Raw genomic sequence first — 118,375 nt, 5'->3', positions numbered from 1 at the left:
TGTAAGCATGCCAGCGTGCCCACAGTGTTTCGACGCATACGAGTAGCTTAAATTTAATATGACGAAATTTTAAAGGCAGAAATATCCATGATTATTAATTATTTTTACATTTTTCTTTCAACTGCGAGAACTAATCACTAACTAGACGTGAATTTAAATTCTTTACTTGCCAATACTTGTTTAGTTACCCAGACCGAAACAAAATGTATGAAAATGGACCTTGAGGTATCGCCTTAACTCAAATTTCGTAAATCTTTGAATAACCACCAAATTACCTCTATTTATATTATGTTTATTATAATATTATACTTTATGCGTGTTGCACGCGGCTTCGTCTGCGTCAAGAGCTCTTCGTGCTACAAAAGAAAATTACTCGAGCTACGCGCAAGGTACACATATTATATTCATCCATAATATCTACAAGACACCTGCGCCATCTATTCAAAAATAAAACTAAAAAGATTTTTTTTCTATGGGAGTAGGTAAATCACCAGGAAAAAAGTAAGCTAAAGTATTAATCCAGAAAATGGTTTACGCGTGTACCATCTGTTTACTTGTTTCGAAGTTTTAGGTACTTACTTTATTTCCGTTTATATTATGTCTCCCTATAAATACAGTAATATAATGTTTTATGACTAATAACATAAAACTCCACGCCAAATAACTATATAAATAATAAAATTGACGTAGAGCATCTTTTCAAATGTTCGTAACGTCCTCTCGTGATATGACTATCGTAGTAAGACGCGTCTTTGTGAATGACACTATCTATACCTACTATCATCATACTTGTATTTTCAATGAGGTAAGCAGAAGTCATACTATAGCACCCAGAACTTACCGATTTTATCTCCCTCTCATAAGTAGTATGATTGAAAAGGGACCATAGCTATACCGGTCACCGGACAATAGTTATAAAAATTTATATTACTAATTTAATTATAATATACTTACCTACTATTACTACTTCATACATCATTATTTTTATGCCATTAATTAGGAACGACCAAAACCTCAACAATTTTATATTTACCGTAGCTAGTGCACTTTCATAGCTATGTAGATGTCAACAGGCAAATATGTATTATGTATGAGGCCATTTGGTTCAAGATCATTTTGGTACCTGCTATAAACTTACTTAGGTTGGTAGCTTCATTTTAATTTTACTCAAGGGAAACAAGATAATAGTTACATACATCATAATATGCGCCTGGTCTCCTCTGGTTGACTTACTGGCGACGCCCATAATATGTACCCTACCTACCAATCGCGAATCTCCTAGTGAAAATCCTATAGAAGCTTGTAACATTGAGTTAATTTCGTGGTCAGTTAATAAACATTCAGTAAGTCAGGCCACTTCGGCGTGCCTAAGAGCGTGGGCAAGGGAGGGCACAGAGAGTATGATGCATACTGGAAGGCAACTTCTTTTCATAGGATTCAACATGTGCAAGTATAGTATCTAGGTATATACAGAAATACTCTCGTTTTAATATACGTGTATTGAACTATTGGGACTACTTACCTATATGAAATTTCATAAAAACGTTCATATTAATAGCTGCCTACAATCATTACAGGCCAGCATAATTCTGAACACTGTCGACGAATGGATCGTCTCGCGTACTTCACCATTACATAATGAACTAAACAACAGAATACATACCAACAGTATAATTTAAACAATGCACAAGCAAAACGAGTGCAACAGCGCTGAGTGTTCTCACGAACCATGTCATTATTGACGTCACTCGTAATAATGACTTTAGAATATTTGGCGGCATTCCATGTTCGCGTTACGCCTTCTGCGTTTACCTTGTGTTCAGGACGAATATGATCGATTAGCTAGTATGTAAGCTCGCGCCTTAACACTAAATGCGTGGGCTGGTGCGTAGGTAACTTTGAAACCACAATTACCCGTATTTATATGTGTACCGATGTGAAAGACGTAATCCTTATAACATGTCGGTCACAATGGGATATTACAAATTCATATTGCCGGACATTTTCAGTTATTTTTTTAATAATTACACTCATTGAATTTAATTGGCACTCCTCAGAACCGAACCTAGATCTACCCCACGGACAGCGTATGCACGTTACTATGAAGGTGATCATTAATAAGTAGATACTTCGTACAGCACACCTGTTTTCCTTAAAACTTATTTTATGTATGTTATCAGGCAAACAGTTCCAAAACTGAAAACAACTAAGTATTTTTAATCATTACATCTGTTCATTTATTCTAGATCTCTCAAATGTATACGCACTAAAGTAAGCAAATTCCATGGGTACAGAATCATCTTATTCAGATGCACGAATAGTTCAATACAAGCCATCTACAATTTTGTGTATACTCTTGTTTGCTCTTACTCGAAAGACCAAAATTAAAAATGATGCCTACAACTTAGAAGTACCTATATTATCATTATTATGAGGTTCAATTTGAAAATGATCAATTACTGTGAAAATTTACGAATTTCAGGGTAGGTCAGGTTTTCCCAGGGATAGGTTTACCCAAAACAAAAATTTTGTTTATCGCATTTTCAATTAAGCTTTATAATCAGATTTATCGTAAGTTGAAAGCCTCATAAATCATAGGTCTCACCTTAATTATACTCGGCATCGGGCAATTGATACAGTATTTTACATTAGTTTCTTTTACAATTCTACGATTATTTTATTACAGTTATGTTTCTTTTTTTATTAAATAAATGTATAATTGTAAAATGTAGGCAAGTATTGTAACATTGACTTTATGGACGACCAACGCCTCAGTTCATGCCGTGAAGATGAAATGAAGGCTGCACTCTTCGAAATGCTGGGGGAAAATTAAATTATAAAAATCCGCTATAAAATCCAAAAACTAATTTTACTTTAAAGCAATTTTATAATACATTGCTCGCGGCTCCGCTCGCGCACAACAGTTTTTCCGGGACAAAAGTAGCCTATATGCTATTCTAGGCTATAATATACCTAACTCTATGCCGAATTTCATTCACATGCGTTCAGCCGTTCTGGCATGATTAACTTTTAAACATTCCAACTATCGCATTTATTATACCATATAGCTTTTGATCACGATTTCGCCGGCGTGCAAGCGTTGTCTGGGATAAAAATCCTATGTCCTTCCCAAGGTCTCCATCACATCCCCGTACTTAACAGATTTCATTGAAATCTGGAAGGCAGTTTTTGAGTTTATCGTGTTCCGACTAACAGAGTGACGCGACGGGCAACTTAGTAATATATTATTTTTTATTTTTAAGAGGAACAATTCAGTCATACATTCTTGTTGCTTAGAAAAGTTGCGTGCAAAAGGAATAAATTTTCCGTTTTTTTTTTTGTCAAACGGAAGCAACATTTTCTATTCATGCTCCGCTCTTATTGGTCATAGCCTTTTGCCTTCCTCGATAAATGGGCTATCCAACACTAAAATAATTTTTGAATTCAAACCAGTAGTTTCTGAGATTGGCGTGTTCAAACAAACAAATAAACTTCTCAGCTTTATATAATAGCATAGATATCAAGTTGTCGAGTGATTTTAACCAAAGTAAATGTATTATAATACATTTACATTGTCTATAATTGCTGTTGGTAAGAATGTCATGTCGCTAGAAAGAGCAGTATCCTGGATTCAAGAGCGATTTTTTATGCCAACAAGGAAGTAGGTGGATTATTTCATGTTAAGTGCTCATGATTGTCAGATTAATTATGATGATATTGTTTACACGAAGCACTATCTGGTAGAAAGGCCACATTAAGTAACTGTGCGGTAAGGAAAAACGGAGGTGATGAATTGCAAAATCCCCAATCCTTCCGTTGGAATTCATTAACACTTTCAACCGGATTCCGCTGTCACTATGGGTATTTAAGAGCAGTGACCATTTATCACCAGATAAAATGCCTGCCTGCAAGCCGAGCCTGCATTTTTGCCCCCTTTGATATTTTTCTAGCTCTTAATCTTTAGAGGTGGTCTATGTTTAGCTGTGAACTGCCAGAGACTGACGATATTTTTTATGTATTAATCACAATCAACTACCCATTAGCAATTACCACCCTCGTGCATCATAATTTCAAAATTCTGAAATTAAAAGTTGCAGGCTACCGCCTAATTCTTATAGTTTTTGATTCAAAATAAGAATTCTACTAATTGAAACGTTTAAACGACATACAAGACTTTTATCGTTATTCAAAAAGCTGCATGAATAAGTACAGTAGGCAGTACCAGGACATCAACTCATGACGCAGAGAGTACAGCATGGACATTAGACATACAAACAGCATCGTAAAAATACACATCGACAGCTCCCAAGAGCATCCAATCACACCATTTATCAATCCATCAGCAGTTTCATTATCCAGGGCAACCTTCATCACGGTTGGCCCGCAAGGTACTGCCTTCGGCTTCCTCATCGCCGGCTGGCCGTTGCACCGTGACGCGCTCGCACTGGCTGCCTTTAGAAACCGGAGCTGGCCCGTGATCGTCGGTTCAAAAATGACCGAGGCTAAATATAGTCGCGGGGGGGTGAGCGGGGCGGGTGCAGGCTCGAGGAGTGCGCGCGCGCCGCCGCCCGCCTCCGGTCAGAGCCGCCCCGGTCGCCGCGGACTCCACATTCCAACGTCGCTGTGCTGCCGGTCGAAGAGCCGAGTGACTGAGTGACCGTCTTCCACCCGTGCGACGTAAGTGCCGCGCCGTGACAGTGCAGTGTTCAGGGTCCATAGTGTGTACGTGTTGCGACAACCTCCGCAGGACGTGTGAGCCTTCGCTCTAAAAATACGCGCGCGATGTGCACCAAAAGGGGCGCGCCGTCACGTCTAACTCCCGCCCAGCGCCTTGTATAGCGCGGATTACGTTACCGCTCGGCGTCCGCGCATCCTTACCGTACCGACTACCGACCATGTGAATGTATGGAACATCAAATCACACGACTTGACACGCCCTGTATATTTTATGCATTTACACTACACACTATACCCGTAAATTACTAAAAGTTAGTTTTAAGTAATGTCTAACACGATTAGAGTTCGTCACAGTAAGAAATATGAGTTTTAGTTATCTTGTCACTGATAATAGCTTTTACGTATTATTTGAAGTTCGGATGTCCTTGAATTTTTTTTGTGTCCTTGAATATACTTAATGCATGATTTTAGAAGGCTTTTCCATCAAAATAAAAAAATGTAACTCCGTGAATGAGGCTTTCTTTTCAAGGCCACTTATGATTGATTTTTTTTCCATATTTAACGAAATTTGATAAATCTGTCAAGTTCTGCAATTTTTAATGTGAAGTACAAAAACTGTAAAAAATACGTGTTCCAAAACTAATTAATTGATGACAGACTTACTACAGTACATATAGATCGTAAATAACAAATTAAACAAACAAACATCGTATAAAAATAAAATCAATCAGTCAACACTGTGTCATTAATGCATGACGTTCTTGATAGTTTGATGACAATCGATTGAATTCAATTGATCAATAATGCGGAAGGACTAGCAGGCGATGATGAACAGCATTCAGGATCGTATCAATTTGCCATGTCTGAACCTAGGCGATGAGTTCTGTCACGTTTACTTTCTATTCAATCTATTTGACCGACTTTGCTTTAGTTCCAAAAATGTTTACTTCTAATTTAATTTACTTCAAATTTAATTATAGTTCCTAACTCCAGTGTTGAGTTGAAATGAATTTGGGTTTTTGCTGTGACTTTGAAATAGATTATTTTTCTTGTTGCTAGCCCTGTTACACCTTTGGGTGTTAGCCAAGCCGTGTTAACATCGTGTCCGGTTTCCTTTGCTGACGGAACACCACTTCCGATTGAATTTCATAGGTCAATTAGTTTGAGAAATATTGAACCTTTAGGAATTAACTTGAAGATACTTTGGAATAGAAGCTAATGTGAAAAAACTTTGGAAGATCTGCTAAACTGTTTGCAGAATCAAAGTAATTTTATAAACATAATTTTATTTTATTTTACTTTATTTGGAAAACAACAGAAAAAAAAGTTTAACGCGTTTACGGATTTATCAAAATGCTGATTTAAATGATTGATTGAATTAAATACAATATAAACCACAAATACAATCAATTAAATAAAGAACAGCTTTTATAACCGTAGTAATGGGCACTTAAAAAATGTTAGATAACATTCAGAATTAACTAACGGACGCGCGAAATCGGAATCCCAGGCAACACAGAGTGGCGCGGAATCCAATTTTACCCGAAGTTTGAACGGTTGCCAGCGCGCCGCCCGTAGGTGTGCTTAATGGCGAGTAAGATAAAACCGCTAAAAATAACACGTTTCATAAACAATAAGCAAGTTTCAAATGTACACGTTCCACCGCGCCCACGCACTTTTTTATATTTGGCTTAAGCGAGATAACATTGTTTTTCGATGTTCGATCTACCACGACTGAAGGATAGATTCATCTAGAAACAAATACACACAAAATCAATTTTGAAGTTTCGCACAGTAATAATATCCATAAGTACAGAAGTGTAAAAGGTAAACAAGCATAGTCATGCATTAAAAATGATGATTAATGTGTTGCGTTACCTAAAAACGAAGTAGACGCTATCGAATCTATTGCTTTACGATCGGTATTCGTTTGTTACCGACCTTGCTGTGATAGGGCAGCATAAACATATGAAACTGAAATAACGATCGACGGGACCACGTGGCATCGATCGGAATTTATAAGTAATAACATAACAGGAATACTTTTGGTTTCGATTCACTATTAACAGATATTCATGGCGGTTTCAGCTAAAAAAAAACAAATATCCCATATTAAAAAGAACAATATTTAAATAAAAAACTTATTATTTTTATTGGGAATCAAGAATTTACTTTTCAAAATATGTTACTAGTTATTGGACATTTATGCCTTCAAAAGATGAAGGAAATAATAAAAGCGGAATAAATCATAGATTCTAATTATTAAAGAGTAACTGATTAAGACACAAATATACATACAAAAATATAAACTATTTGCCTTATTGACTCGAAAACAGATTTATAGCTTAGTTTTTAAATCAGTTACAATTAAATTTTCTCGTTTAATTACGAGAAAATTAAAAACAAATGCAAATAAAATATCTAAAGGCACGACATCATTTCCTTAACCTTAATGACGTTGCTATCGATATTTTTAAATACAACTTAAATTATCCAAGAACTATAATAAAAAGCTACGGAACGTTGAGTTTAAAACGAGATCATGTGACCTAATGACTCGGTTTTGTATAAGATTCCACTAAACCCAAAAATAACAGCCGTTCCGTAAATGTAAACATATATTTTTTCTTTACAGACTAAATAAACTACCATCATGTCTGACGAGGAAGAATATTCGTAAGTATAAACAAAAACATCAAACGAACATGACGTCACAGTCAGGACACACGCGTAAGATTCAAAAACACAACACTTATGTAAACAAGATGCCGTTTCCCATACATAGTATATGTCTATCCAATGTCCACATATAGTATATGTTATAGATATATGTGTAAATTGTATATGTCCTGTGTTAATTCTGTTTTGATTTGTGATCGTAAGTTCGGAGGATATTTCATGTTTCTACTGCACAATGTGGTGTTGACTCGTTTGTTTCTCCACAGTGGCTCCGAAGAGGAGGAAATTGAAGAAGACGTCCCGGAGACGTAAGTATACGCCGCGATTGTAACATACGAGCCCCTGACTAGTGATTATAGATCTTGTTTGGTTTTATACACTTGAGCTTTTCTGGGCCTGGTTTCTTACTTTGCCTTGGCGGACTTTCATTTCCAAAACTTTCGAATGGGTTTTCACGCAAAAGGCATCTCGGGTGTTAAATCTAAAGCTCCATCGGTTGGACGCATGGCTGCAAGTTTTGATCCCGATTTCTCCGGTCTCCCATATCTTGGGCTTGTTGCACGCCCTCACCAAATCCTTTTCTCTCTTTTTGTTGCAGGAAGTAAGTGGCGTGCCATTTTGGTTGATCCGGCACTTACACTCACTTCGCTCGTTAGGCTAAGTTTAGACAGCTATCCTAACGCTTCTAGCGCTTAATACATCGCTTATGTGGCTTCCAGTGACTTGAACTACTCTAGGTGCTGCGCGCGATACTCGCTTCCTAACCTCGTACTCTTTCATGTAACAACTATATAGTGTAGACGCATTAGATCTCTCCGGAGATTAGAACTAGAGTAGACGTGGACTGCGTTTCGTGGAGGTAAAGTGGTATCGAGTTTTTGTACATTGTTAATTTGTTTTGGACAGTCGCGTGCGCACTAATTGTTCGAGCTTCCTGTTGGTCTATATGTTATTTGTGTTGATACAGCGTATCGCAGAATCTAATCGAATATATTTTTCTTTTCCGTCGCCGCCGTCGTGGTTGCTCTGCGAAGACCCGCTCCGAAACCTGAGTAAGTAAACATTGCATTCATTTCTAGTTAGTAGCTTCGCTTCTCGGCCAAAAACAATGTATTGTGTTACACGATTGGAATGATTGGCATTTGGATTAACTTCGGTGTCCATGCACTATTTGATTTGGTGCTTTGCGAACAATTCTCTATGAATAAACCAAAATTACGAAGTTCCTCGAGGACCGCTTGTAACGCAGTGTTTGCATCGTGAACGCGCTGAATAATGTCTCACCGCTTGCTCAATGAAGCAATGAATTTTGCGTTAAGTAGTATATTGTAAAGAGAAGTAGAGGCTGATTGATGTTTTCTGTTTCTAGGAGTAGACCATCGATCGCGTAAGTTGCACCGCTCTCTGTGGTGTCACTAACTATAGATAATAGCAATCATTAACTGGCGGAGGCGCGGGCGCGTGTTTTTTTACGATCGCTCCCAAATTCCAGATTTATCGCGGTCGGCACCGGCCAGATGAGCGGTATCGCTGGGCCGGTGCGCGGCGTTCGCTATTTTTGCGCGCCACGCGGCGGCGGTCTATTTAGAGCCGCCGCGCTGCGCCCGCGTTGCGCCCGCGCCATCTCTCCACTACATGTCGGTCAACGGGAAACCGGTCGAGTTCCCTCCGACGTTTCCCCGTTTATTGCATGAACCGATGACACAAAAGCATGACTACCTGTACATGAAATAATATAGTAATAATTATGTGTATGTATACCATCACCACGGCAATTACAAGTATCATTTAAGTGGTCCCCGCAAAAATAATCATCATTTACAATACAGATTACACTTAACGTGGAAGGTTTGTACGAGTAGGTCAGTAGGTACACGTACAGTAATTCGGAATCAAATTAAACAATATCAGAGAACAAGTACATAATACAGAGAATTAAAATGTTAACAGTTATCATGTAGTTCACGACACGACATATAAGAGCTAAACTTAACACTGTACAGTGCGAGCCCGTTGTCCCTGCTTGAATGCTTATGGAAGGGCGTAACGAAAACGAACTTATAATCTAACGAGTTAATATCTCCGTTGGAACTCAATATCACCGTAACATAAGTTACATATTGTACTGTTGCCGTTGTAACTTGTAAACGGTATTCTAACATTAACATCTGCGCGAGCGCAAGGACGATCATTGATTATTATTTATGTTTACAGGGGTGAGGGAGATCCAGAATTTATCAAGGTAATTAAAATTATTCAATTTCTTACACTCATATTCTCTAATCCATTTAAATAGCCGTAGGAAACAGATATTTACCAACTTATAAATAATGAAAAATTTCCAAAACATATCTACCACAGTTTTTAAATAGTAGAAAAAATAAATCAGATATAGGTAATATATCAGAGTTTGAATATTCACAAAAGCTAGTTAACACTTACTTACCTACTCGTTTCTAGGGCAATACTCCAAACAGCTGACACGACTGTAAACATTGTATTCTTATTGACAGCGTCAAGACCAGAAGCGGTCGGACTTGGACGAGCAGTTGAAGGAGTACATCAACGAATGGCGCAAACAACGGGCCAAGGAAGAGGAGGAGCTCAAACGCCTCAAAGAGAAGCAGGCTAAGCGCAAGGTAAGCAAGCTATTTGGTTCAATAGAAGCAATAGACAGCTATAGCTCGCGCTCAAGATTTTTTTTACCTAATAATGAATTGGTTGGGAGAATATCATAGGAAAAGACCTAGACGGAGCTCTTCCACACAATAATGTTCTAAATGATGCTTATAATTTACATAATAACTCACAAAACTAGACACGATCTTATTCTCACTTATTTTGTTCGATCAGGTGTCCCGCGCTGAAGAAGAGAAGCGCCTCGCCCAAAAGAAGAAGGAGGAGGAAGAAAGGAGGGTGCGCGAAATTGAAGAGAAGAAACAGCGCGACATCGAAGAGAAGAGGCAGCGGCTCGAGGAAGCCGAGAAGAAACGCCAGGCCATGCTCCAGGCGATGAAGGAATCAAGCAAGACCGGACCCAACTTCACCATCCAAAAGAAGAGCGACAACGTAAGTCTTATTACAATAGTGGATTTTTAAGGAAATTTTGTCACGAATTACGAATTTTTCGAATGATCAAAGAAGAATTTGAATCAAAGATAATAAACAAGTAGTGTCATAACATATAACACAAGAAGAACAAAACTCCATTATATTTCAATATTTTATCATTTAGTTATTCCCAAGAGAATTGCTAATTGAATCGTTAATCACGCAACTTTCATTATACATCTCCGAGTAAGCCAAAGTATTCTATAAAGAGCTACAACAATACTAATGAGAATTTATGTTCGTCTAGTTTGGCCTCAGCAACGCCCAGCTGGAACGCAACAAGACCAAGGAACAGTTGGAAGAAGAGAAGAAGATCTCACTGTCCATCCGCATCAAGCCGCTGAACATCGAGGGTCTCTCCGTAGATAAGCTGCGACAGAAGGCACAGGAGCTCTGGGAGTGCATCGTCAAGCTCGAGACAGAGAAATACGATCTCGAGGAGAGGCAAAAGAGACAGGACTACGACGTGAGTATATCATACTTTAAATATAGTAAAACAGCGTAATTTTCTAGTCTTATCCATTGTAATTGTATGAAGATACCGTTAATGTTTCCATCCCTTTCTTAGTTCCCATTAAAGATATATTCAAATGATTTTTCATTTTGAGATCAATTTTCTATTTACGTTTTGTAAATGATAACCTTGCAGCCAATGTGATTAATAAAAAAATGCATTTGTCTCCAGTTAAAAGAGCTCAAAGAAAGACAGAAGCAGCAACTGAGGCACAAAGCTCTCAAGAAGGGTCTCGACCCCGAGGCACTTACAGGCAAACACCCGGTAAGAAAACACTAGTCTATATAATACAAATATATCTGACACAAATTTGTAAATTATAATCATAAAAATATTAAATTCGTAAACAATTATCTTGACACCAATAGATATAAATTTTCCACAGATATTTCGAGACACTCCATTAAAATTTTTGAAACATTTTAATAAAGAAATCCATATAATTTTCACGTTCATTTCGAACAATTTTGAGTTTTAGTAATTGAATCCTATCACCAACTACTAAGATTTTATAAAGGAAATTACTAACAATCACGTATGTTTACAGCCCAAAATCCAGGTAGCTTCCAAGTACGAGAGGCGTGTGGACACAAGGTCCTACGACGACAAAAAGAAACTGTTCGAGGGTGTAAGTTTAATCATACTACAATATTAATTTACAAACTGCTATTATAGTTCAAAATTACGTAGTTAAGATCTGCAAGAATAACAGTAGTATCAGAATAGTCAAAGAAATTTATAAAATTCTATTTCCTCTCCTCGCCAATGATAAGACGTTAATACAAAATTTTAAATATTTTATTGCAAAGAGGAATGAAGACTTATTATATTTAATTTACTTGTAGAAACTAACCGAGAGCAAAAGCTAGTTCTAGTATCTAAAAAGTACACAAAACTGAAATACAATACAATAAGTGCAGCTTCACAACACACGGCACAGATTCCTCTAAACAAACACACAAACAATATTCAAAGAGTATTTTAAACGCAGGGTTTCGATGCACAAACTGCTGAAATATTGGATAAGTTGTGGAAAGAAAAAATGGAGGAATTTATGAACCGTACTAAAAGTAAGGAGCGGTCGCCCGCCGTTTGAACGGAGTTTGTCCCTTGAGAACGATGCATGTCGTCACGGCATGACCGCATCTGTACCCATCTCCATATCACACTGTCAAATGGTATTTGGGAAAGAATCAAAGATCCCCAAACATTATCCTATGTTTGTAAAGTTCTTACTTGGTATTTAATGTCACTGTCTATTTTATCGAGTAAATTTGCATTCGTATTGGATCTATCATCAATTACAATGAGGTCTAGACTCGTTACAATAGATTCACTATCATTATTGATGTTTGAATCATCACGAGTTCTGTTATACCTTAGCGTCCATTAATTATCATCAAGTATTTATGTTACATACATTTATGTACGCCATAATTTCCCAAATATATTTGATAGTGTACCAAACGCACATACCCTTTCGTGTGCACACCGTTGTAACGTAACCACAAATGACCTTGTGTTAACATTCCATCTAGGACCTAGAGAAACTGAACAAGGACTTCCTCGAGAAGGTGTGGCAGGAGAAGGCCGATCAATTCGGTGGCAGGCAAAAGAGTAAGTAACTAGAGACCATCTAAATTTAATTATCGTGTCAGTCCCGTCAACCTTCAACATGACTATATGTGCTATAGTATATACTGTTTCATTATCTAGGTCTTCTTTTATGGGTTTAAAAATTTGTTTATGAGATACGATTGGTACTAGATTATGGTAGATACAAAACCGATTTGCGTCTATAAATTAGTCACAGTTGGCGCTCAACAACTGTACATCCGAAACTATTTCAACCTTCCAAATCGCGAATTAGATTAAAAGGGTCATTATAAATGTAGGCGACGAAAGAAATATGAGCCGAGAGTGAATTAATATTATTTATTATATGATATCGTCTATTTAATGTTCGAGGCCCACCTTGGCGCTTCGTGGCTGGTATTTCGCCAAATAGTTAATTGCATATTTCAAGTGAATTTGGCTGTAATTCAAATGAACCGCACGTTGTTGTGGAGCTATTTGTTAAACCCAAACAATTCCCGCGTGAATTGGCATTAAAATAAAGAAAACGGATCTGCTATTTCCTGCGTGGTGCGTGCCAAGTATCTGAACGCGAACAATTTGGAATGATACGAGAAACAACAGGGTTTAAGGACTCTTAATTGCGTACAAATATTCTAGATAGCTATCTGAATTTTTAAGGCAAGATTGTCAATGATATAATGTAGAAGGCAGATTTGCATTCGGAAACATTATACTTATCATGTTAAGAACCGATGTTTTAATTAGATTAAATATTTTAGAATCCAAAAAGCAATTTATCGTGTTGAATTTTGACGGAAAATAAAAAATAATATTCAGAACATAAAATTCAATATAAATAAGATCACAAACATTTAGTAGCAGTTTACAATGAAGTACACATGCATCTTGTGTTCAAATTCATGTAGCACGTTGATTTCTTGCACTTGTTATGTAGAAAATCCTTATTCCTTATTTTTTTATGTTTATAATTCATATACAAGTAGTGTAGAAACATAATTACTCATATAAGATTAAATATTATCTGATTAAATTAGTCAAAGTAGTACGTTAAAAAAATACTGATGGATATCACATCAAAAAATAACTTCGGTAAGCCAGTACTTATGCAATTAATATTATTTTAGAGTATTCCTAATTAAATATCAGAGTGAAAGATTTCGTTAGTGCCAATAGCATTTGCTGGCCGACATAATCTTGGCGATGAATCAAATCGAGAATTTAAATTACCAATCACTGCATAGAACGACATTACTATTAGAAATAAAAAAAAAATGTTGAGGCCACCAGTCTGTTAACCCACTAAACATCTATTATCCAAACAGCGAGACTGCCCAAGTGGTTCGGCGAGAGGCCCGGCAAGAAGAAGGGTGAGACCGACTCGCCCGAGGGCGAGGAGGACGTCAAGGCCGAACCCGAAGAGGAGGAACCTCAGTACGAGCCTGAACCCGAAGAGGAAGAGGAGGAAGTCGTAGAAGAAGTTGAAGAGGAAGAAGAAGAGGAAGAGGAAGAGGAGGAGGAGGAGGAAGAAGAAGAGGAGGAGGAATAAGTGAGTATACCTTAATTGAACGCGTATAATGTGATAGAATGAGATAGCCCTAAAAAAGTTGTTTTACTGTTTACATAAACAAGAAAGTGTTTATAATTACAACGAATACACGTGAAAATAATGTCTAAAAAACTCCAGCCAGGAGGAGTCAATTTATTGAAGCGCACTAATATTAGAAAGAATCGTATTTCTAGAAAGTATTTTTTGTATCAACTAAACTGATTTTTTAAATTATTTCAATATTAAAAACTATTGATTTTTAGTAAGTATGAGTAATATACTAAATGTATTTCTTTTGTCAGATGTGACTCGCCCCGAGCAGTGGAGCCAGGCCCGCCGACACGAGCCACACGCGTCGGACCGCACTGTTTTGTAACCATTAACTTATTTCTATTAAAGTTATTTTTATTATTTATACTGTCAAAATCATTCGCACCGTCGCTGACAACCATGACGATACATTAAACTAATTTATTTCAACACACCGAGTTGTTTATTAAATCCCTGTGATGGTAAATTCTATAACTAATCGATATGCAGAATAATTAGTAAAGTATATAAATAAAACTATAGGGGACAGTGGCGAAGGGATTCCCCTTATGTGGATCTAATTATCATCACAACGATTGGCAGACTGCATTTATGCATTTTGGTACCTAAATGATGTGTGTCGGGTCCCTCGGAAAATTGCACCTTTCGCCACTGATAGGAGATGACAGTCCCTCTCGTGACCATGAAGGCAGTCTTCGCAACATCGGGAGACAATCGTAATATAAAAACCCGCAATAACTACGAAAAATTGTTTTATTTCAATCTAACATTCGTGTGGAAGAAAACATTAAGATTCATATAATTTTGCCCTGACAATACCTATGGCGTTGGTCATGACTATTTTTAGATCGACAAAGTATACGAACAGTAACATGGATAAGTAGGCGCGATGTCTTACGGATTATTCGGTATAAAGTGGGATTTCATTCTTAATTGGAGAATATTATATAATCATGATTCAACCATTGAACAGAAAAACAAACTCATCGGCAAAATTTGGCGAATAGAATACGATTTAAAATTAAAGACTGATCATTTGTAAAAGGTTCATTTTAATCTATAAACTGTTTACAAAATGTCATTATTCGTAGAAACCAACACTACCAACACAAAAATGGCTTAAAAAATGTTTGAAATCCAAATATAGTTATGGGTGAAAACTCTATTCACTAATGATCGAACTGTATCTCGTTTTACCGATGATCGAAAATACTATGAGGTAAAGTGTATTTTAAAATATCACCCAGAGAACACTTACCAGTCTTATAAATTGACTGTTGCCAGCAATAGATCAGAAATATAGTCTTCAAGACCAAATAAGTATAGTAAATATACTATAATTTTTTGGTTTATAGTGTTTTTTTTAATATTCATTTTTTTTACACTTGGCACCTTGAATGATGGAATAAGCCCTTAAAACTGCATTATTATGGTGCGTAATAACATGATTCAGGATATACTGATATTATCCAATAAATTATAACATATTTAATGTATTAGTATTTTATTTACACGAAATAATAATAAAGCAAAATAGGAAGTTTGAAATAAAATTTGTCTGAAAACTTAATTATAGATTCATAACGCATTTAAAATTATATTTGTGTATACTACTTAAATGTATGTTTGTATCGCTTACTCCTACACTTACATTAATTTATAAATCAACTTAAAATAGACACGGGTCAAACTTGACCCCAATGGGTCAAAAAAGTCCCAGGGTCAATATTGGTACATCTTAAATGAATGAAACCAACGTAATAATTGTAAGTAAATAATGGATATATTGTAATACAATAATATAAACCTACATTAACATTAGAGGGAAGGGACGCTCAGGCGGCGGGCGTGGGGTCGGCCGGCGGCTTCTGCTGCGGCGCCTTCTGCATCATGTTGATCTTGTCACCTAGGCTGAGAGCCATGCCCTGGAAGGAAAATCGATTTTAGCACTTATTGATATAGAATCTGACAAGTGAAGTCATTCTTTTTGAAACGGCATTCAAACTAAAAGTATAGAAGCGCTATACTTCATTTTCTACATATAATAGAAACGATATTTCAGGCATTTTCATTGCACCTCAATCTACCTTTAGAAAATAGATATGAGAACTGTGGGTATCAATGAATGTAGTCATGAATTAACTTAAGACTGAATAGATACTATTTTTAGAAAAAAATTGGACTATTCCGAGATGTTTGAATAAAAATCGTCGAATAGTGATATAGTGCAGCGTACCTGGCTCTTGGCGCGGATGCGCACGTGTCCGACGACGGGCGCGCCGGCGCGGTGCAGCGGCAGCTCGATACTGAGGTTGGCGAGCGCGTCCTCGCCGAAGATCGACCGCGCGTACAGGTTCGCCGCCATGAACCCGCACTGCCCTGACAGCGCCTGCGCACAAAACAATACCTTATCATTCAAATAAAACTCACTGGGCTCACTATAATTAATTTTATCTCGATATTTACGGAAGCTCCATACTATTAAACATGGTATACCGGAGTAACTGATTTAGTACTTCACGTTAGGGGATCATCCAAAGCATATTCAGTGAAACATGTTCAAGTTAAAGTGAGAGTGTACATTGAGTAAAACAAACTTTGAGGACCGTTAATGTTACGTCTTTCATTCACATGTAGGTTACTTACTATGCATACAAATGCATGGTAATGCACCTTGCCTCTGCTTATGAATGATCGTTGCATTTTATGCAATGAGCGACATGCTCCTCACGTCATTGAGTTGTACATTCAAAATAAAACAGTATATTACCTTCTCAGGCGTGAGACACTTCAAGTTTGTAGAGGCGAGGAGATGCTGCAGGTATTCATGCAGGTCTGTTATATTTGTGTTTACTGACACCTAGAACAATCATTTTTTTAAGTAGTGTTTGTTGTAATTTGAATACAATACGTCAAGCAAAACGTATCTTCATAAACTTAAAATAACAATGAAAATATAAACATGTTATCAATATTCCTCCCAATAGGAGCCTAACCCACGATATCTCAGTCACAGCCCAAGCCGATACCTTATTCTCCCATTCGAACTCGGCCCACATCTGCCTGAAGTCCGCATCACTACAGACAGCTGGCTGTATGTAGTCCACGATGTCGATGTGAATGTCGTTCAGCACCACCACGCCCCGATCCATAGAAGCGCCGGACACCTCGTATACTGCAACAAAGTGAACCGTCAACGTCAATATCAGCAGCGGCGTTAACGTCAATGACATCATTGATATAAAAATTAATGGCATTTTCAATATATTAAACGATATCATTAACGCCATATTTTTGTCGTTACAATCGTCATAATGATCAGCATCGTCACCGTCATTATCATCAACGAATCAGTCAACTCAATAAGCAAAAGGAAATCAACAAACAATTCATAATTTTGACAGAAAACATACCAATATTGCCGAATATGATGCCGTTCTCTGTGGAGGCGACCTTGACGTGCGCCTTGATGGTGGCGTAGTCCCTCGGCGCGAGCACCACGGCCGCGGGGCGCTCCACCAGCCGCAAGTCGCCCAGTGTCGCCAGCTCCACGGTGCAGTTCTGCAGCGTGTCGTCTGGTGGGGCAGAAACAAAGATTACCTCAAACTGTGGTTTTAAAGAAAATATAGTCAGTATGGATTGATTTCTATATCGGCATATTGTTTTTTTTTTTTTTTTTTTTTTTTTTTCTCGTTCCCCCTGGCAGAACCAGAGATTTTATATGTTTTATTGTTATATTTGTTATTTTGTTCATTTTCTTTTCTTTTTTTATATATTTATTTATATATGCTTACTTTACACTTCTCTATATATAGTTTTTTTTTTTTTTTTTTCTACGCATTTTTAGATCTTATTATTAGGTACATAATTTCTTACTTTTGTTACTTATTACTATATATATATAACCTTATATTATATTATAAGTAATTGTTTACTTATTGCTATTCTTGTTTATTACCTTACGTGCTATTTGTTTGCAATATTTTATAAATTTATGTCCTATTTCCTTGTCTCTTATAATTAAGTGTATATTTTCTTTTTTAATTTCTAAGCCTATTTCACACTCTATTTCGTGTCTTTCGCGTTGGTATATTGGGCATTCCGCGAGGATATGCAGGACTGTTTCTTCCTGTTCTGAGTCGCAAGGACACGCCGCGCTCTCCTTGCACCCGAAACGTTTCAGGTACTCAGAGAACCCGCCGTGTCCCGTAAACACTTGGGTGGTGACTGGATCAGGAATTATTTTCATTACAATCCGGTGTGCTGTCACAGCATCCGGGAAAAACATCTTCGTGACCGACGCGGTCTCTCCGGATGTATACCTCCGATTCCATTCGTCAATCGACTCTCGTCTGATCTGTCGTTTGGCGAATGAAATCGGGCACCGGTCGTAATTCGGCCTGGTCTTCATTTTCAGTGCAGCATCCTTCGCGAGCCGGTCGGCCCTCTCATTCCCCCTCCAACCCTACATGCGCTTTAACCCAAAATAACTGTATTATTTTTGTTGCGTTCGTTGTTAGTTATTAGTTTTTGTTTATTTCGAACGCAATAGGGATGGAGGGAGTCTCCTCTGGTGACTGTTTCGAGGGCCGCCCTCGAGTCGCAGAAGATGCTACACCGGGGTGCCTTGGCGCTTAGGGCCTCATCCACCGCATATTTGAGGGCCAGCAGCTCCGCCTGATACACGGTGCAGTACGGCGCCAGCTTTAGTTTCTTGATTCTGGTCTCGGCCTCTCCCTCCCAGATGGAGAGAGAGGCTCCGACCTTTCCCTCTATTTTGCTACCGTCAGTGTATATACTACAACTGCCGGCAGCATGCTGGGCCACATCTGCACCGTCCGTCAGTAATTGGAGCCTTACGGTCCTCCGTCTCGCCGGATGGTCCAAGCTGGCGAAGGCCACAGGAACCTCCACCTCTCTGTCTCCCGCTACCCTCGATGAGTACCCCTTCTTGGTTTCATATAAGAGTGCGGTTTCTCGCACTCTTATATCCAATGGTAGGAGTCCCGAGAGCAGCAGAGCCGAGTTTAACGATGTGGTCCTGTAGGCCCTCGTCAGCTTCTGTGCGAAACTTCGCTGCAGGCTGTCGAGCTGTTTCTTGACGTATACTTTATTGGACGCCGGCGCCCACACGCTGGACGCATACAACACGGTAGGCTCAACGACCGCAACATACAGCGTCCGGATGATTTGAGGCCCCAAGCCCCACTGCACCCTAGCAGCCGTGGCCAATTTTTTATAGAAGGCCATTGCCTTTCGGCAGGCCGCGGTGATATGGGCCTTGAATGTGAGCCCCTCGTCAATGGTAACGCCGAGTACTTTGATCTCTTTGGAGAGACCTACATCGACCTCTCCCATGCGCAGGATCGGCGAGTCGTACTTGAGCTTTTTGGTCACAACCATCGCTTTTGTTTTGTGAGGTGCGAATTTCAGCTTGTTACGAACTCCCCAATCCTGCACGTAGGCAAGTGCATCATTAGCCTGTCGCTGGACCGACTCCGTGGAGTCCCCATCGAACACCAGGACGACATCATCAGCAAACGCCTGACAGTAGTCGCCCCGGCGCTCGAGTCCCTTTAATAAGGGATCAAGGAGGAGGTTCCACAGAATCGGCCCCCCGATCGACCCTTGCACGCAGCCTTTGCTGGTCCTCCTCGCGATCTCCGTACCGGCATACCTGACCTTGACAAGTCGGTCGTCCAAGTAGCTCGCGATCACCCTTCGCAGGTTGACGGGGCACTGTTCTTCCGCCAGCCGGTTCTTTATAGCGGGCCACCAGGCGCTATCGAATGCTCCCTCTATGTCCAGGGATATCACTATCACAATTTTTTCATTATTAATTTTTGCCTAATATGTTTCACCAGGACATAGAGGGAGTCCTCCGTGCCCCTTTGTGGCATGAATCCGTATTGGCTGGCGCTGATGTTGGGAAGAATGTGCCACTTCAACCTGCCCACCACCATTTTTTCGAAGATCTTCCCCATCACTGGCAACAAGCCTATGGGTCTGTACGACTTGGCCGTATTGTAGTTGTCCTTCCCCGGCTTCTTAAGTATAATGACCGTTGCTTCTTTCCAGGTCCTGGGGAAGTACGCCAACTCTAGGCATTTGTTTGCCAGTGATAGGAAGGACATCGAATCCACAGTGATCGCTTGCGTGCAGACGTCCGACGTAAGGCCATCCGACCCCGGGGCCTTCTTAGGGTTGAAACTCCTCAGTGTTTGCTCGAGCTCGTGAATGGTGAACGGAGGGTCATGTTTCTCAGCATGAACCCAATCGTTCACCCGTCCGGCTCGTTCTCTAGCACGCTGGTGTTCTGCGTTATCTTCCGCTGCTGAGTCTTCCGGGTAAAAGGTTTCGGCAATTAATATTGTCGACTCCTTTTCATTTAAGACTTTATCGCCCTTGATAAGCGGTTGGTCTATCTGTCTCTTTGTTACCCTACCCAAAGCCCTATAAATTCCATCCCACATTCCCTCTTTTTCCTGCTTCCCGCAGAATTCCTTCCAACTCTTACTCTGTGCATTTTTAGCCTCCATTTCATATTTTTCCTTTGCTTCTAGGTATTCTTCGACGACCTTCTGTCTTCTAACTGGTGCTGCGCAACGGACTCTTCGCTTCCTGGTGGTAGTTTCTTTCTTCAGCCTGGTGAGTTCTTCGGTCCACCACGGTATGGTAAGTATATTTTTATTTTTTATTTTAGGTATTGTACTATCGCATGTTTTTACTATTATTTTTGTGTATTTTTCTACATACTTGTCTAATTCTGTTTTGTCTTCTATCTTTTCTATCTCATTCTTATTGATCTCATTTTCTTCTGCAAGTTGCTTAAATTTTTCTTTAAATTCCGTCCAATTAACTTTCCTGGTATTATATATTCTTGTTGTTGTGTTTATTTTTATGCTTTTTACTTTTCCTTTTTGCTTTTTACTTTCGGCATATTGTTTAATATTGGTTGTACGGACTTAATACTCTGATAGATATCAAAATTTATAATGATGCCTTGATGGATATTAATATTTCAAACAGTCAGAGTATTCATATTTCTCAATTCTTTGTAATCGTTCAGCAGTGAGCTGCGAAAGACTTTACATATTAAGTTAAATATTGTCATGTGAAACAAGCAAATGCTCCTCTATCCACACTAGCCTGCAAAGTAGTGACACATTGGTATCTCGATCAAAATCACAGCAGTTCGAGTCGTGTTTGATGTCGCTGTGTAGAGCACTGACCGGTCTGGTTGACGACGAGCACGTCGAGCACGATGTCGTACTGGTTGACGGCGACGATGGCCTCCGCGTACACCGGGTCCGAGAACCCCGTCAGCTGCGTCACCTTCGACAACTTGCCGCGCTCCTCGCCGCCGCCCGCCGTGCGGCCTGACACACACAGATATAATTAATTCTGGGGTTATTTACAATGTTATCCACACACAAGCAAACGAAACAAATGAGTAACTCAGAAAAAAATATAGATTTTTTTTTGGAAATTTAAAAAACACTTTCGTATTTGTGTGCATTAGAACTAGAAATATTAAAACAAAGAAGTAGTATTATGTTCTTTGAATAAATTAACTAACCAAATTAAGCTTATTAAATAAAAGTAGTGTATAATGTAGCATTGTAAATAGTTATATAAGGTAAGTACCGCGCACGGCGTTGTGCAGCGCGAGTTCGAACATGTCGTGCTGCGGCGCGGCGGCGCCTGCGCCGGCCAGCTGTCCGAACACGATGCCGCGCTCCACCTCCACGTGCTGATCCTTGCGACTGCTCGGCCGCTCCTGCGCAGGGCACGCACCACAATCACGATCAAACCCAGGAAAACATTGTAAAAAAAAGTTTTTCCTAAAACTGACCATTTTCACTTACGATGTTTTTCTTTCAAGACGACAATATTTTCATGTTTTATTTAAGTTTATGAATGATTGAAAGTATCTTTTTTTACTAGAAAATTTTGCAATTTCTTATATTTATCATCAGATATGGTGTGTTTACTTGTTGCAGCGGGTTGAGCAAGTGCGCGGCATCAGGCAGTGCTAGAAGTGCAGCCAATGCGCGGCCCGGCTCGTCCAACAGCGCACTGCGCAGTGCAGGAGGCAGTGCAGTGTGGGCCGCCGCCGCACGTACGCGCGCGGCCGCTTGTTCAGAGTCGTCTGCTGTTAGACCGGACGTGGCACTGCCGGTGCCTGCACGAGGAATTATTTTTAGAAACAGTAACATAATATGTTTCCATTCAATAGGGCACCGAACTCATTTTTGTCCTTTACTATTATCAAATATTTACGTTATATAAATTATATCACAGAAGGAATTATTAAAATCCGGTATAAAATCAACGAGTTATAAGTCTTTGAATATCGGTGGAAAGGGTAATTAACAAGAAACTGAAATGAGACGCAATACCCACATTTGACGTCATCAGAAATTACGACGCATGCGAAAGAAAGAGATGAAGCGATATCCCCACAACGCGCCCTCTTCTACACATTACAATATTTGAAATATGAACTACTGGCTTATTCTTTAACTAATTTTGATGCAGTTTTCGCAGGAGTGCTTCTGTTTCGTATTATTAAGTATTACATAAAGAATAATGTGTTAGATACACAAGTAGTGGTTGCGTACCGGGCGCGTGCAGCTTGTGGTGCGCGAGCAGCGCGGCGGCGCAGTGCAGCGCGTGGTTGGCGTCGCGCGCGCGCGGCAGCTTGAGCGCCAGCCGCGACAGCGCGCCCACCGCGCACGCCGCCGTGAAGCCCTCGCCGCCCGACAGCGCGCACCACAGCCCGCCCGCCGGCGCCGACGCCGCGCTGCACACCACGTCACATCACATACATTTGACAACTTTTCATTTACAAATTCTGTGATTCCGGCTCGAAGGACCGAAATTTATGCCATTATTTATAGATAAAATATCCACTACACTACCATAATTAGATCTAATAAAAAATATAGATAGAACTTTCGATGAACAAAACATACAACCACACGAAACACTCACGCTGGCAAGTTAAATGCAGACTGCGAAGCGTATGTACCATCACTGGTGACCAATTGGCGCGGAGCTGACGTGTCAGGCTTGGCCTGGGCTGACTCTTTCTCTTCCTGTTATCAAACATTGTAATACATTTAAATAAGGTGCTGTGAATTAAACATTTTTAATTGATAGTTTCAAAAGTCAATATGTTAATCATTGCGGCATTGTTATAACACTGCTGCTAAGCCCTCGTATACGTTGTTTCAAATAAGTTGAAAAGATTCAATTTAATAAGGACACCGTTCATCAGTTTATTTTTCCATAAAGCGTCAGATGATGACATACTGACGTAAGTAGTACAGTACCTTTTCAGCATCCTCGTGGTTAGTGGGCGCGGGTATGACGTCGGCCAGCATCTGCAGCGCAGCGAGCGCCCTCTCGGGCGTGTCGGCGAACTGCGCCAGCAGCCACAGCGCCGACCGCGCGATCTTACCCACGCGGATCGCAGGCACCGCCTCCAGGAGTTTCTACACAATCACCATAGCGTTGTCAATGTTGGTAGCGTCAACGTCAACACTATCATCAACTCAATCAATACTAACATCATTATCGTTAAACCGATAATTCTTTAATTATGTTCCAAATGCGTCTGCATTCTTCCTTCCTTGCAATTATTTCCTAGTATAATAGTGACTTGAGTTAGAACTAAATAAAGACTGCGTTGAGTTTATTACTATCCAAATTTTCTTTTCTTCATTGCTTATTAGCCTTTAGTAGTGTGCGATATAGGTTACTTCAACCGTACAGTAATAATATTATGCTAAAGAGTGGCCTAGTCAGACACATACCTCGTATATCTGCTGCCGCAGGTCGGTGAAGGAGTGCAGCGCAGCCCTGAGGAACAGCATGACGTCCTGGGCGGCCGGCTCCGAGCCGTCGCCCACCAGCTCTAGCAGCGCTGGCGCCACCACGCCCGCCACCTCCGGGAACTGACATACACACACAGTTGTTATTGCCTGTTCTATTTTCGAATAGTATTAAGCAGGATTTTTAGTTTCGGTAAAATTTTATTACGTAGACAGCGCTACGTGCAAATGCAATATTTTAAAAGAGCTGTTGAAATAGAGAACCCTGGAATTTTTTGCCCGTTTTTCTCTGATGAGAACTGCTTTCCGAACTGATAGAGTTAATATAGATGGAATGTAAATAATATACTTGAAGTTTGATTTAATATGTGCGTACCTTGAGCGCGGCGCGGTGCATGGCGCGCACGAGCAGCTGGCGGTACTTGGCGGCGTCGTCGTGCTCCGTGGCCGTCGCCCGCGCCGCCTCCTTGCGCAGCACCGACACCAGCTCCTCCGCGTGCCGGGAGCTCACCAGCTCCAACGCTGATACACACAATAAACAAGTTTAGGGCTTATACCTACACATCTGACAAAAAGTTTCAAGATACATGCGTGGCAATTAACGCCCGCATCTAAAACTCACCAAGTCAATTGTTTTTAACTAAAATTAAACATACATACCCAGCTGTAAAGTATGCTTCCTGACATCAAGGTCTGAAGAAGCTAGCACCCTGAGGACATCCATTGCGAGATCCGGCAACGCTCGCGCCGCTGCCTCCCGCGCCTCCTCCCTGAGGGCCGCCAGCCGACCAACCACGATCAGCTTCACGTTGTTGTCGCTCTCCTTCACTATCAGGTCGATGTAGCACGCGGCCGCAGCCTATATTTACCACATTAGTTAAGGAAAAATACTCATAATTTTTTGGTCCTTCAAGTCGGATGTGGTGCAAAACTTTAACTTTTGATACATCGTAGTCACAGAGTAAGCAGTAAGACAAAACGAGACCCTCTCAACTAGCGCCATAAGTATATTTTGTAACATAGCAGACATAATTTACTTGTCTATTAGAATAGAATAGGCTAGTACAATATCAGAAACTTAGAAAAACTTAAAATAAACTTATTGTAATGACACTGGAAAGCACATTTTACCTTGACAGCGGCGGGCGCGCTGGAGAGCGTGACGAGCGTGCCGGCGGCCTCGTAGCGCACCGCGGCGCTGCCCGCGTTCAGCAGCCCGTACACCGTGCGGATGAACTGCGACCGCGACGACGGGTTCGCGTGACACACCTGCCCCACACAACAACTCATGTGTATAAAAATTACAGTGGGCAAGAGTATGTTCGAATCCACCACACATCTTACAATGAAGAACATTATGAATTAGGCACACCATTACAATGTGTATGATTAAAATCAAATACGCTAACATTTAAATTGAAATAAATGAATACTCCCAATGCCTTAAATATAGTTATGTCTCGACAAAACCATGAAAATCTTATATCTTATAATAAACTTATACATGTTACGATTTATCAATCATGTACTCAAATATCTCTGCAAGATTCAAACCTACAACCTCGTATTCTACATAATTCTACAACAGACCTGTTTCAATTTCATGGCCTTACCTTATAAATGAGCTCCACAATGACGAGCTGCAGTATATCCCCGAAGGTGTGCACGTTATCCAGCCGGGACGACAGGTACGACAGCGCTCGCTCCTGGTCCACATGCAGCAGCATCAGGAACGCGTTGCGCTTACAGGACATGTCCTGCTCGCCCTCCAAGAAGTTAGCCACCAGCTCAGGTGCATCCGGGATCAGGAACTCAAAATTACTGAATCAAAACAAGTGTGGTCACTAAAAATATTATACTGACCCTAGTAAATCGCATTCTCTGAAAGTGATGTGTTACATAGTAAAATTGCAATTGTCTAAACAATGTTTTCTCTGTAAATATATTGTGATAAATAGTTTTACATTTAATGAAGTAGTACAAAGGCAAATGGAGAGTTTTTATAACATAATATTTTTACTAAAAAAGTGTTCTGCAATCTAATAGTCCTAAAACACCTTTAAAATTAAAAAAGTAAATATGAATCATGTTCCTATGCCCATAATACCGTAACCTTACCGATATATGGTAAATATGGCGAGCACAGCATTCCGCCTGACGTATGAGTGCCTGTGATCAAGACAAGCGCGGATAGCTGGCATCAGGGGCTCCAGCAGCTCCGGCTCCTTCAGCTTGCACAGGAAGCGCAGCGTAGACCCACGGATGTACTCATTTGGGTGTTGCAGGTCCTGGTAGAGTGAAGTCATTGTTATAGATATTGTTAAGCACACATATTTTCAAAGAATTTCATTAGGATCAAGAATTTCTATAATTGAACTACAGACATTCATATAGTCTTTGGTCACTATTTTTGGATGGACACTAAGTATCCTAAGGCCTATAACACAAATGTGTTTTGGGACAAGTCTATGACTACCTAATCGCAAGCAATTGAAGTGTGTGTTCTAAACCAAAACTTTCAATTATTAATTCATATTGTTGCATAGTTGTATTGCTCACTATCGCCCTGAGATCTTGGCCTACGAATTTTAGGATGGATAGTGATATATTGTTTTCTCTCTCAGTATCAGCCCAATCTGGAATTGTCCCGATTAAATAGCAATAGATGAGTCCCCTATTAAACACTAGCTATGTTAAAGACTTAACATAGGTAGTGAAATGACGATGTGCCTACTTCTAAGGGAAATAGATGTAATGTTATGTATGTATGTAAATATAAAAATATAGGTCAAATGCCATAGCCTACCTTCCTGTATGCATCACAGACAAGGATCATCTCCTGCATGAGCTTGCCATCAGGAGTTGTCTTTGGCACTATCTCCCAGAAGATCAATAGCAACTTCTTGATGGTGTGGTCCTGGAGTGGGAGCACAAATCTGATAATGATCATCAACAGTCCAGGGATCTTCTCACCAGACAGAATGATGCTGATTGTCTTCTTTAGTGCTTCTATCTTCTTTTTTATGTCACCCTTCTCTGCAATATAAATTATTTATAGAGCAATTGTTATTGAATTAGGTATGTAACCAAAACGTGAACTTTTTCATTTGTGCATTTATGTGTGGTTACATTTCCATTTGTTGCTTTTAAAGGAACCTCAGCTCTTCATCCTCAATATCTATATATACATTCCGACATTAGTAAAATCAGTGCTGTCTCAGTGGAGGGGTCATATAAAAAAGAAGAAGACTAGCAACATACCTGCCATGGCTGTACTCTATTTATTTCTTTAAAACTCTTTTTAATTCTACTGTTGTATTTGATTTGAAAAAGAAACTAATAATTTAGTCTTAGTTGTTCTGTTATTGTGGAGTAAGTAAAAAAACCATACCCAAATCAATCTTAAGTTGCATCTCATTGTGAGGCTCCGAGTCTGTTGGGAAGTTGATCAAAGTGTAGCATGGCTGTTCCACGCCCGCCATGCTGCAGATAAAAGGAATATGTATACAACCAGGATAATTTTTACATTAACCGAGATTAAAATTTCCTTTATAGATATTTGGATGTTTTAGAAGGAAATGTACAAATCATGATTTCATTTTCTTAACCAGATTGATACAAATCCAGGATTAAAATAATGGTTACTTTTAATGTTAAGAGGTACCTCTTTATTCACATAAAGAGGTCACATCTATCTGGTTAACAAATTGAAATCATGATTTATGCATTTCCTTCTTAAACATCCAAATCTTAATAAACTTTCATTTATAACATGAATAAGAACCAGTTGGCTGGCAATGCCTTTGGGTATTTATCTTGATTTTAAATATTCAGATAGTGTTTGCATACTTTATCAATATATTTGATTGATATCACAAACATGGATTTGATTTTAACATACTTCTTGCCACCAGATTTCCAGTGTTTCTGCTACTGTATGTAATGAACATGTCAAGATTATGTACCTTGAGTTTCCTATCTAAACTCTAGTTCTTGTGATCTACACTGTGGAACTAATTTAACCTAAAACATATGTCTACAAGTATGTTACATACACTGATTTACAATATTCACACTGAAATACAATAGAATGAAAATATTTACAGCTGGTTTATTGAAAGCTATATAAGACGAAGTTCACCACGCGACGTGGTTTAAAAATCTAATTAGAAAATAAATAGAAGTTACCAATAGGCATCTAATGCTTAACAAAATTACATTATAGGACTCAAAGTAAACATGAATGATTAAACTAGATAAAACTCTAAACATGCAACTTCTAAGAAATGTAAAATATATATTAATTATTTGAAGGACCGTACTCCATCTATTTTGCAGGATTATCAGATAAATATCGGGTGCAGGCGTCCGGTAGGATGACGACATGTAAGGGTTGAACTAACCTGACAGAGGTCCAAAATTACACTTCCTTGCCTAAAAAACGACGGTATTTGGGTTTCTATTAGACTAAATGATCACGATATACAATAATTTCACTGAAATTAGTTATATTTCACAATTCAAAACATATAATACGTGTCCACATCCAACAACTTAAACGTCAGCTTGACGTTTGTTTTTTTAATAATAGTTATGCTCACTTACAAATACTATTTACAATCGATTATAATTACATAATATCATTCGTTAATCGTTACCAATGTAATAGGTAACAAAATATTTTCTTTTATTTTTGAATAAGAACTGTTCCAAATTCTCTTATCCTTCATATTATATTTATTTTTATGCCCAAAAAATTTGTATTTGAAATGAAGAGATGAGAATAAACCAATTAAAGAATATCTTTTTACAGAATAATAAATCGAGAGAACATTAAAAAAGTGTATTCGCTATAGTTGACATTTAACTTTTAAATCGATCAATAATTTCGAAATGTCAAAGATCAAACAACTTTGAAGTGTCGCTTTGTTTGTGTCTATTTCGAAATTTTTATATAAAAATCCTATTATGAATTAAATATAAGTCCATTTCCACTTCTAAAACCAGCACAATGGATTTTCTAATAACGCTTTTTTATCTCATATTCTCAATTGGCATTATATATCCACCGACCGAATTCGTGTCGGCCGGATTTACGATCGCTCAGCTGTTCGAGAATTATTTGGGTTCTGAAAATGTAAATTTTATCGGTTATCACATGAAGAGGACGACGATCACGGCCCTGATACACTCATCTTTGCCCCTGGGGTATGTCTTCTGCTTGTGGTGCGGTGGGGAAAACGGGTCGTGGATGCTTGCGAGCGCCGCGGCCACTGCGCTGATTCCGCTGCTGATGTGCTACAAGCTGCTGTGCTGGTGGGAGCATGACAAGACGAAGCACCCGATCGTGAAGACGCTGCTGCCTTACGTGATGCCGGGTACCGACTGGCGGGTCACAGCCGCTAATCTTAACGTCGAGTTTAGGAGGTATGTATTTACTTTAAAAATTTATACTTTTATTATATTGTTGGGAGGTATGTACTAAATAAGATAACCGAGTTAAATTGTTTCTATTATAATGTAAATTAATTAGTATATTCCAAAATAAACAGCCAGGCCTGAGCATACCTTATGCATTTGAAAGGCATGTGATGTCATCTGCATTAGATTAGCATAAGACAAAACAAGCAACATTTCAAATACATAGGTTTATGTAGCAGGACAATTTAATATAGCTCCGATGATAATATTGTCTATTTGTAATGTATCACTTGATTCAATATTTTTTTATGTTTTGTATTTAATACTATATTATACCATCTTCACAGTCACATTGATTACAATAAATTCACCTTAAGTAAATAAATTTACATGTTTTATGAGTTTACATGTAGTTTTCAATGCCTATTTCTCCTCAGACTGGTTGTAATTTTTATATAATCTATGTATTTTTTATATTTAATTGATGAAAAAACAAACAAAATGAAATCTTAGGTGACCTCAGTGATTTTTAGACAAAAATAAATTTTGTACCTTAACAAAAGAAAACAGGTTGTTTATAATTGGAATGTACATCTATTTATGGCATTGTGATCATAAATATTATGATTTCTTATTTTTATGTGAATGTTAGACACAAAAATAAAACCTAGTGGGGACTGCGGCGGCCATGAAGTATGCAGTGTTTTTAACATGGAGAGAAAAATATTATATAAAAACCATGTCAAAGTCCAAATACCAGTTATTTAAATGTATTTTTTTGTGATTGCAATAGAATCACTTATCACCATCCACCACCTACCATTAGATAATTATTTTTGTATTAAAATTATTCCTAAATTGCGTACTAATTTGTGAGTGGTGTGTACTCCTATAACTGGTACACACATCAGAATGTGACTTTACTACTTTTATGTTATAAACAAGAAATGTGTGTACTGTTGGAGAACCATATTTAAATAAATAAAAATAAATAAATAAAATAACCCCCACATCACATGAATCCATATTTTTTTAATTTTCAATATAATTAAGTAAAATAAATTCTTGTCCACAGTGTGGACAAAGTGTCTATCCCATTAACAGCGACCAGCAAATTCGTAGCGACTGAGTCGTGGCTCATCAAAGTGTCCCAGTACTCCATGAATGTTGTGATGCAGAGAGACTGCGCTCTTGTTGCTACTGCTGTAAGTATTAAAACGTTATGAACATATTTCTGTGTACGGTCATTATCTATTAAATGTGTCCGTACTAAATCTCTACTCACATCAAACTACAGCTAGTTAAAAATTAAGTTTTATTTTGTCTGTAGTGCTATATTTTAGAGAGGTAAGTAAAAATAGTGGGCAATGAAGAAGCAAGGCATCATTCGCTTAATAATGATTTCAATAGAGATTATGACACAGGTGCATTGACGGTGCACGACCATACCATGAAGGTACGGTCGTGCACCATCAAGGAACCGTTTAAAGTCCTTCCCACAGCAAAACGACGCGCTGACTTTTTTTTTGTAGTTTTTAGAAGCTATTTACTCAGAAAATATATAGAAAATAAAAATAAATATTTTTAATTTTTAAAAATATGTATTTTAAAAAGCTATTATTCGTAAATTTTTGTATATTCGAGCTCGTACCAAATGTGCAGCTACATTGGGCAGAATTGAAGTTGGCAAACTTAAGGCCTATTGCTCGGGGAGGCGCCTTAAATAGTTAACCACTCTGTACCTCAGCTCAATTTTGTTATAGAATACTAAATGAAATTCCAACAGACTGACACCCACAACCTCACACCATCTGGTGAAGATGAAGTGCAGTACATCAACATAGAGGCGATCCCGTCGCGTGACGACGTGGCTCGTTTCACGTTCCGCGTGTCGACGATGGCGCTGCGCGACCTGCAGCCGCGGCTGGCGAGGCCGGTGCGCGTGCCCGAGCACATCGCGCTCATGCCCACGCTCGTCGAGAGGTTCGTCGGTGTGTTCAAGCAGTATGTCGATCAGAACCCCGTGTATTTTATTGATGATGTAAGTATTGATGTCTATAACCAGTTTTCAAAAAGAAGCTCTTACTGCCGAACATTTAAGTTTTCTGTACCTGATGTATTGAATGTTTTATCAGTTTAGAAATCTGATCTTTTTATTACTGTCTGTAAAAATAATACAATACTTGTTAATAGTATTTATCCTTACTTTAATAAACCCACAAATTGTCCCCTACTGGGGCAATAGATGCCACAAATATCTTATTTTAAATTTGGCTCAAACTAATACGTCTTTAATATATTTTGTTCAGGAACCAGAGTTATGCATCGGGTGTATGGTGGCGCCAGCTGACGTGAAGTTGAATAAACGTTGTCTACCTCCGCCGGCGCACGTCGAGATGCCACCGCCCGAGTGCCAGGAATGCAACTGCAGGTAACTTGAAATTTAGAAAATACCAATCATCCTTACAAATTATAATAGTTTTTAGATGTCGGCAAAAATTAAGTATTTAAAAATTGTCACACCGCTAAGAATATTTTTTTAATAAATTTCATTGAATTTATTTATTAATTGTCAGAACGACAAAGCGCATTTCGGAGTATATTATAAATTAAAATAGCTGTCAAACGGTATAGATTGAAGCTCCGTGTTGTAGTAATAGCATGTGCGTGTCGTGCGCAGGGTGCTGTGGTGCGCGGCGTGCATGGCGCGCTGGTGGGCGGCGCGCGCGGCGGGCCCGCCGGCGCAGTGGCTGGCGGGGCGCTGCACCTGCCCCGTGTGCCGCGCGCGCTTCTGTCTGCTCGACGTGCGCCCCGCCCGGCCGCCGCCCCGCTCTACCGGTAGCCGGTAACCAAAAACACATTCAATACGGAAGCATATATTATCACTATTCATCTAAACCTCAACACATTATAAAATCCACATCACATTCAATTTAGAATTATATTTTATTTTGAATTACAGTGGACAAAATCAGTACCAATAATACCTACCTAAACATTTCTTGAACTGGTTAAACATAAGAATTTAAAGTTTAAACAATATCCTCTGTAATAACTTACTTTATTGTAATGTAACTTTGCCAGTTTATGAAAGGTGCGCTTTCATACCCAATATTCTATGATCCGTTAATTTTACCTTACATAACTTATGAACTGTATAGTTTAATTTTAGCCAAACAAACAAGGAATACTATAATATAATTAATAAGTCAACCAAAAGTCCGCATATAATCATAGTGCTAAATTTGTTACGTCCGCCCTTTATTAATATATTTGTTGCCTTCTGTGGCACTAATGGTTTATAGTTACATTATAATGTACTTACCAATAAACGTCTTTAAATGTTTATCGATTCAGTGTTTTGGCTCTTCCGCTATGAAATTATATTACGTAAGAAAAAATACTAAACTGTAGCTAAGTAAAACACTAAATGTTTCTAACATTTATTGCTAAGCAGTAGATGTTTTAAAATCTTGGTGTTTTAGAAAACATTATACAATCTGATTTACTGTTTAAAATATCGAATAGGAAAAACTGGATAAAGATTTTGAATCTCTGTAAATTATGTTGTTTTTGAAATTGGTATTTTTAAAACTAATACAATGTATATTTTGACATAAATGTTGCATACTATTTGATTGTTTATCGCTTGTTAGTTGAATTAGTTGCAATGACAATTATTAATTTAATATTTTTCTGGCTTATTTCTCCCTAAATAGAGATAACGAACTAGAATCTAGATTTACATGGTATAGTAATAAACTGTGTTTGTTACCCTGAAACATCTTTTTTGGATGTTAAGTCTCATGTAGTCCAATATATTTTATAATATAATAATACATTTTATTATTTAATAATCATATTTTAATCTTCTTCAAACCAAAATGCATATCCTGTTTAAAAATAGATCATATGAAATTCTAATAAAATTGTGAAATGAAAAAATTCTGACACATAATTTTTTAAAGATTTGGTAAAAAAAATAGTTTGGTTTAATATTGGTATTTGGTAGTTATTTAAAATGAAAATTTTATAATTAAAATTATATGGGGTTTTCTTTTTTAACAGTAGATTCTATAATGAATCCGGCTCGAAGGATCGTCTACGTAGTTAAGAACAGGAACTCTTGCCTTAGGCTTTTATATTTTTTTATTAGACGAATTTATTGTGTAATACATAATTTGTGTTGGTTCGTTAAAAATGAATTAGTTTGTTAATCTACTTAGACCTGAATTTGTCAGGTTTCTAATATTATATAATTCAAATTTCAATCTTAAATTTTATATAATGTTTTAGTTAGTAATTAAAGTAAGTAATGAAATGCATAATTTTAAATTTTACTGTGTATGTGTAATACTATAATGTATTTGTAATTACACGGAAACGGGTGATATGATGTGACAATGAACATGGAATGGGATTTGTGTGGGATGTGATAATGCATTTACAAGCTGTTTTGTGTACGCAGCCTGATCGCAAGCGGACTGGTGACGTGTGCAGCGGTTGTACTGAAATGTATCTTTGCCCGAAGAGTTTAGAAAACAGTGTTTACAATGTTCATGTAACATAATGTTTATCTTCCTGCAGCAGTCTTCAAGAGTCCGCTTGCAGTCTGGGACTTTAGCTTCATGGGTGAATTTCACGCGAATATTAATTATTTTAAGGTCATTTATACCTTAAGATGCGAATTTTGCGCCATTGTACGATGCGTAAATGATTATATTTCAACGATACTACCGAAGCAACGAATACGAAAGTCGTTTTATATATTGTATATACTGCTTTCACTTAGTAATCTAACAGGAAATATAATATTTATGTATATCTTTGTTTGTTTTAAATATGAGCAAAGTTACGAGCAATGACAAAGTTTAGTTACATTTTCAGATTGTCGTGTGAAATGCGCACATGGAGTTGGTCCATTATGTAGTTATATATTTTTATATGACTTATTATTGTTCAAGAAACTGATTACGTAAAGAAATATTGATTTTAAAATTACGTCCTACCCTTTCGCCTATGTTTCTAAGTTAATAAGAGGTACAGCTAAAGAAGAATATATTATAATAATATCAGCCCTGTATTATACACTGTCCCACTGCTAGGCACGGGCCTCCTTTACTACTGAGAGGGATTAGGCCTTAGTCCACCACGCTGGCCTAGCGCGGATTGGTAGACTTCACTCACCCTTAAAATTCTTATAGAGAACTTCTCAGGTTTCGTCACGATATTTGCCTTCACCGCTAAAGAAAGCGATAATTCACAAAGAGTACACAAATAACTTTAGAAAAGTTAGAGATGCGTGCCTTTGGGTTTTGAACCTGCAGTCACTCAGCCGACTGTTCCACAACCAACTAAGCTATCGCCGCAAAGAGGCGTATACATCAAAATAATAGGAAAAGCATAGGCGGCTCTCGCCCTGTTACGATTCATGTTGGCTATTTTTGTGGCAGCTTAAATAAGACTAAGTGATTATGGGCGGTAAAAGAACTCGAATACGTAATCATTTTCTTTAACATGCGGATTATTTATATGTATATTTTTATACTTATTTTAGATTGTAAAGGTGTAATATATAGATGGTTGCGCACTCTTGTAGAAGCGAAAAGGTACCTACTCTACTACTACTCCATGTATAGAATTAAATGTAATAACCAAAAATCATAATAAATATATGAATAAATTGTGTATGTTTTATTAAAGGTATTTAACTGGACTTAACTATGCGCTAAACGGTAATAAACCCCTACTTTTGTCTCGGCTTTGCATTCTTCGTATAAAAGGGAATAAAATTAACGGGAGTGAAACCGCGATAAAATCTGAAAACTAGTTTTATTTCGATGTTTAACATTCGCGTATTTAAAAAAAATCATTTCACCTATAATTTTCAAGAGAGCAATATGTTCCTAAACATTTATATGTAGCAATTAGCGAGTAGCAAGTGATAGTTAATTACTGGTCGCTATGATAAACGATTTCATGCAATTATACAGATACTCATCGGAGAATGTTAACTCGTTAATGGGCGGGTTAATTGCGCGGGAAAAATAGTTTATAATTGTCTTCATTAAGCGCCTGATCAGCCTGTCTGAGCAAGAAATGATAATTACCTACCAATGAATGCTTGTCACTGTAAGCTAGTCAGTGAAGTTATTTTTTAGTTACTGGAGGCGGTTTTCAGTCTCAAATAATGGCAAAACGTTCCACCGTGAGCGAAGCTACAAAAAAGTTTCTGAAGACGACAACTCTTCATGGATTCAAGTATCTGAGCTCTGAATACTTTATAGATCGGTGAGTATTTAATACAGTGGAAATACTAATTCTAGATAAGTTACAGAAGAAAGAAATACTCAACAAAATATAGAATAAGTATTCCTATTTTAATATATTTTTAGAAAGGTTTAGGTTCAGCACAGTCCAGGATTAGCACCCGTTTAACACTTACCTATCACAATATCTGTGTATATAGCGTCATCTGGTTACTGTGCTGCTGCGCAAGCGCATGTTGCGCGGGCGTTCTATGCGGCGTGTTTTGGGCGCGGTTCCTCAAGGTGCCGGCGCTACTCGCGCTGTACGACGTACAGAAGAACGACCCGGCATCCTACCGCCTGCCCGTGATAGCTGTCTGCCCCGCCATCGAAGCTGTAACCGAGCTGTTTATTGGCAAGCTGTTAGTTTTCTTTCTCAAAATATAAACTGAACACTGCTTTTAATCCAACCGAATAAATTGCGTCCAATTGAAGGACGCATAGTTAACTGTGTAATGTAATAGTATGGCGGCTGAAATGTGCCAGTCGCGTCGTACGGCGCACGTGTGGTGCTGTAGTTTGTTTTTATTTGAGTGGATGAGCAAAGCTGATGAGATTGACACATCAACGGTAGAATCATGTTGAGCCAATTGAAGTTCGGTATAAAATAGGGCGAAAAAAAGAATCGCAATAGCCTAGTTGTGAGTTGACTGCTGAGACGTAGGTCTTCAGGTTTAAAACCCAAGAGAATGCAACTATGACTCATAAAAACGCATGTGTGTATTCTTCGTAAATAATTATCGTTTGCTTTTAGTGGTGATAGAATTTCGAGAGTCTATGAGGTCAGCTAATGCGCACTAGGCCGGTGTAATTGATTAAGGCCTAAAACTCTCTTAGTAGAGTAAGCCCATGCTTAACATTGGGACAGTATATAACAAAGTGCTGATGTTATATATAGAATAGGCCCATCATCTTATAAGATACCGGTGAATACCAAACTAAATTAAATATTTTTACAGTACCTCCAACGAAACTCTAAAGAAACAACTTCCAAAGTTGCTAGCACACGCTCTTAACGGCAAACCGTCTAAAAAAGACCATCTGTACGTACTGGACCAACTATTAGCTAACAACAACGTTACTTTAAACCGAATGATGTTCGATCACATGCCGCCCTGCAGAGAGGTCATGCAAAAGTGCCGCTGGCAGACCCTGAACGTACCCTGCGAGGATCTATTCCAAAAAGAGATCACTAACAGCAAGATTTGCTGCGTGATGAGGTCTAATGAGAAGTGAGTTTTATTCTCTACAGTTAAACATATTTAATATGCGGACAGACCTGGTTTAAGGAAAGAACTAAATAAAATATGTAGTTGTCCAATGCGCTGAATTTAGAGAACTATCCACAATCATACGCACTATACGCGACCTTTTATTATGTGTTTTTTAGACTGATCAACAGCAATAAGAAAGCTAAACAGTTAGCCAGTCAAGAAGTGGGTCAAAAGATGGAATTTGCGCTACAATGTTCCAACGGCTCTACACTGTATGGATGTGAAGTGAGTTAGAGTAAAGCACATGATTAACTTTTTTCATTTAGTACAACTGAATAACAAGACAAGAAACTGCTCCCTTATGCAAAAATGTCATAACCGCCCATACTTAAACAGAAGCAACCTCAGCCGAACTTTTAATTACGAAGCACCGAGTTACACTATAAATTTATTTCTTTTTTAGCCTTAACGATTATAGACATCTTGGCTATGGCCCGAGACTGACTCTCGACCATCCTAATTTTTCCATTACTTATCATAAACTATATTTTTAGTTCTTTACAAAGTACGGTAGCGAAGTATCAATAGATCCTGAATGGCTGACCCCTGGTAACAACTACATAGCTCAGCTTAGGTTTGTATCGGTTCCGGAGAGCACTGTCACCGAGAAACTCGTGGAGGAGTCCTGTAATTCCGTGGCGGGATATTCCTTAAGTGACTGCCTGGTAAGAACTACCATGATTATAAATTTTAGACCACATATTTTATACCTAGCTATAATAATTGAATCTATTATAATTTGGTAGGAACTGAATAACATGGATATAGGTGGGTTCGTATTTATTTAATTGATTTCGCCACAAAAAATATACATAGCCATACAAAGACAGATCTTATATTAGGAATCATCGATTTCTGCAGAACTTACAGGAATAAGTACCTACGGAAAAATAATCGGGACGTATCCCAAATTAGTTTATTTCTGTGGAACTAAATAACTAAGATAAAAACCCTATTTAGGCATTAGATGTTTTACAAAAAAAAATTACTAATATTTAATCCTTGGTTCCAGCACCGATGCGCGGAAAACTTCTGTGGTTGTGCGGACCCGTTGCGCGACTTTAGGGATAATTCCACCAACCTGCCACCGTGTCCTATCGCTCGATTATCCTGTCTCCAAACTAATGGGCTGCACAGTAAGCATTTTAATACAAGGCTTAGCGGGTGATGGACTGGTTGCGAACGAAAGGCCGCGAGTTCGATACCGTACCGAATATTCTAAATTAAGTCTAAGAAACCTGACACAACAGTTGTGAGATCAGAATTGGTAAAATCTTTAGGTCTGCATGATCGCATACATGTGCTAGTTAGTTATTTTCAGAAGTATCACTTTTTTTTGCATAATATACATAGGCATCAAACCAGCAGTTGTAGGTATCCATATCGCGTGATGGTAAGTGATTATCGCCTATGAACACCCATAATAAAGTCGTATAACTATGATGACTTTTGGAAGAATAGGAATTTGAAAGAGATAAGAAATCCATTGGGGCGTAAGGAGAGACTAAACAATGTTTGTAAAGAACAGATATAGCTGCGTAATCCTTTGCACTCGCTCTCCTTGGCTAGTGCAGTAGATAATCCCAGTTAACTCTCAGTAGAGAAGAGAGTAGAGTAAACTAAATATATATCTGATTTAAGACAACGGCTCGTGTAACTGCCTGCCGTCGTGTAAGAAGATAACTACCTACATGACGCTAGAATCCGGCCCCATGAAATTTATAGAACACGCCATTGATCCTATATAGTAAGTAGTAACAATCAAATAGAAATAAAATAACAATTATTGTTACATAACATCTCTCTTTCTCAGGGGTGAGGTCAAAGATGTAGTCACAACAGTTATTGTTACATCACTAGAAGCACGACACATCCCTACAGAGCGTCTGTCATACAGGAACGCTAGCAATGGCCGTCATCGCGATCTTTATTATTACATATTCATTTAGTTTATTGTTTTCTGATTTCCATCTTTTAGCAATATATAACATACATAATAAATACATACACAACAGTTATGTTAAGTCTCATGTAATAGAAAGCGACAAGTAGTAGAGGAGGCCCGTGCTCAGCAGTGGGCAAGTATATAATACAGGCCTGATATTATTATTATTATCTTTATTTTAAAGGTATTTTTTTTTACATTTTTACATATACATTTAAAAAAAAAAAAAAAAACATCCATATAAAAATATAAAAAATGTATGACCCACCGATGGCGAAGCGCAAGACCCAGGCCACCGGCGGTTAGGGATTCAAAGTGAGTGAAGAAATATTATTATTATTAATAGAAAGCGAACCTTTTGCAACCTGTAAGGCTGGTTTCAGGCTCGTTTGTTCTAACTCCATTATTTTTATTCTCCCAATTCTATAAATTTCCTTACTGGAGAGAGTGGAAGTTGTTGGGAGTCTACTAGTTTCCTGCGTACCTACTCTTAAAGAAAAAATAGTACACCCAAAATTATATATATTATTCATTCACTACAAATGGTTTTTTATTGCAGCAGGGGCCTAAATGTGACTTCCTCGGTGGTGATGTCATTCCGGGTGAACATTCATATGTCCAAAGAATTTATACTGAATCCAACTGAGACGTGGCTCACGTTACTTTGTAAGTAACTCTCTAGTATCTGTGGAATATTAATCCGTACTGCTACTGCTAGTAAAAGATAAAACCACTTATCATGCTTTTATCCCCGAAGGGGTAGGAAGAGGTACAATTACGGCATCCATTTTTAGTCATATGTGTTCCCGGCCCACGATGTGATAAGAGTTCGAGACTATCCCCTTTCGGGATCAAATTAAGATCTCCGTGCTTGGTCCTCACCAAAAACCAAATATCACTTTATTTAACTCGAGATTCGAACCGGGAACCTCAGAGCGGTACCGTACCGCGCACGCAATACACTGCCGAGACAATTGAATAAATAAATTTTAATTATAATTAATATTTAGATTCATCATTTCATATTTCAGCGTCGCTGGGTGGAGTCTTCAACATGTTCCTAGGAGTGGGTTTGTTCAGTGCATTGGAGTTGTTAACGCTTATATTCGTGAAGATACCAATGGCAATACGTAAATATCCTGAAAAGCCACCGCCACAAATTAAAACACGTTAATATATAATTTTCGTTTTAAATAAATACAGTCACTATTCTGCTAATGCACCCATTATTTAATGTAGGTAGGTACCTAGATAATTTAGTGTGTTAATAAACCACTATATGTATTTTAATTGTATTAAATACTGTCCAACACCAAAATGGTTTTATTCCTTTACATAATATTATAGGTAATATTTTATTATTAGGTGCGTAAACAGTAATCATTATTTATTTCTGTATACCTTAACTTTGTCTGAGCTAACGTAAACCTTTCTTGTGCGTGATTGTTGTAAAAAAATTATAAAACACTATACTTGGGATCAAAGTCTTGGGTTCGAATCCGAGAGCGAGTGTAAGACAGAAAGCCAGTCGTAAAAACAATATTTTTAAAAGGGCCATTGCGCCAACCCTATTAGCGTTCAACCAAGCTCGTGAAAGAAGGAAGAAGCATATTGGATTTTTACTGTTAATGACGCCGTTCTTACTAATTTCCTTAGAGCGCCAACATTTACCAACAAGGATGTTATATTATTATAGTTTAACACTTTACCACGTACCTACTTACTGATCCGCCTTATTTAAAATATATTTTTTTGTTTTAAATGTTACCGTTCAACAATATTTTTATTTTATGTTATTAATATTGTTCAGTCTGGTAACGATTCTGGGACATTATCAGAGCTAACATTGACATTGACAGTTGACATTTGACAGTGACAACTTAGTATTTACTTCACAGTCCACAGGTTTTAAGTTTTTACACGTGTTTATAAATTGTATATTTATAAATAAACATTGAATAATAAATATCGTATAGGAATAGTTTAAAATTGTAAAAATGTCATCGTGGAAGAAAGCGGCGAAGGCAAATCAAAAAACTCACCGGGAAAGGCATCAACCCGAGACCCGAAAACATCTTGGACTTCTAGAGAAGAAGAAAGACTACAAGAAGCGTGCAGATGATTACCATAAGAAAGGAAAGACATTAAAGTTACTGCGAAAACGCACATTAGATAAAAATCCTGATGAATTCTACTTTCATATGATAAATTCCAGGGTGAAAGATGGAGTAAGTTTTATTATTATAACATAAAAGTTCAAACGATCTATAATTGCTATGATCAAACCAATAATACTTTATTGTTAATAGCCTCTATTTAAATAACGAATCTGATTGTACATTTAAATAATTACTGTTAGATATTTTTATAAATATAACCTACAACTTAAGCATGAATTGATAAAGTTACTACATTAAAACATACTTCATGACATAAAAATACTAAATTAGATGTTTTCTTTATCATTCAGAGATATAATTTTTATTTATTCTCTATGCACTGTTTTTAATTAAAAAAAATATTCCAGGTGCATCATGAATTGGAGAAAGAAGATGAGCATTCATCAGAGCAGGTGAAGCTGATGCAGACACAAGACATCAAGTACATCAACATGAAACGCACTATAGAGAGCAGAACAATCAACAGATTACAAGTAATACTATTTACTGTAACATAATTTGAGCATGGTGCTTTAAATATGTCACAATGTTATTTTGTGGCATCTATTATAAAGTTGTAGAAAAACATAACCCTAATCCATTAACATACATCATGCAACATTGTTGTCCCACAACAGATCTGTAAGGACAACCTATTTACTATCTGTTGGTTTTAAAGAGCAAAATACTAAATGATTAGCTGGAAATTGTTTGATAATATTTATTTATACACCACAATGACAAAGGTACGTCCGCACGGCATAGGACCGAACCAGAGAGTGTTGCCAGTAAAAACAAAAATATTTGGTTATGATAAATGTAACACTATCTACTTACCTCTACAGGCTCAACTTCACATGACTGATGTGGCAGACTCTACTCCTAACACACACACCTTCTTTGTGGATGAGTGGGAGGAGAAGGAATTGGATGTAGCCAAGAGACTGGACACACACCCAGCACTACTTGGAAGAAAGTCCAACCGACCAAAACTGTCTGACCTGGACAAGATCACACTGCCAGATGTTGATGAAGAGGTTTGTATTTGTTATTACTAGACCATTGGTATGAGTATAATTTCTTGATAGAATAGATAAATAAAAATAGAGATTGTGATGTCGAACCTTTATCATATGTCTTTTGTCCAGAGATTTTATTGTTCTTTGGGATTTGGGATTAAAGTAATATCTATCTATGCTTTTAATAAAACATTGTACAAAAAGAAAGCACAATCTTGGTTGGTAACACTGAGATATGACAAAATAAAAGAACTCTTGACCATTTTAAAATAATATCCTTATATTTTCCTATTGTAATAAAGAATGTTCAATATTCTATTCATGCAGTCAAAACTAAGTTTAACATGACTCAATAGGATATTTTTTTTTACATGTACTAAAAATAATGTAATTAAATTGTAAATAGCCTTTGTTACTTAATTTGCCAAGAGGACAGTCTCATATCAATGTATATATGAATGATATTCTTGTATAATTTTTGCAGACTGTTGAAAAAATGAAAAAGAAGAAAGAAAAAATTTACAAAGAAATAGCAAAGAGGATACAGAGGGAGAAAGAGTTAACTGTGGTGCATCAGAAGATGGAACTGAAGCGCCACCTACAGGACGTAAAGGTGATGAAGCCTAAGAAAATAGCGCGCGGCTCCAAGGACGCGGCGCCCGTGTACCAATTCCAATACAATAGGAAAAAATAATAAATGTTGATTTAATAAGAAATGTTTTGTTCATTTATAAAACCCAGTAGTAAATATCATTAATTGTGTCTATCTATTGTTATTGCTCCAATGTAGACCACTACTTCATTTTTGGTAAGAGCAGACTTCTAGCCTGGGCTGCAGGCGCGATTTAAAGTTGCTTTCCTGACCAGACTCAAACAACCTGATAAACAAGGGGCAGTTACTAAGATATAACATTACTCTCTTATTTAAATATGCTTACCGGTAGTTGGTTACACTTTCATAGTTCAATGTAATTTTGACATACTGACAGTTTTAAATAATGCAGTAATATTTAAAAATGTCAGCACAACCTTTCATGGCTAAGACAGTTCGTCTCGCTTTGACAATTATAATTAGTACAATAAAATAAATGAAATTGATCATAAGGTTCATTACCGTGTCGCAAACGGCGCGACGCGACGTATACATGAGTTACCTCTGCGGTTTCCGCGTCAAAACATTACGCCACGGAAAAAAGGTGTTAAATAAAGTATTCGAAAAAATATCCTTTGGTGTGTGTAGAAAATTATATAGAAAAATGAAATACAGGGTAAGTTGTGGGATACTTATTTTTGTACACATTGTTACAATACTTACCTAAGTATATTTTATAAACCACTTTAACTATGCGCAAAATACCTTATGTTTGCTTACAAATTATTAGTTGTTCCAAGTTTTATTTATAAAATTCATTCATTTTTATCAAGCTTTATAATGTAAGTAAGCAGTTCATTATAATAATAATAATAATATCAGCCCTGTATTATATACTGTCCCACTGCTGAGCACGGGCCTCCTCTACTACTGAGAGGGATTAGGCCTTAGTCCACCACGCTGGCCTAGTGCGGATTGGTAGACTTCACACACCCTCGAAATTCCTATAGAGGACTTCTCAGGTATGCAGGTTTCCTCACGATGTTTCCCTTCACCGTTAAAGCAAGCGATAATTTACAAAGAATACACACATAATTTTTTAGAATAATCAGAGGTGTGTGCCCTTGGGATTTGAACCTGCGGACATTCGTCTCGGCAGACCGTTCCACAACCAACTAGGCTATCGCCGCAGCAGTTCATTAATAAGTAAGTTTGTAGACAGGTGCTTATGTAATTTAATAAAAGAGATAATATTGCTTAAATTAAGTAATCGATGTATGGTGTAGCAAAGATAGAGGAAAGTTTTTAATAGAGTTAACAGGGACAGAATCTCTCATAGGTAAATCAGGAGTTGGGCTCAGATATTCGAAAGTGAAGATCTAAGCTATAAGTACCTATTAATATGGCCAAAAAATATCAATTTATTTCTAAATTTGGCATAAAATAAAATAAAATAAAAAATAAAATAAAATTACAGTGACTTACCTACTTGACAAAGTATTTGTTTAAACAGCTGTCAAAATAATAAACATTTCCTTGAGAAGACTACGAAAAGACACCGACGGCACGGCCAAATGAATTACTTTGCATATTTATTTCACATCTGGTATCTGCAAGGTCTTGAAGCTGACACCCTACCAAATGCCTGAATTTAACAAAAAAGATCCCACCACTATACTTGATATTAAGCGGAATGCGCTTCACATATAATCTCGCTTGGCGAGGAATGATTAGGTACTCCTTGCTAGTCGTCACAATTATGCCAGCCTGTTTGAACAGGATATACACAGACTGATCCCCTGAAGGCGTCACACACGGCCCACTTTAGCGTATTTTAACACTTTGGACAGTGGTTGCTATTCCGTCAGATACAAAATATATCCTACCACCAGCAAGAGATATTTGACTGCCTTAGTGACGTAGTTGTAATGCCTTCGCGGTAGGACCAGTAGGACTATCGCGTTAGCGTCCTGGTTTCGGATCTTGGGTTAGGCAGAAAATAAATTTGACTGAGTTTTAAATATAAAAAATTACTCAGTCGCAGCTAGAAGTTAGGAAGTTGGCGGTGTAATACCTACCCTTGTGCCTTGGAATATACGTAAAGCCATTGGTCCTACGAATTATCTCTCTTTGGTCAAGTCGGATTGACGTCTCACCGGACTATGCGAGTGAAGAAACGGAGAGTGTACCTTTGTATTGCACATACTTGTGCAATATAATACCTTATGCGTATCTAGCTGATCTCTTGAAACTAGGTGCCGTAGTCAAAATTCAGCTAGGAGGGGTTGGTTCATTCAGTCGTGTTAGAGGCACATTCAGAGAGGCCACAGTCAGTAATGCTATGATTATGCACCGTACATTGGCGTACTGTTACGGGGTACTTTGGCAACAAGTTCCTAGTTAACCAGCTGTCTATCCCATGGATCTCAAATATACGACAGTAGGTACTACAAATAACATTTTAGGGATACTGCACCCCAACCCTCAATGTGCGCTCGAGACAAATGAAATCTGGTTGGTGCGGGACAGCAATAATTTGTTATAGTAGAACTGTAATTTCTGATCGGTGATTTTATTGCAGGTGAAAGACCCACGGAAGATTGGCAACCACAGCTTAGAATACAAACTGTGAGCTACTTAATTGATCTTTTATTAGAACCAAATATAGGTAGCTAGTGGCAGATGTTATGAGATACATCAATGATCAAAGACAAATAATCTAGATAATAAATTTGCTTGTTTTGCGGTCACAGATAAAAAAAACGATCGCTCTTGAACTCGATAAAGGAATTCTCCTATACCTACCTGTAACGAAAAAATTCTAGCTTCAGTACTATCCTCGTCACTCACTCAAATAATCATAATACTATCTTATTTTCATAATGTAGCAGCAATAATTCTAATTGGTTTCAGAGAGCGCACAGTTCAAATTCAGTTCGTCCTAATTGGTGTGCTAGGGTTGTTGCTGCTAGCTTTCGCTGTATATACGTCTGTATTGTTTATAACCGACTACTATCGTCCAAAGATATGTCTCAGCGAAGAATGTGTTGGCTCAGGTAAGTCTACTAAATATATTGACAATCTTCTTGACAAAGTATAAAGAGACAAGATATTGGACAATTTGAAATTCTATTTTGAGTTATATTTGCGATATCTATTGAGGCGATCAGTAAATAAATTAACGTCTTTACAGCTTCAAGAATCCTTCAATCAATGAATAGAGATGCAGACCCGTGTCAGGACTTTTATGAGTTCGCGTGCGGCGGCTGGATCAAGCAGAACCCTGTCCCGGAGTGGTCCGTATCCTGGTACCAGTTAGATAAGGCGAGGGCGCAACTCGCCAAAGTTCTGAGGGAACTTCTGGAAGAAGAAAATGATGATGGATTGCCTGAAGCTGTTTTAAAAGCGAAGACATTCTACCGAACCTGTGTAGACACTAGTAAGATTTCATAAAGAAGGGTTAAGTTGTGTTAGTGTATATTGTATTTATTATACATTTGAATTGAGAATTTTATTTGATTATTTCAATAATTGTATTCCTCAGATAAACTAGAAGAAGTGGGTATCAAACCGTTGCAGGAGGTTCTGCAGAAACTGGGTCTTTCTCCCAGTCCACCCGTAACGGCGAACGCGAATTTCACGTGGGAGGTGACGGCTGGGCGCGGCCGACGCATGCTGGGACTCAACGTGCTGCTCAACGTAAAAGTGGAGGAGGGTGTCCGGAACAACAGTAGATACCGCATCCTGGTACGTGTTTATTGCTTGCCTCAATGGTATTAGTAAAATATGTTAACTGGTGTAAATATCTTCCACTTTAAGTCCTTGTCATTAATTGTGCATCCTTCAACCAGATCGACCAAGTGTCTCCAGGGTTCAATAAGGCGTTCCTTCTGAAACCCACGTGGTTCGCACGAGAGCTGGCGCTTTACCACAAGCACGTTAAAGCAATGATTGCTTTAATAGACCAGAAGATTGATGCTCATAACTTTGCTGATGATGTTTTGGAGTTCAGCAAGAAGCTTGCTAGTGTAAGAAGAAGAATATAATTATAAGCGTGAAATGTCGTAGATAATTCGGTGGAAATCTATGGGTGATTTAAATAATAGTAAATCTTTAATTTACCATACCTAGATAATGACCTCAGAGCGACAGCGACGCAGTGGCGACCACTTAACCTATGACATGACTATTGAGGAACTTCAGGGGTCGAGGAATAGACCAGCGCAGTGGAAGGAGGTAGTATTAAATCGTAATAATATTAGTACTATTGTTGTTTGCAATTTTTCTTACCTAAACTCTCTCAAGGTTTACGAGATGCGTACTTAATATCGACTGCCCCTGTGGCTATAGGTGATCAACATGTTAATATCTACCATGGTAGATAGGACTAGATTCTAAAGCTCCTACTAACTTCTTTTCTGCAGCACGACTGGGAACAATATTTGAACCTGGTGTTCGCCAACACCAGTGTGACGCTTGACCCGCAGCATGACCGAGTTATTGTCAAGGACATGCCGTACTTGAAGAGGTTGTCTGTTTTGCTCAATGAAACAAAGCCTATTCGTATTGGTGAGATAGTTTGAATTAACAATACGCGCTAGTGCAAATTCTTCATCATTTATTTTTACGAATTCTAAAAGGTAGAATAACAATAGATACGTTTGATTCGTCTACATTTGCCAAATTAACACTTACAGACATACACTCTGAAGAGATTAGCAAATCAATCTGTTAAGATCTTTTTTGAGCAAAAATCATTATTCCAGAACGCTTTCTGTGGTGGAACATGTTCTCAGCAATAGCTCCGTTGACCCTCGATGCGTTCAGGCAACTTAATTTCGAATTATCTAAGGCAATGTATGAAACACCGCAACGTACACCGCGCTGGAAGATTTGTACCACTGAAACTAACTACAACTTAGGGGACGCGTTGAGTTACCTGTACGTGAAAAGATACTTCGATGACAACTCGAGATTGAAGGTCTGATTTTGTAACACGAGTTATAGTTTTAACAAAACATTTAGTATTTGAATAATCTTGGTCACTTGTGTTTTCTTTTTTAATTACTGATGGAGGTAAAACTTCACCCTTTTTAGATTTAATTAATTTGTATTATTAACGCTCGCCAGAACATCCTTTAAAATGGAACACAAAAATGCAGGCATTTTGCAATTTGTCAGCAAAAATAGTCAAAGCGATAGATTCTGCAATACTATCCACCAATAAAAAAAAATGTATATAAATTTTACAGGCTTTAGAGATGATAGGAGATGTGCGCGAGGCGTTCGCAGAGACGATACAAAAGGTAGACTGGATGGACGCCAGCACAAAGTTCCAGACTCTCAAAAAGCTAAAGGAAATCCGCAACCTAGTGGGCTTCCCAAAGTGGCTACTGACGGATGAACAGCTCAATAAGCATTACCAAGATGTGAGTGGGTTTAAAGCAACAATATTGCCAATCAGGGGTGGTATAGAACCAGGATCGGAATGCCCATTAACCTGAAGACAGATGACAACATCGTCGCCTTTCTTGTGATATTTGATGGAGCTATGAACACTTTCCAGGGTATAGCGGATGATAAATCAGTTGTAAAAAGAGGCTTATTGGATAGTTATTTGTACAATCCACAAATGTGGATACCGGATATCGATTTAAGAACTGAAAGGATTAATTATTTAACTTCTTTCTAACAACGACGACAGTCAAAACGCCATGCCTTTAACTTTTATTTCGTGTAAAAAGTAAATTTGAGATTACACAATTAAATTCCTGAAAAAAAAAGAAGTTATACCTTTGGATGATTTCTAACTTTCCTTTGCAGATAGAAGTGGTCGAGGGGAACTTGTTTGAGACGTATATGAATCTTATGTGGATTACTGTCAAGAAATCTCTGGAGTTATTGGGAGAAATACCGGATAGGAATGCGTAAGTTCTTTTAAATAGCATCATTGCATACCTAAATGGGCACGGCTGCTCTTTCTTTTACACGGGCAAGGTAATATGACTTTACTACACCTGATGGTAAGCAAAGTGGAGTCAAGATAGAAGGTAGATTAACGAGAGATGATTATCCCTTGCTAAACGACACAGTTATGCCAGCCTGTTTGAAACCGGAATTGATTGTTTGTCATTTGGAAGTGACGTCAACTGCTTGGAGTCGGGTAGAGTCGGCTGCCATATATATGTATGCTGTACAGTTAACTGACGGCAGATGGGGCAAAAAGTTCTCGAGTAGAGACCACTTATTAGCAAGCTCAGCGTTGGACGTTCACAGTATGGTAGACAGACGACTTGATAAAGTTCGCAGAAGCACGTTGGATGCAAGCCGCTTTCAACAGCTCCGTCTGGAAATCTTTAGGGGAGGCCTATGTTCAGCAGTGGAGTTTATGTGGCTGATAATGACGATGTACAATTAACATTGCGTCTGTCTGAGCTCTTTATTATTAGTATTACGAATTTTGAAGTCATTTTTATTTGATTTTAGATGGGTATCATCCGCAACAACTGTGAACGCCTATTACTGGAACACCCGCAATTCCATCTGTAAGTGTGATTTCAAGTCTAACTTATTCCAAGGACTCCTGTCATAGTTTAATTTATGTAAGGGTTTTTCATATAAACAACCAGGCGACCAACATTTTCAATTTTTTGTTAATATCTAAACAATTTGTAATTATTTTCTATGTTAGTTATTTACTGAGTAACATCATGGGGCCAAGATTTTGCTGGTGGTAGGATATATTTTATATCCACTCGGATAGCGACCACCGTACAAAAGGTGTTAAACCCCGCCATAGTGGCCCAAGTATATGTGTCGCATTCCGGGATCAGCCTGTATATATCCGGTTCCAAAAGTCCGCAATAATTGTGACTGTCGAGGGGTACTCATCTCTCGTCAGTCGACATTCTACTGGACCCCACTCCACTTACTATCGAGTGCAGTGGGCTCATTTTGCCGTGCACGTATAAAAAAATGAATATTCCGCCTAAGCTGCGAAACATTGCGTTTTGATACAACAATATCAGAATGAATGCTTTTATTTATATTAGATAATATTTATCCCCACTGTACAATTAAAATTGTAATAAGAGAATCACGTAAATTTTTTTTTCAGCCTTTCCCGCTGCTATACTTCAACCGCCTTTCTATGGCAATGGAATAGAGTATGTATAAATTCCAACAGGTTGGCTTAATTGCGAGTATACCAAGAAGCGAGAAATAATCATTTCTTGTCAGTCAATTCTCTGTATAAAAGCCACTGCTCTTATCCTATGTAACCTCTAATAAACTTGAATGTCACGTTGCTTTGGTAAAAACATACATATTTTACATTGTATATAAAAATATTGGGTCTAGAGTTACTTTTAATACTTTTGTGACTTTAGTGGTTGGGAGTTACTAGACGCTTAGTAACCTCACGATTCCTATTTTCTCGAAATATGCGATCATAAACGACAATGCGCTTTGATTACTTGTATTACAAATAAGCAGTTCATTCTTTGATTTGTACGATAAGTTAAGATACGCTAGACGGATGGCATGCGGTTGCAAAGTGGAGTAGATAGTTAACGTGTTTTGTGAAATCTGGTCTTGCAGCTCCATTTTTGAGATTTTCTTATCTTCACAATACTACAACACACAGGGAAATACTTTACTTATTCCATATTTACGTAAGCGTAGGTTCAAACTACAAAGTAATAGCGATGCCGATAAGGCGTTGCTCGCTGCGAATGTAGTAACAATTCCGGAACCATAATTTACTCAACATGAAAAGTTGTAATAATAAAAATATACAAACTGTCTATGTACAAACATTTGTGTAATTAAGGATATAATATATTGCCTATCTATTATTATCTTTTTGAAATATACAATTTTTTTTACAGAGCGGTCAACTACGGCGCAATAGGTGCGATGATGGGACACGAAATTACACATGGTTTTGACAACCAAGGTCAATATTTCTATTTTTTTTGCTAGAACATACTAGGTATGTATAGTAGGGCAGCCCCGGTTAAGAAGGGAAGTTGAGAATGGTCTTCCAAAACAACATGACGCTTCCAGTAAGCCTAAATATTCACAGTCCTTTTCTAAAAATTCGGCAATACATTCTAAATTCTCTAGCTTTGTGATATTATATACCGTAGTTAAATTGTTAGTTGTTGAGCAGGTCGGAAATATGATGAGGAGGGCAACCTAAAGCAGTGGTGGTCTGAGGCGACACTGAAACACTACCAAAAGAAGGTGCAGTGCTTTATCGACCAATACAGCAAGTACCACATGCCGGAGTTGCCAAACCATAAGGTAAGGGTGTTGTAACAGCGGAACCGGGGCAGTAGGCAACTTCCTGACTCTGAACTGCGACTGATTAAATTTTGAAGCATCTAGTCACAATTATTTTTGGATCGACCCGGTATTCTAACTCAGGGCGTTAGTACGGTAATCGTACTTGTACCGCGTACGTATTTCAATTACCCCACCGAGACAGTTGTTCACATTATGTTAACACAAACAAGCAACGAAGATAAAATTGGACAGTATGGGTAAAGGCATGATTTACCATATGAAAGCATTCATCACATATAAATTTCATAAAATAGTTACGTCAGGAGAAGGAATATTGAGATGAGCTACGAGCAAGATTTTAAATCGGTTAGGTTGCCGAACTAATTTATATACTTAATTAGATTTTAAAGTTCGCGTACTTAAGGTGATAATCAAACGAAAAGCGTTTGCTAAACTATAAATATGCGTACTTACCCAAACGTCTGTCACCTGCTTTAGGATATGCCATTTCTATGAATTATTGACGAATTTACGAAGACATCTCGGCTACGGCCCTGGTGTCGGCGTGTGTACCGCGCAGTGCAGAGAGTGAGGTGTGTGTGCGCGTGCGCAGGTGCACGGGTTCAACACGCAGGGCGAGAACATCGCGGACAACGGCGGCCTGCGCGCCGCCCTGCGCGCCTACCGCCGCTACGGAGCGCGCGCGCCCGCCCGCGCCCGCGACGTGCTGCCCGCGCTGCCCGACTACACACCCGAACAACTCTTCTTCCTGGGATTCGCACAGGTGCGGATATACGGTGTAGCAAAGTAATAATAATATCAGCCCTGTATTATATACTTGCCCACTGCTGAGCACGGGCCTCCTCTACTACTGAGAGGGATTAGGCCTTATTCCACCACGCTGGCCTAGTGCGGATTGGTAGACTTCACACACCTTCGAAATTCCTATAGAGAACTTCTCAGATGTGCAGGTTTCCTCACAATTTTTTCCTTCACCGTTAAAGCGAACGATAAATTCACAAAGAATACACACATGATTTTTTAGAAAAGTCAGAGGTGTTTGCCCTTGGGATTTGAACCTGCGGACATTCGTCTCGGCAGACCGTTCCACACCCAACTAGGCTATCGCCGCTTAAAGCAAGTAGCAAAGTACAGTGTTATAATGCATGAGCTTCTTTTTTTAATTTAGGGCAGTGTTCCAATAAAATGATCTCGAATTAACTAGTCTGACAAACTGATCTAATATGTCAATATTATCTTAACCATAATATTAAAATTCATTTGAAAATTACAAAACTTCACTTTGGTTTTATGTGAAGTTAAAACCAAATGATAAACTAATTTCATGAAGTTACCGCACAAAAATCAAAGACCCGACTTAGTTTTCATTCTTCTTATAAAAATCGAATAAACTCTAGTTTTCCCTATTATATTTTCTTCGTTTCCGAAATTGGTTTCCATACACCTGTAACTGTCATTCTCTATACTTTGTAGTAATAAAATATTTACGTTATTTTCTCTACAGATATGGTGCGGTAACTCAACAGTGCAAGCATTGGAGACTAAAATCACGAGAAGTGTGCACAGTCCGAACAAGATCCGCGTGATCGGCACTCTGAGCAACTCAGACGAGTTCGCGCATGCGTGGAAGTGTCTCAAGGGTTCTCCCATGAACCCCGAACACAAATGCGTGCTGTGGTGACGTGACCAACGTAGTTTAGGTGTTGCTGTCAGTTGCTTTCATTATGTCGCTTTATTGGCTCTAGAAAGTATTTTGTCAGCAATTGCAACTTTGTATTCTAATCTATCCTTTTTATTTTTAGTTCACACGCCTTTAGTATTCAAAACTAGATCTTTTTGGCATTTTACAAAATACTTAAATGCAAAGGTATTGTTTTTGTAAATGGTGAAAAAGGTGAATGTCATTAATTTGATCTAATTGTATACTTACCTTCGTTTTAAGTGTTTTAATAAAGAATCAATATAATAAATATGTGTAGGTTTTTTTTTTCTGTTGATTTAAAACGTTTTATTTCTTTGCTGCATCCTAATTAAAAACTTCGTATCGTCATTTTTTTTATACGTACAATAGTAGGTAATACGTACAGTAGTAATTATGAACTACTGAAAAGTTAAAAAAACACTAATACAGATCAATATTTTTTGCGCGAGGCCCTAAATTAGGCTACCGGTAATAAAATTTATTCCAATTCCTACTCGTACTCTTTTTTATTACTTAATAAACTCGCAAAACTCGCAATATGCTTTGTACCGCAAAGTAAAATACGCAATATGCTTTGTACCGCACTCATAAGCTTATATAGAGGGGGAGCCAGGTGGTCCATGCTCGTCCCAAAATGGCGTGGTGCCTACCCAAAGGATTTTGTCGCAGCCTACTTCCACTATATAATATTAAAACGAAATAAATTTTCTAATTTGTACGTCCAGTCATTTTATTTTTTAGTAAGAAACTACGATACCTCTACCTCCCCTCCCGCACCCTCCCTACAAAGTTGTTGTAAGTAATTGGTGTGTGTTCTGAGTTATATATAAAATTAAGTAAAAAGATGTGTTATTGACACGAGTGTTTATTTCAGAGTGAAAAATACGTGACTAGGCAAACAACAACATTCAAATATTTACAAAAAATAGAACACATTAAAAAGAATATTGGTCACAATAAAGGTTACATTCTACAAGAAAAGTCACTAGCTACTTCTGTGACCACACAGTCCCTTTATACTGAACAACTCACTTTTCATACTTGGGCCCTTTTACCATTCATACTTACCTCTACACAATTTTCTTCAATGCACCAATGGTTGACAATCTAGATGATCTTACTAAACTATAGTAAAACATTAATTCTGATTACATTATAAGTTTTGAAAATTATAATATCCGAGAAAATATTTTTTTTCCCAGAGGAATAAATAATACACATCTTCAGTTATATGTTTTTTATTTAAAAATAAATAGTCTTTTGTGGATTATTAATTGTCTATAAGAAAATTAAGAGATGCTGTTACAGAGTAAGTATAATGTCATAATATTATTATTAATTTTGTCTGAAGTATCAAGGTATTATTAAGTCTGATATATGTTTAATCCTATTTTTCTATTATTAATTTTGTAGAGTATTTTATAAAGTAGTATGTCATTACAATATAAAAATATTTCAGGTTTTACAGTAAACATATTCAAACAATATTTTTCTATTTCTTTTTTTAAATACACTTTGCTAATTAGACTATAATATGGGAAGGAAAAAATGAATATAAAATAAGAGAACTTTTTTTTAAATAATACCTTTGTCGGATTGATAAATTACACCAAATATAAAATTATTTGAGAACCTGGTAGGTATTTATTTATATTTTATTTTTTCTTTCCTTGAATATTACAGTTAAGCAGTTCTAATAAAATATAGGATTTATTTTGACACACAACTTTCTAAATATACAGGCAATCAACAAAATAGCTTTTTATTCAAAACTTCAAATCACCTAAACACTGCGTTTAACTGCGCGTCCAAAACAATTTATTTTGCTGAAAAAAATTGAAGTGTGTACTTCATTCTAGATAAACGTGTATAGGTAACTTCAAGTTCTAAATTTGTTAAGCTATTTAGTAGCTGCACTGCACACTAGCAAAAAGGACACAATAAAAAAATAAGTTTTTTTTTGTACATTGCAATGTTTTCACATTTAATAGGTCATAAACACACATCTCATAATTTCTTCATATAAAAAATTACTTGTACGTTAAAACTAAGGCGGTAACTTTAAAGGTAACCTATGATTGTCTTTGGTTCACTTATAACTAACATCACAATTGCTTGAGTCTTTGCACCAATTGACGTCGCACGTTCGATACCTGGCAAAACTTTTGTAACACTGTCAGAAGGTTTTGGGGTTGACTCTAATTTTAAAAGGGAGTGGAAGGGGTTTTCTACCACTCAAATGAACGGAAGGTAAAATGAACTTCTAATGGTGCATCTACACAATTATCCAATCTTCTAACAGTTCTAACTGATCTTACAACCTAACTTTTGTAGCTCTCAGTATGTTCCATCTAATCAATTATTCTAAAATCGGTTGGTGTTAGACTTTTAGTTATATTCCTAATTCTAGATTTAGAAGATTAGACAACAGAGGATAGCACTATAACATTCCTTACAACCGTGGTAGTCGAAACTCAAAACCAACTGACAACTGGAACTACGTTGGTCACATCACCACAGCACGCACTTGTGTTCAGGGTTCATGGGGGAGCCCTTGGGACACTTCCACGCATGCGCGAACTCGTCCGAGTTGCTCAGTGTGCCGATCACGCGGATCTTGTTCGGGCTGTGCACGCCTTCCACGATTTTCGATTTCAATGCGCCCACTGTTGAGTTTCCACACCATATCTGTAAAGAAAATTATGTTTATATTTTATTACTATAAAGTATAGAGAATTACAGTACCAGGTGTATGGAAAACAATTTCGGAAACGAAGAAAATATAGTATTGATAATTTGTGACTTGACACAAAGACACAAAAAAATCGCAATAATTTTTTTCTCTTTTTTCATCATACAGAATACAGCATCATAAACGAATATATATAAAAATAATGTTATTTAGATAAATAAAAAACAGTTAAACAAAATAAATATATAAAAACCGCAATGTATTACAAATAAGAATCAGCTGGTCAACGAGGTCAACGAACTCGCACGAGCGGGGCACGCTGCCCATAAATACATTAGAAATTATATTATACTTCTTCATCTTCGTTTTCGAAAGGTTAACTATAATTTTACATACTATCATTTTAAATACTATATATTTATGTACTATCAAGTTCAAGTAACATAAGTTTCATTAAGTGTATATCCGCACCTGTGCGAATCCCAGGAAGAAGAGTTGTTCGGGTGTGTAGTCGGGCAGCGCGGGCAGCACGTCGCGGGCGCGGGCGGGCGCGCGCGCTCCGTAGCGGCGGTAGGCGCGCAGGGCGGCGCGCAGGCCGCCGTTGTCCGCGATGTTCTCGCCCTGCGTGTTGAACCCGTGCACCTGCGCACGCGCACACACACCTCACTCTCTGCACTGCGCGGTACACACGCCGACACCAGGGCCGTAGCCGAGATGTCTTCGTAAATTCATTAACGGTAATAAAAACCAAAAATTCATGGGAATGACATAACCTAGTAATAGACTAAGAATTGAATAATATTATGTCATTCTCATTTTTTTTTCTATTAACTTTAACGATTGTAAAAAGGCGTCTTATCTACTACCCTAGCTCCGCTAACACAGTGCGCTCACCGTATAGTTCGGCAGCTGCGGCATGTGGTACTTGCTGTACTGGTCGATGATGCACTGCACCTTGCCGTGGTAGTGCTCTAACGTCGCTGCTGACCACCACTGCTTCAAGTTACCCTCCTCGTCATATCGACGACCTGTTCAAACAACAAGAGTATTAAATAGGGTCAGAACATTTTTTGACAAAATTCCATCTCAATATTATTGCTATACTCATTATAAAAAACACCTCATAAAACCCATTTAAATTAATAAATCCTACAAACACACCAATACTTTTGGTATCCTAGGAGTTCAAACCATGTTTCCATTCTTTCTAAATATGATCATATTAAAAATATTACTGATTAAATTCTTTACCTTGATCGTCAAATCCATGAGTAACTTCGTGTCCCATTATGGCACCAATTGAACCGTAGTTTATAGCTCTGTAGACAACATTTTATTTAATACATAATGTCAGTTCAATAAATTAATTAGTTTGCTTTATGGATTCTCGTATAAATAAAATTATATTCGCATCTAATATGACTGAATCTCCATTTGCCCTAGAATATAGTAAATTTCAGTGGATACTAATTCTAATACTTTTTGGTACTTACTCAATGCCATTTCCATAGAAAGGTGGCTGAAGTATTCCAGCAGGGAACGCTGAAACCAAATATCGTTAGAGTTATCTGCTTCATAAAGGAATTCAACTAAAATGTTTTGGACCTTCAAATCAACTTTATGAGTCAAAGGTATACTCTGTTGACCCATTCAGTATCTATCATTAAGTCAATCAATAAGGTAGAATTAAAGGTTTAACGGTGTCTCAATATTAAGAAAAGGTTGAGCAGTAGAATTAAGAGGCATCTTAAGATTTGATTGTCGTAAGGAACTTAAGGCACCAGTACCCGAGAAAAGAAAGTATACTCACTGACTGAATTGAGAGTTGCTGAGTAGAAAGCGTTTACAGTTGTTGCAGTTGCTACCCATCTAGAATAGAAAGTATCAAAATAATATATCCAAGCATACAACTGTTTACATCAAATTCGTCTATAAATGAAAAAGCAATGTTCACCTATTCCTATCCGGTTTCTCCCTCAGTGACTCCAAAGACTTCTTCACGGCAGCCCACGTCAGCTTCAAATATGTTTCAAACAAGCTTCCTTCTACCACTTCCGCCTGGAAACGATTAAGAATTCATACAAAAGAGCAAAATTGTCAGGAGTTAAAAAAATAGGAAAGAAAATTAGCAGATGGCAGAAGTTTGACCTTATTATCTTCTACACAATCTGAATTTAACTGGGTAGGTTAATAAAACTGCACTTTGGAATACACCCCCATTTGTTGTGAAGCTCTCAATATAATATTTTTTACATCTCTCAATTTCATTTGGTCACTTACATGTTTATAATGTTTGTCGAGCTGTTCATGTGTGAGAAGCCACGCAGGGAATCCCACGAAGTTGCGGATCGCTTTTAGTTTGTTCAGCGTCTTAATCCTGGTAGTGGAGTCCATCCAGTCAAGCTGCTGTACTGCTTCAGCAAACGCTTCGCGCACATCCTCTATCATCTCAATTGCCTAATCAACATAGTTTATAGTAAGAAACTTCGAATAAGTTCAGAACCTGTATTTTGTTAAACGCCAATGTCCAAAAGTGAAAGTTTTAAATTATAGATGGATCATAAGACGCAAATATTCTTAAAAACAATTTTAAGAGTACCTATTAATTTGGGAAAGAGGAAGCTGAAAATTTCTTTAGGGCATAAAAAGATGTCAATCTTGAAAATTTTGATGCAGATAATTTTTGAAACGTGTTATGGAAAGGAATTGGAAAATTGCGTGATTAATAAATTAAAATTACCTTCTGCCGCGAATCCTGATCAAAGTGCCTCTTCACATATAGATAGCTCAGCGCCACACCGAAGTTAGCATTAACATTGGCGGTGCAACTCTTCCAGCGCGGGGTGCGTTGTTGTAAACCAAACACAGCTTTGGAGAATTCAAAGCCAAGCTCTCTGAAGGCTTTCAACGTCATCGGAGCAACTGTCGAGAACACGCTCCACCACAGAAACCGTTCTGAAAATAAGATTAGGAATTGAATATTTTTCTTGTTTTTTAGGTTTCAAAAACTTTGTATTTGTGGTTGACACGTTTTGGGCTATTTCGTTCGATATGTGTTTCAATGTTTTGTTAATTGTATTAACTAATCACGCATACTTATGATCCCCAATTTAGGTAACAGCTTTTCCAAAAAATGTGATCAGTTAAAAATCTCAACAGGAATCACAGAATGTGTTTCAATGCAATAGCTAAAACGCAACACAAATTTTCATCAATCCCATTTATCTCACCAATAATGACAGGTTCGGTGTCGTTGAGCACCACGGACAGCTTCTGCAGGTATGGCAGGTCCATCACAATGACTCGGTCCTGCTGCGGATGCAGCTTCACGCTCGTGTTGGCGAACACCAGCTTCAAGTATTGGTCCCAGTCGTGCTGCAAGAAGTCAATTGTTTCTGGAGACTATTTGGTTACAATAACCTATTTGTACGGTATAGTACAGATTCTGAAAAGGTACCTTACCGTAACCTAAGAAATAGAAGTTACTAGGATCTAACCAAACATCAACTACAGTGGAGTAGAAAGCACTAATAGTAACAGTTCCAAGGAAATTGACGTGAAGCACTCTCACTTCAGGCTTTTAGCCCCGAAAGTGTTGGCAGAGGTGCAACCAGGGCAACTTTTTGCTACGTGTGTTCCATCCCATGATGTGATAGGGGACGAGATTATCGCCATATCGGGCACAAATTCCAGCCTCCAGGCTAACGTGAAACATAATTCCTAATGGTTTGAATAGTTACCTCCTTCCATTGTACCGGCCCGCCGCCTGATCCCTGCAGCAGCTGCTCGACGCTCACTTCATGGAATAAGTGGGTGCCGCTGCGTCTCACTTCCACCGGGGTCATTATCTGCAGTCATTAATGGAGTGATGAATCAAAGTTAGGGAATATAGAAATGATGAAGATATAATTGATGTTGGTCTTATAATGACATACAATTTTAACTTTATGATTGGTTTCATAAAAAATACTGGAATAAATTATTAGTTAAACAGAGTAGCTATAATAGACATTTGAACAGAAGTAAAAGGAAGACGTAGTAAAAAATACGAGAACGTCAATAATGATAAAATATTGTAAGAAACAATAACTATTAAGTGGATAAACAAAGAAATCTACAACATATAGCATTGCAAACTATCTAGAATCTCCTACATTCCACATCTACCCTTCCACTCACCTTAGCTAAACTCTTGCTGAACGCCACTATATCATCAGCGAACTTCTCCGCATCAGTCTCAGGGTCGGCCACAGCGATCATGGCCTTGATGTACTTGTGGTATTGTTCGAGCTCATGAGCGAACTGCGTCGGTTTAAGGAGGTAACGCTCGCTGAAGCCGGGGGACACTTGCTCGATCTGGCGGATAGTAAAATTGGTCTTGTTAGTTGATTGAGAATTACAAAGGTTCCAATGGTAGCTTCAATGATCCAAACTCAGTAGGAGCCTTATGACTAGAACTGAATCACATTTTTTTTTTATTTGTACTTATTGACTGATTCAGTAATTTAATCGGCAGTAGAACATTAAGGTTTCAAAGATATTTCTTTTGGCATAATACTATAGAGCAGCATTACGTAAACTATGGATCTCGACCCACTGGTGGATCGCAACGGAATATTGGGTGGTTGATACAGTTTTCCGGGATAAATATTTCTAAAAATAAAAAGTATTAATAAATGAAATTCCTATTAACGAAAAAAAATCTAAATCGGTTTAGTAATTAAGAAGTATGTCCCGAATTTCTAAGTTTTTGTTACGGTGCAGGCAACTTTGGAAACAGCTGATTTAGGGTATTGCGTTAGCGATAATACATATCTACCATTAAACCAACAAAAAAATCCATGTCCCTAATTTTTACATTACCAATGATTATTTTCAACTAGCCATCAGTCTCACAAAGATTAAATTCTAATGCTATTAGCATTATCACGCAATAATGGTTCCTGATTATTATCAGTGATAACATAAACATCATGTAATCTCAAAGGAGTGGGCAGAGGCGTAACAAATGCACGCACAATGTATATTTCGCATATTGATATTTTCATTTAGGGTAATAGAAAGCGAATCAGTATTAAAGAAATTCAATTCTAAAATAACCAGTTATAATAAACATAGCATAAGAAGGTTTGGTAGATTGCGTTATCAGTCAAACTGAATAAGGCAAAATAGTATGGATTTTTTTAGAAGCGAAGAGAAACCTGAACCGAATCGTTGAAATTCGGTAAGATAGACCATGGTCTATCTTTACCGAATTTCAACGATCCTGGACATGTCCGGGATTAAAATTTTATATGTATATTTAGAATAATTTTCACTTTGGAAGAGTATTGTACCTCGGGAAATGTGTTTCCAAATTGTGAACAACACCTAGGGCCTTAGACAAAATGCCTTTTAACAATCGTAATAATTCGCATGACATATATTACGATAAATCTATTCTCAACATATGTTATTCTCATACAGTTTTACCGTAGAAAGACATCTTGTCTAAGGCCCTTTGTACTTTATATAAGCAATACCTACCACGACCCTGTTCCTGCTGGTGTTCCTGACGTCCTCAGCGACTTGCACGCTGAGCAGCACGTTGAGCCCCAGCATGCGCCGGCCGCGACCCGCCGTCACCTCCCAGGTGAAGTTCTCGCTCGCTGTCACGGGCGGACGGGGAGGCAGGCCCAGCTTCGCCAGGATCTTCTGGATCGGTTTGATACCGCCTTCTTCTAGTTTATCTAGATGATAATTGAAAATAACACTAATGATAGTCTACATATTTTTTACCAGTTCTACTAAATTAATCTATAACACAAGAGAGATACTCTAAATTAAGAATATATACATTAAAACAGCAGTGGCTGTACGACTTTCTATAAGTGAACACTACATGCAATAAAAGTAAAATAGGAAGTAAGTTACATTGTTTGAGTTAGTTATCTGTAACATATCAGAACGTATGATCGTTTCTACATTCTTTGGTCGAGGTGTTTCAACTAAAGACCCCCTTTAAAAGATACCAAATAACCAAAATTCTAATGCCACTAATCACTGCTTACCTTTCAGCAGAATACAAATCTAAATCTAAGTTTAGACTAGCAACTTTTCATATTGTGAAAGAACTTATAAATGAGTTTATACTAGCGGCAATATTTAAATGAATCTATACACATCAACTCACCCTCTTAAGCCCTGTTAGGTTCAAAATTAACAGAAGTCTGCTTGTCGTCACTATTTATCTATGCGGTAAAAATGGCTTGCGGAAGATAGCTTCTAGAAATTTCCTTGTTAATCCAAATTCTAAACTCATATCATAATCGCTTACCAGTATCAATACAGGTCCTGTACAACGCCTTGGCTTTCAGCACACCCTTGGGCAAACCATCGTCATTATCATCCTCCAACAACTCCCTCAGATCAATAACAAGTTGTTCCCTCAATTTGGCGAGCTGATCCCAGGAGGTGGCCCACTCCGGGACAGGATTCCGCTTGATCCAGCCGCCGCACGCAAACTCGTAGAAGTCCTGGCACGGGTCCACGTCTTTATTCATTGCCAGAAGAATTCTTGAAGCTGTTCAAGAATGTATTAATTACCAGCTATTATTTGACAATGGATCATACAATTTTGTTCGGTTTCGGAGGAGGAGAATAATATATTATTTGATAAATCGTTATTTGTGAGTAGAACATATGGATATACTGTCTTTGAGCAGAAGATAAAACCAATAGAATCTGATTGATATTAAAAGTAAAATACTTAAAGAATTTGAACTTTATTTATAGAAGTTACAAAACGAAGAAACCAAGATATCCGTGTCTAAATGTGCAAATGACGATTACATAGCATGAAATTAATATATAATGGACAAACATAAAATCCACTTTGCATACAAATCGTAAAATAATTTTCACATTTATAGAACGCACGCAATTCACTGCCTTTTCGTTGTATGCACTCTTCTTGTCTTTCAACGTTTATATCGCAAACATTAACTAATATATTGTCGTGAGATTAACATATATTCCTGAATGAGTAAGTATGCAACTAGTGCAGCTGTTTACGGACTTTATAATAACCTCATAATGAGAGAAGATATCGCCCTATTGCAATAACGAGCAATATAAAAGAATAGTTCAATATTTTAATTATTACTCAATAATAAATGGATAGATGATTAACAGCCGTTTTCAATAAACGATCCCAGTCAATCTTTAATCCGATTCTAAAAATAAATCAATTAAAATAATTCATTTTTAAGCATGTCCAAAAAAACTTTGTTCTCATTTGTAAATTTTTTAGATAGATCGAAAAAAGCGATTAGGTTCGTTTATTGAAAATGACGGTAAGATGGATGGTTAATGATAGAGGGGGTTTCACAAGTGCCAAGCTGTGCTTTATAATTTGAAACTCTAGTGATTTTGGACGTTAAATATGAATAAAGTTTGTTCATTTGTTACTCAGACCTATAAAAATAGCCCGTGGTTAATACTTAATACGGCTGATTTACTTGCGCTTGATTTAATAAATAATGTTTATGCAACATAAAAAACCTTATAACTGACTGTCATGTCTCGTTACGTTATCTTGATTATGCACATATTGAACTGCTCAAAACAATAATAAAAAAAGCAATTGTATTTTTTTCTCTGTATCATGCACTGTAGTTGGTATGTTAAACTGATTTTGAAAAAGGCAACACCAATGTTTCTTGCCCGTTCTTCTCTGGTGAGAACTGCTTTCCGAACTGGTGGTAGATTTAATATTGACGGAACCTAAATCATGTATAAAATTTTACAGATTCAAATAAACTATTTAATTTAATTTCATTCTATAATAGTGAAGTCCTGTAATCAATTTATGCACTGCTTTGTAGCATTTTTTAAAATTATTTGGAGTAAAAAAACATTCCGTTTTAAGGAACTTTACATTAAATACGTACTATCTAAAAAGAAATGTCATATTATTAATTTCATCCAAGAATTTAGGTACTCATTTTTCTAATCTAATGCGTTAATAAAAAAATGACACAACAGCGAATACTCAAAGAACTAATAAGTAAGTATTACAGTAGAAATTTTGCTATAAGTTGTAATGTAATGTCCACTCAATTTCTCGTTACATATTTATACTTAAATATGAATTAAAATTTTCGCGGATCACTTCGTACTTACCAACTTCTTCAGGATCCGGTACGGGTGAAGCAATCACACCAAAAAATAAATAAAAAATAATAAAACACTTGTTAACAAAACTCCTTGGAGCCATGGCGCTAGAATGTAGACTAACACCCTACGATAGAGGTGTTTGTTTATCAACTATCTATATAGAAATCATTTAGGTCGTATGTTTACTAATCTACTATGCCACATGCAGCTAAACTGCGCAGTGCAAATAAAAATATACTGCGCTTTAAAATAATAACGTTTGCGTCAAAATAATTAATGCATTTATAACGATTTTCCTTCGAAAATGGCGCAGTACTTCGAGATCGCACGTGGATGCTGTCTGCACTATCATTACACCTCAATCACCTTTTAATCGATAATTGCCTTAGTTAAGGCGCTAGTGATAGCGCAGTTGAGGAAAACGGCGAGGTTCGAATCCTAAGCCACACAAACAAAATTTGTAAGTATTCGCTTTGGTCCAACATGAGTTGTTCGGGGTGGAAATTTGGGCCATCATATTATTATAACGAAACTGAAAAAATCAACGAATCGAAGATATAATACATCATTTGTACTCTACTAATGTAGTGCGAAGTGTGATGATCCAATAACCGCATCTTGTTATGACGATATGTCTCATATAAATTAAAAAAAAACAAGGTCGCCATGACTTCCCACGGTGAGATACCACGCTATGTTACTCATTCAGATGTATATGCAAAATATTGTCATTATTAGCAATTTTCATCATCCACTTGCATAATTAAAATAGCTTCAAATGCAAGAAATAAATCGCGAATCATCTAAAAGCTTTATTACGCCATCATTACGCCATCCTTCCACATAATCTACATGACAAGAAGATTACGTACAATTACTTATATTATAAAAAAATATATTATTATAAAAAAAGATTTAGATGGAAGATTCGTGATTTCAAACAGTAGTAATCAGGTTCGAAAGATCTAGTTCGTAAACTGACCTAGAGCAAGTAAGTAATATGAGTTTAATCATAAACACTTTATCAGCCCTCTACGCTATTCAGCTTCTAAAAAGAATCTGTCAATTGCTGCCTCGCTCATGGTTAATTGTATGCTAGCAAAATAAAATTACAGGAATTACACGTTTACAGAATATAAAGAAGCAATTAGTGGTCAGCACAGAGAATCTTGATAAAGAAGCTGATGTTATCACTCACCCGTGCCAACACACTCTTCGCTGAGACAGGGCCGCGCGGCCTTGTACTCGGTGAGCACCAAAACAGTCGTATACACAGCCAGGGCGATCAGCGACAGCCCTAGCGCGCCGATCAGCACCGACGAGCATCGCACTGTGCGCTCTCTGGAACAAAACAGGGTTGTGCTATGAGTTTAGAAATTCAAGATATGTCATTGTATCAAACAGATTTGAATGGTGTATGCTTTCTTTCCACGTGGTGGTCAACTTATCGCACGGAACATGGCGTATTGTGTCACACCTGTGTGCAGTAGGGTGGTAACTGGCAAATCTAACCTGCTAAACAACTTGTACGCAGTATTCACATCTCAGAATATAAGTTGTAGGTAGGAGTTTTCGAGATCTGTTACTTTCAATGCAACTAACACTTAAAGAAATCTTTTGTCACTGGTTGTAAACATAAATCACGCTCGTATCAAGCGTTCGTGGTATTATAATATACATAACACGAACTCTCGCTTTCTATAGTTAACTAACGGATCGATTGTTAACATTTTCTAATCTTAATTCAAATTATAGCGCACAGAAAATTACATACTTTTAATATCTAATATTGTTTTCACTTTCCATTCTATAAAACCGTTGATCGTGTTTGCTAATATTCAAATTGGCTGTAAAATGTATGCGATTTTCAAATAAACTCTAGGACTATTAACTGTACCTTACTGTACCATATGCCCGTGGTGCATTACTTGCACATTATACAACTTTAAAAATTCCATAAGAGATTACATTATGTATTTGTGCATATGATCAAAACACCGTTCATGTACTTTTACGCTGGTCACACCAATCCTGTATAACAATTAGAAAAGCGTATGTTATTTTGTACGGTACACGTTGTGAGTAAAATTTCACTTTCTCCCGTAATAGTGCGTTTTGAATGTCAACTATTATAATAATGTGTGCCATACACATTTTTATAAATCACTTCTGTGTAGTGGTTTGATCGGATATAAAACGGCCATAATGGTTTCCGGTGGAAGTCATGGTTTTCCCTTCTACACCCCGAAGGCGTCTACATTGCGTCGAAATATAACATCGATGTGAAGTTTTTTGTAAGTTTAGTGGTACCCCAACCATTGAATAAAAGTGAAATCTCATGGTTTAGACTAAATTCTTCGTTCAAAAATTTTCAACGTGTATATTGTATAACTATACATTTATGATTATTGCGATAGTTACAGCGGTACCTCATAAGACCATGTCGCAAACAGGAGTAACCCCATTCATCAGAAAACCCAATTTCCAATACTAGGTGACAACAGCAGCAATCTTTGTTTCAAGGATTCAGCGTTTACTCCCTCGAAGTTTTGAAGTATTTAATATTCCGGTTGAATATCGACCATATTGAAAAACTCCCAATAATATGTTTCGACCATTACATTCCGGCTTGAGACCGCAAATAGTTTTTATTGTCATTAGACTTTATTATCATAATCATAAAAGCACTACCTTATGCGAAGTCTGTTGTTTTATAATCTGCATCTAAACAATAAAAGCGCGGTTACAAAACAAATTATCCAAATACTAGTTATAAGCAAATAATAAAGCAGGAATCGAACAGTGAACTGTGCGCTTCCGCGACGCCCTCTGGCGGAAATCGCAAATAACAATACTCGTGCGCCCGGAACAATTTCACTTTCATAAATAATGGGAGATGACGTGCGTTCAGATTCGTACGAGTTGTTAGGCGGTGAAATGATGGGGCAATCTGTTTTGTTTATACCGATAGAAGTGTTGCTTGTGACTTTGCCTACGTGAAAGACTTGCTAGGATAAAAGACCCACTGTAGGTATAAGACACTTTAAAACAGTCTCAAACGTATTTTCCCAGAACATAGATTTTATATGTGTCAAATTTAATTCAGAAGATTCTGCGTATAATTGTACCGCACTTTTATAGTTTAACGAACTTTCGCATTTATGTCTTTAGCTAGTTTTTTATATTAAAGTCTTCATTTATAATAATGTTAACATTGCAAAGTTTCCACAAAATGCCTGACATTTCCTTCTAGTACATTCTGTGCCATAATAAATATTAAATAAAATAGGAACATATATACCAATGTAACTAAACGTCTTTAAAATGAAAATTGTGATATTGAGCAAAGAAAGGAGAGAGTGATTGAGATAGATTTTCCCCTCAAAGTATTTGTGTCCGATACGTGATACGCGTCGGTTGGTCGCACCGTCGCATACTAATAAACACAGTATTCAGTAGAACGACCATGGGTTTACAGCGTGATTTTACAGTCGTTTTGGAACCACAGTGTGGTTACTTTGCACAATTTTTAGGACCAAAAAATAGGGTATTAATTGTACTGTTGATATTAAAAAAAGTATTTAGTGATAATATTATTTTTACCCGTTGTGAATGGCACCGATCGAAATAACAGTATATATCTTGTTTGGTAAAATAACATAAAAGTGCAATAAGGTCTAAGAAAAATGTCGACCAGCGATGGATGCCAAATGATTATTGTCATAATTATGCCGACCTGTCTAATTGCTTTTTCATATTCCGTTTAAATTACATCATTTTTTTTATAAATACAATGCTAAGTATATATATACGCGCATTTAAAGGTAGTATATTCATTTATCGTTAGGTCACTAACAAAGCCTTGTACGGCATAGTACTGAAGTGAATTTTCAATGGCCTGTCACCCATCTAGGAATTACACGGAAGCTATAATATAGGTATATGCTGACATTAAATGTGTTGTCTGTAGGTCAGTATGATATGAAGATAATCTAGTAATCCTGACCTAGAGTAGAGATTTAGTTATCTTGAATGTATCATTAACACATTTCACTATCGTAAATGGTGTTAGGTCTATCGATATGCAAAAGCCTTTCTGGGTGGGTACTAGCACTGTGTTTCGTGTTCAAGGATAAAGTAACAGTGCAGTACCATGCATAGCTTTGTAAATATGTATTTATATCACTGTATGGCTAATCGCATATGATGACTAACTTCTTCATATTCACATTTAGTTAAAAAAATCATAATAAAATATTCGTTCCGTTTTTAAAGTATAAATATTAGGGATCACTCAAACCTTTAATCCAAGAATTGAACCCCCTATATCTTACTACTCGTCTACTATGCATCCCACGGAGGTCATTACGATAACATCACAATATAGTTGATGGCACGTGTTACTCGATAAGCATTGTGCGTAAGAACAACACTATTAGCATAAGTTCTATGGTGTAATTACGATGTTTAGTTACATCAGAAAGATTTATAAACAATAGCTTATTACGTACATAGATTATTTACATAAATATTGGATTTTAATAGACAATAATTAACGTACTCACTTACGCCGTTTATTCAAAGTATCCACTTTAGGTCCGAGTCATGAAATTATTGACTTTTTTTAAAAAAATATTTAACAAAACGCATAGCACAGAACACATTCATTAATGTGAATTTGAATCAACATTTTTATAAGGTTAAGGAAATGTTTACTGATCTCAAAAAATGTTTATATGGTTAATTTTCCAATTTTTATATTTGACAAGTTTGTATATAGATCTTATACTCTAACTAACAAGTGAAAGTGTACTATATTTTCCACGTGCGAACTCGTGCGCATAAACTGTAAACATATTTTGATACGATAAATAAAATCACACTTGTTAATCAGTTTACTTAAACACTTTTATAAGTAACGTAGAACATACAAATAAGGAAACGTCTGTGGTAAACACCGTTGCGCCTACATCGCACTAAGTGTAAGCAGAGACACTAATGAATGGGGCTATTGAGCGTTCGATTTATGAATGATATTTTCATAGGGATTTTATCAGAAATAGGTCCAATTTTATTGGGTAATTGACTTACTAACAAAAAAATTACTGCCTTGTTACAAGCAACAAATACAAATTACAAAAAAATGCTGGATTTAATAGAACCAATAGCTACTTTAAAATTACTGACTTGTCGCTAACTTTTGGGATAAAATTTCCCTTTTGTATCAATATGTGCAACAGTTCGTATTTTCGATATTTTTGTATGAGAAAATAAACAAAACATCCTTACTAAGGAATAGACTTAATTTACCGTAATCAATCACTCACAAACCATCAATGAGAATTCCATGACAAACTATTGAAAACATTCGAACCAAAAATTATGCAGTACGCGGTATGAATTCAAATATTTCTAGACCTAGCCTAAACACTATTATATACAAAATTCTGACAACAGTATCGCGTTAACGGTGAGTGTACCGTATTGACCTGCATTAGGTATTCCGTACACGAGTTGCTGCGTGATTTGGATGTTAAACACGACGGAAAACTTATGCTTACCGGTTTATTTATTTTTTGAGGAGCAAAGATTGCTGGCTGAATGGAAATAAGGTCGTGTCAGTTACGTCTGATGAATGAGTCGTAAATTAACTAAAGATTTAATTTTAAAATGTATTTAACTAAACAAAATAATATACATATAAGCTATCGATGAGATCCTGGGTGAGTCGGGTAAAATAAATTTACTGTGTACATTGTAGACTTCAATAAATTAGTATATAATATATAGGTACATTATCGATGAGATCCTGGGTGAGTCGGGTAAAATAAAGTTACTATGACGTTACAGACTTTAATTTGTTTGACGAAGGGGCTTATGATTATATTTTAGCAAACCAAAATAATGTTGCCCTTGATGTTAATTAAAAAAAAAATTACTAACGTGAACTGCAAGCAATAGCATAGTGACCAATTAGCCGAGATGGCTTTATTACAAGATTTGCACATATGATAAATATTTATTTATTGAGGAAAATATGTAAATACTATTCGTTACATACGTCAAAAAGATTTTCAATTATCGAAAGTGACGATGTAATATAATTTATAAACATTATTAGGTACAACGTTTTCCAGGATCAAAATCTCGCTTTATATTTTCCTCTAGCAATACGTCGGTGAAAACTGCATTGAATACCATGCAGTAGTTTTTTTTTGGCTTCTGATGCTCTGATAAAGACCCCCATATAAGATTTTTTTCATAATATACAGAAATCGGATTATTATAATTTTATGTATAGATTTAAAAAGCCATGACGTACAAGACTAAGGAAAAATGCTATGCGTTTTCTGTTTGATTTTCCTGTTGTATTACCATTTTAAAATTTATTTGAAGATTTATCTGGAAGCGGTTCTTACTGTGTTGCCAAGGATAATTATATTTTCAACAGTTTTATATTTGAACATGAACAAAGCTTTTACCATTATATTCATTGATGAACAGAAAACAATCACACATATAAGAAGATAAGTAGAAAAGATCGGTACAGAACAGCACTAATATATTCAAATATCTTATACCTGATTTTCGAAGTTGACGAAGATACGGTTAGCGCAATGGTTCGATTTACAACAAAATTACGTTATATGCAATCTTTACGAACCCAAGAAATATAGAACGTGCTGCAACTTACTGGGATAGATACAAATTGAGCTGTAACCTAGTCTGACAAATTCTAGCACGCGAGAGACCTATTGTATAGCCTAAACTCGCGTAAACCATGCGTAATGCAGTAAATACCGCCGGGCCTGACCATTGAGGCCACCAGAGCTATCCAGTTTCTATGGCCATTGTTCGAGCGTGTTTGCATAACTGTATAGTGACTGAAGCTGCAAGGACCGCTTTCAGTGTCGTATCAACTGTTTTTTTGTGACACTGAAAGGCTACTTTTAAAAGTGGATTAGATTACGTTTTTTCTTTTTGTGTTTTCAATGTTGTTAATTTGTTGCGTATACTGAAAATTTCACCTTTGAAAATGAAGTAATGCACTTGTGTCGCATTTGATAAAAATCATCACACTCCGTTTTCATCCATTTAGTTATAAATATCTAATCTAACTCATATTATAAATGCAAAAGTATGTGAAAATATTTGGAAGTTTGTAAGAAGTAGGTAAACGCAGAAACAACTGAATCAATTTGGATGAAATTTGGCGCATGTATAGATCTTGTTCAGGATCAACACATGGACTACTATATATCCCGGTAATTTCGTCCCATGTTTACAGTGCTACAGTGTAAACATGCTACAGTGCATTACACGCTACAGTGTTTTAGACACTTCAGTACCGGGAAAGACTTGCCATTCACCAGTGGCGAAGGGTCCATATAACCCGATTTTATCGGTTTCCCTTTATGCAGAATTTAGTGAAGGAAAAGATCGTGATAAAACCTGCACATCTGAGAAGTTCTCTATAGGAATTTCGAAGGTGTGTGAAGTCTACCAATCCGCACTAGGCCAGCGTGGTGGACTAAGGCCTAATCCCTCTCAGTAGTAGAGGAGGCCCGTGCTCAGCAGTGGGCAAGTATATAATACAGGACTGATATTATCATTATTATTATATTTATACACTAATACCTATATATTTTGTCGGGTTCCCCTTCGGAAAATTTTACCTTTCGCCATTGATATGCATTATAACAAAAAACTGCCAGTCAGATATGGCATATCTTCACAAAAAAAACCTACTTTATATGTCATAAGTTGCATTTGGCTGTATGCAGGAAGACCATTGTCTTCCTGACGACTGCATTATGATTTAAGTGGCCTTTGCAGCGCCACCCGACTGGATAATTCAGTGTCTCAGTTATTTATACTGCAAATTGTAGGAAACAATTACATCAAACTACTTCTGGCGATTATATCTTTGCTTAATATATTTAGATGATAAACAGCTTTTTCAAATGTTTTCCGTCAATCTCGCCGTACAAAGTATAACATAGCTGCTGTTTTATGTCGGTTTCTGTTGTGTATATTACTTATACCATGAGCATAATTTTGTTTAACATTGTAAATGTCCATGTAAAGGAGGAAACTTAATTGCCATAACCAAGTATAATTCCAGACTCCAGGCTAATACCTACTGAATACAAAAACAATATCTCTTTCCCCGAATCGGGAATCGAACTCAAAACCTCAACACGACGATCGTACCCCAGCACAACTACGGTACTGAAGCAGCCCGTAAGCATACCATAACCACTCGCGTAATAACCGTCTCCTATCGTAATCCTTACGGAGGTGAATTTGCGCGCATTACCCGATCCATTGGCCAGGGTAATAGCAGAGTAGCCACGTGACTTCCTGGCATTAGCCGCGCCAGGTTCATTGCCACGGGGATATTAACGCGGGGCACGTCTGTGACCAGCTTTCCATTAATCACTCGTCTTAAGAGGTAGGCTGTAGCGGTGATGGTTTTTGCTTTATTTTGTCTTAAAAGATGAAGGTGAAGAAGCGGTGTTTGTCCTCTGAATTGTCCAGTGTGTGCTGCTATTTTATCTCTGTTTGACGCTATTAGGTTGTGGAACTTAGAAGTGCCTCTGCTTCAAAGAATTCTTACTTACAGAATTACAATTTTTTAATATTCTTCTACCCTGTCATTGTAGATGGATGTTAAAATAACTTATATTAAGGGTATTTGCTGTTGTTGTTAACATTGTTGCCAGATAAAAAAAATATTTGACCTTACTATAATAAAGATCAGGTTCTGTGTTACAGCTAAGTTCTTACAACTCAGACCATTCTAACGGGTGCGTAACTGCGCACGCGCCGCTTCTCCGACTGTACTCGGTCCCCGGTGTAACAGCTCCCAATAAGGACGCCACATGGATGTAACATCCCCCCACGCTTATCGGGTCCCTAGTAAAGTACTTTCTCTAATGTTACCACAGTTTACGTAACTATTATAATCATTAGGTCACGTAGAAGCATCAATATTGCAATTGCGATTTGTTTTGCATTTTCTAGTTTTCCTTGTGTTATTTAAACTTTTAATGTCGTTTTAGTAGTTAAGCATTTTACATGACAGCATTGACATACAATTAGCCTTATTATTAGCCTTATCATTACAATTATTGGTAATAAAGATAGTGACGTGGCGTAGTTGTGATAGGGGAGGGCGACGCCCCGTCGGAATTCTTAGGGGACGGCAACTTCTAGCGGTGTCTAGAGGGCCGCATGTTTTTTTTTTTGTTATTCTATCCCGTTGCCGTAGCGTAGCAAATATTGGGCCCAACCTTGGCAGCAAGATCAAATCGTTTCGTCAATCGTCAAAAATTACATAGTTTACAAAAAATAACTTAAACACACTATATTCAGACAATAAATTATTCCAAAAGCAATGAATAAGTGGACTTCAACATTATATTCAGACAAAATTAGGTATTCTAAAAGCATTGAATAAGTGCATTATGTTTTAACATTTTGTGTGTGGTTATCGCTGATCTGACACCCGTGTGTAGTCGGCTTGATCTGATAAATTTGTTGAATCACACTTATGCAAACCAAATGCAAACAAAGAGATGCGTGCATGTGATCTGTAGGGATGACAGTATTACTTTAACGCCATACTACAAAACTCTGTATACCTGTCAGTGGCGAATGGTGCAATTTTCGGAAAGGAAACCTAATACGACATATAGGTAACAGTGTGCAAATCATTCGACAAGTTTGAAAGTCAGCAGGAATTGGGTTATTTATTGATTTATTTACCTCCAACGAGGGATACACGGCATATAATAAAAATAATGTCGTAGCATTTTTACAATTAACAATGTGCAATGTGCATCACAGCATGCAAATTTATATATTGGTACAGCGGCAAAAAAAATATATTTGTTATTAGTATTATTTAGATATATAAGTGGAAACTTAAAACAGACAAAAAAGGACCTTTGACCTTATATGGACCTTTCGCCGCTGATACCTATGTCTGTAACAATTTGTTGAGTGGCATTTAAGATTAGAGAAAGCTAGACTAAACACTGTTTAATTGCGACAGGTGTATACAAAGGTTATTATTATTACTAAGGCATTTAAAAATAATAAACTTAATTATTCAACAATCAAAATTATATACAAAATTAAATAATTGCGATAAGAAACCTCTTAATACGCTATATTTTTCATGACAAAACGTACGATAGACCTATTGGTCGAGCATTATTTTATCAAATGTCATTGAAACGTACCTCTTTATGTTAGTGTTAAAACTGACACTTATAAAATCCAAAAAATAAGAAGTTAAAAACATTTCTTTTTCAAACACAATACGACATATCTATTTAAATGGTCAACCCTAGAGACAGTCCGTGACATAATGCAAAATGTGCAGTTGTGCAACGACTTTATTTAAGGGCTAGTGAACAATTACGGCATAATCTAGTTGTTGTATGGGAACTGATTTGAATATACCGTTGAATAAATTAACTTTTTAAAGTTGTTAATTTTTTCAGTTTTTTTTCGGGGTTATGAACTGGCACGTCTAAGCGGTAAGCGGTAGCCTCTAGCCTAAAATGCTATGGGTGTAACCTAGTTTCCAGCATATATTGAACTATCGTATGATTTTATAGAAAACAAGTAGATATTAAACACGAATTTAAACTCATCATAAGATTTAATTTTCCTATACAAAATGTTATAATTATAATTAATTGTATTAGGAACCTCCTTTTTTTTAAATCGGTTAACAATCATTGTACCGGTCATCCAACCAAGGACAGAAGTTCATCAATTTCATAGACTAAATACACTACTAGAACATAAAGACGACGACTTCTCTCCATCTAAATCACTTAATAAAACGCAATAATTAATGAACAATAGTGACCAACTGAAGATAAAGCATGCATTATTCATCGCGCCATATAAGGAAGTGTGTCTTTGTTGCGATAATGATCAAGCGAAATAATGTATGTGAAATTAATACTCTGGCGCATGTATAAGTAATGGGCAGCTTTCTTTGTGTGTTTATGACTCAGGATATGGGGATATTCCTCATTTCTATTAACATACTAAATGTCAACCCTGGATAACTGCCCGTGTGTGTCTCTCCAAGGAAATAGGCATCATTGTATACTCTTCGGAATAAAAAATAAATCTATACATGGTCATTTTGACATTACGTTAATAAAAATCATTGATTTGTCTTTTAAAAAAAAAAAACTTTATTAGTACGACTTGCAAGCTTACAAATTTTGCAGAACTTAGATTGCCGTGTTTATAGTACACGGTAAAAATTGCTTGCGAAAAATAACCTCTTCTGTTTTCTTGCTAATTTAAATACTGCTATAGATATTTTAATAATCAGCCTTACATCTACGCAAACTTTCGCATTTATATTATTAGAGTGAGATAAAACTGGACGAATTTAATGCAAACCTCTTTTATAGGCGCTTATAATATTCCCGATAGATGGCGCTGATCAAAATTTACATCGCGCTATGGTTTACGTTTTCGACAGAATACAACATAACTGTTTTAACTTATATTTAACCATCTTGTGATATTAGATATTAAGTAATTTAGTATTAATGTTATGGTACTTCAGCCCATTTGATTAAACCTGACCACTATTTTTGCAATGCGCTATTTTTAGCGTGTATACTTAAAAAAATTATATCAAACGGGTTAAATGCTAAATACGGAAGGTACTAGATATTGCTATCAATACTAATATATAAAGCTGAATAGTTTGTTTGTTTGAAAGTTCCAACCGCGGGAACTATTAATGAGATTGTAAAAAAATCATTAATAGGACAGATTAATTTTCCTTTACATGCGCTGTAAGACAAATTTCATGAACTGACAAAAATACATTATCACCTTTCTTCAGTCAATAAGCGAGCAATAGCAGAGCGTTACTTTCAGTATCGGCTACTTACAGTTTTAATTTAGCCGGTTGTTAGCGCATAATTTAAGTCTTCTTGTCTAATTAAAAATAGTCGATATGTGGGAAATCGAATATTCGTTACTACCCTAATATATATACGAATCGTATTCGAATGGACGCGAATCATACAAATCAGCCGCTGCTACGCACTTTACACAGTAATATAAGTTATTGTTAAATGAAGATTATATCTAAGGTTTATCGACGCAGTGGGTTAGTTGATATTCACGATGTATCTCCTCACATCGAAAACATTTTTGGAAATACCTTCACGCGTCCCAAAACATTATTTGGAATTATAGGTAACGTATTGTTTCCACGATGTGGTTGCTCATGTTATAAGGATAAATATATTATGTACACAGTTTTCACGTAAGTTATAAAATGGTTTTATATTGTTGATAAAAATGTGATTACATAGAAAATATATAATGGACATATTGAGATTTTCAAACTATATTCTGTCTGATATTATTAATCTGAAAGTAACTCTGCGCTTTCACGGTTTATTACTAAACCGATATTGATGAAATTTGGTACGAGGGAAGCTTTAACAGAAAGAAAGGATATAGGTTTAATTTTAAAATATTTTTCACATACTTAATAACACGTGAACAAAACCGCAAGCACAAACTAATTGCAAATAAAAAGGAAATTAGGAATATATTTCTTTTATTCCATTGTTTCATGTATAAATATTACATATCGTTGCATATTGTAACATATATAATGAAATATTGTAAGGCCTAATCCCTCTCAGTAGTAGAGGAGGCCTGTGCTCAGCAGTGGGCAAGTATATAATACAGGGCTGATATTATTTATTATTATTGTGTAATATTGACTCATGAACCTATCTTGGAAGTACTTAATAACCAGTAGTGAGAACTGTCGCTGCCTAAGACATCTACACAATTTTCCGGAAGTAAAAACCCACGCCATTGTTATTTTCTAAAAAGTGTTCACTCATCGATGGTTCATCGTACCATATTGTCTTCACACACCGCAAAACTTTTCTGACTCATTACAATGCATGACAAACTGGGAGGAAATATTTAACAAGAATGCAATAAGTGGTTGCGCTGTCTTCCTTACATTTGTGAGTATATTTTATGGATTATATATTGTATCGGAGTAATATGTATGTGTTTTTGCCTGCTACGAAACTCATCAGAGGATAATAGTTAATATTTCCTTTAAGGGACTGAAACCCATTCGACGTCTTATACTAACATTATTATATGAAATAGATGTAAAACATTCGTGTGAAATGTCCCATGCTGATAAGTGTGGTTTAAGGAATTAGGCGTGATATTTGATCATGCATAATATTTAATACCAGCTTAATGATTTCTTATGTTTACGCGAATGTTAGACATTAAAATTAAACTATATTTCGGATCTTATCGCGGTTTTAATATTTCACTTTTCTCCCGACGTTTCGAAGACTGCAGCCTTCATGGTCACGGGGGGGAATGAGGTGTTGGTTACCGCAAAGTCAAAGTTACAATAACTACCTACAAAATATTAATAAATTAAAACCGCAATAAAATCCGAAAAATAGTTTAATTTTAATAATACTAGCTTATTTATTATAGTGCCACGAAGGACGTATCTAAAGTGTTGCTACTTTATTTACTAAAAAAAATCGTATTCAGCATTGATTTATTTCTATTTAGCTAACGTAAATTATTTCTTATGAAATATAATTATAACAGACAATAATAACAGAAAAATACCTCAACAACACAATAAGAGGTCATAAATCACGAATAATCCGATATAATAAAGATAAAATACATACAAATCAGATCTTCCGTGTTGAGTTTTTGAATAAAACTCAATTGTGACAAAAACAATGGTAATGAGACGGGTCGTGGCCTCTGACTCAAGGAGACTTTTTGCTTCCGAAGGTCCCTTTGGACTAGTGTAGCATGACATGGTATTGTGATCATCACTTACGTATTATTAAATAATCACTTAACTACGATTCAATTTTAAAATGTGTTTTTGTATTTTCTTTTTTTATTACAGTTAAATTAACTATCAAACGGAGATGTACCGAATTTAATGGTGACTAACATTATTTCCACATATCTTCTTAAATGAAAATAATCTTATATTACTTTTTATTTTATCTTGTTTCTTATTAATTTTATAAATGCGAATGTTTGTTAGAAGTAAAAGACAAACAGCTTAATGAATTTGGATGAAATTTAAGGCACGGGTAGAACTGTCCTGAATTAATATGTAGTCCATTCTTATCTCGGCAATTTCCTCCTGTGTATAATTCTGAAATTTATTAATCTGATTTTTAACTGGATGGCGCTGGCATCGTTTATGGTTTAGAGAAATTTGTAACGGCTTTTCACGCAGGTGGAGTCATGAGTATCACCTAGTATATTTATAATCTTAAACTTTCCATGCTTTAACATTTTATTCGTTAATACATACAAAAGACATCAACGCGTCTGCAACTTGTTTATATCAGAATTTCCCAATAAAAAAAGGAAATTGCTTTTAATATCCTATTTCGAATAATAAGCACGTCCATCCAGCTTTGCAATGACTCCAGCTTGTGTAAACCCAAATAATTTACTGTTTTACTGTGACGTAAATTGCCATAAGAAAAACCTGCATTTTTAAACATAGCACATGTGTTGCGGGTGTTGTTCTACTTTATACCTAGTCTTGCCATAAATATTGTAATAAAGAAAAAAGAAAATTGTTAACTGCAAATAACATTTATTACTTTTACAGTGTGTCAGTTTAATACATAAATATAAAACAATTAAAAATATAAAAAGCTTATTCGAAGTGGTCTCCATTGGCTGCAATACAGTCCTTTAAACGATGAGGCCAGTTATCAATAGAAGCACGCACTCTTTCCATGGGAAAATTCTTCACTGCCAATCGTATAGATTGTTTTAGGGACTCCAAATTATCATGGCGTTTAGAGCAAGCTGTACTCTCTAAAACTGACCACAAATCATAATCCAGCGGATTAAGATCGGGACTAGACGACGGCCAGTCTTCAGCTCTGATGAAGTCCGAAACGTTCGATTCCAACCAAGACTGCGTGGACCGAGCTTTATGACCCGGCGCCGAGTCTTGCTGGAAGGACCATACTTGGTTATTGAACATGGTGATGTTAAGGGGCTTAACTACCTTCTCAAGAATGGTATCTTGATACACTTGTGCCGATGTTTTGATACCTTTTCACAAAAATATGGCTCAGTCACTCCTTCATAGCTAACACCCCACCAAACCATCACTGAAGTCGGATAATGTCCACGTTGCACTCTGTCGACTAATTGGGAAGCTTCCTTAGAGCTTTGAGCATAAATACGGTCATTTTGTTTGTTAAAATGTTGCTCAATTGTAAAAATTTTCTCATCCGTAAACAAAATTTTTCTGTGACCTCCCTTTGCGTACCGCTTCAGTAGTTGTTTCGATTTTACCACCCTATTCTTCTTTAAATTATCAGTTAAGAAATGGCCAGTGCGTCTCTTATAGGCTGCAAGTCCTAAGTCATCTTTTAAAATACGCGACATGGTTCTAGGTGCTATCTTCATTTCCCGAGATAAAATCTTTTGCTTTCGGACAGGATTTCTTCGAATTCTTTCCCTTACTGCTTTGACCACCTTTTTCGTACGAACACTACGTGGACGGCCAGATCTTTTTCTGTCACAAACAGAGGAGGTCTCATTGTACCTATTAATAGCCCGGTACACAAACATTTTACTAATACCAAGTGTATGGAGAGTTTTAAAAATTGCATTTGGCTCCATACCTACTTTGTGTAATGCTATCACAGCGATTCGGTTCTCTTTATCACCCCACACCATTTTAATATCGCAAAATATTTTACAATGTATTGGCGCCAAAATGAGAAAACACAATGAACAATCGTATAAAAATGACAGATTCGAAATTCAAATGTAATATTTTTTTATAATTAAGTGTAACAGTATTTATGGCCAGACTAAGTATAATGTTAAATTCCGTAAGTTTACATACAATTCCGACTAAGGCTTCTACAATTTCTATACATAAAAACATTGACAAACGCAATTTCTAACACATACACAAACGCACTCACGACTTTTACCCCCGAAGGCGTAACCAGATGCGAGACTGGTGCATCCACTTTGCGTCGGGTGTATTCCGTCCCATGTGATGAGGGCTAGCCTATCGCCATATTGGATACAAATTCCAAACTGATTCTAATTAGAAAAATTTAATATCACTTTGCCCGACCCAGGGATCGAACCCGAGACCTCAGCACTGCAGTCGTACCGTAACACAACTACTCCACTGGGGCAGTCAGTTTCTAGTGAATTATTATATCATCTATGATGCAAATGTTTGCATTAACATTTTGCAACGCACTCGATTGTTTCCTGCGACTCGGCGCAATCGCGTGCAGTTGCCAAGATGTAGCCGACAAAACGTTGCGCGTACGCATCACGCACGGAAGTCATCCAGACAGTGCTATTAACAACACATGCGTAAGATCTAGGCCATAGAACACATACGATAGCATAGGTACAGGTTATTTTAGGGTAAGATAAGTTCTATATTAAAAATCCAGTATGGTGATAGTATTGTATTTTTAAGAAGGTCTATTAAACCGTGGAAATCTGATATAAAATTTTAACTACGATTTGCATAATTGTTTTTTTATTTTCGGATAACTGTGTAGAGTACACTTTGCGGGAACATTTATACGTTGCTCTTATATGTATATTATAAATTATTAAAGATAAAGACAGTTCGTATCTTAATAAAACATGATTTGATAACTTCAGATCCATAATCAAAGCTGAATGGTAACTCTTCTGCTGCAGTCAAGTCCCTACCTCATTTTAACAGCAAATCGTTATTAAATAGTGTCATAATATGATGATACACGTTTTAAGATAAATAGTAACCGATAATGCAAAATTGGTATCACGGGCGTAAACAAGTTTTACTACGGAGAAGAGGGCAGAGGTTTCAAAAAATGTATGATTGTCAGTCTAAAAAATCTAAAACCAATTAATTGTATAATAATTGCTGTGGGAGTTGTACCCATAAACTTTCCTCCTGGCTACAGCCACTATTGATATAACACAGAACTATGCAACTCTATCGAAATTCAGTATACTTTGTCTGAACTCAGATAACATCTTATGAAGTGTTACTTGTAAACGTAACTTCTAATTACCACTTTCGTCCACGTACTTGCAGTACATTAAGAATTACAAGACAGCTTAATCTCGTTAATTACGTGAAAGATAAACTGTTGATATTATCCTAGTTTAACATGCAAAATTCCAGCATAAATAAACTGACATTTTGAAACTTATCGATTACAATTAGTTGTAAGTAATCTATTGCCACAGGGTAGGAAAACATGCAACCAGGGTTCTTACGTATGGCCAAAATTATTTCTGTCCTGAAATATAAATGCCCCGATGGGCTATTACGTGCGCGGTTCGACACCGCTTTGATGCCAGGGTCGGGCAGTGATATTGAATTTTTCTCCTAAATATCAACCCCGACTGGTATTTATGCCTGATATGCGATTGGTTTATCTCCTATCACATCATGGGACAAAGGACACATGACGAAAATTCGTTGCCTGATTGCACGTCAACCTAATCCTTCGGAGATAAAGGCGTGATTTCTATGGTTATATCATTTTTAATTCAAAAAGAAATTCTGCCTATTTCAAGCGTTTATATTTATTTAAAACTTTTATAATGATAGAGTGATTTTTATTCATTAGAGTTGCGACTGTCATTCGTCTCACAATATATTTCGTGCCAAGAAAAAGCTATTTGCAATTACTATGGCACGTGTACCGCGGTAAGGTAATAGCGTAGTGATTTACCGGTATTTAATACGCGGGATGATTGTTAAGAAAACTGAGAAACAAGTATATTTTTTTTATGTTTTACTATAATAAAACTTTAGAGTTTTGATAAAGATTTCTACGGATGACTGTCCTATGACGTTAATTTAATTCCTAGTACTGGATCCCTGCAAAGTGTCCATATTATTAAGTAACGTTTATATAGAACACTAGGTCCATGAACTAGATCGACTCTATTATTCTCTTCTCACAGTAATTAGTGGAAATTAAGTAATAAGTTTATTATGTTCAATTGGTAAAAACTTTTTATTTATACTTATGCCAAATATTTTTTTATGTGACTTTATTTAATACAACTACTCACCCTTTCGAGGTTAAGGTGTTCGTGTTATGTTTCGGCAGGTCAACGACCGTACATTACGATATAAAGTTGCACATCTTGATAATTTTTTGCGTGTGTAAACGACACGAAATGACATTTAAGATGGACCCTCCTCCGCGGGATAAAACAAAATGCTAAACCGAATGACAATTGCATTTTAACACAATGTGGTGTGCCTGAATATAATCTGTTCATTATCGATCGAGTTTGGAGAAAACATAACACTTGCTAAATGTTTTTGCAGCCTTATTTTTTTTTCGACAAAATGGTACCTAATGGTGCATCGCAGTTGATAATAATGACGGTCAAAAACTACTCATTTTTATAATCAATTTAAAACATTTAATATTTTTTTTTAAATATGAATTTACAGTCATCATCATCTCAGCCACAGGAAGTCCACTGCTGAACATAGGCCTCCCCCAAGGATCTCCACGTCGACCTGTTGGAAGCGGCCTGCATCCAGCGACTTCCTGCGACCTTAGCCAGGTGTCCGTCCACCTTGTAGGAGGGCGTCCGACATTTCGCTTGCCTGTATGTGGCCTCCACTCTAGAACCTTTCGACCCCAACGGTCATCGGTTCTTCGAGCTATGTGTCCGGCCCACTGCCACTTCAACTTGCTAATCCTATGGGCTATGTCGGTAACCTTTGTTCTCCTACGGATCTCCTCATTTCTGATGCGATCTCGTAGGGAAATACCGAGCATGGCCTTCTCCATAGCTCGTTGAGTGACCTTGAGCCTCCTAATGAGCCCCACAGTGAGAGGCCACGTCTCGGTGCCGTATGTTATCACTGGTAACACACAACTATCGAAGACTTTCGATTTAAGGCACTGAGGTATTTTGGACGAGAAGACGTTGCGAAGTTTCCCGAACGCTGCCCAACCGAGTTGGATTCGACGATTGACCTCTCTCTCGAAGTTGGACCTGCCTAGCCGGACCACTTGTCCTAAATAGACATATTCGTCTACAACTTCAAGAGTCGAGACCCCAACTTCGATGGGGGCTCGACTCTCGAATGAATTTACAGTGTTAATTTATTTTTCGATCTTAATCACATGTGCACGCAGTCATGTGAGATTTACAATCCTCATTTCATATGGACAGAATACTCAATACCGCTATTTATTTCAATATCCTGGTAGATCTCCGTCATTATTTCGAATTACCCTCATTTTGAATTGATGTCACTAAGTGTTCTAATTGCACTGCACAGAATAGATAATTTACAAATATACTATCTCATTTCTTACTATCTTATGTTACTAATATTTTCAAGGCGAAACTATGTGTTATTTGTTTATTTGTTAAAAGTAAACTTAGAAACAACTAAACGGATTTGGGTGAAATTTGGCACATAAGTAGCCCATGTCCTGGATTAACATATAAGCTTTTTATCCCGGTAATTCGCACCCATGGAGAATAATAGATTTTTTAAATTTGATTTTTCAAATAGATGGCTTTGGTATCGTACAGGTGGTACCAATGACGCAAGTGTTTCAGGAACTTTTCTAGGAGGTGAGGCTTTTCTCATGAACGTATCCACGATCAACACCCAGTAAATATATAAATAATTTCAACATCTATAATTCCGCAGTAAATATCGCCTGCTAGTGCCACATTTTCAGCAGATTCTAGCGTGTCTATGCCAATCGGAAATGTAACGTCTTACAAAGTTATCTTGTCATGACAAAATGTATGACTGCGGGTTGCGTGCGCGCAGGTTCCGTAATTCATTTATCTGTTTCTTATTATGTAATACGGATTTATTTCCTTAAAGTTATGTAAGTAAATCATACTACCATTGTTAATGGTTTTACGTCTACCCATATCTTTTCACGGCTTCGTGTTTATAAACTACACAGTCATCAACATTTCAGCTAGGAATCGTCCACTGCTGGACATAGGCCTCCCCCATTGAGCACCACAGGGACCGGTTCTGGGCCGCCCTTATCCATCGGACTCCGGCGACCCTCACCAGGTCATCCGTCTATCTCGTGGGGGGCCTGCCTACGCTGAGTCTTTCGGTTCGTGGTCGCCACTCCAGTACTTTAATCTCGCATTCAATATCTTATTAAATGAGTATCGCTTGTCACAAGCGTAGTGGACAAAAGTCCTAAATTATCTAATTATAATCAGAAAAGGTTCGTGCCTAACCATGTGACAATTAAATTACGGCGCTTACATGAGAAAATTATTAGAACCCCCATATTTTTTTATTATCTTTAACACTGTGAATTATCGATTGCTTTAACGGTGACGGAAAACATCGTAAGGAAACCTGTATACCTGATAAGTTCTCTATAGGAATTTTTAGGGTGTGTGAAGTCTACAACACCGTACTAGTCCAGCGTGGTGGTGGGCCTAATCCCTCTCAGTAGTAAGGAGGCCGGTGCCCAACAGTGGGACAGTATATAATACAGGGCTGATACTATTGTTATTTTATTAAATATTTTCAAAACAATAAACAGATTCACATTCAATAATAATAAAACATCATATACAAACCGATTCGCGCATTACCTGAACATTTGACCTACAGAAATAATTAAATAATTTAGCGATCAGAAATTAAACGTGCCTAATTGTGAATAATTAATAACTGTTTCCTATCGTAAAGCTTTAATTGGTACATAATATTTTCGCGAATTCGCCTAATACATACAAACAAAGATATTTAAAAAATACTTATATTTGAATTCAATATTTCTTTCTTTATTTAAATTTTTATGCGAAATCCGAAATTTTTAATACTTAGGTTTTATTGTATAAACCCGGTGTAATAAATAGCATTATTTACTGTCTGGTGATTTTATTGAAGAACATTTAAATGTTATTTTATATCATGACACTGCCGACGAGTTGGTGCGCCGTTAATATGAGAGGTAGGGGCTTCAATCCCGGCTCCGACATAAAATTTGTTTCACATAATAATTACTGATACACGCGGCTTAAAACTTGTGTGCTGGAAGGTCGGATTTGGACTTTACTATTGCATGCAATTATCATGTTTACCTGGTATAATGTAATACATAGACACCTTTTTATTCCCGAAGGGGTAGGCAGAGGCGCAACAGGCAATTTCCGTTTTATGTATTCCGTTTCACGATGTATGTATGATGAAAAAGAATATCACTTTGCACGACCCGGGGATCGAACCTCGGCACTGCAGTCAAACTGTAATACAAATACGCTACCGAGGCATTCTACCTATAGTATTCTATGTTTAAAATTATAATGTTTGTCATAATGGTCAATTCTCTTTATTTTAAAGGTATTTTTTTACATTTTTACATATACATTAAAAAATACATGCATATAAAAATATAAAAAAAATTATGACCCTCCGATGGCGAAGCTCAAGACCCTGGCCACCGGCGGTTAGGCATTCAAAGTGAGGAATCTCCTCACAATGCGCGCCGTGTCTAGCAATACTGCCTTCTGCATCTGGCCTTCGACCCAACGGCCAATTGAGAGCTTCCGAAGATGTTGGTCGAGGCTCTTTGGTATCAACCCATGCGCAGAAACGACAATCAGGACAATAATTGTAGAGTCCACATCCCACATGTCGGTAACCTCATGTGCCAAGTTTAAATATTTAGTCTGTCATAATTATTATTATTTACTTCAAAGGCTGTTCAATATCCAAGATTCGTAACTCGGCTGAATGGTTTTTGGTAACATATAACCAAGTTGTTGATAATTTGCTCAGTTAAGCAATATGCCACGGCTCTGTGTAACAAAAGAAACTTTTCTCTATAAATTACCCAATAAATGAGTAGTGGTTTAATTAAAAAGCCTGGACCTTGATTTCATTACATTATTCCCTTTCTTTAAACGCAACTGCAAAGTATATGTAACGGCTGTCGCATGGAGTGACGAAAGTGTGTAAATAATATAAAATGTAAGTTTGTAGAAAGCAAACCAAGTTTCGAAAATATTTTTTGTTAAATTGACGTAGTGTAGGGGGAAGACTGTACAAGATAACAAATGAAGGAAATAAATTATTATCAAAACTCTTAGAGATTGAATTATAATACACGCTTCCTTTGCCACGCTGGTTTGACGCCGCTTTGACATGTTGACGCGAGACACCACACCGACGTCGCGTTAGCTTTGCTCATTTTAAAAAAAGATGCTCATTCGATTGCTTACATGTAATAACTTTTGATACGTTAGCGAACAGCCTATATCTATACCATTTCCTGAGATATTGCTTCACTCATGGCGAAACTAATATCACATGGCGTAACCAGAACAATAACCGAATGACATTTTTACTTTATTGAATTGTGGTATAGGTTCTCGCGTATCCTCCCCACTTTGTTTCAGCTTTAGCTATTTGTATAGAAAGTTATTGATATAGCTACGGGTACAATGCTCTAAGCGTAAATAAAATTATATCCATTTACAGACTTCTAGTTGTTGAATGGTGGTCATAGTACTATGGGCTATGGCCGATTCTTATAAGAAATCTTCGATCGTTAATGGTAACAATGAACCAATCACAATAACTCGTCTGTAAGCAAGTTTAATAAACTTAATTTTGATTGGTCCTTTTCCTTAATTAATCCGATGGCAGCAGTTAAGTTCGCATAAAGATATCGGCCATTAGTTGATAATTGTTTCCACACTCATATTTTTCAGTTCTCTGGATATTAAATTAGAAGGGACTTGATCCACGATAATTCAAGATTGGCGAAACGTTTGTCTAAGTGCGTAAATCGCAGGCGTGATCTTTTCCCAACAAAATGTAAACACAATGATCCTGGGAAATGTTTAATTTATTGCACAATGCACGATAAAGATGATGCGATACTCACGCTCTAATGAAACTGCTTTAGATTATCAACATAATTTTGTGAGTAAAAATCATAAATCCCAAAAAGCGCTGGAAAGTTACGCTTTTCAATGGCCTACAGTAAGTAATGTCATAAAAAAAGTACTATTTTTATAAGAATAATCATAATGTATGAAACGGCTTAACCAACACAAAAAAAATCATTAACAGGAAATTCTTCTCACTCCGAATAACGCAAACTATACAGCATTTTTAAATAGTTTATTGTACCTGGCGAGTTACCGAAACAGAAGGTAATTCAAAATACGCGTACTTCAAAATCGCCGAGCAATTTCATCGGCGATCAAACCAATATGATGTTTTGTTCGTATCTCGTCTAGGCTCGAACGTGTGGCAGCTTGCGCACGGCGAGCCGAAGTATTGTTACAATTAATAAGTCATTAAGAGCGGCAGTAGCCTAGTTGAGATTAGAACGAACTGCCAATGTAATCCTTCTCAGCAGTAGAGGCGGCCCGTGCCCAATAACGGGACAGTATAAATTACAGGGCTGATATCATTATTATTAGACTTATCAATAAGCAATTACATAGATTCTAATACACGTGTATCGCCTTAACTTATAATAGGTAAAACTGATTTCAAGAGTTCTTCATACAATGACTCTGGCATTCGCAAATAATTACGAAAATTACCTTTTCCTGACATAAGTATTTTAATAAATTGATATGGTATTAACGATTTCTTTTGGTTATCCATTCCTTAACTCAGATTACAATGATATCTTCGTTCTTGTTTTTCATAACATAATATAAACAAACAGTACGAGCAAGTCGGTTGTGTGCCGCCGACGTCGAGTCGACTGAGTACGCGTTCTTTAAAACCGTGAGTTTAAAGCTCGTGCGTACCACCCTATTGCAGGAAGCGTATAAAATACGAACATTGATATTTATATATGACATTGACTAGTTTTTTTTTCTTACAAAAATACGCACAATTAGCATTTGGAAAAAGCTGCTTATAAATGTATGGCACTACTATGAAAGTTATAGATACTCACAGTTTCTCCTCCAAGTTGTGGTCGCCGATCTTCTCGGAGCGGTGGCTCTCCGCGTCCGCGTCCTTTACCTGCAAACAGACCACCAATCAGTAACAGTTTCGTGTTGACATATTGACTACGAAACATGCTTCACAGTACTATTTATTAATTTGAACTATTACCGAAGTGACACTGTGAATGCGTTCTCAACGTAACATCAATATAAGAGGTAAACCGAAAACTAAGTTAGGGTGCTGTTAATCTATATTTATTTCGTTTTTCCTAGGTTAGGGTGAACTCGTACACATGGTCGATCAGTTAACATAGACACACACAAGCCATTTATCCCCGATGTCAATTAAAACATATTTTTTCTTTATTTTCTGCATACTTAAATTTATTGATCAGTGATTATTCATGAATCATGATCAAATTCATAATTCGATACTGATCTAGCCTTATTTGTATTTCTTTTCATACAACAGTCAGTTCTACAGTGATTAAAAACAATTGCGAACACATTAACCGCGTTGTAACGGAACTATTATGATATAATTGAGTTGTAGTAACAATGGACACGCATCACTCCGGCCGCCCACTTATCATAATGGACTGACCACGAGTGCAAACTACAAGCTAAATAGGCAAGCGAGGTTCATAGGCAGTTATCTATTGATTAGTGATTCCGGCACAATTCTTGGAACCAACGATACGTGATATTTATCGTTGGTTGACATAATATTTTGGGAGTTTAGTTTGTATTGCGTGCCTAGAAAAAAAAAACTAAAAGTGTATTTTTAAATGTTCCCACTGTATTGTTGATAAGTGGAATGGAGTCTAGATAAAGTGTTAACCGACGAGTGTTGTGTATTCCTCGCCAATTGCAAAAGTACGTCTCTAATGAGCCATTGATGACATTAAATAAATTATAAAGTAAGCAACAGAAACAAGTATCAGTTGGGACATTGAAAATCGAGGTTTTTAAAATATAATGTTCAATTTACTTTATAATGATATTGAGTCATAATTGTTTGTTTTAAAGTCTGTTATTTTATAACAGGAAGTGTCTGACTCTCAATGCTACAAAAAATACGCTTTCTATAGTTTTTAAGGTAAAATCTTTGATTTCACAATAAAATGTCTGGTTACTATTTATTTTAATTATATAAGGTCGATACATAGTGACATCGATTTAAATAAATATCAATATAACCGTTTTCTAAGTTTAAGGTTATATTAAAACCAAGCGTTGTGAGTACAAAAATATTCAAGTAGTCGCGTGAGGTAAACCAAGACCATAAAAGCGTTTTATCATAATTTCCCCGCGCATTAGTTCCAAGTTAGTTCATTACGGGGATTAATTGAATACAAAATATCTTACCAAAATAAAACTCTAAGACAAAAATATTCAAGATTCAGTGCTCAGGTGTCAAAAGGGAAATATTTGGTTGCAGTTGTATGCGAAGGGCATGGCAATGTATTTTGAGTTCACATTTAGCATGTTTCGGCATGGACACATGACACATCTGGGGCCTTCAGACAATATGCCTTTCTACAACTATTAAAGCTCATAGAAAACAATAAATATATAAGAATAACATATCGCTGATAAGTCACGTGGCCGAAAAAAAACAAAAGGATGAAAAAGCTATAGAAAGGTTTCCCATCGTATCGTGCTAGGCTCGCGAACAATCAAATTGAAAAATCTTATTACCACCCAATGGCACGTATGTTCGTACTCGTATGTTAGTTTAATGTAATCTCGCTATTCTTTAATAAGCTCGATTGATACACACATTGAACAGGAAACAATACACGTGTGACTACAATTATTCATAACTTTATGATTCTAGGAAAACAGTAACAAAAGTGATCAGTAAAACATGAATGAAAAACGCTAACGTGGTAAGGACTGCGCCGTCACGGAGCAGGTCATGGAACACTTCCGATACCACGACCTAGGAAGTGATCACTGATTTGAATCACATTACTTCGCTTGAGATATAAATAGGAGGTATTGATAGATTTTAAAATTTACACCTGTAGTTATTATAACACAATTTTAATTAAGTGTTTGTCAGAGTTCATAAGAAGTATGAGGATAATTTAACCAGCTTCTACTTGTGGCTTGAAAGCGTCAGGGTTCAAAAGAAACATGATGATAATTTTACCAGCTTCTACTTGTGGTTTTCTATCCATAAATGTTAAAGTTATCCTATGATAAAAGGAGCCTATAGTACTCAGATTAGAAAAAAGAGTGAGAGAGTTAATAAAAGAGGAAGATTGGTTCCTATAGAGTAAAACGGGCCATGGATAATGAAGGCTGCCTTCATGGGTGAATAATATGGTATCTATATTATGCATGTAGTATTATGCAGAACAAGTCACTAAAGACGTTGATAAGACAATTTATATTTAGGGCTACCAATTTTTATCGCTTTTTTGACATCGGAGAAAACCTTAACATTTAAATGAAATACAGGGTCATTTTTACATTCCAATACTAATTTACTACTTATTTATTTTTGAACAAAATAAACAATATAAGGTAATTTTAATTCTTCACTCCCTAATGCCACTACTACTCTTAGAGAAAAAAATCGCCGCAGCAAAATCAAACATTCAGTCAGAAATAAACTCACTTACGTACCAAATTCGCATTAAATTACAAAATGATCAAAAAAAATTAAGTAAAACTGGGATTATTGGTGAAAATGCTAGCAGAAGTAAAAACTAATATGTGGTTTAATTTACAAACACAATGTGAAAGTATTTCAATTAATTAATTAGAGGTATTTCCATTGGACGTCCAGGTTTTATCACGATATGTTTAATACGTTTTCCTAGGTTTCGGCATAGTTTCAGACTATAAATAATTCACAGAGAACAGATATCAACCCTATGCATAGATATATCTAGTTAAGATATATCTAGTTTTCACGTACGTGATGTTTTTCTATCTTCCACTTCTCTTATCACTAAGGAAAACAGATCTAGGTCACGTTAAAGGAAATATAAATACACCTTTTAAAATGAAAGATTTAAGCAAGTTGATAACCTACAACGAATGAATATTTGTTATCAATGGTTCCTCCAAAAGACAGGGGCATATCAGCTACATTATATTATAGTGATAGACAAATATAAACAATATTGGCTAGAGTTAAGATCTTTGTTACTACTAAAACTACTTCTGGACTGTTCTGCCCATTACGTTTACTATTTATAATTGCTAGGGGTGCTAAATGAAAATAATTATATGCATAATACATTTTTTTTTCATGACTCCTGAGAGGGTTGAGCACTCATATGAAAATTTTAATTAATTTATTCCTTATTTTAGGGGCATATAAATGTACTGCTCTAAACAACAATAAAACCAATTGTATTTTTCTCTCCTCTCTTTATCATGTAGTCTTAAACTGATTTTGAAAAGAGCGAAACCAGAGTTTCTTGTCCGTTCTTCTCTGGCGAGAACTGCTTTCCGAACTGGTGGTAGAGTTTATATTGACGGAATCTAAATAATGTATAACATTTTACGGATGCAAATAAATCATTTCATTTCGTTTCATCATAACACTAAGATGTGTACTAGCTTGTATCGTATTAAGGTTAGTTTTGTCATAACCATCTAGATAAAATTATAAAAAAAGTTTTAAGATACTAATAAGATAGTAGTAATTTTGTGTAGGATAAGCATTTTAACGTATAAGACAACCAGACAGACGCTGAAGATGAAGTTAGTTTTTATAATCGCGAAATAATAAATAAAGAAACTTTGCACAAACATAAGTCACAATATTTGCCAACAAATAATTACAATATGACACGATCGTTTTTATGCAACTAGATAAATTGCATAGAAATTGATTTAGAATTTCTAAAAATTGTATAGATTTTTTATAATTGAAGCATAAATTATACAAAAAAATTATAATTTGTAGAGTAGTTAGTTCTTTGTAATCCAGAAAATTACTAAGTTAATTTAAAATAACAAAATTTGCATATCAAAATGTAGTTTTTTTTCTTCCTAAAATGCGTGCCACGTTGTTACAATTTCAATTTCTAAATTTTTATGCATCGTTTTGAGCATGCTTTTTTATATTCATATAGATGGAACAAGCTAGCTTACATGCTTCTAAGCATATTACTTTGATTAAGGCATTGATACTTCATTTCGATAGAGAAGGATGAATTTAATTTCCCCGGCAATTAACTCTTTATGATCTTAACTGCTAGTAAATACAAAACCGATCCAACAAACTGTAATATTTATGGTATCTTATGAAACAAAAGAAAACCAATAAGTATTATATTTTATTGATACTAAAACGTTTGTAATTGGACTATAAAAAATATTTAATACATAAATCGCAGCCCCACGACAAATCGAAATAATTATTCTAATTGATATAGAAAACGTCGATAATAAAAATAAAGTGAAATCAACATTGCAAAAGATAATCGATTCGACTAAATAGTTGCTAAATATCGAAACTGAATGAATACGTTTTACAGTGTGGCATTGGTATAACGGCGATATACAAATTGATGAATAAACAATATAAAGTCTTTCGGAACCCCTGCCCATAATGTAAAACCTGCATAAAAAAGAAAGCTATGAAGGAATGCCAAGCTTTGAACCATGACTTATTGGTTGAAACTGTTTTCTTCAAAACAAAAATATTCCTGTCATGCAAAGAAGTTGTAGAGGTCAAAGGTACTAGAGGCGAAGCGTGAAGTTTCTGAAAGGTAAGCCGACGTAACTTATAAGTACTAATATGCATAAATGCCGTCTGCAGAGCCGGAGAGGGAAGCCGGCACGAATCGGATTATATGGATCCTTCGCTACAGAAAGGTACATAGTTTAAGCGAACGTTGTTCTCTCTAGATAGCTTTGATGACAGACTGTAAATTAGACTGTTACGCGACCTAGGAATTTAACTACGTTTGCTTCTGGCGTGCATTGACACCAAACTAATTGAGCAATATAATAAGGAATTGCAATGCTATCAGTGATCAGTGTTTTGTTAGAAACAGCCTTATCTGCAGTTCCGGTGTGTATAAATTGCTTGGAGTCGGAAGTATCGGGTTATTAAGAAATGTAATTCTAGATATTTCTATTTATAAGCAGCGATCTGACTATTCATTTAGAAGATAATATTTTTACACATGTTAAATGTATTGTCTCGCAAAGTAAACAAAACCTTCTGTGTCCCTATTTATACTTTGTAGAAGGTGATATAAATATTTTTTATCGACAACCTTAACAGAACTTAATATTCCATATTGCATTATTGACAGAAATCTTAATTATCCATATAGGGTTGTCACCAAACCTTCAAATCTACCAGGCGACCCATGTAGATATTTAGGTCTTGTAGTTTTCAACACTTACATAATTAAATCTACAGGCTATCGCAGTAGGTTGTACGCAGCGATACTAAGCAAACTTGCTTCATAGGCACACACTGTTTTTATTAATGTAACAAGAACTGAGAATAAACAGCATCTATGAACATAATAGTAATTTTAGCGTCCTCTTAAAGCCGTGTTCAAAGTAGACTTAATTCTTCAATGGTACTATCTGTTTAATTTTATAAAAGCTTCGCTCATCAAGAATCCAAGATTCATTACTTTTTGCTACTCACGCAAATAGTTACGGTATATTTTTACAAATTTTCGAAATGTGAGGAAACGTTTGATGAAGGTACGGTCCAGCGCGCGTAGTATCTGTAACCTCGATTGGAATCAATTGTGTCATTGAGCTGAATCGATTCATCGCTAATTTCACAAAGATATTTATGTAAATCAGTACTGAAATAATCTCCCTCTAATTGTCATAAGATCTTTTACCAAGCCATCGCAAAGTGGTCGGGTGTAGTTTACGCTCAAAGGTATATAAATGCTATACAATATATTTGAAATATATATATCTAATATGTATATTTTTTATTGTTCTTCGTTTTGGTTTACCCAAATTATGTCAACTGCTTCACTGTTATTTACTGTTTTAAAATGGAATGCAACTCATCGGAATAGATCACTCTGATTTTTACCACAATTATTAAATTCAGTGGCTCACGATGAATTTTGCGTACTCTCATCGATAACGTGTATCTATACTTCCCCTGACGACTCACCAAATATACGATAATGGAAATAAGGTATATCACACTAACTAAAAACAAACAGCAAGAATGCGGTATTTGTTTCCTTTGTCAAAATGTCTCATTGTATCATTGATCCCATCCATCCATTACTTAATTGCCGCCGTCTATGATATTCACAAATAAATGAAACCGTTATTCAAAATTTAGGGTAATAATAGTAAATGGAACTAGGACTGGCCTTGGGCAATATCATTATCATATGGAATATATGTTTATTATTGGACCAGGTTAATGAGACCTTCTTCCGTGTACTACTTCATTAGTTGCACTTAAATTCATTATCAACTTCCGTATCAGACAGTCTTGACTGAATTTTAACGCTACATACATTTACTAGTGCAAAAAAAAATGGATGCAATAATTTACTTATAAAACGCTCTGTATGTAGCGATTAGAGTGTGAAATTATTTACAAATTCTAAATGTGTATGGCAATAAAAACAAAACGGAATTCGAATACGTAGATCATACTCGAGTGTGTTGTGGTTCAATACTATTTTGATAATCATAAAATACCTTGAACTGTACTTTGTATTTCTTCAACTACACTCATGTCATGTATATACGTACTTTCTCTGCATATGTGGTAATGTCAGACTCAATACACCACTATAGTATCTATACCAGCACAACGGAACAGCGTTCCGTTCAATGTCGATCTATTATCGAACTGCATTACCCACAGCATTATGTCACGCAAGCCGCTCCACTTATAGTGTGTTGTGCTAGTTACCCAATTGTTCCTTTTTACGTTTTTCTTTTGCACTAACGTTCACTTTCGAGAATGCATCTGCTTGGATTGCAATCATATTACGTTTGAATGTTTGTCAAAGCTTCATTTGTTTGGAGAGCGTACGACGTAATCATTTGATGTATGGATCTCACCCACAGGCAACCTGGCAATATACCGATAGGCATCTTGAGATGGAAATATCTCAACTATCGATAAATGTAGTGGTATTCAAGGGATGCCAGCATGAAGTTTGCATGAGTCATGTTACTGATAGGAATCATCGCCTAATAACAAGATGTGCATAAACGAATCTAAATATTCATGTTTACTGTAATTAGACTCGTTTGAGAGGAAACCACAATACCTAACATACTTCCTACAAAAATAATAGGGCAAAAAGTAGGACATTTCGACCTTGTGGAAATACCTAATAATTAAATTATTTTTGCAAACTGTATTTTCCCTTCTTTTATGAAGATAATCGAATATGATTGGTGATGGCAAAATTGTGAAACCCACAAAACATTCTGTGTGAATGAGGCAAAAACACAACTCCGTGTCGTTTTATTGGGATTAGTTGAGACTAATACGTAACTGACTCATTGGTCTCTCAGTCAATCACAAACATCAGAATTTAACGACATCGACTTACGAGTGGCGTTTTTTTAAACATTCTAAGGGCTAGCTGTATTTAAAGAGGACAGACATGTAAATTACATAAGCCCATTTAACAGCTGTTATTAAAATATTTAATTCTAGACCCTGTTTCTTCTTATTCCGAGAAACCCTTATATTTAATGATATAATCAAATCTAATTAATAAAATCATCAATTTGATAAGGTTGGTGTAAGTTTAAACACCTATGTCTTGCAGTAAATACGAGATAAATACAGGTATTTTGATAGACGGAAGAATAATTTCATAGATTATCTAATTTGTCATGGATTCTATTTGCGCATTTATTTATTTAATGTGTACCTACAAAGAACTTTTTAGTTTTATTTATATCTTAACGTATACCATTGTTCGAAATTAAATTAGAAGGATATTATTTTGAGTGTCATAACTAATTATTTAAATCGTCAGAAATATCGAGCTTAGTTAACTTTTCATCTAGAATTTAGACGGACGCGTGATAATGATTTGTACTTAAATATTTTTTAATGCAATGGTCAATATATAAATAAATAAAAATAAATAAATTAGTAAATTGTGAATAAACACTTATTTCACACATTTCAAATTCATATAAACACACACAATATTTCCAAATTTTTATGCAGCCTAAAAAATGAAACATTAAATATCATTTAGCCTAGAAATTACATTGCTTTCAGTCAAAAATAAACAAAGTGCGAGGCTTGTATTTTGTGAAAGAAATTATGTGAATGAGAATTATATAACTTATTACCAATGTCTAAAACGTAGTGGATGCTGCGTGTTAACACCTCATAACAAGACCAAATCACATAGCAACGGTAGCCGTGGGGAGCAATATCGGCGTGCTTTGTCTAATTACATGTCGACGTATAGCGTGCGAACTCTACTTTAGCGGGTGACACCGATAGATTTCACTAGTATCGTGAGAGAGTACGTTTCTTGCTTTCACTCTCGTTTGGTCGACATAGTGCGCCTGCGCAAGGTCATGTGGGCTTGTGTTGAAACTGATACAGTGTGAACTGTTTGACTTACTATAAAATTTGTGGAGATTGATTGAATTATAGTCTTATTGTAATTTGAGGGGATTATGCACGTTGAATATCATAAACAATTAAGTAAATCTTTGAGGAGATTTTTATTAATTATTGATTAACTTATAATAGGCTAATAACTGTTAATGAAATAAAATCCAAAGGTGGCTTGGAGATTTTCTAATAAATTTGTCCTGACAGTCCGCTCCGTTCCAAGCTATCGCTTACAAAAAATATTGGTACCTGCAGTGCATGTTTTACATAAATAAAAAATAAAAAATGTTACTGTTAACCGAAGTCACGAAATTATTATTATGTAAACGTTACATGACACCTGAGGACGCTGTCCTTTACACAGCCAATGACCCTAATACCTGCTAAGTAAAGCGCACACGGGCGGTTTTTTCGTGCGTTGAAATAGCCGAAATTACTAATAATTGTAATATTTGCTTAGATCAAAATAAAAATGATATAAAAATTGGTGTTTTTTTTTTCTTTTAACAAAAATAGGTTTAAGGAAGGGCAATTATATGTAAAATACAACGATCTACGAAGTCAACTAAAATACAATCAAATATGATTTTATACTAGTGACTATCTAACCCTGTGCAGTCACAGCAACATTGGGTTTTTCAGCTCACTATCAGTCGGGGAGTCTGGAGTTAGTGCCCGATATGGCGATTGGCTTGCCTCCTATCACATCATGGGACGGAACACACTTGGCGAATACTGGGTTCTCCACGCCTATAATCACCACTACCTATACCGTCAGGATAAAAGCGTGAAGACTGTATGTGTAACTAGCATGAATAGAGTGTTATTCATATTTTTTTGTAATAAACGGCTGTTTGGCCTCCAGACATTTTAACGCCCGTGCGCGCATGGACTGCGGTTGGCGTTTATACCAAAAATATCGCGTTTATGTTTTATATTTGACAAGGGTCACAGCTTCATTATCAGTATGAAGTAATATATGGTGCGGATCTGCATATATTAAAGTTGCCCACTTTTGGCATTGTGGTGGTTTTAAATTTATTTATCGGCTTTAGAAATCATTTTTTCAAACCATGCCTAACATGAACACAATGACGGAGTGTTGTCCTATTTAAATAGATGCAAGTAATATACCAATAAGCTAGAAGCTGTTACGTGATATAATTTAGTAGATTACTATTTAGTATGTCTACCAAAGCAGAACTATAATGAGATGAGTTCTGCGTACTTCTTGTTGGGGCTAGTTATTTTTCTACCTTTACTACTTTCAAAATATAAAATAATATCTATATTTCAAGAATTCTTCTCCAAGATAAACGTAAAATATTTCGATTAAAATGGATAAAAATATAAATCGTCGTTGTAGGTGGAGAACTAAATAACTCGAATTTTGGCCATTTTGGACTTTCATCACTTTTGTGTTGCTCAAAACATGGCGCATATTTTGGCCTCACAAGCATTTCATTATCTTATCCCGTTTCGAAATTATAGCTTTTTTATGTTAAAAGTGGAGAAATAAATATATTCAAATAATATATATTTTGTTGTAGAAAAGTAAATAATTAAATAATAAAATCAATAAACTGCGACTTATAATCTGTTCAATAGTAAAGAAATTAAATAAAATGAGTTGTTTAATTCTTCCTCGAGTCTATTGTTTAACAAAATTAATCAAGTGTGTAGAAGAACTAAACAACTTGATTTGTTTAATTTAGACATTGAAAATCCTAATGGTATTCACTTTAATAAACTCTATAATTGTAATTATTTAACCTTATAATTACTTTACCATATGGTTTCTAGTGTGGCAAAACTAAATAACTATACGAGTTATTTAGTTTATTTTAGTATACTTACAAAACATTGTCGTGGCAGAATTAAATAAGAAGTTTTTATTTTTTTATATTTTTATTCTTCAGGTCAGAGTTTTTTTTGTTAATGCATAATATAACAGATAATAAGACCCAAGATATATAAAAATACCGACATTAAAATTATTTATAGTTTTTTAGTAATGCTTAAAAATAACGGAAAAAAACAGTTAATCGCGTTTATCTCGAAACTAGAAATTTTGAGTTATTTAGTTCTCCACCTACAGCGACGAAATATTCACTTTAAAATCCAGTACCATCGATTGCAATAAAGGAAACTTGCAAATTGATCCACCATGGTTGTTACACACCGTAATGAGCTAAATCAAGTTCTCGGTCTCGTCTCGTGAACTTCGAACTTGCGACATTGCATTGCCCACGAGTCTGCCATTTCGTTACGCAACCGCCATTTTCCCTTGTTTTCGCGGCGAATCAATGTCTTTACAAATCGATAATGTTGTAAACCGCGATAGAAACGCGACGTGGTCTACAAAACCAAGTTCACGGCTTTGTGTATCATTTAGGTTGTACGTGTTTCAGGTTTGGGAGAAATCTATCGAATATTTTCAACAGGTAAATATCTGTGGTACTCAGCTCCCTGTTATTTAAAAACCAAACTTTTTAACACCGTTTATGCGTGCATTTCTAGTCTAGGTTGTAACTCAATGATTTTGTCAATGATAAAATGTTTAATATAGATTTTGTGCATGAATTTCTCAATTGCACATGCGTAATATACTATAGCAAGTATTTCTTTCTATTGATTAATTAGAAAAAGCTAATCAACAGTTTGTATGTTAACTGGGAAGCGTGATGAGCCGCAGAACTGACGGATTTATTACCCAAATTAATAAGGTTTGAACCAGTAGTGGAGTTTTGCACACTACTAACAATGAAGGATTGGATAAAAAGTTTCGCACGTCCGCGAATTTTTTATACAAAAAAGCCTTTGAAGTGGCCTTTTCAGCATCACTGGACATCAATACAAACACAAACTCTTTACTCAAAAAAAGTTACCAGCAAACGAGTTCCCATTTGTTCAATTGCTAAAAAACAAATATCTGTAGTAAACTAGCAAGAGTTTCTAAGACACATACTTAAACACTAATCTACTCACGTGATGAAAAACAAGCAAATAATTTTAGACGCTCTACCAGACGTATAAAGAGTAGAACATAATCACCTCGAAAATACATATCCGCCATATTTAGCGCTAATTTGCCACTTTACAGTCAACTGTAATAAAAATAATAAACGTTCAGTGTCCGGAATCGAAGCAAGTATACGTGTTACAAGAGCGGAACTGTTACGCAACAGGCTCGAGTGATATTCAATGGAAACGTTGCCTATGGAGGGAAAGTGGAGTGCACGTGCGCTCACGCACCTTGATGTAGTACGACGAGAAATGGCTTGTAAATGAAATGGATTATACAATTGTAATGCCAACTTCCTTAGCCCTCAAGCTATTTGGATGGAGTGGCATTGCCCTTCGGCAATCCATTATTTTCCGTTATAAAATAGATTACCTAAAAGGTAATTTTGTTTATCCTAACACATGAATGGATAGGATATGCTCGAAAGCGTTAATAATTATAAGCCGCTCACCGTTGTAAAGTAGAAGCTTAGGTATTATATTTCATTCGCTGATTAAAATTCGCGGTGACATAACAACTAACCCTTACGTCTCCCTTTTGTATTCCTATAGTAACATAAGCCATCAAACCTTCATACGATTTATTCGATAGAAAATAAAATACCGTTAAAAAAATATTTATTTATGCACTTTGGAACCACTTGTACCCATATTTCTCAGTAACAAGTTGACAACATTTATACGGATATTTTCGCCATTTATCGCTGCAAAGTAAACAAAAATATTTATTGTGTTTTCAACATGATAATACGCAGCACTTACGTAAAGATGTTCAATATTCCAATCGCGTTCTACAAAACAAAGCTTAACCCTTTCTTATGTTTAATTTATTATTTGTTTTTTACATTTATTGAAGAAAATATTTTCTTCCGACGAAAGAAGCGCATAACAAAATTTGTAATTCAATGTTTTATAGCGAAATTGAATTTTACCGTTCATTGGTATTCAAAGGTAGTCACACGACATAAAATGCTTTATGAAATCTTTTTTATATTTTATTTTCATACGGTAGGACTCTAGTATGCGAGCGCGTGTCTTTGTACGTCTCATGGTCTATCTCCTCGTATATATTACCCAAAGCACTATCGGGCTTCCGTATGACCTGTATTGTTATTACACTATGATATTAAGGTTTGTAAATACAGTATTTTAATTATGAATTTAAAAATAAGTCTGTATGTAAGTTTATTTACAAGTTAACATAAATTTTAATATAATTTAGACTAAGGTTTTTTTTGGAATTTTAATCTGTAAAACGAAAGTAGCTCCGCTACAAACCAATGGATATCAAGTATTTTGTAACCAAAGTGTTACTGGACATTACAAGATCTAACATTTAGAGATATTTAAGCCTGAATCGATTAATACAATATCATGAAATATTTTGTTATTCAAAGTTCTAGATGGCGATAAACACTAGCTGGTCTCATATTAAGAAAAAAAAAGAGACGCTATAATAAGATAAATATTATAAATACAATAAAAATAATTTAACAAAAAATTAAACCGCCTTGAAAAACCACTCAACCAAAAAATAATTATTAAATTTGCTAGTTAAGCTAGATAAATAGATTAACCAAACTACTGAAGCGATGTTGAAAAAAAAAAGTATGGGACCAATCTGGAGAGATATTCTTTAGAATAAAAAAAGAATTTTCTAAATCGATTCATAAATGAGTGAGTTTTGAGGTAACATAAAAAAAAACATTCACGTCGAATTGATAACCTCCTCTTTTTTTTGAAGTCGGTTAATAAATATTGATTAAGTAAAAAAAACAAGGAGTTCCAACGATATCCAAAGGTATGACATAAAACACTAATCAATTTGAAAAACTAAGGAAACACCGGGTATTCGTTTATTTAATAACGCATCCAAGCCACGTTGTCTGTTTGTTCATAATCGGCAATTAAATCGCAAACCCATGAATAAAACATGCATTTCGTGCATAATTCAACGTAACATCTCGACTCCGCAGTGAGAAATTATGGCAACCGACTGTTTTGTGCTTTGTTAATGAGATATTTGCATCATTTGCGTTGGGTAAACAATATTTTTTTTTATTATGCTGAGCTGTTCCCAGCCTATGATGCTCTTTTAGGCCCGGGGTGTCCTATCAAAGCTCTGGGGCCACGCGCGGTTATCGTAAAAAAATGGCACTTCAATTAAAGGTACTTACAGTTTGGTAGGTATAGCTAGTTCTAGTGAAATTCAAGCTAGCAATTGTTTTTGTTAGATGCCAATATAGTTAATATTTATACGTTACACATAAAATGCACTGTTCCTTAAACTTTAACCACCTTTTAAAACTTCATTAAACGGGTGTACAAGATCTATCAAAGTATGACTCAATAAAAAAGTACACTAAACCCTAGCAAGTGAAGTTAGTAAAGGTGAACATGAGGTAATCTGGAAGAAATGCTAATTGAAACGTACACACGATTTCAATTTATGTACTATTTGAAGGTATTTAAGGCTTACCGCAAACAGAGATGAAACAATTAAGCTTACCCCCTTATTCATAGACGTTTTTTTATCTAAGGACGGAGTAAAGCTGTGTTAACAAGAGAAGATTGAGATACAACAATATTAACCAATCATAGCGGCCCTTTTTGTTCTAATAATAGTAATTAAATTATATTTAATTTCACATGCAACGAATATAAAAATAAAATACAACTATGAATCTCGTGCTAGAAGACTACATTCTCTACAATCCGCGATTCTCTGCGTTACTTTGTGCGTCGTTGCTTATGTGCCCACTCCGCCTAAAGATCAACAAATGTCACAGAATGAAGATCGTGCTGTTATACAGAGCGGAAGCAACACTGATCTTTCACGTTTTATATCAAAGTACTGTAGTAAGCGAGACTCCACATATTTGAACCGACGCGACGAGATCACAAACCAGTACTAAATATCGGTTTTATTTTTGAGAATTTGGATTTCTATTTGTACCTACCTATCATTTATTTTTGTACATGACTGAAAATGATATACAGACAGTCCGAATATGTCATAAAAATCGTTGCGTAAGAATCAAGATCTTTGCCTCAATAATATTGTCTTCAAAACGTCAACAGATAATTCAAGTTATTTCATTACAGTAAGTGCATGGTGCTTGAGCCCTAGGCGCGGCACTAGGCAAAAGCTCTCAAGCAACGTCCTTGCATCGCGGATGCGCTGCGCATGCGCATCTATCTTACAGTTCACGGAGCACAGAGTTGCCCAACTATATCACGTTCCTCCCATATCTCACGCACATTATACGCAATTATTTATGATATGTCAGCATATTTTATTACATCGCAGGATCAGCTTAAGGATTGTTTTGTTTAACAAGCTAATGCGCCAGCTAACAGTATGCTTTGATAAATATCTACATATAATTATTTTTTTTCAAACAATATCGAACGTAGAAGTTATTGTAAAAATAATTGGGCCAAATATAATTATTTAATAATATTATTTTTTATTTCTGGTACTGCTGCTCATAAGATTTATAATGATAAGCTGTATTTTTTACAGTCTAAAAACGACTATTTGTAGTCTTCGTAGTACTCTGGCTAAATATGCCATCACACCCGCTACGGCAGCCTAATTTTATTTAAACTCATTATTTATGAACCAGGAATACTTTACTAGTTTTTCTTATCTAACCAGAAGATACATTACATAAGACACGACAATAAAGAATAAAGTACATGCTTTGTGCTGACCATAGTCGCAATAAGTACAAAAACAGGTCGAGTCTGAATAAATTGATGGCATAATTGAAGCTCCATAGAACATCCTCTTCCTAGATACCGCACAGGCAGTTGTTTTAATTCCACGCATAATTTATTTCTACGCGTCGTTATGTGTACTGTGGATAAATAACTATACCGTTTAATTGTAGAAAAAATAAATAATTGTATTATATTTTTAACGAATATAAATCTTGTACATAATCTTAGAATATACTTCGGATGACTAGAGATTTGTCAATAAACACTTTTAATCAGGGTTTAACCTTATTTTTTTTATTATTGTAATGGTCTGTCTCCGGCTTTAAATTATTTGAAGGATAAAAGAAAACAATAATAACAATGTTTACATAAAATGTCTGTAAATTAGTGAAAATAGTTAATGGATTTACATTTACAACGCGCAATAGCTCGCTACTAATAACTGTATAATATAATATAATATGTATATACGTTTGTACGTTTGTGTTCATACGTTTTCTTTTGAACAGAAAGCAAAACCTCGACCATTAAATCGAAGTATCGTCGATTATTTTAGGGTCTTACTTTTTATTTAACTAAATACAAAACCATATCGTTTTAATGCGGGGAGATAAAATACATGATTTTACTTGATTTTTTATTTGGGTTCCAAAAATACAATCAAGAATGCAGGGTCAGTGTCCGTTAACGACCACATGCAACGAAATGCAAGATTATAAAATGAAAAAGTCCTTTGAATAAGTTATCCCATAAGAAATTCACTGTGCTTATTTTTGGTACTTTGTAAAGCCTCCGCCTTGATTGCTTTTTTCACGCTCGCAACAAAGTTCAAACCCTTAAGTATCTTTACCAAAATAACTTAGTATTTTTTGCACGAAATGCTTTTCACACAAACTTTTATTATATTGGCGCGTTGGGGTAAGATCGTAGGAGGTGTAACATCGTATAAATCAAATAACTCGCAATTGTGTTATAATTTTTGTTTTTGGACAACACTACCTGCGACCCCATTTTCTTCCTTACGTTCCACTAGTTCACATGAATGATTCCGTCAAGTAAATAATGTTTACGGTGCTAACAAACAAAATATCGGTATTTCGTTGTTCCCTGGCAGATCCGGATTAACCCCATGCAAGAATATGCCTAATTTTAGTTTAGTATTTACTGTTTTCAATTAACTTTGTAGTCATATAGTACCATAAAGGAAATAAATCTTGTGACTTATTTATTCAAATTTGTCGAAACACCTATATTCCCTGAGATCCGATCTTTACGCATACAATTATTTGTCGTTAAAGAACGGATAAAAATCGTTCGATCTAGCACTTGTAAAAATTGCAAGTTTGTATCAAAATTTACACACGAAAACGTCTGAACTCAGTAATTATGTAATTTTTTTTAGCTCAGCTGAATGATCAATTTTGTTTATTTGTTATTTATTTACACGTGTATGTACTATTTCTGCGAATATTTTTAAGAATATCTACAGTGTCAATCATGAGGGGTAAGACCGTAAGCCTAGAACTATTAAAAAAACAAATTTCGCTTCTATAAATATCTCACGATATTTTTAAAGATTTTTGAATATTTATAAATGACTATCTAGATCAGAATATGCTCTTTTTATAGATTTTAGAATCCTGTATCATAGACGATTTTAGATAGTAGTCCGAACTATGCCTGTGAAGGTCCTATCTTTCTCACACATTTCTAAAAGTGTGGTACTTTTTTAAAGCCTTGTAAAACATTAACTGTTATTTTTAAGGAATTGAAAAAATATATACCATTTAGTACATTTAATAACATGTAGCTAAATTAATGATTCATTATGATAACTCCTATAGAATTCTTGTAAAAAAATAATTCGGGAAGACTGTTTAACACGTCGAAAAAGCGTCCGATTTAACCCCAACGCACCTTACATAATATTATTTTTATATGCTTTTAGGCGAAGTCAACTAAATTTAGAAATTATACCGTTTTAAAATTATATGGCCGCGTCTCGTGGTAAACAGTGATAACTTGCGAGAACTAAACAGACCGCTATACTGAGAAATATTGCAGGTATGCTCCCAAGACCCGCTACTCTGACTTAGATTCATCGCCATGTCTAAGTGTGGTTACTGCTAGCACTGTTGTATTTGAGGGATATTATGAACAGTTATTACTAGGCATTCATAAAAATATATATCTCCAGTACCTTAGGTCGAAGAGAGCTTTGCTACTGTCATGCTACGTATATAGTTCTTTAGCACATGTCATACGGTACCAGACGTTTCAAACCTACTGATTACTGATAAGCATGGCAAACCATCAGGCGAGAGATCTGCTTATCTGATTCAGCCGAAAACCAATATGTTGACAACGACCTACTCCACTCTTAATAAGTACCTATACCCGTTATAATGTCCGTTCATGTAGGAAAAAGCCATCGAAAGGCGACCGCAAAAAATATCGGCCAAGAACATAAAGCACATAATATGCTTAACAGTTAGACCCATTGTAAGGAAATGTCGCGAAGTTCGATGACCGACTCTTGGATTAACAATGGTTATCAAAATAATATTGATGCATCACTGATACAGTTATGTTTATTAATGTCCGCCCACGGCGCTGGCCATTATTGGGACATTGTATTTTTTACCATCTAAATGTTTATCCTAAAAAGAAAGATCGAAAGAACACATTAAATGGCATCTAGTTGGTTATTAAAATGTTAGGTACTTATGAGGAAGCCAAATTTTTTTTTTGGCTAGGCTGGTTTTTTTTTTAGTTCAGGCACTTAGATATCACTAAGTGTAGATAGTATATTTTCCATTGTTATGGTGGGACATACATATGGTGCCAAGAACTAGGATCAAAAGTCGACGTGCCATAACCGACATCGGCCTGGAAGACTACAACATGAGATCCTTTTTGTAAGTGGCGTTTATGATTTGCATAAATAAATATGTTAACATCTCTCTCAATCCATTGCATTGGAAGTGAAAATTGGTCAGATTATCCGCCCCACGGACCCTGCAAATTTATTATACTGACTAAACTATTACCACATAAACTACTCCATACATATGAACCATGCCCTTTCCCATTTCAAAGGAAGGCAGAGATGTAACACCCATTACTAGAGCTGCGTCCAATCCTATGTAATAGGGGGCGGGCCTATTGCCATTTAACAGTAAAACCCAAATCATTTTTGCCCGAGCCTGGATTTGAATCGAGATTTCGGCGCGATAGTTTTATAACTATCGCGCCGAAATCATAAGCAATACAACTACCTCACCAAGGTAATCAAATCTATCACATGTTAGTATTTTTCAGATCATTAAAAGGAGACCTCTAACTAACCCAAAGTAATGCAGATTACTATGGAAACTATCCCGATGTACGATTCTTTACCACAGGTTGTGATGGGAGTACCCACTGACACTAAACACTTCACACGTGACCATTGCGAATGTTTTTATCTCATGACATTCGATTGTAATTAACACAATAAAGGCACGACCGCCAAAGTGTCTGATAATATTTTTGTTGCATTATCAAACGAGGTCTTGTTTGTGGGTGCAATCGTTCAGTGAACATAGGGGCTCATAGTGTATATTCAGTGACGCCAAAATATCATACAAACGTCAAAGAACGCAGCGTTTCCCGGTGATCGTTACGTTTCGCTGTACTGAACTCTCAAGATCTGTATTTTTGTGTACCATCAACTACTTTAGATTTGACGCACCATGAAAACAAAACTAAATCATTACTAAGTCTTCTTAAAATCTCTTAAATTATCTTTTTACTAACAAATGGAACACAAACATTTGTAAATAAATGCGAGAATGCTTTGATACAAATTACGTTATAACCAATTCCCTTGCAGACTACAACGATTTACTAAGGCAAAAGAACAGCTAAAAAAGTATGCAGTTAAAATATATCCAAATTTTCATGTTTACATCATATTGTCATCATCTAAAGCACGTCCTCTGTGCATCGTGAGGTCATTCCATCCTCTCTCCAGTTTGAGCATCAGATAGATAAAAACCTTGGTAATTTATGTCACTAAAGAAATACGTTCAATACAAGATGTTTAAAATCTTGCTACTATTTTTATAACAACACTTTTTACACGAAGAGTGTAGATGTAAGGTAAGTAACGTACAGTCAAGCAGATACACTGAGACTAGACTGTGTTTGAACAAGTCCACTAGACCTAAAAAATAGACGAACTTTTAGTTATTGGCATCTACTTAATAAGATGTGACCATTTAGTAAAAAATACAACGAATATCTAAGAATAGTAAATCGCTTTCTAATCAACCAATATCGATCCGTAAAATAATTTAAACTTATCAATTATCTATTTTGGATTCCCTTTCTACATCTACAAAACATAATTTATTATTTTCATTCCAATTCATTTAAAACATGATATTCTAACATTAGATATTATAAGACTACAAGCATTTACTAGATACTTTTACTAGCTATTCACTCAAATATTGTGACGAAAGTGAGTTTTTGTCTTTTTATTTTGCACGTCGATTGTATAATCGTATTTAAATTTTGATTGTGAACGCTTCCCAATTAACAATGGAGTCGATGCGATCGCATGAACAATGACTTTTCCAAATATTTTTATATATTGTTTCGGTAAACATAAGGCCTACCCGCCATTCAGTCGATATCCACCCGGATTTTATCAATAATTTGTTTTAATTAGATATTTCTCTCATTTCGACCGTGTTTAAAACCGTTAGAACGAAAAGGTCAACTATGCGAAGGATCAAAGGATTTGTAAAAACATGAAAATAATAAAATAAAGTTTTTCAACTCTAGTATCAAACTACTTAGTTTGTTTTTTGTGTTAGAAATAGGTAATCAAATTTAGTATATGTAAATTTTATTGATAATGTTTCCGATATCCCATTTTAATGAAATAAAGCATGTATTAGGTTTAAGCTGCTATTTATACTCTGACTACTTGTGAAAACTACATGAAAATCCGTTCAGTACTTTCGGAGATGCACACTGACAAACAGAAAAAAAATATCATAAAATCGCTGATTTGTCGTCATAGTATTTTTTATTGTAAGTACAAATACATAAATAACTACAATTCAACATGAATAGAAGATTAATAAAGATGTTTAATTGTCATTTATTTCCACGGTATAAAATGATTTAATTTTCCTGATTAACTTTTTTCAAAAATAAGCGAACAAGTCTAATTACAGCAATTTTCATAACATTATGCAATTTTATAAGATATTATCTACACGGAAACTAATAAAGGCACGTGATCTTGGCTCATTGATCCACTTGTCAACGCAATAATGAAGTATGTTGAGAAGTTTCAGTGTGTAGGTTCAATTCCCGCACGGATTTTGTTTTGCATATCGTGAATTAGTGTTAGTTCTTTATACGCTAAAAGGTTATGCTTTTTAGGTAAGGATATAAATGGACAAAATAACCATTGGTCGGAATTGCATGATGTGGACAGTGAATTGAAAAAAACTTTTAACTACAAATCAATGGAACAATAAAATGCTAATAATTCTGTCAACTTTTTAATTATCTCTAATGCATTCATAAGAACAGATTTTTTCAAAGAAGGTGTACCTTGTTTATATCTTTTTTTACTTCCCAGATTTTTTTTATACTTTAACTCAACTGCAGATAAGTTCCTGCGTTATGTGATGTCATAGGTCATTTATTAGTATTACCTTGTATAAAACCGATACACGAAAAGATTTTAAAATTGCACATAGATGTTTTGATACAATTTGGTCAATGAATCTTCATCTACTCTAAATTAAAGCGGCTTTTTAATACAAAGTAACACAATTTATTTTTTAATTTGTTCCTAATTTAGAATTTAATAATTTATTTAGTTATCTATTTTTCATGAATGCTGGTTAATTCACAGTTAAGGTTAAGTTCTTAGTGTTTCGTTATAAAAAGTTAAATCATACAAATTAAAAAATCATCGTTGTCAACAGCCTGTCATTACGTGAGAGTCGGGCTTCCAAGGCTTTACTTGTTGCAAATTATGTAATGAAAAACGACAATTGATTTTATTCTATGCAGGTGCCTATGCATATTAATTAATTTCTTATTACCGGTGCATGATTAACCTTAATAAAATTGCTGAATTACATTGATTGCGATTGTGCTTTTTATTTTTTTCGGGCTTGGTTTATATTTAAAACATCATTTGATTAATAAAAAAAAACATTTTGCCATAAAGTAATGAAATAGACATTCGAATATCAAAAAGAGGGTAGTTCGAAAATCTTACCTTATATTTCATTTTGTATTAAATTTTCTTTTAACCACACAACACAAAAAGGATAAGTACTTAATTTTTTTTTAATAAACTTTTTCTACAACGTAAAGTTTTGGCGCGTAATCCGCATGCGCCGCGCATGCGTACGTTGGTGGTGCGGCGCGGTAATGGCTACACTTGAACCGGCGCGCCAGTTTTGCTTCCCCGCCATCGCGGTGCAACGACCCGCCATTGTTTGACAGAAAGCAAACGAGCATCCCGCGAAATGAAGGTGAAGGTAAGGTAAAGGTGAAGATGCCGAAACATAAGATTTGTTTCAGTGCGTCGATGCGCTGGTTTCAATACCTACTGTTGCAAACTTGAATTGGTTTTTTTTTTACCTTTATTTGTAATCGCGTGGGAAATCATGTAATAATTTCCAAATTAGTAGTATTTCTTGCCTCCAACACTTTGCACATGAAGTATACCTGTTTACTGAATTTAAATAACAGCAATGAACAAGGGATGTAAATTTCTATCAAGTGAAGTTGGTTATGCTAGAACAAAGACATGAAGAATACTTAGGCAATTTCATATTGTTGTATGTCTTGAATCTTTGAATTATACACATTACATTACATTTTGATTTATAGAAATTACAGTGTATATAATAGAAGGAAATAATAATCAACAAAAATAAAGAAATAAATTGATATACGAACTAACGTTTAACAAAGTCATAACTAAAACTAAGTACTGAAATAAATGCAATACCAGGTACATAATTTATTTGCGTTTGGAGTGTGTATCCATGGTTTAGGACAAGTTAAGATCAAAATGCAAGCTCGTCTTGAAGTACTGACTTGAATGTTTATAACTTAATAATATTAATATTATTATGTTAAAGTTTCCTTTGAAAATAAACTAGCTAACTAAATATTGTAAGGTTTATGTAGAATACTTACATAGTACACAATCTCTATATTCAGTAAAGTGCTTCTTTGAGATGAACATTCATTTTAATGATTACATATAAATAGTGAATACACGCCATAAATACATCTGTTCCAATTGCTTCATACTTCAAGAATTCAAAATTATTAATATTTCACTCGCGGGATGTAGCAAGTTGCAGTTGCCATGAGCCAGCAAAATTTCCCGCCCATCACTCTCAAATGTTCAAGAAGTTAGAATGCCGCGGGCAAAGGAAATGAAAAGAATGGATAGAAGAGTGCAGCCATCAGTATTTTCAATATTGTTATTTATATTAAAAGACTTAACACAAGCTATAAAATTGATAAATATTATTTACAATACACTAATAAATTTCTTTTACATACAATATTATAATAATTTTTATTAATTTGACATATACAAAATCCTATAATTTATTATCTGTGCCATACAAAATGGCGTACCCGGTTCCGCAAGCAATGCGTTTGTTTTTTGTGGCGTAAAATCGTTATAACTATCATTGCATTTTTATTGTGAAAACTTTAAACTGTGAAATAAGATGTCACGCGACCACAGGTCAGGGTTTTATAACAGAGACAGAGAGAGGGATCTGGATTGGAATCGCGGTGACTACCGCGATCGCCGGCCCGTAAGAAAACGCAGCAGAAGTCGCAGTACGAGTAACCTGGATAAACGACGCAGCCGAACGCCCAGAAAGTCAGATAAAGACATCATCGATGAAAATATTTTGAGTGAAATTTCCAAACTGCCAGAGCCTAGCGAGCTGTGGGATAGTAATCAATTTCAAGACAGTAACTACTCGGCACCGCCGCCATCATTCCCCGCGGAGGTATAATGCGACTTTATTTGTAATTCCATTTATCGCATCAAACCGTATCTAATACTTAAAGTAGTTGCTTTAGATTTCCATATTTATCGGTGCTTCCATAGTATGAGTTATCGGTGCTAGCACTCTATAATACGAATTAAACAAAATTTTGAGAAACTCGCTGAGTCTAAATACTTGGATGTATAACTTGTATACTTTTTACGTATTGATTATTGTAAAAACTAGACAATTTCAACAAGACATCCTTGCTTGAATGAAGTTGGTTAGTGCATGGAGTACAGCACATGCTTCATTCACACCTTTGTTTAGTTACTGTCTTCCTATCTTCCATCAGTGGCTTTGTCCCTAATGCTATATATATCATATTGCTCTGATGAGTTGTTGCTGTGTGCTACAATAGTATCAGAATTCTATGTTAAACATAATTTATTCTTCATGCCAAACAAATAAATGAATTAACAAACATAAGTTTAGTTTATGCTTCATTGGTAGTAAGCCTTTTACATAAAAGTATGTGACTGATGTAGACATAATGTGTATTTTAAATGGCCTACAATCTGCTTCTAATCGCCTTTCTAGAAAGAATAGTTTTAGCAAATGTATTCATGAACAAAGGAATAAAAATGATGAGAATCTAAAGTTTTTCAAAGATAAAATAAATAGTATGTAATATATTGAGATAAAACATTTAATCTTGGCAAGATTCATAGATGTATTAACATTTAACACAATGAAACAATAAACTTCCTACATGATAATGTAATGGTAATTAACTAAATAGAACTAAGTTAAAGTTGAACCGCTGCCAACAAACCCTTTGTGACAACACAAAGACTGATGTACTAAATGGTAGCCTCATTCATTGAACTCAAACAATAAAATAAGCACTCAGGATCTAATCATGTTAGTTTCTAAAAGACATTTTGAAAGCCATAGAGTGTAATGACAAATATGCCTAAAGTTTATTTAAAATATTTTAATACAAAAATCTTTCTAGACTGTACAGCAACATGGTCCGAGCACAGCATATGGCACGGGCTATCAGTCGCAATTCGCCGGCATATATGATGAATTCAATAACGTGCCACCAGCACCTGCACCGCCTGACATGGCGATCTGGAACCAGATGTCCCTCCCTCCGCCGCCACAGGCGCCTCCCGCTCCTGTACTCAACAGTGAGGATCAAATTAAGAAAGAGGGTAAGTGAGGTGCAATACTGTGGTAAAATAACTTTCAATTACAGGTCTCGAGAAAGCAATATAAAACCGAGGGATATTTAAATGAAAATTGTTTATAGTGAGTGTGGTGTTAAAAATTAAGTATAAGTTTGTTCTATATTACATGCATGCATGGTTTGTTACTTTAATTAATTAATTGATATTTAATTTATTTATAGGCTACAGTAAGTTGTACTGGTTCACTAAGGGATATTCTTTGTTAGTAAGATTCATTTTATTAATATTATGTATATTTGAATGTTTTATTTAATAAATTCTTAATATGATAATGAACTGAATTGTGTTGACATTTGTTTAAAACAATGAAATGTACTCTTCAAAATACCATTTACATTGTGTTGTCATAATATTTTCGAAGAAATACATAACTCAATTCACAATATCTTTGTAATATGCTTCATGGTTAAGTCAATTGTTAGGAAATGAAATCAAATATGTGTGACATCAATTGTTTTGTAAAATAATATACAGTCTTATATATTTTAAGAGACATATAATATGGAAGTTATTGTTTTAATTAATTGGCCCACTGTGTATTTTAGTCATACAATAAATAATAACAATTTTCTATTTCAGATTTTGTATCTAAAACTGACAATCTTATTTTTAAAGCTTTTGGAACATCGACTACTAAAACATGTACAAGATGTATCCTTCCACTGTTTATATTATTTTGTGTGATAACTTGTGTGCCTGATCTCCAAACTTCGGGTGTTATATTGAATAAGCTTCAGCTGTTCTGCTGTTATAACAAATATTGTGAATCAGTCTCTTTGCAGCTAAGCTAAACAATATTGGTTTTAAATTTTGCTGGCACCAATGTAATGTCACATAACTATCAAATTTCAAATATGGGAACTACCATTTAAATACAATAGTATGGTATATTAATACTCTTATTTCAAAGTTATGTTACATTACATTTATTACATAATAGCATAGTCATCGACACATTTTTAATCTCTTCACAGCCGCAATAGAGTCGGAAATGCGTCAGCAAAAGGCGGCTCTTTCGAAGCAGAGGGAAGACTACATAAAGAAGGCAGGGATACTTAAAAAGGAACTAGACACGCTGAAGGATCAGCGCAACGAGCTTCGAGGCGACGCCAAACGGTCGCCGAGCCCCGACACCAAGAGGTTTTTGAAAGAGAACACCAAGCTGCAGGTTTGACTACATAAGCACCTCGTGATACGTGTAGCTCATAAATTTAGCATATTTGCTTATATCTAAAGTGTGCTTTTAAATGTAACTTTGCCTTTATTCATTCTCATTTGATGTGTCATACCTGAAACTGTAGTTGGACAATATGTGTCAAACTTGACAGTTTTGGCAGCTGTCAAATGAGGTTAGATAAAGTGTTTTTGTATGATTATAATGAGAAACATTAGGGTCTACTCTCCATTGCATTGTGTGTCCAGTTGGAGATCCAGAACAAACTGAAGACCATCAACAATGTGGTGGACATGTTGAATGGTATAATTGGTGAAGAAGTGCAGCTGGAGATACCTGATTTGGACGACTCAGGGGAACGCACCTCTAAGAGGAAGTCCAGGTTTGTTACATTACGTGTTTATGTATATTGTGGCATACAATGTGAATTCAGATAGATGTGCTTGCTGTTATCAATGTATATTATATTTATTTTTTAACCAATATTCTTATTTTATTTATTATTATTGTTAAATATATTATAATTAACAGGGAACTTGGAAGATACATTTTATTACTAATATCATACTTTGTACCCAGAACAGGTTTCTGCAAAAACTTTACATAGAATTCATATCAATTTACTGATTGTATATAGCCAAATCAATGAAACCATAAGCTTCATTTACTTACAAAAGTACTGTTACTTTTTATTTTTATTAACTTACTAATATAGAATACCCAGAATGGATAAATTGCAGACTTGATCACTAAAACAGAATATTTGACAGTAGCACTGGCATGTAGAATGCAGATTATATTACACTCATTGAGTTAAAAAAAATAAGCAACAGGCAAGTGTTGCATTGCTTTAAAAAAATATCTCGAGTTGGCTGAATGGAAAAATATTTTATAAATAAGTACTGGCTGAATGTTGCGCTTTATTTAACAATTGAATCGGTAATGCCTATTGTAATCAATCCTGTAAAATATGTATTTTTGTGGTTTGTAACAAATCAAGACTTTTAGCAAAGAATATGTTGCGGAAGAGGAGTATGAAGCACTTCGTATGAAGGTGTATTTATTGTGTTGAAGATTGAAGAATAGAAGAATACACTTTTGATAAACAATATTTCTGTCAGAGTTTTTTCGAAGTATGTTGTAAAATATTTAAAGCTTTTCGAATTGTTTTCATCATGAATGTATTTATTGTTATTGCTGTATATTTGTGTATTTAAGAAATTAAATTTTGATATTTTGTTTAATTATTGTGGTGTGTTATTACATTAAAGTGTGTTGTGTGGAACAGTGTTTCTTTTAGTTTATCTGCGAACCACTCATCAACGTTGTTTGAATGGTAATTAAATAATTTACGAAAAGAAATATATGAAATGGTAACAAGTCCATCAGTAAGGCTTTAGAGAACTAAGGTCAAAACTGGACTTCATGTGGATGATGAATCATCATCAGATGATTATGACCCACACACATTTTTTGTGTGTTTTAATCGCGAAACGCTAGGGCTGGTACATTTTGCATTCACCTAAAAAAAGAGGGCTTGAATCGGTAAACACGTTTGTTACGATATCCACTTTATTGACACGTATCGTAACAATTTTACACTATTACCTATTACGGTTTAAAAGGTAAATATTTGTAGTTCGCGGCGCATGTTGAGTTCAGGCACCTTTAATCGATCATAAATATTAAAAATATTTTTTACGCTATAAATATCTCCCGTGTCTACGCTAATTGTATACGCGACTTTAAAAAATTGTTATAATCAATATTATATTTACGGTTTCTAAACAATTTATCGACAAAGTGACATAATTCTCTGTTGCAATTGTATTTTGGTGGGTCATTAATTTGATTTTATGTTACCCGTCGACTGACGTCAGGTCCCCAGCGGGTAACAAGTTCAACTACGTGTACTACGACCCGGAGATGCACTGGTGCCGCGTGTGCAACGAGTTCCCGCCCACAGCCAAGGACTATCTCAACCATCTGCACTCGCCGGCGCATCACAAGTAATTATTACATACAAACCTTATCACGTGGGGATGTCACATACTACTATATTGACACCTAGATTGCACATTAAACATACATATTTTTTCTTAATTCATCATCATCATCTCAGCCACAGGAAGTCCACTGCTGAACATAGGCCTCCCCCAAGGATCTCCACGTCGACATGTTGGAAGCGGAAGCTTCATTATTCATTCATTATTGTTCGCTGGTAAACGGTGGGAGGGTAACAGATCAATTTTGTACCAGAACAGTTAACAGATAGGATCTAACATAATATGATAAATACGTAAATAATTTGTTTCATTAAGTCTGAATTTTAACTGTTCAGACATCGTATGGTCTACACAATTGTTCGGTGGTCATATTGCGGGCGGATACAAATATTCTACCACCAACAAAAAGCTATATGAATTTCGCAAACATAATAATATTTTGATTATCTACTTTTGTGCGTATTTACATAAAATAAATTTAATTAAGAATTGGTCATTTTATTGAATTCAAAAAGAAAATTTTCCAGGATGGCTGCAGCCCACATGGAGGCCCCGTGGCACAGCCTGAGCGGCATGAATGAAGGCTTCCCGAACTATCCCTCGGCGCCTACCAAACGCACACCCATTAGAGGTAAATTTGTTATTAAACTCCTCTTATACCATAGAATTTTTCTTTCACGAAATAAGATCTTAGACCCTCACTCTTTTTCTCAAAAAAGAACATGAGGCATGTTCTAATGCAAACCAGCCAAGTTAAATTGCCTTTGTTTTATACTAACGGCTTTAGAGATTTAAAAGTTTTAACGCTATTATGTCATTTTTGTTTAATAAGCAATTGTTCCAGCTTTAACATCCTAGAAAGTAATATTCGTATGTGCAGGGTTGCAATTCTTCGTGCCTTCCACGGCGTGGTACTGCAAGCTGTGCGATCAGTTCATCGGCGATCTGCACTGCGCCTCCGCACATCTAAAGTCCATAACGCATTCAAAGAACTATAACGTGAGTATAGTATTATTTAAATATACGTTAAATATTGTTTTAGTATACACTGAATGTAATGTGTTGTCACAAAAGTATCTAAAAACGTGACTATAATTAGTACTACAATGTTAACAAAAAGTACAAGTATCTAATTGATAGATTTCAAATAGATGTTTTATAAGGTAATTAGTTTTGATTATTTTACATGAGTTTCAACGTCTGTCTTCTTGTTTTAGAATTTCGTAGATCAGAACCCGCACTGGGAGACAGACTGGATGTCAGACAGACAGAAGGCAGTAGAGAAAGGCCGAGCCAGCAAAAAGAGTGATCGTTCAGAAGATAAGCAAGCATACACCTCTCACACAATTACCTTCCATAAGGACGGGTTCCACACCAAGCACAAGGAGAGTCCCCCACACACGCCAGAGGACAAAAAGAAGAGGAAAGAAAAGAAACGAAAGAACAAGCGAAAGAGGAGTTCGAGTGACAGCTCCACCAGCTCCAGTAGCTCCGACAGTGAGCCCAAGAAGAAGAAGAATAGAGGTTGGTCTTATTTTCAAATGTCTTGTTTTTTTGCCAGTAAGGATAATTAATTGTCTATTTTTATTTTTTTGCAGTTGCCTACTAACAACAAATAGCCTATATATAATTATGAAAAATATTTTTATTTGCAACCAAATATTCTAGAAAGAAAGCACTTTGCGAAAATAACATTAAATTTCCATAGAAATTGAGAAACCATTGAAGCGTCAAGTAGACCGGAAACAAGATTCTAAAGTGGCATTTCTAAGTGCTACGTCTATTTGTAACTAATAAAGATACGTTTTAGGTAAAAAGAAGGAAAAAGACCACACGCCGGATGACAAGTCGCTCAGCGAGTGGGTGTCGAACATACAGATGGACAGGCTAAACGACAACGACCGGAAACTCATCGATAGCCTTAAGAATAGGTAATATGCTGTTTTGGTCGGTGGCGGGCCTAATCAGAATATTGCAAATATCAATTTTATTTTGACTGTAATATGGGTGTCGAAGCTTAGTATCAAATGTATCAAAACACATTGCAATATAAATTTGTAATTTATAGGTTCTGCATGTTGTCGCCGCTATTTTTAGGCCGCTCTTTTCATCAAGCACACGATCATAAAACTACATATATATAGATAGTAGAACGTAAAAATAATATATCCACATGTATTGCACATTTTCAGAATAAAGAAAGACAAGGAAGACGATAAGCGTCGGTCGCCGAGCCGCGGCAGTCGCGAGCGCGAGCTCTCCATCGCAGAGCTGCAGCGGAGGTTGAGGTGATTAGACAACCGGTACATACTCATAAACTAATCAAATACTTGTTATCAAACGTCAAAACATCAAACACGCTTGCCTACATTGTCAGTTGCTTATAATATATCATTAAAGGATTGTTAGTGTTGTAATGGAATCAAATAAAACATTTTATGCAAGTTTTATTTTTATTAAAAATACGATTTTAGTGGTCCTTCGAGCCGGATTTAATTTAAAATCTGATCAAATTTACCACGACTTTTTGACTGCAATAAAAAGGCGAATTCTGTGATTTTGCGAATGAAATTAAAAAATAAAATTTCTAATGGGTAATATTAAAGTAAACTTAATATCAAGTAACAATTCGTAAATTTTAAATTTTAACAGTTTCTGCGTTGCATGAAAATGCGCCGCACTTAATACGCGTGCGCCGATTCCCAGTACATCTATTAATAGCCTCTGGTTGCTAGAATTATGAATAAATTATTACAATCTGATTGCGTGTTGATCTTATAGCTATGCCTGTTATCTAACAGTGAATGCAAAGCGAATAAAATGTCCAGTAGAATTGAAAGGTGTTCTAGATTCTTATGCCTATACCATTTCTTGAAAGATGGAAGCGCGCCAATTTATACAGCACTTCTGGCATCTCTTTTACAAAAAAAGT

At 36.1% G+C, this 118,375-nt stretch overlaps 8 protein-coding genes across 12 annotated transcripts in view; 6 read left to right on the top strand and 2 right to left on the bottom strand.

The window, feature by feature from the left end:
* Nucleotides 1-4,527: 4,527 nt before the first annotated feature.
* Nucleotides 4,528-14,608, top strand: LOC115442031 (troponin T, skeletal muscle). Of its 4 annotated transcripts, none has more exons than XM_030166982.2 (14): nt 4,528-4,677; nt 7,313-7,353; nt 7,623-7,664; nt 8,391-8,408; nt 8,726-8,743; nt 9,571-9,598; nt 9,870-9,995; nt 10,210-10,425; nt 10,715-10,933; nt 11,153-11,245; nt 11,529-11,609; nt 12,520-12,598; nt 13,903-14,126; nt 14,429-14,608. In XM_030166982.2, the coding sequence occupies exons 2-13, from the start codon at nt 7,331-7,333 to the stop codon at nt 14,124-14,126; spliced, it is 1,167 nt and encodes a 388-aa protein (XP_030022842.1). In that variant the 5' UTR covers nt 4,528-4,677; nt 7,313-7,330; the 3' UTR covers nt 14,429-14,608. The 4 variants fall into 4 exon arrangements, with proteins under 4 accessions (XP_030022842.1, XP_030022843.1, XP_030022844.1 ...); XM_030166983.2 differs by lacking the exon at nt 12,520-12,598 and adding an exon at nt 11,973-12,051; XM_030166984.2 differs by lacking the exon at nt 8,726-8,743.
* Nucleotides 14,609-15,209: 601 nt separating this feature from the next.
* Nucleotides 15,210-28,607, bottom strand: LOC115442030 (coatomer subunit beta). Its single transcript, XM_030166981.2, has 20 exons — nt 28,420-28,607; nt 27,408-27,499; nt 26,823-27,052; nt 26,135-26,304; nt 25,630-25,837; nt 25,148-25,285; nt 24,677-24,875; nt 24,393-24,538; nt 23,999-24,139; nt 23,516-23,677; nt 23,175-23,278; nt 22,802-22,983; nt 22,172-22,362; nt 21,825-21,957; nt 21,410-21,556; nt 17,591-17,752; nt 17,207-17,352; nt 16,948-17,037; nt 16,414-16,566; nt 15,210-16,102 (listed from the first exon to the last, which is right to left on the bottom strand). The coding sequence occupies exons 2-20, from the start codon at nt 27,496-27,498 to the stop codon at nt 16,013-16,015; spliced, it is 2,883 nt and encodes a 960-aa protein (XP_030022841.1). The 5' UTR covers nt 27,499; nt 28,420-28,607; the 3' UTR covers nt 15,210-16,012.
* Nucleotides 28,608-28,912: 305 nt separating this feature from the next.
* Nucleotides 28,913-35,121, top strand: LOC115441991 (E3 ubiquitin-protein ligase TM129). The gene is made up of 5 exons (XM_030166928.2): nt 28,913-29,443; nt 30,513-30,642; nt 31,224-31,478; nt 31,747-31,868; nt 32,118-35,121. The coding sequence occupies exons 1-5, from the start codon at nt 29,028-29,030 to the stop codon at nt 32,284-32,286; spliced, it is 1,092 nt and encodes a 363-aa protein (XP_030022788.1). The 5' UTR covers nt 28,913-29,027; the 3' UTR covers nt 32,287-35,121.
* Nucleotides 35,122-35,627: 506 nt separating this feature from the next.
* On the top strand, nt 35,628-40,266 carry LOC115442021 (sodium channel protein Nach). The gene is made up of 9 exons (XM_037441520.1): nt 35,628-35,645; nt 35,833-36,107; nt 36,705-36,977; nt 37,136-37,244; nt 37,514-37,684; nt 38,032-38,155; nt 38,661-38,766; nt 39,524-39,630; nt 39,996-40,266. The coding sequence occupies exons 1-9, from the start codon at nt 35,628-35,630 to the stop codon at nt 40,136-40,138; spliced, it is 1,326 nt and encodes a 441-aa protein (XP_037297417.1). The 3' UTR covers nt 40,139-40,266.
* A 563-nt stretch (nt 40,267-40,829) lies between these two features.
* Nucleotides 40,830-42,858, top strand: LOC115441992 (probable U3 small nucleolar RNA-associated protein 11). The gene is made up of 4 exons (XM_030166929.1): nt 40,830-41,192; nt 41,492-41,617; nt 41,969-42,160; nt 42,627-42,858. Exons 1-4 carry the CDS (start codon nt 40,962-40,964, stop codon nt 42,834-42,836), a joined length of 759 nt encoding a protein of 252 aa, XP_030022789.1. The 5' UTR covers nt 40,830-40,961; the 3' UTR covers nt 42,837-42,858.
* A 154-nt stretch (nt 42,859-43,012) lies between these two features.
* On the top strand, nt 43,013-53,201 carry LOC115441989 (neprilysin-4). Its single transcript, XM_030166927.2, has 17 exons — nt 43,013-43,410; nt 45,316-45,362; nt 45,648-45,790; nt 45,928-46,173; nt 46,279-46,481; nt 46,586-46,762; nt 46,866-46,970; nt 47,159-47,303; nt 47,501-47,715; nt 47,987-48,163; nt 48,558-48,661; nt 49,221-49,279; nt 49,852-49,900; nt 50,624-50,691; nt 50,908-51,041; nt 51,637-51,807; nt 52,549-53,201. The coding sequence occupies exons 1-17, from the start codon at nt 43,231-43,233 to the stop codon at nt 52,723-52,725; spliced, it is 2,400 nt and encodes a 799-aa protein (XP_030022787.1). The 5' UTR covers nt 43,013-43,230; the 3' UTR covers nt 52,726-53,201.
* Nucleotides 53,202-53,972: 771 nt separating this feature from the next.
* LOC115442009 (neprilysin-4) lies at nt 53,973-109,489 on the bottom strand. Its single transcript, XM_030166955.2, has 17 exons — nt 109,258-109,489; nt 87,643-87,710; nt 64,794-64,936; nt 61,755-62,000; nt 60,965-61,167; nt 59,618-59,794; nt 59,179-59,286; nt 58,669-58,813; nt 58,179-58,393; nt 57,719-57,895; nt 57,393-57,496; nt 57,249-57,307; nt 56,932-56,980; nt 56,690-56,757; nt 56,333-56,466; nt 55,910-56,080; nt 53,973-55,434 (listed from the first exon to the last, which is right to left on the bottom strand). Exons 1-17 carry the CDS (start codon nt 109,267-109,269, stop codon nt 55,258-55,260), a joined length of 2,256 nt encoding a protein of 751 aa, XP_030022815.1. The 5' UTR covers nt 109,270-109,489; the 3' UTR covers nt 53,973-55,257.
* A 1,117-nt stretch (nt 109,490-110,606) lies between these two features.
* Nucleotides 110,607-118,375, top strand: part of LOC115441986 (zinc finger matrin-type protein CG9776) — a 14,843-nt gene continuing 7,074 nt past the window's right edge. Inside the window, exons 1-10 of one of the 2 annotated variants that reach the window (XM_030166924.2) lie at nt 110,607-111,028; nt 112,026-112,227; nt 113,238-113,431; nt 113,686-113,819; nt 115,318-115,446; nt 115,971-116,074; nt 116,324-116,442; nt 116,661-116,967; nt 117,254-117,374; nt 117,636-117,731. In XM_030166924.2, the coding sequence (XP_030022784.2) occupies nt 110,738-111,028; nt 112,026-112,227; nt 113,238-113,431; nt 113,686-113,819; nt 115,318-115,446; nt 115,971-116,074; nt 116,324-116,442; nt 116,661-116,967; nt 117,254-117,374; nt 117,636-117,731 (1,697 nt within the window). In that variant the 5' untranslated portion in view covers nt 110,607-110,737. Of the gene's footprint in view, nt 111,029-112,025; nt 112,228-113,237; nt 113,432-113,685; nt 113,820-115,317; nt 115,447-115,958; nt 116,075-116,323; nt 116,443-116,660; nt 116,968-117,253; nt 117,375-117,635; nt 117,732-118,375 lie in introns of both variants that reach the window. The other variant, XM_030166923.2, reaches the window with a different exon arrangement.

This window comes from Manduca sexta, chromosome 22, assembly GCF_014839805.1.
Source record: "Manduca sexta isolate Smith_Timp_Sample1 chromosome 22, JHU_Msex_v1.0, whole genome shotgun sequence".
In the NCBI taxonomy this organism is placed as follows: Eukaryota; Metazoa; Arthropoda; class Insecta; order Lepidoptera; family Sphingidae; genus Manduca; species Manduca sexta.
This window is presented reverse-complemented; position numbering and strand designations above follow the sequence as displayed.

Coding starts and splice junctions, on each gene's coding strand:
- LOC115441991 (XM_030166928.2), top strand. CDS start 29,028: ATGGATTTTCTAATAACGCTTTTTTATCTCATATTCTCAATTGGCATT. Junction 29,444..30,512: donor CTTAACGTCGAGTTTAGGAG/GTATGTATTTAC, acceptor TCTTGTCCACAG/TGTGGACAAAGTGTCTATCC. Junction 31,869..32,117: donor TGCCAGGAATGCAACTGCAG/GTAACTTGAAAT, acceptor TGTCGTGCGCAG/GGTGCTGTGGTGCGCGGCGT.
- LOC115441989 (XM_030166927.2), top strand. CDS start 43,231: ATGAAATTGATCATAAGGTTCATTACCGTGTCGCAAACGGCGCGACGC. Junction 46,174..46,278: donor CCGAACCTGTGTAGACACTA/GTAAGATTTCAT, acceptor TGTATTCCTCAG/ATAAACTAGAAGAAGTGGGT. Junction 49,901..50,623: donor TTCTATGGCAATGGAATAGA/GTATGTATAAAT, acceptor TTTTTTTTACAG/AGCGGTCAACTACGGCGCAA.
- LOC115441992 (XM_030166929.1), top strand. CDS start 40,962: ATGTCATCGTGGAAGAAAGCGGCGAAGGCAAATCAAAAAACTCACCGG. Junction 41,193..41,491: donor ATTCCAGGGTGAAAGATGGA/GTAAGTTTTATT, acceptor AAAATATTCCAG/GTGCATCATGAATTGGAGAA. Junction 42,161..42,626: donor TGCCAGATGTTGATGAAGAG/GTTTGTATTTGT, acceptor TAATTTTTGCAG/ACTGTTGAAAAAATGAAAAA.
- LOC115442031 (XM_030166982.2), top strand. CDS start 7,331: ATGTCTGACGAGGAAGAATATTC. Junction 10,426..10,714: donor TCCAAAAGAAGAGCGACAAC/GTAAGTCTTATT, acceptor ATGTTCGTCTAG/TTTGGCCTCAGCAACGCCCA. Junction 11,246..11,528: donor CACTTACAGGCAAACACCCG/GTAAGAAAACAC, acceptor GTATGTTTACAG/CCCAAAATCCAGGTAGCTTC.
- LOC115442009 (XM_030166955.2), bottom strand. Junction 57,896..58,178: donor ATCAGGATTCGCGGCAGAAG/GTAATTTTAATT, acceptor TATGTTGATTAG/GCAATTGAGATGATAGAGGA. Junction 57,308..57,392: donor GAGAAACCGGATAGGAATAG/GTGAACATTGCT, acceptor TTTCTATTCTAG/ATGGGTAGCAACTGCAACAA.
- LOC115442021 (XM_037441520.1), top strand. Junction 36,978..37,135: donor GTGATGAGGTCTAATGAGAA/GTGAGTTTTATT, acceptor TGTGTTTTTTAG/ACTGATCAACAGCAATAAGA. Junction 38,156..38,660: donor CCAAACTAATGGGCTGCACA/GTAAGCATTTTA, acceptor ATCTGATTTAAG/ACAACGGCTCGTGTAACTGC.
- LOC115442030 (XM_030166981.2), bottom strand. CDS start 27,498: ATGGCGGGCGTGGAACAGCCATGCTACACTTTGATCAACTTCCCAACA. Junction 17,753..21,409: donor GCTCGTCGTCAACCAGACCG/GTCAGTGCTCTA, acceptor CTGCCCCACCAG/ACGACACGCTGCAGAACTGC. Junction 16,567..16,947: donor AGTGTCTCACGCCTGAGAAG/GTAATATACTGT, acceptor TTTTGTGCGCAG/GCGCTGTCAGGGCAGTGCGG.